The 144179-nt window shown below is 37.7% G+C and overlaps 1 protein-coding gene across 1 annotated transcript; it reads left to right on the forward strand.

The window, feature by feature from the left end:
• The first annotated feature begins 3315 nt into the window (after positions 1 to 3315).
• Positions 3316 to 108306, forward strand: LOC128647409 (actin, alpha skeletal muscle-like). The gene is given in 5 exon segments (XM_053700196.1): positions 3316 to 3501; positions 106759 to 106840; positions 107478 to 107659; positions 108165 to 108215; positions 108217 to 108306. Coding segments are annotated over 5 exon segments (591 nt in total).
• Positions 108307 to 144179: the final 35873 nt, after the last annotated feature.

Consider the following 144179-nt stretch of genomic DNA (forward strand, 5'->3'; position numbering starts at 1 on the left):
CTAAACCCACATTTTTTCTTTCATGATTCAGATTTTAAGCAAATTTCTAATTTACTCCTATTATAATTTTCTTCATTCTCTTGCAATCTTTATTTGAAAAAGAAGGCATCTAAGCTAAGGAACCAGCTAATTTTTGGTTTAGACCCTGGACAGCACTTGTTTAATGGTAGGTGCATTTAGCCACTAATCAGCAAGCACAACCCAGGTTGTGAATCAAAAATGGGTTAACCCCATGTTAGAATTACTTTGAAGTCAGTTATCCACAAACAAATAAGGGTCCGGTACCATGTAATATAACATTACCTAAAGGAGAACCGGATTGACACAGTATCTTAATAAGCATGTAGATGGAAATAAGTCACTTAAATTAGAGTGCTATGACCAAAAAGGTCACTATCTCATGCACAGCCCTTCGGGTTTAGACTATACTATTATGGCACTCCTAAGTAATTATTAAAGCATATTAGTTATCACCATGCTTAAACTACTTCCAAGATAGTCAGTCACTCACTTATGAAGGTGGTTTGTTACTTAAGTTAGAGTGCTAGACCAGGAGGGACCCTTTCTTGTGCACAGCCCTACGAGCTTAGACTATACTCTTATTGCACTCCTAAGTGATTATTAAAGCGTATAAGCCATCCCCAAGCTTAAACTACTTGGAAGGTAGTATTCCACAAACAATTAATTAAGAATCTGGTACTGTGTAATGTAATATTACAAGCTATATTTACAACAACAGGGAGCAGTGCGAACGCCTGACGCATGTTTCGCCACTGCTTTTTCAAAGGCATCAGCCACACCCAGTCTCGTTTCCTTTATATAGCAGGCAGCCAATCAGGATCAGGATACGTCACGTGTCATTGGATTAGTGATGCCCGATCATAGATATTAGAATTCTGATTCTGTAGTCTAATGGGTCTTGTCCAGTCCACTTCCAATCAGTGTACTTGTTGAGAGGGACAGCCTTCATCCCATAACCAATTAGAGCGCTCATGAGGGGTAATATTTACATCCATTCCTTAAGCAGATATCACAATTCTGTCTCTTACGATTATCAGCCAAAATGCCTAATGCATATACGCATACACAGATATAACTGTCCATTCGCATCCCCCTTATGGTTTCTAAGTGTGCCTAAATAGTGCTTCTTTCCCCTTTTTTCTTTATTCATATTTGCCTCCCTATAGGCACATTGTCTCACCTTAGGAGGGATTGGGGTGTGTGTATTCTACCCTTACCTCCCTGACTACTATCAGGGATTATTTGCATATTGTTACAAGGACTCAGCATAGGAATACAGAGTATGCTCCATCAATGTGTTTCAGCTGTTAAAGATTTTTTCAAGATTTGGGTGTAGTAAGATGGTGGATGGGTGCAGCAAGATGGCGATGCAGAGTGAGGCACAGGGCGGTTATGTAATTGGTGCGCGTTGTCGTACTGATGATGTTTAACGTACACGCAGCATAAAATTTGCAAGTGAGCATGCGTCACGGCCATCTTGGGCATCTATTGATGATGCTGAGAGGCCACCATATTGGGAAAGGAAAATAGATGCCGGTAGGTGGTTAGGTAATAGGGAGGAATTAGATGATGATGGGAGGCAGCGGTTGATAGCGGAAGGGGCAGTAGACAGTGTGGGAGCGGCGCCGACTTTGGTCCCAGTGGGCTAGGTTATTTGAGCACTGAGAGAGGTGGGGTGATGTGTTGAGATGGGCCGCAATATGAGAGCAAGGGGAGAAGGAAAAAAGGGGGTATAAAAGGCAGGAAAGATTCAGGGATGAGAGTGGGGCAGATGAATTTAGACAGGACATTATAGAAATATATGACAGGAAGGCAGGTGATGGTAGGCATCACAAAATGGCTAGGACAATTGAAGGGGTTAATGAGAGGCCCAGAGTAATCAGGGATTTAGATGGCAACACCTATGTGAGAGTGGATGAGGATGATTGCAGCAATTTGAGGGGGATATAAATGAGGAGGTTCATAGGGGGTATCAAAAGTACAAAGGTTTCAGAAGTAGGTATCAAATTTACAAAATGCAGATAAAAGAAATGTGATTGTACATGAAAATAATTATAATGCTATTGTGTTACAGAAGACAGTTTTGGCAGGGGAACAGAGGATGGATGCAGTGTTGGAGGGCCAGGGAGCAGGGGTGCTAGAAGGACAGAAAGAGTCTGAGAAGATCACGGCAACAAGCAGAGACAAGGAGCAGAGAAAGGAGGTGGAGACAAAGCAAAAATCAAAACAAGGTAAGAGTGTCATGTATTGCAGGTATAATGTGTCTGACAGTTCGTCAGAATGGGATTCAGAAGATGAAAAAGTAACAGTGGATGGAAATAGGAGAATATTAAAATTTGTTAAGAAACTGTATGCGCAGCAGGCTAGGGCTGGTGTAAAAGAAATTGCAAATATAGAAAGGGACAATAGTGATTAAGGATTTAATGCGGATGACAAAGTAGCAGGTACAAAGTTGTTACTTTTAACTACACATTTAAAGGCAAGCTATAGTAATAGGGGTAAATATGTTGATGTGTTTGAAATAACAAGGGAGGCGGTTGCATTAAAAGCAAGGGGAGAGGATGGGAATGGGCGTAAGCAGAAACAATCCTTTCCAGAGTGGGTAAAAGGTATACTGATATATGCAGAGTGTTTTATCTCAGAAAATCCTGATAAGGTAAAAGGGATGCTAAGGTATATACATTTAATTGCAGAATGTTACACAACATATGGGGGATTTATGTGGAAGGACTATGATGGGGAATTTAGAAGGGGTAACTTGCAACTGGGTGATAAGGGTAGGAAGAATTTTGGAGTAAAAATATTGGATATGTGGACAAGATTAATAAAGCCATCAGATGGTCAGATGGTAAGGACAATGGGGCAAGCAAAGACAGGGATAAATGAGGGGAAGGAGTGTGGGGCATTCAATGATAAGAGATTTGACAGAGGTGGGGCGTGCAAATATAGACATGTGTGTAAATATTGTAGTGGATTTCATGCAGGTGTGGTGTAGGAGGAATGGTAATGGTAATATGAATAGGACAATTGTTCATGGCCCAGGGGGAAGCAGCAATGGCCGTTCAGTGGGGACTAGCCAGAACGCCATTAAAGGTAGATAAGTTAAGGAAGGAATTGGAGAGGTACCATGTAAAGGGGGATAGGGCATTGTTAGATGATGGTTTTAAAAATAGTTTTGTTGTCCCAGTAAAATCTGTGCTGTTAGGTTCTAACAAGTTTAGGAATTTAAAGTCAGCAAGAGAGTTTCCTGAGGTGTTGCAGGAAAAATTAAATAAATAAGTGCAGCTATTCAGGATGGCTGGGCCTTTTGTAAATAAACCATTTGCAGATTTAGTGATATCACCTCTTGGTGTTTTGCCTAAAAAAGAAAGTGGAAAGTATAGGATGATTCATCACCTATCTTATCATAAAGGAAGATCATTAAATGATGCTATAGACAAGGCTGACACAACTGTTCAGTATCAGTCTTTTGATAGTGCGGTAAGAATGGTAAGGGAAACTGGGAAACAGCTTTTAGATTGCTGCCTTTAAATCCTGTGAGTTTCAAATTACTGGGATGTAAATTTGATGGAAAATTTTACATGGAGAAATGTTTACCCATGGGGTGTTTAGTGTCCTGTTCTATTTTTGAAAAATTCAGTACTTTCTTACATTGGTTACTGATGGAAAGAATGGGTTCAGATAAAGTTGTACACTATTTGGACAACTTTATGGTTATTGGTCCTCCTGATTCTAGCATGTGTAAATATTTGAAGAAAGGTTTAATTAGCATGTTGGAGGAATTTGGAGTTCCTGTTGCAGTAGAGAAGTCTGAGGGACATGGGACTAGGCTGTTTTTTCTTGGTATAATAATAGATTCAATTAAAGAGCAGTGCGAATTACCGCAAGATAAAGTTGAAAAAGCAAGACAGTTAATTGCGGGTTAGTAGAGAAGAAGAAAAGTGATGCTCAGGGAGAGGCAAAGGTTGTTAGGGGTTCTTAAATTTGCATGTAGGGATAGAATTTTTAAAAGAAGATTGAAGTTAGCTACAGCAGGGATTAAGAACCCTGAGCATATGGTGAGAATATCTGGAGCTATGAAAGAGGAGTTGAAGGTTTGGGATTATTTTCTTATTAAATTTAATGGGGTTAGGATTTGGCCAAAGTAGGTATCAGCAAAAGATTTGGAATTGCATATAGATGCTACAGGAGGTGCAGGATTTGGGGCTTATTTACAAGGCAGGTGGTGTGCAGGTGAATGGCCTGAGGAATGAAAAATTAATAGTTGGATAAACAATTTAGCATTGTCTGAGTTTTTCCCAATAGTAGTGGCTGTGGAGCTATGGGGTCAATTTTTGGCAAACAGGAGTATAATTTGTTAGTCGGATAATAAAGGAGTGGTAGATATCCTAAAAAATCTATCCGCATCATCTATGCCTGTTATTAAATATTTGAGGTATTTTGTTTTAAAATGCTTGGAATATAATATCTATTTTAAAGCAAGGCATATTCCTGGCTATAAGAACATAGTGGCTGATGCTTTGTCTAGATTTAATTGTGAGTTTTTTAGAAGAATTGCCCCGGGATCCAGACAAAAAGGTTAATGCTGCCCTATATTTCTTTGGCAGATTGGCAATGGATAGAAGGAATCAGGAGTTTGTTGGAAAATTCAGTGGCTCCGAAAATGAGGGTGGCCTACAAAAAATATTGGAGGCAGTGGTTAAATTTCAGGGGTAATGAGGAGCAGACTGTAAAAGCTAGGTTTTTGGAATGGTTGTGGTCCTTGAAGGAATGTGGTATAAAAAGGGGGCAGTTGGGTATGGCGTTATGTGTCATATTTTGTGCAGCTAATGGGTGAGGTGGATCAAACTAAGAGGTTCGTAGTTAAAAAGATAGTAAAAGCATGGAAAAAAAGGGGAAATGAAAAGAGTAGCAAAAGGGAGCCCATAACGGAGGATAGGTTGGAAAGGATGGTAGGCTGCTTAGGGGAGGTTTGTATGGATGGTGATAAGGTGTCAATTTTCAAAACGGCATTTTCATTAGCATTTCACGGGGCAATGAAAATAGGAGAATTATTAGCATCAAGCAAAAAGGATGCAAAAAATGGAATGGATGTACAGGGGAAAGGTGCGTGGATTTCAATGAAGGCAACTGTGGGGATTGCATGTCCTGTTGCATGTGTATTTAATATTTAAATAAGCGTAGATGCAATGGAAGATTATTTTTGACACACTCAGATGGGACCAATGTTACAAAGTTCCAGTTTAGGAGGGTTCTAGAATTGGTTGTGCATAAGTTGGGAATCACGCTATTTTGCTGGACGGAGTCCACCTTACTAATGATGGGAATGACCAGTTCTTGACAGATATAAGGATGATGCTGAGGGGCATTAAGGTAAGAAAAGGACACTAGTGGGTTTGGCAGAAAAGAGAGCTCTCTTTTGTTGGCAGTGAAATTAGGATCTGGCACGTAGGCGGGGCATTGTGGGGGTGGGAGGATCCTGTGGCATACTCAGATGGGTTATTGATTCAGTGGTCTTACTGCTGGACTGGTTATGCCGCGGGTTCTCTTTTCCCCCTCTTGCCAAGCCACAGGGGCTGGTGGTCCTCCCCTGATACGTGAAACCCAAGTTCATGTCCAAATGCTGGTGCATTTTGTTATCTGATTAGTTGAATTGTGAAATTATATTGATTGACGGTTTGCTCTCATTTCCAATTTTGTGCCATAAAGGCAAAAATTTTGTTAGAACAAATAAATGTGACCTTTCCATTTTTTGGCCAAGAATTTAATGTTGTTGTGTATTTATTTCAAAGGTTTAAATAAGTGATCATGAAAGATGTAAGTTAAAGGGTGAATGTTATTATGCATTATGGTTCTGGTAAGGTTATTAATAGATTGCAAGCAGTATGGAGCATCTATAGCCTTACAGAAAACAAAATTAAGGAATATGACTGGAGTTAGATAAGGCTAGTGCTCCTGGGCTGTAAAGGGGGGTTGTTTCTTGAGATAGTGTTGGGGGACGAATAGGTTAGGTGTGGTTAAGGTTGGTGTGTTAGTGTATAGTTAATGATTAAAAGAGGGAAGGTAACTGGGAGGAGAGAGGTGGTTATAAGAATGGGTGCAGGCAGGAAGTGCTTCAGATTAATCTTTTTTGTATTTTCCTCCCACCCAGCCTTACATAGGTGTAGTAACAGATGAGAAACTAATTTCAATTCGGAGAGGTCACAGAGGAGAGAAGGAAGAAGCAGAAGTGACAGGTTAAGGGCAAAGATGCTGGCTATTTGGTCGGATCGTCATAAGATCGCCTGTGCACCCTTAAGGAATTAGTAGCTGCAGCTGATGGTTGGCAGGTGACACAATTCGGTCTGCGCTAGCCAGAAGTGAATTTCTTTAAAATAGATGTGCAGCTTGTTTATTAGTTTTTTGCGGATCGTTGAATTGTGGTGATTTTGCAGTGAAATTGGGGTCCGCCGTGTAGGCGGGGCATTGAGGGGGGTAGGAAGATCCCGTGGCATACTTAGTCTGGGGTAGTGATTCGGTGGTCTAGCTGCTGGACTGGTTATGCCACGGGTTCTCTTTTCTCTCTCTTGCCATGCCACAGGGGCTGGTGGTCCTCCCCTGATTCGTGAAACCCAAGTTCATGTCCAAATGCTGGTGTATTTTATCTGATTAGTTAAATTGTGAAATTATATTAATTGACGGTTTGCTCTCATTTCCAATTTTATGCCATAAAGGCAAAAATTTTGTTAGAACAAATAAATGTGACCTTTTTCCATTTTTTGGCCAATAATTTAATGTTGTCGCGTATTAATTTCAAAGGTTTAAATAAGTGATCATGAAAGATGTAAGTTAAATGGTGAATGTTAAGACAAAACTGATTATTGACTTGTTAAAAACAATAAAATCTCAAACAAAATACAATGTGTTAGTGCTTCAAGGATATGTCCAAAATGTGATCAGTGTGTAAATTAGTCCTGATTCCAGGTGTGATACGTGATTCCAGGGATTTGCACCTCGGAGAAAACAGACAAATGCTGCAAATAGTGAAGTCCTGTTAAATTCAGGAGAAAATAGACATGTAAGTGTTACACTCACATATTCTAGAGCTTCACATAAAGCTCTAGATTTGAAGTCGATCTCCTATAAGAGATAAGGTGGTACATAGTGCAATATAGCTAACAAAATTCCACAAATAAGGTAATATGCTTACCAAAAGTAGAACCTGAGCCGTTAAAACCAGTGAAGGCGATCGACTCACTGCTTAGAAGAATGTTGTATATAATTTTGAGGATTGCCACTGTCAGAAGGTTTACTGCACAGAGAACCGTTTTATTTTTGTCATGCACACATTTGGATTTTGTGAAATGTTTATTTTTAATTTGGATTTTTGATTTTTGGTGTACACTCATTTTTTTAGCACGGAACTTTGGACACACTTCTATATATAATTTTTTATATTTTTGGACAGGAACATTTTTTCAAAGAGATAGTTTTGTTTTATCACTAGAAGACACACATATTGGTGCTTTTTTGGGGTTATACATCTCCCTGGACATTATTTTTGTATTGGAATTTTGTGGACATTAACAAATAGATTTCAGCTTCATGTTTAACATTTCTGTTTTGTAAAGGACGCAGACTTACTGTTTGTACCGCACTGTTATTATCACTGTATATCACTGGACATCATTGTTATATCACTGCACATCATTGTTATTACTATCTTTGTGTTTTTCTCTCAGGGATGGTATTATGTACATAGGTGCATTTTTAATAATTTTAGACTGAGTATATATTTTTTGCCCATACTTGACACAATAGAATAAATATTCTTTCCAATACTTTATATATCCGTTACCGTTAGCTTTTTTTTTAGCTATTTTAGCTTCTTTAGCGCTCCTCACCTTGCACATTTATCGCTTTCTTTGAGGTTTGGTTGAGTGATCTTGCCCTAGGAGGAGCTTGTGTAGTCTTACTTTGTGTATCAATATCGTTTATGCAAACAATTATTGTACCCTCAACAGTTTTGTATTCACTTCTACTTATTTACTTATTACATTTTACAAAAACCGTTGCCGGAGCTGAGCAAACACTAGAAACCTAAAAACAAAACGATAGAGTTGAATTAGTCTAGCTGGGGGTTGATAGTCAGGAGTCTAAGGATTGCAATGAAAATAAAGAATCAATGGGATTGGACAGAGTGATAATTGACTTGGTTAATATCTCTTTGTTGTAAATTAAAGATTAGAAAGCTGAAGAATACAAGGAAATGAAAAGACATTAAATTCTACCAGAGGAAATGAAAATCCTACCTGAGAAACGATTCAATTATTTCTAGTCAATATCGCAAGATCATGATATTATTCTATGAATTCATAAAAGTCACTAGGAAGACCCATCATATCTGGCACAGAAAATCTAAATACATTGTCAATATATAGTGACAATCTATTGCAACCTTATTTAAAATGATTACTTGCTTATACATGGGATAAAAGTCATGTGCTATAGAGGTTATCTGATATCCAGCAAATCTAATGACTTTATATGCATCTATACAACACCAGCTTGAAGGACTATTTCATGGATAAAATAAAGAAACATTTAATTTTGCAGTGACTTACGTTCATGTTAACCCATATATATTTATCTTTTTTTAATTTGTAGGTAAAGTTTACATTCAGAAAAAGAAAAACAAGGGGAACCAGAAGTTTGTTTACTGGTATCTGAGAACTTAAATTTCTAAAAATTGGTCTAGATTCTGTATTTTAAATTCCCTAATGAGCTATTTTTTGAAGAGTTGTTAGACTGCTTTCTAGGGAATATTAATATTAATCCTTTTGAAATGTTGTTTATTTATACAATGAGCAAGTCAAATTTGTTTTTCATAGATCAGTAACTGTACACAGAACAAAACAGGTTACTATGTAATGTTACTAAACACGTAATAAATCCAAAATCACTCTACTTCTGGAGCTGATGGTGTTGAAACTGTAGAAAAAGACTGTATAAAAGAAACATATTAGTTTTGTGCAAACAGTAGAAAAAACATATACTGAACCTTTTACCTTTGGTATCTGAAACACAGATGAGACCCACAGGGATTTACAGTATATGTCATTTTTTATTCTGTGTATAATACTAACTGAAAGCTTTAATTAAATATTCAGAAGTTCAGTTATCTGCTTTCCATAATGATTGGTTCCAAATCAATCTCCCACCTCTCCTCAAAGTGATTTTCATAGAGCGTAAACAATAGCATTTATTTATACATGTATTTATTCATTACTATATTCTTCAGAATGTAAGCAACACTTATTTGTGTCTATATGGGAATTAATATTGCTACAGCTTTATTTGTAGTGATAAATAATACTTACCTCATAGAAATAAATAATATAATTCTAAATAATATACATTTATCCTATATTTAGATCTGCAGGATGTCAACAGTGACTAAAATATCCTACATTTAAACTTTCACTTTATGCTAGAATAAAACCCAAGGATCCAGTGAGCAATATCACTTCCTTGGAATTTAGTCTAGTTTTTATACTTGTTTTAATTACATTTTTATATGAATTGCAATTGATTAATTATTTTGTTTTGATTGTTACCACCACACTTGCAACAGCACAGTGCATAATTAATGTAACATATGCCCCTAATTTATTGTCAGCTATATGATGCTATTTAAGCAGACAGGGAAACACAGGTTGTATTGTTCTGCTTTTGTAAATATTTTTCCATCAAACGATAACAATGCAAGAATCAGCAACCACTTCAGGTATCAATTCATACTTCATGTTTAATCTTGTACACATTTATATAGATGGGTATTCAAATGTTTTAGTTTGTTATTCTAAATGTATTGTTGAAAGTGTTACTGTAGTATGTAAATTCATACTTTATTAATATATAAATACAATACTATATATATATATATACACTATATATATATATATATATATATATATATATATATATATATATATATATATATACCTGTATATACATACAAACTATGGTACGGACCTGTTGTACTTGATTAAAAGTGCTCAGTGGGTTGACATATTATAATGTCACACTAAACGTGTATTGTCACATTGAATAGAGAACACATCAATGTCTGTTTAAGACTTCAGGCTTGATTACAAATAGAGCATAATCGATAGTGTAGGGTGCATTATCTTTTGCGTAACCTCGGCGAAAGAATAGCGCACAATCTGGTACTTTAGAAAAAGCTTGCTCATTTTGCTCATATTACACGTGATGAGTTAAGTGTTAAAGGGACATTAAACACTAAATAAATGCTAGATAGAATGAAACATTTAAAGAAAAGGTTAGTCTGATAATAACATGACGATATATTTTTAAAGTTTCATTAGCTGTTTAAATATTGACAAAATAAGTGTAAAGTTTTAGGCCTAGATTTAGAGTTGGGCGGTAGCCGTCAAAACCAGCGTTAGAGGCTCCTAACGCTGGTTTTAGGCTACCGCCGGTATTTGGAGTCAGTCAGGAAAGGGTCTAACGCTCACTTTGCAGCCGCGACTTTTCCATACCGCAGATCCCCTTACGTCAATTGCGTATCCTATCTTTTCAATGGGATCTTTCTAACGCCGGTATTTAGAGTCGTGTCTGAAGTGAGCATTAGAATTCTAACGACAAAACTCCAGCCGCAGAAAAAAGTCAGTAGTTAAGAGCTTTCTGGGCTAACGCCGGTTTATAAAGCTCTTAACTACTGTGCTCTAAAGTACACTAACACCCATAAACTACCTATGTACCCCTAAACCGAGGCCCCCCCACATCGCCGCCACTCTATTAAATTTTTTAACCCCTAATCTGCCGCTCCGTACACCGCCGCCAGCTACATTATACCTATGTACCCCTAATCTGCTGCCCCTAACACCGCCGACCCCTATATTATATTTATTAACCCCTAATCTGCCCCCCACAACATCGCCGCTACCTACCTACAATTATTAACCCCTAATCTGCCGTCCGCACGCCGCCGCCAGCTACATTATAGCTATGTACCCCTAATCTGCTGCCCCTTAACACTGCCGACCCCTATATTATATTTATTAACCCCTAATCTGCCCCCACAACGTCGCCTCCACCTACCTACACTTATTAACCCTTAATCTGCCGTCCTCACGCTGCCGCCAGCTACATTATAGCTATGTACCCCTAATCTGCTGCCCCTAACACCGCCGACCCCTATATTATATTTATTAACCCCTAATCTGCCCCCACAACGTCGCCTCCACCTGCCTACACTTATTAACCCCTAATCTGCCGAGCGGACCGCGCCGCTATTATAATAAAGTTATTAACCCCTAATCCGCCTCACTCCCGCCTCAATAACCCTATAATAAATAGTATTAACCCCTAATCTGCCCTCCCTAACATCGCCGACACCTAACTTCAAGTCCCATTCTAGAATACACTTAAAGCACTCATTATAGGCATAGGATTGGATAATATTCAAACATGGAAATGAACAACAAAAGGAGATTCAAGGTCTCAGGTCAAATAAAACATAACTTTTATTAGAAACACATAAAAATGGAGTTTAAAATAAAGGGATGTGCAACTTAAAAACAATTGCTCATACTAGGGTTATATAGTACCTATGTGACACAAATAATGGTTCCAGAGGTTCAGTTACCTATATATTAAGTGTGAACCAGTATGGATCTCTAAGTATAGTTGATCCAAATCACGTGTATAAGCTGCACTGAGTAGGCAGTGGTAACACTTATAAACCTCGTGGATTGTGAGAGTCTATGGACTATTAGTATAGGTAACTAATATCAAGTAAAATTAGTTCATTCACAACAAATATTTAAAGAACAGTATAAGTATTGGACATACTTGGATATCCTCTTAAGGTAATAGTGATTGGGGTGCTGGCTGAATACTTTGGTATCAAATTGTAGTGTGTTAGTGCATACTTGGATGATCTAACGTGACTTGGCCGTGGGATGCTTATGTAAATACTGTTAACTATGTATCAGGAGTGTTGGCACATTCCTCGATAGTATCCCTGTTAGCAAGTATTATTATGTAATTGCTTGAACACCTGTTGATACCTAGCGGTCAAATATATGCAGAGAGTTTATACACAATGGTATTTACACAGCTTATGAATCCTATATAGGGTTAATACAATCCTGGGTAGTTAAATGCAAGAAAAATTGTCTTCCACCCTGCAGTTCAAACCAAATTTAAACACAAAAATATGAAGATCCTAATACCAGTACTCGCTGTATAAAAGCCTAGTCACTTCGTATTGTGTTTATGAAACTTGTATGTTTACGATTGACTATAGGTTTAAAGTGGCAACATTGAGAGTTCTCTTTAGATACTTTGTTTAATTGCAAAGTTAAGGCATCTGGATTTGAGTTTAAATGATAGCTGCACGTACGCCAGCAGTTAATGCTTGGTTTGGCTGGTTAGCCTGCAGGCCCAAATTACTGTGAGTCAGCGCATTACCAGGTTATGAAGGTATCCCTTCAATTACCCTTAGGGTGTGTGGTTATTTATATACCATTTGAGTATCGTTAAGTCATAGCATATCTGTATATTAGATGACAAAGATAAGTGATACGCTCCCCATATACCCTTAACTTAGTGACCGCAAGTCCAGTCCAGCTTGTTTTAAATTATAGATACCCAAAAGTAATCCTCAACTGATCTGGGATACCATCTGAGGTATCCGAATTCTGAACTAAGGCTGAATGTACCTAGATAGAGCAAGCCCTAACATACACAGGAGCTCCCTGACTCCTCACCAGTACCCTAACATGTTTCGCCGTTCTCACGGCTTTCTCAAAGGGGGGGTGTGTCACATGTTAGGGTACTGGTGAGGAGTCAGGGAGCTCCTGTGTATGTTAGGGCTTGCTCTATCTAGGTACATTCAGCCTTAGTTCAGAATTCGGATACCTCAGATGGTATCCCAGATCAGTTGAGGATTACTTTTGGGTATCTATAATTTAAAACAAGCTGGACTGGACTTGCGGTCACTAAGTTAAGGGTATATGGGGAGCGTATCACTTATCTTTGTCATCTAATATACAGATATGCTATGACTTAACGATACTCAAATGGTATATAAATAACCACACACCCTAAGGGTAATTGAAGGGATACCTTCATAACCTGGTAATGCGCTGACTCACAGTAATTTGGGCCTGCAGGCTAACCAGCCAAACCAGGCATTAACTGCTGGCGTACGTGCAGCTATCATTTAAACTCAAATCCAGATGCCTTAACTTTGCAATTAAACAAAGTATCTAAAGAGAACTCTCAATGTTGCCACTTTAAACCTATAGTCAATCGTAAACATACAAGTTTCATAAACACAATACGAAGTGACTAGGCTTTTATACAGCGAGTACTGGTATTAGGATCTTCATATTTTTGTGTTTAAATTTGGTTTGAACTGCAGGGTGGAAGACAATTTTTCTTGCATTTAACTACCCAGGATTTTATTAACCCTATATAGGATTCATAAGCTGTGTAAATACCATTGTGTATAAACTCTCTGCATATATTTGACCGCTAGGTATCAACAGGTGTTCAAGCAATTACATAATAATACTTGCTAACAGGGATACTATCGAGGAATGTGCCAACACTCCTGATACATAGTTAACAGTATTTACATAAGCATCCCACGGCCAAGTCACGTTAGATCATCCAAGTATGCACTAACACACTACAATTTGATACCAAAGTATTCAGCCAGCACCCCAATCACTATTACCTTAAGAGGATATCCAAGTATGTCCAATACTTATACTGTTCTTTAAATATTTGTTGTGAATGAACTAATTTTACTTGATATTAGTTACCTATACTAATAGTCCATAGACTCTCACAATCCACGAGGTTTATAAGTGTTACCACTGCCTACTCAGTGCAGCTTATACACGTGATTTGGATCAACTATACTTAGAGATCCATACTTGTTCACACTTAATATATAGGTAACTGAACCTCTGGAACCATTATTTGTGTCACATAGGTACTATATAACCCTAGTATGAGCAATTGTTTTTAAGTTGCACATCCCTTTATTTTAAACTCCATTTTTATGTGTTTCTAATAAAAGTTATGTTTTATTTGACCTGAGACCTTGAATCTCCTTTTGTTGTTCATTTCCAAGTTTGAATATTATCCAATCCTATGCCTATAATGAGTGCTTTAAGTGCATTCTAGAATGGGACTCTTCCCATTTTTCATTTTTGTCTTAATATTGATTTAATACACAGCACCACTGACCCCAGTTGAATTTTAGCATACAAGCTACTTAACACTAGGAGGGTACAGGCATAGTGCATCACATCACACGGTAGTGCCATTGAACCTCCCTTTTTCTTTACCTAACTTCAAGTATTAACCCCTAATCTGCCGATCGGAGCTCACCGCTACTCTAATAAATTTTTTAACCCCTAAAGCTAATTTTAACCCTAACACCCCCTTAAATTAAATATAATTTTATTCTAACAAAATAAATTAACTCTTATTAAATAAATTATTCCTATTTAAATCTAAATACTTACCTGTAAAATAAACCCTAATATAGCTACAATATAAATTATAATTATATTATATTTACTATTTTTTTATTAATAATTACAAAGTTGCCTGTAAAATAAATATTAATCCTAAAATAGCTACAATATAATTATAATTTATATTGTAGCTATATTAGGGTTTATTTTACAGGTAAGTATTTAGCTATAAATAGGAATAAGTTATTTAATAAGAGTTAATTTATTTCGTTAGATAAAAATTATATTTAACTTAGGGTTAGGGTTAGAATTAGCTTTAGGGGTTAATACATTTATTAGAATAGCAGTGAGCTCCAGTCGGCAGATTAGGGGTTAATGTTTGAAGTTAGGTGTCGGCGATGTTAGGGAGGGCAGATTAGGGGTTAATACTATTTATTATAGGGTTATTGAGGCGGGAGTGAGGCGGATTAGGGGTTAATAACTTTATTATAATAGCGGCGCGGTCCGGTCGACAGATTAGGGGTTAATAAGTGTAGGTAGGTGGAGGCGACGTTGTGGAGGGCACATTAGGGGTTAATTAATATAATATAGGGGTCGGCGGTGTTAGGGGCAGCAGATTAGGGGTACATAGGGATAATGTAAGTAGCGGCGGTTTACGGAGCGGCAGATTAGGGGTTAAAAAAAATATGCAGGTGTCAGCGATAGCGGGGGCAGCAGAATAGGGGTTAATAAGTGTAAGGTTAGGGGTGTTTAGACTCGGGGTACATGTTAGAGTGTTAGGTGCAGACGTAGGAAGTGTTTCCCCATAGAAAACAATGGGGCTGCGTTAGGAGCTGAACGCGGCTTTTTTGCAAGTGTTAGGTTTTTTTTCAGCTCAAATGGCCCCATTGTTTTCTATGGGGATATCGTGCACGAGCACGTTTTTGAAGCAGGCCGCTTCCGTAAGCACCACTGGTTTCTAGAGTTGCAGTGGCGTTAAATTATGCTCTACGCTCCCTTTTTGGAGCCTAACGCACTGAAAACCCAGCCATTCTGTGAACTCTAAATACCAGCGGTATTTAAAAGGTGCGTGGGAAAAAAAGCACGCGTAGCTAACGCACCCCTTTGGCCGCCAAACTCTAAATCTAGCCGTTAGTGTCTATTAAACAATGGAGGCTGCCATGTTGTAACTTAAGTTACCTTCTCTGTTGTAACCAATTAGGGACAATTATCAATAGGTCACTAGAGTGTGCAGCAAATGGATGTGCGGAATATAACAGTGGTCTGCACTTCCATTTCTAACAGGAACTGAAAATCTCACAATTTAAGAATGGAATTACAGGAATAGGGGACAACATAAATAATGGAAGTATAGTGCAGAGTTTTATTTATATATGCTATTTATCATTTTATATTAACATCTCAGAGTGTTTAATGTCACTTTAAACTTAATCCAAAATACGTTTGTAAAATATAGTGCTTTTTAAAACATGAAGTATACAATTATTATTAATAGTACTCATCGAACTTCATGAAGAACTCCACTATTTGCGTTCCATCTACTTAGCACATGATCGGCTTAGGGCACTATTAGCTTAGCACTTGAGCAATATTAAACATGAGAATTACTGTGTCCCCTTATAGAAGTCTATAATATGAGTGGTTTATGCGCACTGGTGCTATCCGAAGTGCAGATGTTTCCACGTCCTAGACTATCGCTCGAGCAATAATAAAATAACATTAGACTTAAATGGATCAGAAAACCTGAGATCAATCTCCTCACTATATAAATTAGTTTTAGAAAATAGTTTCGACAAGCTGCCTTCATATACTATAGGGTGGGATAGAGAACTAGTAGCACACACGCCCCCCACAGAATGGCTTTCTAGATTCAAAAGACTGTCACAGTCAGCACATTCTTCTAGAGCAAAAGAGACAAATATTAAAATCTGCATGCGCTGGTATATGACTCCATCAAGACTGAAACAAATATATAAAAATAGTACAGGTAAATGCTGGAGGGGGTGCGATCAAGAGGGTAATATGAAACATATCTGGTGGGAATGTGATCCAATTAGACAGTTTTGGTTTGAGATCTTTAGAGATGTCAATAAGGTTCTTTCCACTCAATTAACCCCTGGTCCGGAGCTAATTTTGCTTCAAGGATCTCCACAGGTAGCATGCAAGCTACGCAAACAGTTATTCCAAATCATGATAAACACAGCAAAACAAATGATACCCAGATATTGGAAATCAGCCACAATCCCAAGTATCAGTGATTGGAGAAAGCTTGTCAGCTCTGATCTAATCCTAGAAAGATTCCACTATCTCAGATCGGATAATCTAGATTTTTTCGATAATATGCTTTTCCTATGGGAGTCCTTCATTCTAGCCTTGCCCAAATAGGGGATGCAGCTGTGCCTACCCTCAAATTCTTCTATATAAACTAACAACATACTCCCCAAGACTCTTGCCACACGCCACGCTAAACACTTTCTGATGTCCTGCCGCACCAGTTACCCGGGTACAATTACATCTGCACTCAACCTTTTATATTTAACATTTTAATTTTTATTTCAGTCCATCGAATTTAACTATTTCTATTTGTTTTGTTTTTGATTTGTGTTTTTGTTTTTTTATTTTTGTTTTAAATGTTAGAGTCTATTATAACTCTGAAAAAAGGTCCGATTAAAACCAGACCTGGCAATTGTTTATTACCATCGAACTTTAAACTTTTATACATGTTGATACTTGCCAGGATCATCCTTTTTTGCTCATATGAAAAGACTAAATATCACCTGGACTAGTCATTTGTAGACTAAGGAAGCCCATGACTTTCCTTACGCTTAATAGATGTCCTCTAATGTTTATGTATGTATCACATCATTTTTTCTTTTTGGTCAATTGTATTATCATTTGCTTTTATTGTTATGTGAAACTCAAATAAAAATCAAATATATATAAAAAAAAAAAAAAAAAAATAACATTAGACTTATACTATAAGCGCAAAAATAGAAGTGGTATTAATTACACTCGACCAAAGTTAATGCACAATAAAGATAATATTTTTGCCCTTCACTTGCATTTATGTGTTGCAATAAATAAACTAAATCTTTTGATAAAAGCAACCAAACATTACAGTTAACAATAACTGTAGAAACTTTGTGAGAACAAAGATTAACAGAACAGAGTGTCGATAGAACATTTAACAAACAAAGTGCCAAATCTGTTAAAAGTAGGTGTCATTTTGTAATCAACTTAGTTATGTAACACGGAAGAAACAAAAGAAAACGTTTTCCACTTGTTAGATAGCTAGAAATTACAGTTCTCATCACAAATGCTATTTGTCACTAGATTCATTATCTCTTCTTACAAAGAGTAATATGCAGGACAGTAAAAAATCTATCTAATAATATCACTAATAATGTTACGTTTCCATCTAACTTCTCTTCCGGAAATGTTGAATTTTATTATGTGTTATGTCTTTTTATGTTATAATACAAGTTTATAATTTTAAGTGAGAAAAGTCTCTAAAAGCTTAGATTTAACCCAGTAAAAGCAAACTATTTTTAAAATCATTAAAAAATTATAAAAAACAAACAAACCTGAAATCCCAACACTTATGCATTGAAGCAAAAGCAGCAAGTCATATTTCTTTCCAATGGCATAGAGAGTCCATGACTCCATTTAATCACTAGTGGGAATTCAACTCCTGGCCACCAGGTGGAGGCAAAGAACACCCCAGCAAAGCTTCAAGTATCCTCCCATTACCCACAATCCCCAGTCATTCTTTGCCTGTGTAACATTGTAGGTGATTTGCAAAGAAAGTGTCTGAACAAATCAAGTTGTTAATCCTTTAATGGGTACTTTTCCCTGCAAGCAAGGATTGGGGTTATGCTATGTCCATGTAATTCTCTTTAGTAAGAGTAATGATGGCTTTTAGCAGTTGGAAGACGGCGAGGTGGTCTTGCTTACATTCCAACATTTTTGCTACCCCTATATAGAAAACCAGGGTTGGTTACTCTGTTTTGTCTTTATCTACAGGTCTATGTCAGTGAGGATTCTGTCACACCTGTTTGCTGTACCTGCCCTACAGTGGATCCAAAGGTAAATGCTTTTACCTTCTAGGTGAAAAGGATGTAGCACTTAGGAGTTCCTTTTTTTAAAAAAAAAGAAAAAACAATACTTAAAGAACAAGGTGGATCCTTATGGGACTGAAAATCCCCTTTAAAGGTTGGGGATTTATTGGGCAGCAGTTTTATAGGGCACTGTTCTGTCAAGTGGAGGCTTTTTTGATTTTGGCTATGGGGATTTGTTTGCACAAGTTTACCTGTTAATTAGTTTGGTTAATATCTTTTTAAGAAAGTTGTTGGACCGCACCTTACTTTTGAATTTTCGATCATGTGAACGTTCAGTTACTTCCTGAGTGCTAATCCATTTGTTTCTAGCCGGCTGTTTGGAGCTGGATTTTCAAGGAGACAGACCGGATTTTCTACCATTAGATCGTTTTTTCCTGCCTGTCTCTTCTCTCTGATGTTTGCAGCTTTCTAGGATCTGCAGTTTGAACAGGATTTATCTGCTAGTGTGGATTGGATTCCTGGTTACCAGTTGGGTGAGTCTCTACAGCATGGCTGGGGTGTAGAGGTGCTGGTTTTTAATAATTATTTATCTATGCTTAGAGTTATATTCTTATTTTTATATATATTGAAATTAGAGTATAAGGGAAATAATGGGCTATTTGATTTACTATGGAAGCCGATCTCAACCTTTCTCTGTCTTTTGATAAATGTCTTTATTGTGCAGATGGCCAGGTTATAACTCTTGTGCAATTGTACAATATAGAGAATGGTGTGCACAAAAGCACACCACACCCTTTAGGGTGCACCTCCCAATTATCAATATAGTATAGATTATATAAATACAGCTATACTACAACTATGAGATGGCAGTATAATCCAACAGTGACATATGGTAAAACAACAATCACAATATACTTTACAGTCTATAATAGTATGTGAATGTCCATCAGAAAAAAAGTCCCAAACAAAAAGCGGCAGCACTCTGTCAAAGGATGGTCGTCCTGATGGTCAGAATCTGAGAAAAGAAGAGAACAGAGGTGCCACCATGGCCCAGTACCACCAAAACAAATAGATGTGAAAACAACTAGCAGTAGATATAGTCACAAACATACAGCACCCGACCCAAATGGTGCTATTGAGGCGGTAGTCCAGCTCATTGTTGATCCTTAGCACAAGATCCAATAAAGATTCCTTAGGAGGCCTGAGGTGAGATGCCTAAAGGAAGAAGAGGCAACATGGCCCAGCAACGTTTGAGCAAAGGGAGGATGTAACCAAATGAGTATACTCACAGGATCCAAAGCACCTCCAGGTGCAATACCAGCAAACTGGAACCACAAAGTAGCCCAGTAGACAATCCCCAACAGTTAGTCCCCAGCTTCCAGCAGAAAAAAGTATAAACAAAAGAGGATAGTGCAGTGGTGCACCACAATTAAATCTTGGGTAAAGTACCACACAAACAAGTGTATATAAAAATTAAAAATTCTTTAATAACACAGCAACGCGTTTCTCAGCCTCCTATGGGCTGTTTCATCAGGCTATAATAAAACATTAAAAAATACACTTGCTATATAACAAACTAGAAGTTATCTGATAGGGCAATCAATTTGAATTTCCACCAATGTGTGATAAGTAACAATCAATTGCTAAGGCAACTATAATTGGCATGGGTGTGAACAGGTGGACACAAGCATGCAAATAATTAGCACAGCAATGCAACAAGTATAGTATAGTACCCATGCAACAATTCGTAACTATAGTAACCAAAGATCAACATAAAACAGATAAGTTCATACAAACAATTCATTATACACTCAAATAAACATAAAAGATAAAAGTTCCATTGACACATGTAAAATGATTAAAATGAAATCAGAATCTATTCCATTAATATCTAATATAGAGGCTGATAGGTAGCTGATAACCATATTCACAGAAAATATATGAAGGATTATATATTGATTAATACATAGACCATCTGTATTGAAATTACCTTCTTGACCCACAGTGTACTAAACATCTTAGCCCAAAAAATTGATATATTAATATGTAATTTTTGATAGTAATAATGAACTCATCTAAGATCTTTTAATTGATCTATAATGGAAAGCGTGACCATAAGTAAGTAATATATTCTTGCTCTTTATGGTGATATGAGTATAGTACTTATTTACCTGCAAGGGATAAACGTCCCTTCATCGTGTGATTGTTTTACTAGCATACTTGAGTAATAGAGGGGCATCAGTTTAGGTAAATACCGAGTTGGTTACAAAATTACTTTTAAAAGAATCAACGCCATCTATAGCGTAATCCTCTCTGCACTACATACCGAGTTGGTTACCAAATACTTTTAACAGAATCAACGCCAACTGTAGCGTAAACCTCTCTGAACTGTGTCATTTGACATATCATGTCAAAGCTTCCTCCAATAATCTATGCTAGTTGCGGGGGAGTGTGTATACGCTCCAATCAGCCTTAGTGTCATAAGAAAGACGTATTCCTATTCCAATCAGCGCCCGTTGCACTAGCCGTACTAGTGTGTGTGTGTACGCTATAGGGTGTGTGTCTGCGGGCCAATCAGGGACGACGGTAGGACCTGCCCATCAAATTCTCCACAATCATTGGCAAACAAGAATATGTTCAAAAGGCATGCTAGCCCGCTCCAGTCAGCCTTTATGTAAAAACATGTAACACTGATCCAATCAGCAACCATTTCAACCCCCATAGCAGTGTGTGAATATTCTCTGAGGGAGTGTGTCTTGAAGTCTATCAGGGGTGACATGACAACGTACCTCTTGTTAACTCTGTGGCCATTAGTAGACAGGGATGAGAAATGGGTGTATATTATGCCGGTACAAAGCGGACACAATCTATGTTATAAATAACGTGATAAGTAATGTTGACTGTTTGATAAAATGTATAATACATATTACATCAGTATGCTAATAAAGTGCAATATATCCTGCAACTGTTTGCAGTACTAAAAGTGACTCACTACCCTTTATATCTAACGATCTGATGGTGAAGGAATGTGTGTGGGTGGTAAAATTAATTAGGAACTTAACTAATAAATCTCATATATCTAGGTATATCGTGTCATGATGAAAAGATAGTAACCCTTTGTGTCTTACAAACAGTTGTATGTGACAAAATGTAACAAAACTGTTCATAAGTTGACCTAAGTGTAGAAGTCATACACATCTGAAGTCTAAATTCAGATGCTTAGTAATAGTGAACTCCGATCAATAAAGTTTGTTATAAAAAAAGACTACAGTATGTGTCTGTGATAATAAATGTCTAGTTGGTAAGAGAGAAATGAGTGAGTAATAATAGGGAGAACACCCAATGTGAAATATAATATAATCTATACATAAAATAATTGTATATATAAGTGAGAGTGGAAGTGAGAAATTCCAATATTAGATTAAAAAAAAAAAAAAAAAAAAAAAAAATGATATTAGACATTAAATAATATTTATACATGGTATGGAGCATATGTAATATGGGTGATGATAACAAATTATGAAGTGCAAGTACGAGAAGATAGGTTATAGTATCTAATGCAATCACAATGAAATTGCATCTAGAAAGTGTCAATAATTAACCTACAGTCGTGCAGGTTTTAGGGAAATTTCTCTAATGGTTGACCTAAATAACATGTCACTTTTAAGGATTAATACCAGACCATAGGCTAGTCCCATTATTGTAGTCATTAAAGCGAGTGAGGTAAGGACCTCAAATTGATAATAGAATCTCATCTATAGGATCCTAGGGGGAATCATGTGACTCCAACTATAGAATTGTTTGGGAATAATCAGAAAGCCGCCATATCAAGGTTCTCATTCAGCCCATCTGGCTGAAGTGTTTGTAATTTTTTGATCCAGTAAGTCTCTCTTTTCCTGAGAGTCAGAAAGGCGTTAGGGAATGATCTGGAGATCACCTCTATTGGTGTAATTTTTATGGGATTTTTTTTTTTTTTTTTATGAATTAGACTCTGGAGACACTGTGAGATTTGGAATTCTTTTTAATGTTATGTGAGTGTTCGCCCCATCTTTTTTTGATCTTACGACAGGTCCGTCCAACGTATTGGACGCCACATTTACAGCTCAGAAGGTATATGACGAAAGATGATTCACATGTCATAAAACCCTTTTCATGATCTATTAGATCCTGTGGGTAACCTTTCTCGAGGAATGAAGACAGGGTGAGGAATGAAGACAGGTCTTGCTATTTTAATAATAAAAAACAATCACATCAAGAAGCATTCAAAGAATGCAATCCACCACTATTCATTACCAAATATAACTCTAACCATCATATAATTACCAATATTTTGAACAAACACTGGCCAGTAGTGATGTAGCGAATAGTTCGCCGGTGAATAGTTCCCGGCAAACATAGCTTGTTCGCGTTCGCTGCGCGGGCGAACATATGCGATGTTCGACCCGCCTCCTATTCGTCATCATTGAGTAAACTTTGACCCTGTATCTCACAGTCTGCAGACACATTTCAGCCAATCAGCAGCAGAAACTCCCTCCCAGACCCTGCCAGCTCCTGGACAGCAGCCAGTTTAGATTCATTCTGATCCTGCATTCTTAGTGAGAGGAGGGATAGTGTAGCTGCTGTTGATTTTATAGGGAAATTCATAGCTAGGCTAGTGTATTCAGTGTCCACTACAGTCCTGAAGGACTCATCTGATCTCTGCTGTAAGGACAGCACTTCAAAAAGCCCTTTTTAGAGCTAGAACATCTTTTTTTTTTTGCCTGTGTAATTTTGACTGTGAAACATCAGTCTGCTAGGGTAATCTAATTGCAGTTGCCTGCCTGCCAGCGTGTGTGCCAGGCCCACTTGCTAAGTGCCACCACTCATATCTGTTGTAACAGTAGTGTAAACTTTGTAAAAAAAACTTTTTTGACTGTGAAACATCAGTCTGCTAGTGTAATCTAATTGCAGTTGCCTGCCTGCCAGCGTGTGTGCCAGCCCCACTGGCCAACTAGTGCCACCAATCATATTTGTTATAACAGTAGTGTAAATATTTTTAAAAAAACTTTTTTGACTGTGAAACATCAGTCTGCTAGTGTAATCTAATTGCAGATGCCTGCCTGCCAGCATGTGTGCCAGGCCCACTTGCCAAGTTAGTGCCACCACTCATATTTGTTGTAACAGTAGTGTAAATATTTTAAAAAAAACTTTTTTGACTGTGAAACATCAGTCTGCTAGTGTAATCTAATTGCAGTTGCCTGCCTGCCAGTGTGTGTGCCAGGCCCACTTGCCAACTAGTGCCACCACTCATATTTGTTGTAACAGTAGTGTAAATATTTAAAAAAAAACTTTTTTGACTGTGAAACATCAGTCTGCTAGTGTAATCTAATTGCAGTTGCCTGCCTGCCTGCCTGCCTGCCAGCGTGTGTGCCAGGCACACTTGCCAACTAGTGTCACCACTCATATTTGTTGTAACAGTAGTGTAAATATTAAAAAAAAAAACTTTTTTGACTGTGAAACATCAGTCTGCTAGTGTAATCTAATTGCAGTTGCCTGCCTGCCAGCGTGTGTGCCAGGCCCCCTTGCCAACTAGTGCCACCAATCATATTTGTTATAACAGTAGTGTAAATATTTTTTTTAAAAAACTTTTTTGACTGTGAAACATCAGTCTGCTAGTGTAATCTAATTGCAGTTGCCTGCCTGCCAGCGTGTGTGCCAGGCCCACTTGCAAAGTTAGTGCCACCACATGTGTGCATGTGTGCCAGGCCCACTTGCAAAGTTAGTGCCACCATATACACGTCCCCTGATAGGGGACACCACAGGGATTAAACTGATAGGAATAGTACTACTTAACACACCTTATAATAACGCAGAGAGAGGCAACGCAGAGAGAGGAGTCTAAAGAAGAGGAGTCAGAGGAGGAAGGTGGCTTTGAGGAGGTTGAAGACCAAACACAGCAGGTGTCCCAGGGGGCTTGTTGTCACCTTTCGGGGACCCTTGATGTTGTACGTGGCTGGGTGGAGGAAGAGACCTTCAATGACATCAGTGAGGACAAGGAACGGGACATGGCTAGCTTGGTATCCAACCTTGTGCAAATGGGGAGTTTGCGGTTGTGCAAATGGACTGTTTGCGGTGCGTTAAAGGGACAGTCTAGGCCAAAATAAACTTTCATGATTCAGATAGAGCATGTAATTTTAAACAATTTTCCAATTTACTTTTATCACCAATTTTGCTTTGTTCTCTTGGTATTCTTAGTTGAAAGCTTAACCTAGGAGGTTCATATGCTAATTTCTTAGAAGAGAGAGAGAGAGAGAGAGAGAGAGAGAGAGTTATGCAAAACTGGGAAATGGGTAATAAAGGGATTATCTATCTTTTAAAACAATAAAAATTCTGGTGTAGACTGTCCCTTTAAACGAGGAGTTTGGTCTGTCACTGTGAAGCGGGCGTAACCCTTATACTACCTGATCGATACCTGATGTTTTAAAGCACGTTATTCCAAACTATTTAGGAATGTTAGGTGATTTATGCCCTTTATGGCTTAAAACCAGACTCTGCATCAACTATGTAATTTTCCATGGGATTTTTGCCATGGATCCCCCTCCGGCATGCCACAGTCCAGGTGTTAGTCCCCTTGAAACTAATTTTCCATCAATATTGTGGCCAGAAAGAGTCCCTGTTGGTTTTAAAGTTTGCCTGCCTATTGAAGTCAATGGCAGTTCGCCGTTTCGCAAACAGTTGCGGAAGTTCGAGTCCGCTGTTCACGAACCGAAATTTTTAGGTTCGCGACATCACTACTGGCCATTCTTAGTAAATGACCCTACTCTTAAGAAAATAATAGGTATAAAGCCCAAAGTGGTGTTCAGGAGAGCACCAACTTTAAAAAACGTTTTAGCTCCCAGCAAGGTTGTCAGGGACAAGTTTATCACCAGAAGAATATGTGTAGGAATAGGGGCGTGGTGCACTTAAGGGATGTAGTTAATATTTAAGAGAAAGTTTTTATTAATTTTTTACTTAGTAAATATTGCTGGGTCTAGGTGGCTGTTTTTGAAAGTGTAGAGAGAAAAAAATTAAAACTTATTTTGTGAATACAAACAAGTGTGTAAAGTGTGTTTAAATCATATATATGTGATGTCTTTTATAATACTCTATTCTAATAATTGTGTATTTATGTGAAAAATAAAATAGGCAATTTTGTTTTTTTCTAGTTTTATTATTTACAGTAACCTTATATAGGATGTTGTGTTCCTAGTCCATAAAAGTGCATTAATTGCGTGAATTAATTATATTTAGAATTGTAGTGAAAGCGATTATTAGTGCTGTCAATTTCCCAAAAAGATTGTATGAATGTTAAAAGGCTAATATTTTAAATAAAATATATCATAAAGACCTATGAAAAAACAATAATGAATCATAAACGACTTTACCTTTTGAAATTAAATCAGCAGAAAATTTATTTAAAACATGATAAAGATAAAAAATATTTGGTAATTACCACTGGATGTCAGAAATTTCTCTGGGACGTCTCCCAGATGTAATATGGGTATTTAAATGGCCATATGTAAAAACTCAATATGTGTCAATTTTCTACATAAAAAATTACTAAACACAAAACAATATTAAAAAATGTGTAAAAAATGTCCGTATTGAAAGGTCAAAAGAAAGATCCCAAATGTCTACTTTTGTTATGTTATGAGGATTGGTAGGCTCAAGGTAAGTATTTGTATCCTTTGCTTTTTATACTTTGCTGGATACCGCTCTTGATGTTATATATGCGGCACAAAAACAAAAAGTAACTTTATATGCCAAAAGTAAGGCCGGATTTTTTGCTTTTACACACACTCTTGCTGGGGTTTTTTCAATTTGTGATCCAAAACAAATAAATTTTCCTATACCGCTCTTAGTGCTATGCACGCGGTAATGCCGGAGGCTTATACTGTCCTTCAAACAGGTTAGGATTATTTTGCGTTCACCTTTACAATGTTCGTATCAATTTTGTTTTACTCACAGTTCTTGCTGTTAAGGGAGACCACACTTTTTTTGGCCGCTTACTGCTTCTCCATGCTGTTCACTCGCCTCGTTGTCTGCTCCTGGCGTCTGACGTCACACTCCTTCGTGGGAGGTCGTCTTTCAATGCCGGTGAGATCGCTGTGTACAATGACACTTTGTATTCCTTGGTGTGAGAAGTTAAAACTGCACTTAGTGCTATGCACGCAGTTAATGTAGGTCCTCTACAATTCCCCAATTTTTCTAGTGGAATAGTGATATAAGATGATAACCCGGGTTATTTTTAATGATCAACCAATCACAATAAAATATGAATATGAGTTCATAGATAAAATAAAGGTCACACAGCTCGACGCGTTTCGCTCTTACCAGAGCTTTATCAAGATGCTTGTGACCAGTACCTTTTCCCTTTTTAAATGTCCTGCTCGATCCTTATTGGTTGTTTCTTAATTGTGTGTAAAGGTGGATCATTCAGCCTTACCAAAGTTACTTTAGTGTTATTCCCGATGATTCCTTTTTGATAGACATTTTATCCTCATTGTTTTTTGACTCTTCATATACTTGACAAATAGTTTTGGGTTGCTATTGTTTGTGGAACGACAAAAATTCAATATATCCAATTAGTATGGAATTTTCTTTTTTTATTTGGGATTTGTTTCTTTAAGGTGGTATAAGAAAGTTTTGTTGTATAATCTTTATTTGTGTATCCTTATATTGTTCTATATTGTTTTTTATTATAGGCAACATAGTTTTATTATTTAGCTTAAATTGCAAGTGTTTTCTAAAAGGGGCCTTACAGGATACTCATTGATTATTATTATTTATGTATGTAAGAACTTAGACAGACTTGTGTATGGTTACTGACTGGGTGAAATTACATTGTCCTCTATTGTTCTTGGTTTTATGGATAATTCTTTAGATATGTGTTTTTAATATATCATTTTTAGTTAATGTACTGCCCCAGTCTATAAGATAACTTGAAATTGTATACAACTGTAATGTATGTAACATTCTTTGAATTTTTGTGTCTATAGGAGGGGTTTTTTTGTCTATAGGAGGGGTGTGTATATAGGAGGGGTTTATTTCACGTTGTAAATGTCTCATATATTCTATTTGGAGATTTATAGTTCAAAAAGGAATGGAGATAAATCCAATTCCGAATTTAGGCCTAATGGGGACAGAGTGTTATATAGATATATTAACTCAGCTTCTTTTATCAGCAACTTTTTCTCCATATTCCCTCCTCTCCAGTGTTTTTGTACTTTCTTTATGCCCCAATATGTCAGGTCTTTATTGTTCCCTTTGTGTATATCCTTAAAGTGTTTGTACAGATATGTGTTATCCATTCCATTTTTTATATTATTCAGATGCTCCCTGATTCTGTCTTTTAACATTCTTTTTGTTTCCCCAAAGTAAAATAGATTGCACGAGCACTTTAAGATATATATTACATTTTTTGTCGTGCATCTAATGATCTCTTTAATATGAAATATTTTTTCTGAATCATTTATCTTTAGGTTAGTGATTTTTTTACTGTGATTGCAGGCCTTACAGGAGTAACATGGGAAAAAACCTCTTACACTTTTACCCATTAGGTCTTTCTGTATTTTTTGGCCTATCCTTGGTTGTTTAAGGTCACTCGGAGCCAGGATTGATTTTAGATTATTCGCTTTTTTGAAGATAAATTTGGGGTTTTCTGAGATTTTATCTCCCAAGATTTCATCCTCCCTTATTATATACCAATATTTTTTAATGATTTTTTTGATGATATTGTGATCTGCATTGTACTCTGTTATGAACGGTATTTCAATTTTTTTCTGTATTTTTGGGTGATTTTTCTTTATATATAAGTAATGTATCCCTATTAGTATTTTTGGCTTTATTTAGTGCCTTTTTTGTGGTTTCAGATTTATATCCTCTGGCTAGAAATTTATTTTCTAACTTTTCTGCCTGTTCTTCAAAGTCAAAGGGTCTTGAGCAGTTCTTTTTTATACGGAGGAATTGGCCTAATGGGATATTTTGTTCTCCCTTAACAGCAAGAACTGTGAGTAAAACAAAATTGATACGAACATTGTAAAGGTGAACGCAAAATAATCCTAACCTGTTTGAAGGACAGTATAAGCCTCCGGCATTACCGCGTGCATAGCACTAAGAGCGGTATAGGAAAATTTATTTGTTTTGGATCACAAATTGAAAAAACCCCAGCAAGAGTGTGTGTAAAAGCAAAAAATCCGGCCTTACTTTTGGCATATAAAGTTACTTTTTGTTTTTGTGCCGCATATATAACATCAAGAGCGGTATCCAGTAAAGTATAAAAAGCAAAGGATACAAATACTTACCTTGAGCCTACCAATCCTCATAACATAACAAAAGTAGACATTTGGGATCTTTCTTTTGACCTTTCAATACGGACATTTTTTACACATTTTTTAATATTGTTTTGTGTTTAGTAATTTTTTATGTAGAAAATTGACACATATTGAGTTTTTACATATGGCCATTTAAATACCCATATTACATCTGGGAGACGTCCCAGAGAAATTTCTGACATCCAGTGGTAATTACCAAATATTTTTTATCTTTATCATGTTTTAAATAAATTTTCTGCTGATTTAATTTCAAAAGGTAAAGTCGTTTATGATTCATTATTGTTTTTTCATAGGTCTTTATGATATATTTTATTTAAAATATTAGCCTTTTAACAGTCATACAATCTTTTTGGGAAATTGACAGCACTAATAATCGCTTTCACTACAATTCTAAATATAATTAATTCACGCAATTAATGCACTTTTATGGACTAGGAACACAACATCCTATATAAGGTTACTGTAAATAATAAAACTAGAAAAAAACAAAATTGCCTATTTTATTTTTCACATAAATACACAATTATTAGAATAGAGTATTATAAAAGACATCACATATATATGATTTAAACACACTTTACACACTTGTTTGTATTCACAAAATAAGTTTTAATTTTTTTCTCTCTACACTTTCAAAAACAGCCACCTAGACCCAGCAATATTTACTAAGTAAAAAATTAATAAAAACTTTCTCTTAAATATTAACTACATCCCTTAAGTGCACCACGCCCCTATTCCTACACATATTCTTCTGAACATTTCACATATATATAAGTTGGAAGGAACTTATATTTATAGGGAGTTTGGGATCTGATAGTTCCAGCGCTCTATTCACTCTAAACTAAACAATTGCATTTCTCCTTCAAGTAATAGCAGCAGCAGGACTAACATTTCATAAAATATGGAGGACATTTTTGAATATAGAGATCAGATCTTTTCAGAAATGAAAGATGAGAATTATCAAACCAATAGCCATAACACAATGGAAAAAACTTCAGATCTAATGAATAAGTTAGAAACACATATGATAAAGGAATTGAAACAAAAAATGGAATTAATATTCCTTAATCGTTATACATCAAAGAATATCATCCCCAAAGGTCTAAAAATAAATAAGAACTGCACTTTTCCATTGGCAGAAAAATTTCAGATTGAATGGACTGACACCCTAAAAAAAGCCTCTAACACATTGACAGACATATTAAAAAGATCTAGAAAAGAAACACTCATAGAAATTGAAGCAAATATTTTAGAGATAAAAGAAAAACTAAAAGAGAAGAAAGAAAGTAATGAATATAAAGAAAAACAAAAAATTATAATTGACAAACTATCAAATCTAAATAAAGACCTTTTAAGAACAAAATGGGGTAAAATGGAGAGGGATATAAATGAAGATCTAAATGATATTGAAGATAATGGAAATAAACTCAGTAAGATCCATACTAAAGAACAGAAAGAGGAACAAACATATAAAAAAACAAACTCATACAATCAGTACGAATACAATACAAGAAATCGGAACACATATAAGGAAAACTATGAACAAAACAGATTTTACAACAGAGATAAAAGACAGGACTATAGGAGAAATTATAACCAACATTTTAACATGTCTAATGAAAATTATAATTACAATAGATTTCAAAATAGAAACACACAAGACAATAGACCATGGTATCCCAGATATAGAGATAAGGAACACTTTCAGTCTGAATTCCAACATAATATATTTAGACCATACCATCAGAGAGATGATAGATCTAACTGGGAATATCCCAGAAGAACTCAAAGATGGGATGATAACAGACAAGAGGAAAGATGGGTTACACCCACATACAATAGATTTGAAAAATTAAGAGATTCAACACATAATTATCCCGAAACCCCTAGAGATTCAATCCTAATGAAATAAAAATTAACTAATGATGAGGTAACTTTTTTAGAGAGGAGCCCTCTGAGGGAGGGCACTTCAAAAGATACAATCAGGCAGGAAAGAGAATCAAACCCAAGAAAGAGAAGAAACCAAGAGGAAAGAGAGGACGAGGATATACCAAACGATGCAAAAAGATGGAGGTAACAGATACACACAATGGAATCTTTAACTTAAGCAGTACCATTTTAAAAGAGGAAGAAAAAAGGGTCTTGAGCTTAGGGTTAACTTTCGCACCAACAGTCAGAATGAATAAGTTCAACACACATATTCATATAAAAAAGTTTGTAAGAAACCTGACCATAAAAAGATTTTTCCTAAAAAACCCCATTGAAAGACAGACAATCCAAAAAACAGTAAATAGGGATATGGTTACACATACAGATTTAAAAGCCAAATCGAGATTTAATCCCATACATGCCAAAGGAAATCTACTAGAAACATTTGAAAAATTAGCCTGTAAAGAAGTAAGAAAATATAATCTACCTAAGATCAAAAATTATAATATGAGTCTTAAAGAAAAAATGGTGATGGAAAATTTGAGAAAGAACGATAAAATAACGATTAAAATGGCAGATAAAGGGGGAGGGATTGTCCTTATGGATACAGATAAATATTTAAAAGAAGCTTATAGATTATTAGGAGATACCAACACATATAAAAAACTAGAGGCTGACCCGACAGAAAAGTTTAAGAAAAATTTAAATAAACTGCTGGCAGAGGGTGAAAAATCAGGAATATTGAATAAAAAGGAATTTGAATTTCTAACTCCTAAGTTCCCTAAAATTCCGATTTTTTACTTTCTGCCAAAAATACATAAAAGCATGACCAATCCCCCCGGTAGACCCATCATTTCTGGGATAGACTCCCCATCTGCCAATTTATCAAAATATGTAGACAATTTTCTACAAATCCATGTAAAGAATTTAAAATCATACCTTAGAGACTCAACACAGGTACTAAATACACTAGAGTCTATAAAATGGAATGACAAGATGATCCTGGCCACGGCAGATGTAACATCACTATACACCACCATTAACCACTCCAAAGGCTTGTCAGCAGCAGAATCCTTTCTCAAAACAGATACACTCATGAGAGATCAACATAGAAATTTTATTATAAAAAGCATGAGGTATATACTGGAAAACAATTATTTTGCTTTTGAAAAACAATTCTACCTCCAGATAGAAGGGACGGCTATGGGCACAAGGTTTGCGCCAAGTTATGCGAACCTATTTATGGGTTCTTGGGAAGATGATTTCTTCAGTAAGAATAACTATGGCGCAAACCTTGTGCTCTATAGAAGGTATATAGACGACCTGCTAATTATATGGGAAGGGACACAAGAAGGACTTACTAACATGCTAGAAAACATGAATAATAACACTTGGGGTTTAAAATTTACCTCGAACTGGAGCAAAGAAACAATAATCTTTCTAGACTTAGAAATAATGGTCATAGAAAACAAAATAGAGACAAAAACTCACTTTAAAAAAACTGATGCAAACAATTACGTACATTCAAAAAGCTGCCATTTAGATTTATGGAAACAAAATATCCCATTAGGCCAATTCCTCCGTATAAAAAAGAACTGCTCAAGACCCTTTGACTTTGAAGAACAGGCAGAAAAGTTAGAAAATAAATTTCTAGCCAGAGGATATAAATCTGAAACCACAAAAAAGGCACTAAATAAAGCCAAAAATACTAATAGGGATACATTACTTATATATAAAGAAAAATCACCCAAAAATACAGAAAAAATTGAAATACCGTTCATAACAGAGTACAATGCAGATCACAATATCATCAAAAAAATCATTAAAAAATATTGGTATATAATAAGGGAGGATGAAATCTTGGGAGATAAAATCTCAGAAAACCCCAAATTTATCTTCAAAAAAGCGAATAATCTAAAATCAATCCTGGCTCCGAGTGACCTTAAACAACCAAGGATAGGCCAAAAAATACAGAAAGACCTAATGGGTAAAAGTGTAAGAGGTTTTTTCCCATGTTACTCCTGTAAGGCCTGCAATCACAGTAAAAAAATCACTAACCTAAAGATAAATGATTCAGAAAAAATATTTCATATTAAAGAGATCATTAGATGCACGACAAAAAATGTAATATATATCTTAAAGTGCTCGTGCAATCTATTTTACTTTGGGGAAACAAAAAGAATGTTAAAAGACAGAATCAGGGAGCATCTGAATAATATAAAAAATGGAATGGATAACACATATCTGTACAAACACTTTAAGGATATACACAAAGGGAACAATAAAGACCTGACATATTGGGGCATAAAGAAAGTACAAAAACACTGGAGAGGAGGGAATATGGAGAAAAAGTTGCTGATAAAAGAAGCTGAGTTAATATATCTATATAACACCCTGTCCCCATTAGGCCTAAATTCGGAATTGGATTTATCTCCATTCCTTTTTGAACTATAAATCTCCAAATAGAATATATGAGACATTTACAACGTGAAATAAACCCCTCCTATATACACACCCCTCCTATAGACAAAAAAACCCCTCCTATAGACACAAAAATTCAAAGAATGTTACATACATTACAGTTGTATACAATTTCAAGTTATCTTATAGACTGGGGCAGTACATTAACTAAAAATGATATATTAAAAACACATATCTAAAGAATTATCCATAAAACCAAGAACAATAGAGGACAATGTAATTTCACCCAGTCAGTAACCATACACAAGTCTGTCTAAGTTCTTACATACATAAATAATAATAATCAATGAGTATCCTGTAAGGCCCCTTTTAGAAAACACTTGCAATTTAAGCTACATAATAAAACTATGTTGCCTATAATAAAAAACAATATAGAACAATATAAGGATACACAAATAAAGATTATACAACGAAACTTTCTTATACCACCTTAAAGAAACAAATCCCAAATAAAAAAAGAAAATTCCATACTAATTGGATATATTGAATTTTTGTCGTTCCACAAACAATAGCAACCCAAAACTATTTGTCAAGTATATGAAGAGTCATAAAACAATGAGGATAAAATGTCTATCAAAAAGGAATCATCGGGAATAACACTAAAGTAACTTTGGTAAGGCTGAATGATCCACCTTTACACACAATTAAGAAACAACCAATAAGGATCGAGCAGGACATTTAAAAAGGGAAAAGGTACTGGTCACAAGCATCTTGATAAAGCTCTGGTAAGAGCGAAACGCGTCGAGCTGTGTGACCTTTATTTTATCTATGAACTCATATTCATATTTTATTGTGATTGATTGATCATTAAAAATAACCCGGGTTATCATCTTATATCACTATTCCACTAGAAAAATTGGGGAATTGTAGAGGACCTACATTAACTGCGTGCATAGCACTAAGTGCAGTTTTAACTTCTCACACCAAGGAATACAAAGTGTCATTGTACACAGCGATCTCACCGGCATTGAAAGACGACCTCCCACGAAGGAGTGTGACGTCAGACGCCAGGAGCAGACAACGAGGCGAGTGAACAGCATGGAGAAGCAGTAAGCGGCCAAAAAAAGTGTGGTCTCCCTTAACAGCAAGAACTGTGAGTAAAACAAAATTGATACGAACATTGTAAAGGTGAACGCAAAATAATCCTAACCTGTTTGAAGGACAGTATAAGCCTCCGGCATTACCGCGTGCATAGCACTAAGAGCGGTATAGGAAAATTTATTTGTTTTGGATCACAAATTGAAAAAACCCCAGCAAGAGTGTGTGTAAAAGCAAAAAATCCGGCCTTACTTTTGGCATATAAAGTTACTTTTTGTTTTTGTGCCGCATATATAACATCAAGAGCGGTATCCAGCAAAGTATAAAAAGCAAAGGATACAAATACTTACCTTGAGCCTACCAATCCTCATAACATAACAAAAGTAGACATTTGGGATCTTTCTTTTGACCTTTCAATACGGACATTTTTTACACATTTTTTAATATTGTTTTGTGTTTAGTAATTTTTTATGTAGAAAATTGACACATATTGAGTTTTTACATATGGCCATTTAAATACCCATATTACATCTGGGAGACGTCCCAGAGAAATTTCTGACATCCAGTGGTAATTACCAAATATTTTTTATCTTTATCATGTTTTAAATAAATTTTCTGCTGATTTAATTTCAAAAGGTAAAGTCGTTTATGATTCATTATTGTTTTTTCATAGGTCTTTATGATATATTTTATTTAAAATATTAGCCTTTTAACATTCATACAATCTTTTTGGGAAATTGACAGCACTAATAATCGCTTTCACTACAATTCTAAATATAATTAATTCACGCAATTAATGCACTTTTATGGACTAGGAACACAACATCCTATATAAGGTTACTGTAAATAATAAAACTAGAAAAAAACAAAATTGCCTATTTTATTTTTCACATAAATACACAATTATTAGAATAGAGTATTATAAAAGACATCACATATATATGATTTAAACACACTTTACACACTTGTTTGTATTCACAAAATAAGTTTTAATTTTTTTCTCTCTACACTTTCAAAAACAGCCACCTAGACCCAGCAATATTTACTAAGTAAAAAATTAATAAAAACTTTCTCTTAAATATTAACTACATCCCTTAAGTGCACCACGCCCCTATTCCTACACATATTCTTCTGAACATTTCACATATATATAAGTTGGAAGGAACTTATATTTATAGGGAGTTTGGAATCTGATAGTTCCAGCGCTCTATTCACTCTAAACTAAACAAGTTTATCACCACCAATGGTGGGGGCAATAGCCCATTGGGGGCCGTTTTTCCCAGAAGCACAATAATTTCCAAAAACAAAATATCTAAATGTTGTAGGAAACGCTGTGGGATGTGTAGCTTCATATCCCACAGGGCCTCCACTTTTACATCACATACCACCGGTGAGATATTTAACATAAAGGGTTTTATGACATGTGAAACATCTTTCGTCATATACCTTCTGAGCTGTAAATGTGGGGTCCAATACGTTGGACGGACCTGTCGTAAGATCAAAAAAGGATGGGGCGAACACTCACATAACATTAAAAAGAATTCCAAATCTCACAGTGTCTCCAGACATTGTCTGATTCATCATAAAAAACAAAAAAATCCCATGAGAATTACACCAATAGAGGTGAACTCCAGATCATTCCCTAACGCCTTTCTTACTCTCAGGAAAAGAGAGACTTACTGGATCAAAAAATTACAAACACTTCAGCCAGATGGGCTGAATGAGAACCTTGATATGGCGGCTTTCTGATTATTCTCAAACAATTCTATAGTTGGAGTCACATGATTCCCCCTAGGATCCTATAGATGAGATTCTATTATCAATTTGAGGTCCTTACCTCACTCGCTTTAATGACTACAATAATGGGACTAGCCTATGGTCTGGTATTAATCCTTAAGAGTGACGTTATTTAGGTCAATCATTAGAGAAATTTCCCTAAAACCTGCACGACTGTAGGTTAATTATTGACACTTTCTAGATGCAATTCCATTGTGATTGCATTAGATACTATAACCTATCTTCTCGTACTTGCACTTCATAATTTGTTATCATCACCCACTCTCACTTATATATACATATATTTTTACACTCACTCACATTTATTAGTAGACACCAATTATTTTATGTATAGATTATATTATATTCCACATTGGGTGTTCTCCCTAATTATTACTCACTCATTTCTCTCTTACCAACTAGACATTTATTATCACAGACACATACTGTAGTCTTTTTTTATAACAAACTTTATTGATCTGAGTTCACTATTACTAAGCATCTAAATTTACACTTCAGATGTGTATGACTTCTACCCTTAGGTCAACTTATGAACAGTTTTGTTACATTTTGTCACATACAACTGTTTGTAAGACACAAAGGGTTACTATCTTTTCATCATGACACAATATACCTAGATATATGAAATTTATTAGTTAAGGTCTATCCTAATTAATTTTACCACCCACACACATTCGTTCACCATCAGATCGTTAGATATAAAGGGAAGTGAGTCACTTATAGTACTACAAACAGTTGCAGGATATATTGCACTTTATTAGCATACTGATGTAATATGTATTATACATTTTATCAAACAGTCAACATTACTTATCACGCTATTTATAACATAGATACCGATACACATATCATCTGCTAGCACTAGATTGTGTCCGCTTTGTACCGGCATAATATACACCCATTTCTCATCCCTGTCTACTAATGGCCACAGAGTTAACAAGAGGTACGTTGTCATGTCACCCCTGACAGGACCATTTGTCTCAGGACCATTTGTCTCAGGGCAGTTGTTTCCTGAGAAATTCTTGGGAGATTGTGACCACGGATGCCAGTCTGTTAGGCTGGGGACCAGTTTGGGGGTCCCTAAGAGCTCAAGGACTTTGGACTCAGGAGTAGTCTGCCCTCCATATAAATGTCCTAGAATTGAGAGCAATTCTCCATGCTCTATCAGCTTGGCCTCAACTGAGTTTTGTCCAGTTTATCAGTTTTCAATCGGACAACATCACTTCGGTGGTGTATATCAACCACCAAGAAGGAACTCAGAGTTTGTTAGCTATGAAGGAGGTGACTCGCATTCTTCAGTGGGCAGAGTCTCACAATTGTCATCTCTCTGCCATTCATATCCCAGGGGTGGACAACTGGGAAGCGGATTATCTGAGCAGGCAGACATTTCATCCAGGGGAATGGCCTCTCCATCCGGATGTTTTCTTGATGTTAAAGTGACAGTCAACACCAGAATTTTTGTTGTTTAAAAAGATAGATGATCCCTTTATTACCCATTCCCCAGTTTTGCATAACCAACTCAGTTATAACAAAACACCTTTTACCTCTGTAATTACCTTGTATATAAGCCTCTGCAGATTGCCCACTTATTTCAGTTCTTTTGACAGACTTGCATTTTAGCCAATCAGTGCTAACTCCTAGGAGCTTCATGTGCGTGAGTTCAATGTTATCTATATGAGCCATATGAACTAATGCCCTCTAGTGGTGAAAAATCGTCAAAATGCTTTCCGATTAGAGGGGGCCTTTAAGGTCTAAGAAATTAGCATATGAACCTCCTAGGTTTAGCTTTCAACTAAGAATACCAAGAGAACAAAGCAAAATCGGTGATAAAAGTAAAGTGGAATGTTGTTTTAAATTACATGCCCTATTTAAATCATGTTTTTTTTACTTGACTTTCCCTTTAACCCTCAAGTGGGAAGTCCCGGAGCTGGATCTGATGGCATCTCATCTAAATGCCAAGCTTCCAAGATACAGAGCAAAATCAGGAGATCCTCAAGCATCTCTGGTAGACACCCTGGCAGTGCCATGGGATTTCAGTCTAATTTATTTATTTTCTCCAGTTGCCCTTCTTCCTCGGGTGATAGCTCGTATCAAACACGAACAGGCTTCGGTGATTCTAATAGCTCCAGCGTTGCCTCGCAGAACTTGGTTTGCAGACCTAGTGAGGATGTCGTCATTTCCTCCGTGGATATTACCACTGAGGAAGGATCTTCTAATTCAGGGTCCCTTCCTCCATCTGAACTTAGTCTCTCTGAAGCTGACTGCTTGCAGATTGAACGCTAAGTCTTGTCCAGACAAGGTTTTTCTGTGAAAGTTATTGAGACTATGATTCAGGCTCGTAAGCCTGTTACTTGCAAGATTTATTACAAGGTATGGCGTAAATACCTTCATTGGTGCAGATCTAGGGGTTTTTCTTAGAGTCAGGTGAGAATTCCCCGTATTCTGTCCTTTCTTCAGGAGGGCCTGGAGAACGGTTTATTAGTCAGTACCCTAAAGGGTCAGATTCCGGCTCTGTCAATTCTTTTACAGAAGTGTCTGGCAATTTTACCAGATGTTTAATCTTTTGTCCAGGCTTTGGTTAGAATCAGGTCTGTGTTTTGGTCTATTGCTCCTTTTTGGAGTCTTAATCTGGTTCTTAAAGCTCTGCAGCAGGCTCCATTTTTGCGCCTATGCATTCTGTTGTCCTGGAAGGTTTTGTTTCTGCGGGCAATCTCCTCTGCCTGTAGAGTTTCTGAGCTTTCGGCTCTACAATGGGATTCTCCTTATCTTATTCTTCAGGCAGATGAGGCCGTTCTCCGTACTAAGTTAGGATTTCTACCTAAGGTGGTCTCGGAACACAATATTAACCAATAAATTGTTGTTCCTTTATTTTGTCCTAATCTTTCTTCTAAGAAAGAGTGGTTATTACACAATCTGAATGTTGTGCATGCTTTAAGGTTCTATTTACAGGCTACGAGAGAAGAGACTTTCGTCAATCTTCTGCTCTTTTTGTTGTCTTTTCTAGTGTCAGGATATCTGTGAGTGTTATTAAATTATATATATATATATATATATATATATATATATATATATATATATATATAATTTATACATGATAAGAACAAGAATTCATTTTATTTATGAAACTGTTTGTGAGGCAGTCCCCTCTGTTCTGAAACACAGATGTGTAGAACAAAAGAAGATCCCTCTTCTATGTAATAAAAAAATTATCAGGTAATGACCTTATGTGGAGATAAACAGACATGATGGGGCCTATTTAACAAAGGTCTGTCGGACCTTATCTAACAGTGCGGATCAGGTCCGACAGACCTCGCTGAATTCAGAGAGCAATATGGGCCCTCAAGCTCCATCCAGAGCTTGATAAATGGGCCCCGATGTCTGAGATGGGTCCTTTGAGGCTTAAAGGGACACTGAACCCAATTTCATTCTTTCATGATTCAGATAGAGCATGAAATTTTAAGCAACTTTCTAATTTACTCATATTATCAATTTTTCTTTGTTCTCTTGCTATCTTTATTTGAAAAAGAAGGCATCTAAGCTTGTTTTGGTTCAGTTCTCTGGACAGCACTTTTTTATTGGTGGATGAATTTATCCACCAATCAACAAGAACAACCCAGGTTGTTCACCAAAATTGAGCCGGCATCTAAACTTACATTCTTGCATTTCAAATAAAGATACCAAGAGAATTAATAAAAATTGATAATATGAATAAATTACAAAGTTGCTTAAAATTTCATGCTCTATCTGAATCACAAAAGAAAAAAATTGGGTTCAGTGTCCCCTTAAGTGTATGCGGAGAAGAACCTATATTTACAGAGGGAAATGACCATTTACACTGAGGTGTAAATTGCCCCTGAACCTTAGATACACAAAGAATCTGAACTCATGTTACACCTAACATTTGGGAAGTTGAAGGCCTAAGATTCAAGATTTCTAAATATCTTAACCTATGTACTTTTGATAACAAATTATCTATATAGTTTTCAAATATTTAATATGTTCCTGAGACTATCAAATAATAGGTACGAATAAATGGATATGAAATTGTCTGTATAATATTAAATGTGAATGTCTGCTAAATGAAAAATATAATGAATAATGAATAATCATTTGGTTATGTTGTAACGTATGGCAGTGACTATGATTTAGTATTTTAAAGCAAATACATTCATTGTTGCTACAGTTTAATTAAAGTTAATAATTTTAAAAGGGCACTTTGTATTTTATGCTTATATCCATAGTCCTGTGTAGTCATAACTAGTCATATAAATTGGCTGTTTGCATTAATAATATATATAATTTCTGGTGTTTTTAATTGAAATTATATAGAATCTTTGTGGGCTAAATAACTTAATTATACTTGTCTGAAAGTTATCTTAAATCTATTGAAATCCAGTAGGATTTGGGTGACGTATCTTGGAATATTGTTCAGCAAGAGATATACAGATATGCAAAGTTTATATTGATATGGGAAAGTAGTCCAATATAAATATAATTATGTGAAATGACATCTGATTGCTGATCTCAAGGTATGTATGTGATATTAAGATGATAACTGAGATATTAATTAGATCCATGCTAAAAGTATTAAAATCCTTTTAAATACCCATATATTTTAAATGTATAAGAATTACTTTGTATTGTGGGAAGTGTATCATATTTAATATTGATGAAATGCCCAGATTAAATAATATTAAGTGATCCTATACAAATTGGACATAAATATACATTTTAAATATATATATAAATCTATATTAAACTGTAGCAGTATTGATGATGGGGACTGCATTTCTGGTTGTCTGCTACCATCTAGTGGTTTATGCAAGAATTGCAACCAAAGGAAATTATAGTATAACATCACCATATGTTCCAAATAGCCAATGATATGTTCAGCTCAAAGTGCGGGTCAGGGACAAGCATCGGTAAGGGCCTATCAAAATCTTGTAGGAATGATTAAAGAAAAGAAGGAGGGATTTTTATTTTTGAATGTAAACCCCCACACAGTAGACAAAAGGACAGACAGACTCAAAGAAGATAAGTTTTGGAGAGGAAAATACACAGGCTTTGTGCCAAGCAGATTCTCTGCCATTTTGGGACACTTTCTTGAATAAAGGAAGATAACAGTTTTGAGGCCTGTACCTTTGTGATATAATGGATAAATCCTCCTTAGATGACCCACAAGAAATTCTGGAAACTGAATAATCATTTGGTTATGTTGTAACGTATGGCAGTGACTATGATTTAGTATTTTAAAGCAAATACATTCATTGTTGCTACAGTTTAATTAAAGTTAATAATTTTAAAAGGGCACTTTGTATTTTATGCTTATATCCATAGTCCTGTGTAGTCATAACTAGTCATATAAATTGGCTGTTTGCATTAATAATATATATAATTTCTGGTGTTTTTAATTGAAATTATATAGAATCTTTGTGGGCTAAATAACTTAATTATACTTGTCTGAAAGTTATCTTAAATCTATTGAAATCCAGTAGGATTTGGGTGACGTATCTTGGAATATTGTTCAGCAAGAGATATACAGATATGCAATGTTTATATTGATATGGGAAAGTAGTCCAATATAAATATAATTATGTGAAATGACATCTGATTGCTGATCTCAAGGTATGTATGTGATATTAAGATGATAACTGAGATATTAATTAGATCCATGCTAAAAGTATTAAAATCCTTTTAAATACCCATATATTTTAAATGTATAAGAATTACTTTGTATTGTGGGAAGTGTATCATATTTAATATTGATGAAATGCCCAGATTAAATAATATTAAGTGATCCTATACAAATTGGACATAAATATACATTTTAAATATATATATAAATCTATATTAAACTGTAGCAGTATTGATGATGGGGACTGCATTTCTGGTTGTCTGCTACCATCTAGTGGTTTATGCAAGAATTGCAACCAAAGGAAATTATAGTATAACATCACCATATGTTCCAAATAGCCAATGATATGTTCAGCTCAAAGTGCGGGTCAGGGACAAGCATCGGTAAGGGCCTATCAAAATCTTGTAGGAATGATTAAAGAAAAGAAGGAGGGATTTTTATTTTTGAATGTAAACCCCCACACAGTAGACAAAAGGACAGACAGACTCAAAGAAGATAAGTTTTGGAGAGGAAAATACACAGGCTTTGTGCCAAGCAGATTCTCTGCCATTTTGGGACACTTTCTTGAATAAAGGAAGATAACAGTTTTGAGGCCTGTACCTTTGTGATATAATGGATAAATCCTCCTTAGATGACCCACAAGAAATTCTGGAAACTGAATAATCATTTGGTTATGTTGTAACGTATGGCAGTGACTATGATTTAGTATTTTAAAGCAAATACATTCATTGTTGCTACAGTTTAATTAAAGTTAATAATTTTAAAAGGGCACTTTGTATTTTATGCTTATATCCATAGTCCTGTGTAGTCATAACTAGTCATATAAATTGGCTGTTTGCATTAATAATATATATAATTTATGGTGTTTTTAATTGAAATTATATAGAATCTTTGTGGGCTAAATAACTTAATTATACTTGTCTGAAAGTTATCTTAAATCTATTGAAATCCAGTAGGATTTGGGTGAAGTATCTTGGAATATTGTTTATCTAAACACTGTGAAGTTAGCAGTCCATATTCTGGTATTTCATTGTGGCATTTTAATGCGATTCATTGTGAGTAAAGTTAATTTTAAAGGTATATTTTTATGACCTGTGGTATAGGATATTATGATAAACAGGAACAGTCCAGCACAACAGACCACTGCACGCCAACCAGGTCTCCACCACCAAGACCAAATAGAGTCCAAACAAATCCAAAATTGGTAGGCAGCAAACTGAGGAATTCAATTATTTATTGAGCACAAACGTAACAAAGTAGCAACGTTTCAGGAGTATGATTAAGGGAGCTTTACTCCCAAAACGTTGCTACTTTGTTACGTTTGTGCTCAATAAATAATTGAATTCCACAGTTTGCTGCCTACCTATTTTGGATTTGTATAGAATATTATAACATATATTTTAATGTGTATATACATTTTAACTAATCTAAAGAATTTAGGAAAAAATATTAATTTCAATTGTTTCCTATATACATTTTAATTGTGGTTTTCTTTTAAAGAATAATAATAAATAAATTGTATTATAACCCTGCTATATACTGACACTAGTAAACAGAGAGGTCAGAAGGCCACTTCTTCTACTCTCTCCTTCTAGTTGAGAAGTGTTTTTCGATTGGCTTATGAGACAGCTGGACAGCAGCCTCCAGAGAAAATTACGGCTCACTCCACTAGGGCTGTCGCTTCCTCTTGGGCCTTTAAAAATGCTTCTATGGAACATTTCCAAGCAGTGGTCATCCTTGCATACTTTTTCCAAATTTTATAAATTTAATGTTTTTGCCTCAGCTGAGGATTTTTTTGGGAGGAAAGTTCTTCAAGCGGTGGTGCCTTCTTTTTAGGTTCACCTGTCTTGTGTATCCCTTCCTTGCATTCTGTGGACTCTAGCTTTGGTTTTGGTTCCCACTAGAAATTAAATGGATTTGTGGACTCTCCATGCCATTAGAAAGAAAACATAATTTATACTTACCTGATAAATTATTTTCTTTCCTGGCATTGAGAGTCCAGGGCCCGCTCTTATTTTTAAGACAGCGTTTTTTCATTTTTCTAAACCTCAGTCACCTCTATACCCTTTGCGTCTTCTTCTCTTTCCATAATTCCTCGGCTGAATGACTGGGGCTTGTGGGTAAAGGGAGGATACTTGAAGCTTTGCTGGGGTGTTCTTTGCCTCCACCTGGTGGCCAGGAGTCGAATTCCCACTAGTAATTGAATGGATTCGTGGACTCTCCATGCCTGGAAAGAAAATCATTTATTAGGTAAGTATAAATGATGTTTTTTGTGTAAAAGTAAATGATTATTCTTAAGTGGAAAATTGAATTTGGGCAAATAACAAATAAACAAATAATAGGCATAGTTTTAAACCAATGCTTAAATTATACATGTCAGGGTGCCACAAATCAGACTGAGACGAGAAGTGCAAAAAGAATCACACCTTTATTAATAGCAAAAAATAATAAAAAGTTCACAAGTCAAATAACAAGCCAGGAATCAAAACCAGAGCTGGTAGTCAGACGAGCCGAGTCAGGAGCCAAAGCGAGTAGTCAGACGACTCGGAATCAGGAACAAGGAGAACAGCAGAGTCAGGAACAAGCCAGAGATCAGGAACCAGGAGGGACGTCAGACAGCCAGGTAATACACAGGAGCTCTTACAAACAGGTCTGAGACAACGCAAGGGCAAAGCATACTGAAAAGAGGCCCTTTAAATAATAAGTGATGACATCACAATTCTGAGACTGCATCCTGTCTCACACGGATGATGTACGCCAGTCTGGCCATAAAAGGAAGTGCAGGAAATGAGCAGCATCACACAGTATGCACCAGAGTTAGCAAGAGAGGTGAGTAAAATTGCTGCTAGCAGCACATGGCAAACAAAACAGAGAAAAACCCCTGACAGTACCCTCCCCTCAACGACCCCTCCCCCGCAGGAGGACAAAAGGCTTATTGGGGAAACAGGCATGGAAGGCATGGAGGAGGGCAGGAGCATGAACATCAGAGGAGGGAACCCATGAACGCTCCTCCGGACCGTAGCGCCTCCAGTGAACCAAATATTGTACGCAGCCCCTGGACATACAAGAGTCAATAATGCTGCTGACCTCATACTCCTCATGGTTGTCAACAAAGATAAGATGGGGATGAGGCAACACAGTGGTAAACCGATTACAAACCAATGGTTTCAAGAGGGAGACATGAAAAACATTGGAGATGCGCATTGCAGGAGGAAGGTCAAGAGCGTAGGCCACAGGATTGACCCGTCGGAGTATTCGAAAAGTACCAACATAACGGGGAGCCAGTTTATTGGAAGGCATACGAAGATTCAATTTGCGGGAGGACAGCCAAACTCTCTCACCAACCTGGTAGGAAGGCACGGGCAGACACCTACGATCAGCCTGGAACTTTTGGCACTGCACAGAACGATGAAGGCCATCCTGAATCTGCACCCACGTGCAACAGAGTTGCCGGAGATGCTCTTCCAAAGCCGTAATACCCTGAGATATGAATGAATCGGGCAACAAGGATGGTTGAAACCCATAATTCGCCATGAACGGGGATAACTTGGAGGAAGCATTAATAGCACTATTACGAGCAAACTCTGCCCAAGGTAACAGTTCAGACCAATTATTGTGGTGATCTGAGACATAGCAATGGAGGAACTGTTCCAGAGCTTGATTAGACCGTTCCGCAGGCCCCATTGGATTGAGGGTGATATGCAGAGGAGAAGGAAAGCTGGATCCCCATTTGAGCACAAAAGGAATGCCAAAATCTGGAGACAAACTGGCTACCCTGGTCCAACACTATCTCCTTGGGTAACCCATGTAAACGGAAGACCTCCCGGGCAAAAATTGAAGCAAGCTCCTGAGTGGTAGGCAACTTCTTCAAGGGAATGCAATGTGACATTTTAGAAAAAGGGTCAACCACCATAAGGATAACAGTATTGCCATTGGAAACAGGGAGCTCAACAATGAAGTCCATGGAAAGATGTGTCCAAAGACTCTCACTATTAGCAATAGGTTGAAGAAGACCCACAGGAAGACGTTGAGGAGTCTTATTCTGTGCAAAAACTGAGCAGGAGGCAACATACGCAGGATCATCAGAATGAAGACCTGGCCACTAGAATTGTCGAGTGACAGACCAAATCATTTGGTTCTTGCCTGGGTGACCTGCGGCTTTAGGATAGCGGTAAGTGTGCAAAAGTTTAGTTCGAAGATTCTCAGGAACAAAACACTTACCACTAGGTTTCTCAGGAGGTGCATTGGATTGGTTTGTGCAGCCAGGATCTCCTCCCCAAGGGAGAAGTCAAATTAGTACGTATGATAGCCAAAATATGGTCAGGAGGTATAACTGGAGTAGGTACAGACTCCTCCTTGGACAGAGGGGAAAATTGTCGAGAGAGGGCATTAGCCCTAACATTCTTACTACCAGGCAGGTAGGAGACCACATAATTAAACTGAGACAAAAATAGCGCCCATCTGGCCTGTCGGGGTGGCAAACATTTTGCTTCAGATAGATAAGTTAAATTCTTGTGGTCAGTAAGAATGAGCACTGGCATGCTAGTACCCTCGAGAAGATGCCTCCATTCTTTGAGTGCCAAAATTATGGCCAGTAATTCCCTGTCGCCAATTTCATAATTGCACTCTGCTGGAGACAATTTCTTAGAGAAGAACACACAGATGCAAGGAACCATTAGGTGTAGGACGTTGAGACAAGATGGCACCTACTCCAGTCTCAGATGCATCGACCTCAAGAACGAAAGGCAGGACAGGGTTAGAATAAGCCAGAACTGGAGCGGCAGCAATGGTAGTCTTAAGACTATCAAAGGCCTTAATGGCAGTAGGTGACCAATAGAGTGAATCATTCTCTTTATGGGTCATGTCTGTGATAGGTTTGAAAAAGGAAGAAAAGTTTTTAATAAACTTTCTATAGTAATTGGCAAACCTCCAAAAAGTTGAATAGACCGAAGACCAACTGGGCGAGGCCACTGCAGATAACTTGTCAGGATCCATGGAGAACCCTGCAACGGAGATAACATAACGCAAATTTTTGTCAAAATCACAGAGGGATTTGGACTGAAAAGGGTGCACTTGTGTAGCACTTCTAATACCCCTTAATTAAAGGACATCTTACTGAATGAAAAACCCAAAAGGTTGGATACATCAATTAAAATATAACTTTTATTTGGAACACAATGGATTAAAATCAGTGTATGTGTGGGGGTAGTTTAAAATTACACAGAGACTGGAATTAGCATTGAGGTTTCAGCTGGGTGAGTGAATTAAGACGAATTGAGAATTGAGAAGGTGATGATAGTGATACTAATCACTTAGGTTTAATTCTTCTAACCCCCTTTTTTCTAGGAGTTTTGTTGTCACCATTTCACTTTGGTCACAACTTTATTTTAGTTGTTTTCACTACTATTTCATGTTCTGACCCCTATGTTTGTAATCTTCATTCACACATTCACATACCCCCATTATCCATACAAGTAACAAAACTTAGTATATTTATTCTTCAACTTTACACCAGAATACATTAGTATCACAATCATCACCTTCTCAACTGTGATTCTTAATTAACCCACCTAATAGTAATTTCACATTTAAGCCAAATATTTATTTGAATAATACCTGTAACCTAGGTTATTAACACTCATAACACCACCTTTCTTTAATCTCCCAAATATTAGGGAGTAATTTGATTTAGTGAGAACTACCCAATGCACCCAAGACACAACTACATCACCCCACCCCCTTTCTTGTGAATTTTAGTCTAGGGAACCTCAATATAAATAATATCCTTTAATTATTAGTACTTATTTCTGGAATCGGTGATTCAAGTAAATAACACTAGATATAACAAATAATTGCAGGAATATCCTGTATCAGCACACAAATGTTGTGTAAATGATTTTCCACACACTTGATGTACATCATTATCCTCTAACCTAAGACTGGTGCTGTACAGTTGATACACATTTTAAATACTAAATTATAATTAATTAATATCTACAAACTTGTATAATTATTTTATTATATATAATACCTCTTTTGTATTGACAAGAGCAAAAGAATTCGATATAATCATATTAGTAATATAAGTTATTGTACTTGGATAGGATAAGCATAATACTTTAAGTCATAAAACACTCTTTAATCTATTATATAAATATACGTTATTAAGTGCAATCCAACTAGTAATACCTGTTTACATGGAACATAAAAGTACAATCCAAGTACAAAATTGTATAATTATAAAGACCCGATAAAATGTCATTTCTAGCTGTTAGAACAAGCTCTATCCAATCAGGTTAATAATCTAGAAGGCGGAGCTAATAACATAAATACCCACAGACTCCGGCGCGCGTCACCTTTTGAGAAATCCGAGATCCATTAGGCGAAATATGTTAAGGGAGGGTATTGTTTAATACCCAGTTTGTTGTTTTTTAATTCCGCACAGAGACCTTAAAAGCAAATTTATTTAAACATGCAATAGGCATGATACAAGTAGATTAACATCCAGATAAATCCGATACTACCTGACTATTTTCTAGCTTACTCTGTGAGTCGTTAGCTCCAGCATACCTAACTCAATATTGTTATAAATTACCTGTACAAATATTAGGATAAGATTGATGTTAACACAATAATAGTGGTAAAAACTATGAAGTACACCTTATAAATATCTGATGCACGTTAAAAACTGAAATATATCTAAGATATTTTATAACAATACAAGGGCATCAGCGTGTGTTACACGTAAATGATAACTAGGCAGCAATATACTCGTTTACGTGGGGCACCCTCAATGTTATAACACACCTCCAATAGTATGTGACATACTGCTTCATAAAAAAACTCACTACTTTATACATCATCTTCTAAAACCCTACGTTCAGGCTTGTAGTCGGTATGATTAGAACTATCTCTGTGTAACCACAATATAAAATTGTGACAGTACTTCTAAGCTGCATAAATATATCCAGAACCAGACCTTATTATTAAGAACTATTCTAAAATTATTGACAGTAATCCACCAAATACGTAATACACCAATTAGTAAACTATGTGTGATAAAACAGCATACACTATTAAGACTGTTGTTAAGTTAATAAACTTTTTAAATCGTAGGACAGGATTAGAGCGATTACAGGACTTATTGTAAGTACAACCAGCTCCTTCCTTTTACCCTTATAACCAATATCTTATTTAAAGCGTAACTACAAGTGGATACAACTGTTGCAAGTTGAATAAATACATTTGTAAATGGGCACTCCTACTTCCCAAATAATGTAAATACTCAGCATACAGTGTTACACCTAAACATAAGAGACTCAGTGTATCACAAGGAGGAGGTAATATATATCCTTCTGTATTAGTAACTGGTATTCAGTTGAAAAATATTCACATTGTTACCTTGACTCCCAACTTACAAAAATAAAATGTATTCATCAGTGGATAAACAGTCATCTGGTACAATAAGACAATAGACCACAGTACAGAGGTTCTATCTTAATGAGACACAATATACTCTATATGATCACTAGTGATTAATTTGTGAAAGAATATTAATCTGTGAAATAAGAGCACCAGTACTGTATTACAGCAACAACACAGATACACTAAATTGAGTGTCTCATATATGTAACCACAATCACACAATAACATTAGCTTTGATATTCTTTTTATAAAATGAGTATTCAACTGAGCACTCCCAAATATATCTTGTGAACCCCCATGATATATAGCTTTTGATATTGATTGATCTGCTCTCTATACCCTCCTTAGAGACACAGCATGTGACACAGCATTACCTGCTCTTAAGGCTGCAGTATATTTTGGTGGGACAATATATAAGTATACAACACTGGGTAGACTATGTAACGTAATCCCTTGAGGATCACCCAAACTATTATAGCTTTTGGCTACTAGGTTTGTATAGGTGATATCCTTGTTGATATTCCAAACCTGGGTATATACTAGTTACTGTTAATTCTTTCCATAGTGACATTATCCTCATTATATCTACAGTTATCTATGCCTAACCAGCTGAAATCTCAATGCTAATTCCAGTCTCTGTGTAATTTTAAACTACACCCACACATACACTGATTTTAATCCATTGTGTTCCAAATAAAAGTTATATTTTAATTGATGTGTCCAACCTTTTGGGTTATTCATTCAGTATGATGTCCTTTAATTAAGGGGTATTAGAAGTTCTACACAAGTGCACCCTTTTCAGTCCAAATCCCTCTGTGATTTTGACTAAAACTTGCAATTTGCCCCTGTGCACAAGCACTCTAGTTCACAAGGTATATCTGTATCAAAACCAGACTGAGCATCCCCACTCTATTTGTGTAGTGGTATTGCTTTTTCCCTTTTTTGAACGGAGATAACATAACCTAGGAAGGTTACTTGAGTCTGATGGAACTCCCATTTCTCGAGTTTACAAAACAGGCTGTTCTCACATCTCTGAAAAACCTGTGTAACATCAGAACGATGAGCCTGAAGTGTGGGTGAGTGTATGAGGATGTCGTCCAAGTACACCACAACACACTGTTGCAACATATCTCGTAGGACATCATTAATAAATTCCTGGAAAACAGCAGGAGCAATACATAGGCCAAAGGGCATTACAAGATACTCATAATGCCCGCTCCTTGTGTTAAATCCTGTTTTCCATTTGTGGCCCTCCTGGATCCTAACGAGATTGTATGCTCCTCTCAAATCAAGTTTAGTAAAGACCGTAGCTCCCTTGAGGTGGTCAAAGAGTTCCGTAATGAGCAGAATAGGGTAAGCATTCTTAATGGTAAGATGATTAAGACCCCTATAATCGATGCATGGTCTTAACTCGCCACCCTTTTTCTTCACAAAGAAGAAGCCAGCCCCTGCAGGAGAGCAGGATTTGCAGATGATCCCCCGCGACAGAGCATTGACAACATACTCCTCCATAGGACAATTCTCCACAACAGACAGAGGGTAAACCCAACCCGAGGAGGAATGGCTCTGGGTTGCAGGTCTATGGCACAATCGTAAGACCGGTGAGGAGGCAACGTACCGGCACGCACCTTGTCAAAAACGTCTAGGAACTCTTGGTACTCCTATGGCAATTGAAATACCGAAGAAGTGCACAATACTTTAACTGGTTTCCAAAGACAAGTGGAAATACATTGTGGAGACCACGAAAAAATTTCGGACCTGCGCCAGTCGAGACTGGGATTGTGCTTTTGGAGCCAGGGATAACCCAGAACAACCGGAAAATGTGGCGAGTTTATCACCTAGAACTGGAGGGTTTCAAAATGGAGAGCCCCAACAGCCATGGATAAGGGAGCAGTTTCGTGAGTAACGAGTGTGGACTGAAGGGGCCTGCCATCAATGGCCTCAATAGCAAGTGGAACAGACCAAGGCAAAGCAGGAATGGAGTGCTTTGATACAAAAGCACTGTCAATAAAATAGCCCGCAGCACCGGAGTCAACAAGAGCCTGGGTGACTATGAAGGAGTCCACCCAGGAAAGGACAACCGTGACCAAAGGTTTCTCCTTTAGAGGTTCCGGGGACGAGGATAAACTACCCAAGGTCTGCCCCCGACAGGACCTTAGGTGTGAGCGTTTCCCAGCCGTGAAGGACAAGACTTCAAAAGGTGGCCCTGTAACCCACAATAGAGGCAGAGCCCCTCCCTCCTCCTATAGGTCCTCTCCACCATGGAGAGACACATAAATCCCAACTGCATCGGCTCAGCAGTACCTGGTGAATCGGGACCAGGAGGCATGGGAGGAGAGGGAGGCATGGGTGGGAATGAACACGTAGGAGACAACAGAACAGGAGGCGCTCCTTGAAAGAGGGCCTCTCACTTAGTCTGATGTCAATTAGGATAAAAAAAAGACACCAATGCCTCGAGATCTTCTGGTAAATCTCTGGCAGCAACTTCATCTTTAATTGCATCAGAGAGCCCATGAAAGAAGGCGGCAACAAGGGCTTCATTGTTCCAACCTACCTCTGCGGCAAGCATACGGAACTCAATGGCATACTGAGCAACAGATCGTGTACCTTGCTGAATGGACATGAGCCAGAACATCAAATACCATTTGAATGGAGGCCACAAATTCAGGGTAATTTGAAATCACAGGTTTAGTAGTCTCCCACAAGGGATTAGCCCAGGCAAGAGTTGTGTCAGAGAGTAACGAGATGAGAAATCCCCACTTAGCTCTGTCAGAGGGAAACGCCTGAGGTAACATCTCAAAGTAAATGCCCACCTGGTTCAAAAACCCTCTGCACTGATTAGGATTGCCTCCATAACGCTGAGGTAGAGGTGCAGAACCGGCCATGCTCCTGGTAGGACTAGGTGCAGCAGCGGAAACAGAAGCATGCATAACTTGCGGGACACTTTGGTCCAAATTTGCAGTGCGAGTCAGCAGGGTTTGCAGGGCTAGTGCAAATTGATCCAAGCGGTCCAATTCATCCATCCTGGAAATTATGGCATGTAAAGGTGGATTATTAGCACCATCAGGATTCATTGCCCTTGCGTAATGTCAGGGTGCCAGGAATCAGACTGAGACGAAAAGTGCAAAAATAATCACACCTTTATTAATAGCATAAGATAATAAAAAGTTCACAAGTCAAATACTAAGCCAAGAATCAAAACCAGAGCTGGTAGTCAGATGAGGCGAGTCAGGAGCCAAAGCGAGTAGTCAGACAAGCCGGAAGCAGGAACAAGGAGAACAGCAGAGTCAGGAACAAGCCAGAGATCAGGAACCAGGAGGGACGTCAGACAGCTAGGTAATACACAGGAGCTCTCACAAATAGGTCTGAGACAACGCAATGGCAAAGCATACTGAATAGAGTCCCTTTAAATAATAAGTGATAGGAAAGCCATTACACAGTACAAATCTTTACGAGCAAATGTGATCTTCCTCCAGGAAACGCATTTTTTTAAAATCTCAAATACCTAAATATTGGACTAGAGATTTCCAACACCATTTCCATTCCACGTCTGACTCCAAAAAACGGGGGGTATCCATATTCATATATTCTTCCCTACCCTTTATACATAGGGAGACAATTGAAGATAAGGAGGGCAGATTTTTAATTGTAAGAGGCCAGATTCAAGATACTGATATATTATTCTGTAATATATACGCACCTAACGACAAACAAGATACCTTTTTCAAACAAATTACACATCTTTTAACAGGGTGGTCCAAAACTAGGACAATTCTTGCTGGGGATTTTAATGTAGACCTTACACTACACTCTAGAAAACCTATTTCTGCATATACGAATAAACAAAATAAACAACGCAAAATAATTAAAGTAATACAAGATCACCTAACTACGAACTAACTGATAGATTCGTGAAAATCATTATATGGACATACAAATGACACCACATTTTTTTCGGCAGCGCACAAAACGTACACAAAGTTAGACTATGTGGCCTAGATTTAGAGTTCGGCGGTAAAAGGGCTGTTAACGCTCCGCGGGTTTTTTTCTGGCCGCACCATAAATTTAACTCTGGTATCGAGAGTTCAAACAAATGCTGCGTTAGGCTCCAAAAAAGGAGCGTAGAGCATTTTTACCGCAAATGCAACTCTCGATACCAGAGTTGCTTACGGACGCGGCCGGCATCAAAAACGTGCTCGTGCACGATTCTCCCATAGGAAACAATGGGGCTGTTTGAGCTGAAAAAAAACCTAACACCTGCAAAAAAGCAGCGTTCAGCTCCTAACGCAGCCCCATTGTTTCCTATGGGGAAACACTTCCTACGTCTGCACCTAACACCCTAACATGTACCCCGAGTCTAAACACCCCTAACCTTACACTTATTAACCCCTAATCTGCCGCCCCCGCTATCGCTGACCCCTGCATTACACTTTTAACCCCTAATCTGCCGCTCCGTAAACCGCCGCCACCTACGTTATCCCTATGTACCCCTAATCTGCTGCCCTAACATCGCCGACCCCTATGTTATATTTATTAACCCCTAATCTGCCCCCCACAACGTCGCCGACACCTACCTACACTTATTAACCCCTAATCTGCCGAGCGGACCTGAGCGCTACTATAATAAAGTTATTAACCCCTAATCCGCCTCACTAACCCTATCATAAATAGTATTAACCCCTAATCTGCCCTCCCTAACATCGCCGACACCTACCTTCAATTATTAACCCCTAATCTGCCGACCGGAGCTCACCGCTATTCTAATAAATGTATTAACCCCTAAAGCTAAGTCTAACCCTAACACTAACACCCCCCTAAGTTAAATATAATTTTTATCTAACGAAATAAATTAACTCTTATTAAATAAATAATTCCTATTTAAAGCTAAATACTTACCTGTAAAATACATCCTAATATAGCTACAATATAAATTATAATTATATTATAGCTATTTTAGGATTAATATTTATTTTACAGGCAACTTTGTAATTATTTTAACCAGGTACAATAGCTATTAAATAGTTAAGAACTATTTAATAGTTACCTAGTTAAAATAATTACAAATTTACCTGTAAAATAAATCCTAACCTAAGATATAATTAAACCTAACACTACCCTATCAATAAAATAATTAAATAAACTACCTACAATTACCTACAATTAACCTAACACTACACTATCAATAAATTAATTAAACACAATTGCTACAAATAAATAAAATTAAATAAACTATCTAAAGTACAAAAAATAAAAAAGAACTAAGTTACAGAAAATAATAAAATATTTACAAACATAAGAAAAATATTACAACAATTTTAAACTAATTACACCTACTCTAAGCCCCCTAATAAAATAACAAAGCCCCCCAAAATAAAAAATTCCCTACCCTATTCTAAAATACAAATATTACAAGCTCTTTTACCTTACCAGCCCTGAACAGGGCCCTTTGCGGGGCATGCCCCAAGAATTTCAGCTCTTTTGCCTGTAAAAAAAAACATACAATACCCCCCCCCCAACATTACAACCCACCACCCACATACCCCTAATCTAACCCAAACCCCCCTTAAATAAACCTAACACTACCCCCCTGATGATCTTCCTACCTTGTCTTCACCATGCCAGGTTCACCGATCCGTCCTGGCTCCAAGATCTTCATCCACCCCAAGCGGGGGCTAGACATCCACTGAAGAAGTCCAGAAGAGGGTCCAAAGTCTTCCTCCTATCCGGCAAGAAGAGGACATCCGGACCGGCAAACATCTTCTCCAAGCGGCATCTTCTATCTTCTTCCATCCGATGACGACCGGCTCCATCTTGAAGACCTCCAGCGCGGATCCATCCTCTTCTTCCGACGACTAGACGACGAATGACGGTTCCTTTAAGGGACGTCATCCAAGATGGCGTCCCTCGAATTCCGATTGGCTGATAGGATTCTATCAGCCAATCGGAATTAAGGTAGGAATTTTCTGATTGGCTGATGGAATCAGCCAATCAGAATCAAGTTCAATCCGATTGGCTGATCCAATCAGCCAATCAGATTGAGCTCGCATTCTATTGGCTGTTCCGATCAGCCAATAGAATGCGAGCTCAATCTGATTGGCTGATTGGATCAGCCAATCGGATTGAACTATATTCTGATTGGCTGATTCCATCAGCCAATCAGAAAATTCCTACCTTAATTCCGATTGGCTGATAGAATCCTATCAGCCAATCGGAATTCGAGGGACGCCATCTTGGATGACGTCCCTTAAAGGAACCGTCATTCGTCGTCTAGTCGTCGGAAGAAGAGGATGGATCCGCGCTGGAGGTCTTCAAGATGGAGCCGGTCGTCATCGGATGGAAGAAGATAGAAGATGCCGCTTGGAGAAGATGTTTGCCGGTCCGGATGTCCTCTTCTTGCCGGATAGGAGGAAGACTTTGGACCCTCTTCTGGACTTCTTCAGTGGATGTCTAGCCCCCGCTTGGGGTGGATGAAGATCTTGGAGCCAGGACGGATCGGTGAACCTGGCATGGTGAAGACAAGGTAGGAAGATCATCAGGGGGGTAGTGTTAGGTTTATTTAAGGGGGGTTTGGGTTAGATTAGGGGTATGTGGGTGGTGGGTTGTAATGTTGGGGGGGGGGGTATTGTATGTTTTTTTTTACAGGCAAAAGAGCTGAAATTCTTGGGGCATGCCCCGCAAAGGGCCCTGTTCAGGGCTGGTAAGGTAAAAGAGCTTGTAATATTTGTATTTTAGAATAGGGTAGGGAATTTTTTATTTTGGGGGGCTTTGTTATTTTATTAGGGGGCTTAGAGTAGGTGTAATTAGTTTAAAATTGTTGTAATATTTTTCTTATGTTTGTAAATATTTTATTATTTTCTGTAACTTAGTTCTTTTTTATTTTTTGTACTTTAGATAGTTTATTTAATTTTATTTATTTGTAGCAATTGTGTTTAATTAATTTATTGATAGTGTAGTGTTAGGTTAATTGTAGGTAATTGTAGGTAGTTTATTTAATTATTTTATTGATAGGGTAGTGTTAGGTTTAATTATATCTTAGGTTAGGATTTATTTTACAGGTAAATTTGTAATTATTTTAACTAGGTAACTATTAAATAGTTCTTAACTATTTAATAGCTATTGTACCTGGTTAAAATAATTACAAAGTTGCCTGTAAAATAAATATTAATCCTAAAATAGCTATAATATAATTATAATTTATATTGTAGCTATATTAGGATGTATTTTACAGGTAAGTATTTAGCTTTAAATAGGAATTATTTATTTAATAAGAGTTAATTTATTTCGTTAGATAAAAATTATATTTAACTTAGGGGGGTGTTAGTGTTAGGGTTAGACTTAGCTTTAGGGGTTAATACATTTATTAGAATAGCGGTGAGCTCCGGTCGGCAGATTAGGGGTTAATAATTGAAGGTAGGTGTCGGCGATGTTAGGGAGGGCAGATTAGGGGTTAATACTATTTATGATAGGGTTAGTGAGGCGGATTAGGGGTTAATAACTTTATTATAGTAGCGCTCAGGTCCGCTCGGCAGATTAGGGGTTAATAAGTGTAGGTAGGTGTCGGCGACGTTGTGGGGGGCAGATTAGGGATTAATAAATATAACATAGGGGTCGGCGATGTTAGGGGTAGCAGATTAGGGGTACATAGGGATAACGTAGGTGGCGGCGATTTGCGGTCGGAAGATTAGGGGTTAATTATTTTAAGTAGCTTGCGGCGACGTTGTGGGGGGCAAGTTAGGGGTTAATAGATATAATACAGGGGTCGGCGGTGTTAGGGGCAGCAGATTAGGGGTACATAAGTATAACGTAGGTGGCGGTCGGCAGATTAGGGGTTAAAAATTTTAATCGAGTGGCGGCGATGTGGGGGGACCTCGGTTTAGGGGTACATAGGTAGTTTATGGGTGTTAGTGTACTTTAGGGTACAGTAGTTAAGAGCTTTAGAAACCGGCGTTAGCCAGAAAGCTCTTAACTCCTGCTATTTTCAGGCGGCTGGAATCTTGTCGTTAGAGCTCTAACGCTCACTGCAGAAACGACTCTAAATACCAGCGTTAGAAAGATCCCATTGAAAAGATAGGCTACGCAAATGGCGTAGGGGGATCTGCGGTATGGAAAAGTCGCGGCTGAAAAGTGAGCGTTAGACCCTTTCCTGACTGACTCCAAATACCAGCGGGCGCCCAAAACCAGCGTTAGGAGCCTCTAACGCTGGTTTTGACGGCTACCGCCGAACTCTAAATCTAGGCCTGTATTTGTTAGCCAGTTCTTACAGCCCATTCTTGTGGCTTCATCAATTCATTCCTGTGTATGGTCAGACCACTCCATAGTACAACTTAAATTTGGCAGTATTCAAGTTCTGAATAGGACGAGATCATGGACGTATGACCCCATTTGCCTAAAAGATCCTACAATACATAATACAATCAAACACAATATGCTGGAATATTGGGGTATTAACACAGGGATGACTAACAATCCTATCTCCAGATGGGCAGCACACAAGACTTATTTAAAGGGATTACTCATAAAAAAAAAATCCATCTTTCACAAAAAGTTAAATACACAGCGACTAACTCTTAAAAAAGAGATAGATACACTAGAGAGGCAACATAAACTTACACATCAGGCATACTTACACACAGGCATACTGACACAACTTCACAACAAACGCACAAAACTTGCAGCTATCTTAAATGACCAAGCAGTCAAGGCAGCGTTTTGACTCAAGACAAATTACTACATATATGCTAACAAGCCAGATAGATATATGGCAAACAGAATCCATGAGAAAAAAAGACTAGACACCATAACTCAGATCCAAAAACAAGATGGTACATAACCACTCATCCACAAGAGATTGTGGATTGTTTTGCCCAATATTACAGCACTTTATACGAGGGAACCCATGTTGCCCAATCCTCACACACTGAAACTCTACTAACAAAATTATTAGATGACGTAAATTTGCCCTCCATATCGGAGACAGACAGAGATAATCTGAATCAGGTGATCACTGTAAATGAGGTGCAGCAAGCTATTAAAGAGTTAAAACCAGGGAAGGCTCCAGGCCCTGATGGCTTACCTGGAGAATATTATAAACTATTCAAGTCCTCCCTAATTCCACATCTAGTCAAATTCTCGAACCATATTATGCAGGGGTATGAGATTCCATGTGACCTCCTTAGAGCTAGGATAGTTGTAATACCTAAACCGGTGAAGAACTTAAAATGGTGTGCCAGTTATAGACCCATATCCCTTATAAACCAAGACTTGAAGATCTTTACCAACATTTTAGCAAACAGATTAAAGAACATCCTACCGAGCATAGTACATCCAGATCAAGTGGGGTTCATGGTGGGTAGAGAGGCACCCAACAATGTTAGACGCATAATAACAACCATAGCACATCTAGACCGGATGAAAACGCCTTCTCTGGTCCTATCGCTTGATGCAGAGAAGGCGTTTGACAGAGTTGACTGGACATACATGTTTACAGTTCTGGATAGAATGGGATTCAAAGGCCCCTTTGTAGAAGCTTTACGAAACATATACTCCAACCCCACTGCCACGGTGAGAGCCATGGGACACCACTCCAATCCCATATATATAAAAAAACGGTACAAGGCAGGGATGCCCGCTCTCTCCGCTACTGTTTGCCCTGTGTATGGAGCCGTTAGCGGCTAATATCAGGCAATCGTCTGATATAACCGGACTTAAAATTAAAAACACTGACTATAAGATCACCCTCTTTGCGGATGATGTCCTGTTGACAATGACTAAGCCCCTGACATCTCTTACTGGTCTTTATGATATCCTCCAGAGGTTCTCTACAGTGTCGGGCTATAAGATAAATATGGACAAAAGCGAGGCAATGGCAATTGCTTTACCAGCCCACACGAAAAAACTAATAGAATAAAATGTTTAATTTTCCTGGGTTAAATCATATATTAGGTATCTAGGAGTCAAGTTACCAACTCAATATACAGATTTGTACAGGGTAAATTATCTTCCCCTGTATAAAGAATTACGCAAAGATATTGCTAAATGGAAGCTGCTTAATTTTTCCTGGTATGGAAAAATATCCGCCGTGAAAATGAACTTTCAACCGAGAATTCTATACTTATTTCGAGCCCTGCCCATCCCAATCCCAAAAAAAGACTTAAAAACTTTGCAATCAGAAATTATCATTTTCATAAATGGTAAGAAACAGGCAAGACTCTCCTATATGACGTTAACCAGGCACAGACAATTAGGGGGTATAGGGGTTCCTGACTTACTAAATTATTTTGAGGCATCTAGGCTGGCCCAAAATGCATTACTTGGATCCTCAATAGAGAACTTAGTTTGGAAGGAGCTAGAAGCAGAAATAGGAGACCTAAAATCACCAGGAGATTTGATCTGGGATAGATCGCTACACCAGCATAAGATTAAAAAGTGTTCTCCCACTACTATATTTTTGTTTAATCACTGGAAAGCGATAACAAATAAGAAGGGATTAATACCAGAATTCTCCTCTAAGATGCCAATCAAATACCTCATCCCGATTGAATATCGGAAACAGCTAGATAAATGGGAAAACAAGCGTCTTTATAGGGTGGGAGACCTATTAGCAAATAACAAACCACTGACTTTTAACCAAATACAAGACAAATTAGCACCTATTCCCCTTCAATGGTATTTATATCTGCAGATTGTATCTGCTCTGAACAAATTTATACCGAATATGCATAAACAACTTAGCACTACATTGGAAAGACTATGTAGCACCACTACCAGACCTAAACAATCCATCTCGCAACTATATCTTGCAAAAAAAAAATTTAAAGGACGAAACTAAGTCACCTGTCATGCTTAGATGGGAAATAGACTCAAACATAACACTAGAAATACAAGAGTGGCAGGACTTATTTTACTCTTCCTGTAAGGGTCTAATCAATGCGGAGTTAAGAGAAAATAGCCTCAAGACCATCTTTCGGTGGTATTTAACTCCAATTAAAACATCACACTACATGGAAGGTAGAAATAGAAACTGTTATAGGGGGTGCAATTCAATTGGTACCTATATACACATGTGGTGGGAATGCCCCGGAGTAACCCACATTTGGACCACGCTATCAACTTATCTTAGCACGCTCTTAGAAGAAAAAATATCGCTAACCATATCTTAGGGGCTATTAAATGCTCCTTTTCCTAACTTTATCAAGCATATTAACACTTTCATTAGAATACTTTGTATGGTCACAAGGGTGGGTATAGCTAGATATTGGAAAGAAGGAGTACCGACATGGCAAGAGATATTGGAAAGATTTAAAATGACATACTCTTTATATGAAACAGCGGCAATGATACTAGGGACGGTAGACATATTCCACAAAGTCTGGTTCTATTAGATAATGCATCCAACCTAACTTATTTAACTTAATTTTACATAAGGGGAGGGGAACATAAACTAAATAAGGAACAGGAAGAGGAGAGGGATTTACACAAGCTTAAATAGGGAATGGGATTGTTTATTAGAGTAGCTCAGCTAATGATGGTTCTCCTTCATCATGGATGGAGGGAGGAATAAAAGAAGAAATATTAATAAGAGACGGTAATGACACGTGATTATTAAATCCTAAGTGACCAAATGTTATGATTGTTTAATTACTTTAACTTGATAGTAATAAGAAAATTGTATATGTGACAGTTGTCTTTTATGAGAAATACACCAGGTAGGTTATACTAGTTTTGAGAACATACTGTGTAATGATGATATACAAGACAGAAATGAGAATTTGAAAAGCCAAATACATTAATTATCGTGTTTAAGCACCTGATGTGATGATAATGTAACCAACGATATAAGACATGTATTATGTTTAACGATGTTATTTCAATAAAAAACATTTTAACATAAATAATAAGTGATGACATCACAATTCTGAGACTGCATCCTGTCTCACACGGATGATGTACACCAGTCTGGCCATAAAAGGAAGTGCAGGAAATGAGCAGCATCACACAGTATGCACCAGAGTCAGCAAGAGAGGTGAGTAAAATGGCTGCCAGCAGCACATGGCAAAAAAAACAGGGGAAAAACTCTGACAATACATAATCAAGTTCACAAGAAGAAAACGTGGTATGTCAAAATTAATTATTTTATTTTTTTAATTTTAGTAATTTTTTAATGTATTATTTATTTATTCATTTCAGGGTTTGTATGGTTTGAAATTAATTGTTTAATTCAATGTTTTGGCTTGTCTGAAAGTAATTTAATTCATACTTTCATATACAAATTTATTTCACTATTATGTTCAAGGGGTGGACTCCTGGCATCTCCCATGGGCAACTATTTCAATGGGTATGAAACGGCAGCCTAGAGATGATGGTAATTGTACCCCTCAAGGCTTCCACAATTCTGTCTATTTATTAAACAAGATAGTGAACAACAGGAGAAAATGCTAGTGTGATGAGTAGACAGGAACAATTCAGCAAAATCAATAAGTCCAACTGCAAAATGGGAACAGGGGAATATCTCACTTTGTAAATAGGCAGAAATATATTCACCAAATAGCAGAAGTCAAACAGTTCAAGGAAAGGGCAAAGTAAATAAATAATTTCCTTTCATTATAAAAAAAAAATCCCTCATTAGAAGGCTGATACACAAAGCATCAAAGAAGTATACTTCTGAATATTAAAAGGACAGTAAATACCTCTTGCTTTTGTGCAGCAACTGTGTTTTGTTCCTTTGTTCCATGTTTTTTAGGCAGGAATGAAAAAATCAAATTCTGTAACCTATTTTTTTCAAATTGCTGCAAATTGAGTAAACCAGCTATTTGTTTTGCTGCATTTGCAGGTTACAAAATGTTTTCCTATTTAGGGTGTGTGGGACAAAGCAGAATGTTGGATCAGTATGTCTTTGTGATACAAGTACAGTTGGGGAAGCCCAGAGACATGACTAGAGGTGTGTAGGTGAGTTGTAAGTTTTACCTTGTGAAACGGGGCATTTGAAAAAAAAGAGAAGAAAGGCAGGAGTTTGAGTAGTACAGAGCTCTGAAAATGAGACCAATCCACAAAACACGGTGGCCTAGATTTAGAGTTGGGCGGTAGCCGTCAAAACCAGCGTTAGAGGCTCCTAACGCTGGTTTTAGGCTACCGCTGGTATTTGGAGTCAGTCAGGAAAGGGTCTAACGCTCACTTTGCAGCCGCGACTTTTCCATACCGCAGATCCCCTTACGTCAATTGCGTATCCTATCTTTTCAATGGGATCTTTCTAACGCCGGTATTTAGAGTCGTGGCTGAAGTGAGCGTTAGAATTCTAACGACAAAAACTCCAGCCGCAGAAAAAAGTCAGTAGTTAAGAGCTTTCTGGGCTAACGCCGGTTTATAAAGCTCTTAACTACTGTGCTCTAAAGTACACTAACACCCATAAACTTCCTATGTACCCCTAAACCGAGGCCCCCCCACATTGCCGCCACTCTATAAAAAATTTTTAACCCCTAATCTTCCGCTCCGTACACTGCCGCCAACTACGTTATCCCTATGTACCCCTAATCTGCTGCCCCTAACACTGCCGACCCCTATATTATATTTATTAACCCCTAATCTGCCCCCCACAATGTCGCCTCCACCTGCCTACACTTATTAACCCCTAATCTGCCGTCCGCACGCCGCCGCCAGCTACATTATAGCTATGTACCCCTAATCTGCTGCCCCTAACACCGCCGACCCCTATATTATATTTATTAACCCCTAATCTGCCCCCCACAGCGTCACCTCCACCTGCCTACACTTATTAATCCCTCATTATAATAAAGTTATTAACCCCTAATCCGCCTCACTCCCGCCTCAATAACCCTATAATAAATAGTATTAACCCCTAATCTGCCCTCCCTAACATCGCCGACACCTAACTTCAAGTATTAACCCCTAATCTGCCAATCGGAGCTCACCGCTACTCTAATAAATTTTTTAACCCCTAAAGCTAATTTTAACCCTAACCCTAACACCCCCCTAAATTAAATATAATTTTAATCTAACGAAATAAATTAACTCTTATTAAATAAATTATTCCTATTTAAATCTAAATACTTACCTGTAAAATAAACCCTAATATAGCTATAATATAAATTATAATTATATTATAGCTATTTTAGGATTAATATTTATTTTACAGGCAACTTTGTATTTATTTTAACCAGGTACAATAGCTATTAAATAGTTAAGAACTATTTAATAGCTAAAATAGTTAAAATAATTACAAAATTACCTGTAAAATAAATCCTAACCTAAGTTACAATTAAACCTAACACTACACTATCAATAAATTAATTAAATACAATACCTACAATTATCTACAATTAAACCTAACACTACACTATCAATAAATTATTTAAATAAAATATCTACAAATAAATACAATGAAATAAACTAACTTAAGTACGAAAAATAAAAAAGAACTAAGTTACAAAAAATAAAAAAATATTTACAAACATTAGAAAAATATTACAACAATTTTAAACTAATTACACCTACTCTAAGCCCCCTAATAAAATAACAAAGCCCCCCAAAATAAAAAATGCCCTACCCTATTCTAAATTTAAAAAGTTCAAAGCTCTTTTACCTTACCAGCCCTGAACAGGGCCCTTTGCGGGGCATGCCCCAAAGAATTCAGCTCTTTTGCCTGTAAAAAAAAACATACAATACCCCCCCCAACATTACAACCCACCACCCACATACCCATAATCTAACCCAAACCCCCCTTAAATAAACCTAACATTAAGCCCCTGAAGATCTCCCTACCTTGTCTTCACCTCACCGGGTCCCGATCTGTCCAGAAGAGCCTCCGATGTCTTGATCCAAGCCCAAGCGGGGGGCTGAAGAGTGACATCCATCCTCGGGCTGAAGTCTGGATCCAAGCGGCGGCTGAAGAAATCTATCATCGGCTGAAGTCGGAAGTCCATCATCGGGATGAAGTCTTCTATCAAGCCGCATCTTCAATCTTCTTTCTTCTGGAGCGGAGCGGAGCCATCTTCTTTCCAACTGACGCGGATCCAACCTCTTTAACCGACGCCTACTCGCCGAATGACGGTTCCTTTAAATGACATCATCCAAGATGGCGTCCCTCGAATTCCGATTGGCTGATAGGATTCTATCAGCCAATCGGAATTAAGGTAGGAATATTCTGATTGGCTGATGGAATCAGCCAATTAGAATCAAGTTCAATCCGATTGGCTGATCCAATCAGCCAATCAGATTGAGCTCGCATTCTATTGGCTGTTCCGATCAGCCAATAGAATGCAAGCTCAATCTGATTGGCTGATTGGATCAGCCAATCGGATTGAACTTGATTCTGATTGGCTAATTCCATCAGCCAATCAGAATATTCCTACCTTAATTCCGATTGGCTGATAGAATCCTATTAGCCAATCGGAATTCGAGGGACGCCATCTTGGATGATGTCATTTAAAGGAACCGTCAATCGGCGAGTAGGCGTCGGTTGAAGAGGTTGGAAAGAAAATGGCTCCGCTCCGCTCCAGAAGAAAGAAGATTGGGGGTTTGGGTTAGATTAGGGGTATGTGGGTGGTGGGTTGTAATGTTGGGGGGGTATTGCATGTGTTTTTTTTACAGGCAAAAGAGCTGAATTATTTGAGGCATGCCCCGCAAAGGGCCCTGTTAAGGGCTGGTAAGGTAAAAGAGCTTTGAACATTTTTAATTTAGAATAGGGTAGGGCATTTTTTATTTTGGGGTTTTTTGTTATTTTATTAGGGGGCTTAGAGTAGGTGTAATTAGTTTAAAATTGTTGTAATATTTTTCTAATGTTTGTAAATATTTTTTTATTTTTTGTAACTTAGTTCTTTTTTATTTTTCGTACTTTAGTTAGTTTATTTCATTGTATTTATTTGTAGATATTTTATTTAAATAATTCATTGATAGTGTAGTGTTAGGTTTAATTGTAGATAATTGTAGATATTGTATTTAATTAATTTATTGATAGTGTAGTGTTAGATTTAATTGTAGATAATTGTAGGTATTGTATTTAATTAATTTATTGATAGTGTAGTGTTAGGTTTAATTGTAATTTAGGTTAGGATTTATTTTAAAGGTAATTTTGTAATTATTTTAACTAGGTAACTATTAAATAGTTCTTAACTATTTAATAGCTATTGTATCTGGTTAATATAATTACAAAGTTGCCTGTAAAATAAATATTAATCCTAAAATAGCTATAATATAATTATAATTTATATTGTAGCTATATTAGGATTTATTTTACAGGTAAGTATTTAGCTTTAAATAGGAATAAGTTATTTAATAAGAGTTAATTTATTTCGTTAGATAAAAATTATATTTAACTTAGGGGGGTGTTAGGGTTAGGGTTAGAATTAGCTTTAGGGGTTAATACATTTATTAGAATAGCGGTGAGCTCCAGTCGGCAGATTAGGGGTTAATGTTTGAAGTTAGGTGTCGGCGATGTTAGGGAGGGCAGATTAGGGGTTAATACTATTTCTTATAGGGTTATTGAGGCGGGAGTGAGGCGGATTAGGGGTTAATAACTTTATTATAATAGCGGCGCGGTCCGGTCGACAGATTAGGGGTTAATAAGTGTAGGCAGGTGGAGGCAACGTTGTGGGGGCACATTAGGGGTTAATTAATATAATATAGGGGTCGGCGGTGTTAGGGGCAGCAGATTAGGGGTACATAGGGATAATGTAAGTAGCGGCGGTTTGCAGAGCGGCAGATTAGGGGTTAAAAAAAATATGCAGGTGTCAGCGATAGCGGGGGCGGCAGAATAGGGGTTAATAAGTGTAAGGTTAGGGGTGTTTAGACTCAGGGTACATGTTAGAGTGTTAGGTGCAGACGTAGGAAGTGTTTCCCCATAGAAAACAATGGGGCTGCGTTAGGAGCTGAACGCGGCTTTTTTGCAGGTATTAGGTTTTTTTTCAGCTCAAATGGCCCCATTGTTTTCTATGGGGGAATCGTGCACGAGCACGTTTTTGAAGCTGGCCGCTTCCGTAAGCACCGCTGGTATCTAGAGTTGCAGTGGCGTTAAATTATGCTCTACGCTCCCTTTTTGGAGCCTAACGCACTGAAAACCCAGCCATTCTGTGAACTCTAAATACCAGCGGTATTTAAAAGGTGCGTGGGAAAAAAAGCACGCGTAGCTAACGCACCCCTTTTGCCGCAGAACTCTAAATCTAGGCGGGTGTAAACTGTGTAGTAGTAGATTCATTATGTAGGTGTAATAGATGAAAATATAAAGATATTGTGTGATGTGAGAAAAAGGTTGTGCACAGAGGTATATATTTTATATATATATTTTAAAAATAAAAATATAATATAGAAAAATGCAGACAATTCACTACATTAAACCGCTTTGTGGCCTGTGTGACGCCACTGAGAGATTAATGAGAAAAGATGTAATAAAGGAAGGTTTTGTATTTAAAGCTTAGTGTCTCAATATGCTGATGTGTAGGGCACCCTGAAGTCCTGTAACTCAATAGCAACCCTACACCTAGATTACAAGTTGTGCGGTACAACTATAACGCTGAAAAATTGGCGTTTGCAAGTGTACTATTCAGCTCACCTGTATTACAAGTCTCGGCGGTAGGGCTATACCAGTAGCATTTTAGTCTATACCACAGCAATCCATTCCTCACTCAAAAAATGGCTTTTTAGTGTGGAATATTCAGCTCACCTGTATTACAAGTTGTGCAGGTCCGGCTATTTCTCTAGCTTTATAGCTTATACCGCTGCAATCCATTCCGCAATCAAAGACCAGTAGTTATGGATTTTGCGAAATAAAAATGTTTCCCAAAACTTATAACAACAATGTTACAAAGTACACTAACACCCATAAACTACCTATTAACCCCTAAACTCAGGAACGGAACTACCGGAGATGCAGCGTTCGCGGTTGAGACCAGGCCCCCGGGAGGTGCCCCATCAGGGGGGCCCCAGCTTCAGCACAACAATTTTTATTTTTTTCAACTCCCCCCCAGAATTTCTTGCGCCCCCCCCCGCCCCCGTGGCCCCCCCCGCCCCTCCCCCGCACTCGCCCACCCCTCCTTCATCTGCCTGTGCTGCTGTCTCCTACTCCTGACAGTTTTAAATCAGAGCATTGCCATGGTGACCTGCGGCAATGCTCTGATTTAAAACTGTAATTTCCTGCTGAGCGGGAAAGAAGGAGTTGCCTGTGTAATGCAGTTGCCTAGTGAGTACTGTGAAGTGGAACAGTGTAAGGACTGTGGAGGGATGGCATTATGGCCAGACAACCTCATGTGCAGAGGGAGGAGGGCAGGTACTGTGCTCAGGCACAACTTAGCTCAGTCATTACAAGTCAGTGTCACCATGGCTAGCAAAGCTAACGCCGGGCACAGGAGACATGCAGAGCTGCAGATTAAGGTATGTCCTCAATTTGCTTAGTAATGTACCTATGTAGTCAGGGGGATCACTTTCAGCATGAATTTGTTCATTTCTGTTTGGTTGTACTCCCTTCCTCCCCTGTGTCTCTCTCCCTCCCTTCCTCCCCTGTGTCTCTCTCCCTCCCTTCCTCCCCTGTGTCTCTCTCCCTCCCTCCATTGTGTGTGTGTCTCCCTCCCCTGTATCTCTCTCCCTCCCCTGTGTCTCTCTCCCTCTCTTCCTCCCCTGTGTCTCTCTCCCTCCCTCCATTGTGTGTGTGTCTCCCTCCCTCCCCTGTATCTCTCTCCCTCCCCTGTGTCTCTCTCTCCCTCCCTACCCTGTGTCTCTCTCCCTCCCCTGTGTCTCTCTCCATCCCTCCCCTGTGTCTCTCTTCCTCCCCATGTCTCTCTCCCTCCATCCCCCCTGTGTCTCTCTCCCTCCCTCCCCTGTGTCTCCCTCCCCTGTGTCTCTCCCTCTCTCCCCTGTGTCTCTCTCCCTCCCATGTGTCTCTCTCCCTCCCCTGTGTCTCTTTCCCTCCCCTGTGTCTCTCTCCCTCTCTCCCCCCTGTCTCCCTTCCCCCCTGTGTCTCTCTCTCTCCCTCCCTCCCTCCCCTGTGCCTCTCTCCCTCCCCTCCCTGTGTCTCCTCCCTCCCCTCTGTGTCTCTCTCCCTCCCTCCCCCCTGTGTCTCTCTCCCTCCCTCCCCCCTATGTCTATCTCCCCGCTGTGTCTCCATTCCCCTGTGTGTCTCTCTCTCTCCCTCCCTCCCTCCCCCCTGTGCCTCTCTCCCTCCCCTCCCTGTGTCTCTCTCCCTCCCTCCATCCCCCCTCACTCGTGTATCTCTCTCTCCACCCCCTCCCTCCGCTGTGTCTCTCTCCCTCCCCTGTGTCTATCCCTCCCTCCCTCCCTCCCCTGTGTCTCTCTCCCTCCCTCCGCTGTGTCTCTCCCTCCCTCCCCTGTGTCTCTCTCTCCCTTCCTCCCCTGTGTCTCTCTCCCTCCCTCCCTGTGTCTCTCTCCCCTGCATCTCTCTCCTTCCCCCCGGGTCTCCCTCCCCCCTGTGTCTCTCTCCCTCCCTCCCCCCTGTGTCTCCCTTCCCCCTGTGTCTCTCTCTCTCTCTCCCTCCCCTGTGTCTCTCTCTCCCTCCCTCCCTCCTCTCCCTGTGTCTCTCACCCTCCATCCCTCCCCCCTCCCTAGTGTCTCTCTCCCTATCTCCATCCCCCCTCCCTTGTGTGTCTCCATCCCTCCCTCCGCTGTGTCTCCCTCCCCTGTGTCTCTCTCTCCCTCCCTCCCCTGTGTCTCCCTCCCCTGTGTCTCTCTCCCCTGTGTCTCTCTCCCCTGTGTCTCTCTCCCTCCCCTCCTGTGTCTCTCTCTCCCTCCCTCCCCTTTCTCATTTTAAGTGTAAGTTGACATGATTAACAGACTTTTTTTACTGTGTTACATGTTAATTAAATGTATAAAAATCACAAATTTTAAGGTGTGGGCCTTCATGGATTCTTTTTAGCTAAGCCTCTGGCTGGTGCCTGGTGAACAGAGAATATCTATCTGCAGTGATGCGCCATCATAGGAGGCAGGTGAGGCACTGCCGCACCTGCCAAATGAAAGGAAAAAGTTTTTATTATTAATTAAAAAAAAAAAAAGTGTCATGTTTGTGTACGTTTACACACCCCCGGCATTGGCAACCCATGTTGCGCAATGAAGGAGAGGCAGTGATCTGTTCAGCTGCCCTCCATTGCACAACATGGATGGCTTGCAAAAGTTTGTATGAGCCGCAAGAGCTAGCTCCACCCAGTGGTGCACTACTTAAAGGGCCATAATACCCAAATGTTTAAACACTTGAAAGTGATGCAGGATAGCTGTAAAAAGCTGACTAGAAAATATCACCTGAACATCTCTATGTAAAAAAGAAAGATATTTTACCTCAAAATTTTCTCAGTAGCCACATTACATTGTAAAGTACTTCTAGGCAACAAATCAGTATGTCTGTCCCGGGACAGCGGAACTGTAAGTAGCAGAAAATGTAGCACTGAAGCCTTTACTATAATGAAGTTTTGGCTTTGCTTGGCATTGCAGCTTATTTTTTTATAAGCCCCAACAAAAATTGCAAGCACATATATGCCTTTTGATATTGGCTTATTTTATGTGTTTAGTTAGCACCGAGTAGTGCATTGCTGCATATCCTTCAACAAAGGATACTAAAATAATGAAGAAAAATTAATAATAGCAGTAAATTGGACCTACAACCTGCCAATTTAATTGTAAATTTAAGCTGCCTCTGTCGGGTTCATATATATGTGTTTCTCAGGTATATCATAGCCAAGTGCCTCACCAGCCTCTGACCTCACCGCACGTCACTGTCTAGCTGTACTCCACATGCACGTGCAGGAAAAATGTTAACACTAAAACAGTGATAACGTTTACTAGAAGCATTTTAAAGGGACAGTCTAGTATAAATTAAACTTTCATTATTAAGATAGGACTTTCCAATTTACTTTTAGCATCACATTTGCTTTTTTCTTTTGGTATTCTTAGTTAAACTAAACCTAGGTAGGCTCATATGCTAATTTCTAAGCCCTTGAGGGCTCCCTCTTATCGCATGCTTTTTAAATCTCTTTTTAACACAAAGAGACAGAAAGTACACGTGGGCCATATAGATAACACTGTGTTCAGGCACAGGGGGTTATTTAAGATTTAGCACAATACAATGCTAATAAACAGTCACAGTCATGTGATCAGGGGGCTGGAAGAAGGTTCCTAGATACAAGGTAATTAAAGAGGTAAAAAGTATATTAATATAACTGTGTTGGTTATGCAAAACTGAGGAATGGGTAATAAAGGGAGTATCTATCTTTTAAAACAATAACAATTCTATGGTAGACTGTCCCTTTAAATGCCAATACATGTATATTGCAAATGTGTTTCTATTCAAAGATGTAATTCATCTATGTGAATTTCAGTTTTGTCCGGAATGTTCCTTTAATAGTTCACAAACATCTACTGATCTTATCCATCATTACAGTCATGAGTTCCTGTTACACTTTTTTGTGTTTATTGACTCCTGAGATTTGCAACATAGGAAGCGATTTGCACACAAACCTAAGTGCAATTTTACTTCTGTGCAAAAGACCAATAGTAAAGTTCAGGTTATTATGCAAAATGCTACCGATTGTTATCTTTCTGTTACATATATTTCTGATTCACATAAATAGTAAAGCACATTTTAAAACATTTGCCATTTAACAAATGTGATTCATTGTCATATGCCATTATTTCACAGCAATTCATATTCCAGATGGTTCTCGGAGCATCCCAATATCTAGATAGTACATATGAATACTGAACTGAACCATGGGCCAAATTTAGTGTGTGATTATCTAATACAGTGACTTCGTTATTATCTATGTGAATTGCAGATGACATGTATAACAAAAATACAACATATATTTTAACGTTACAGTTCTTTATAAACGTACTTTATCAATAATAGTTAAATAGGCTTAGAAATCTTAATAAACATGCACTGTAGCATACAGAATTATATAATGATAGACTGAGTTATCAGTCTAAATATCCTCCTTAACACTGAATTATACTGTATTTTTGGACACATTTCTATAGAAATATGCCATAGAACCAGATTGAATTTAGCAAAAGAAAATGTTAATAAATTACATAAGAGATGGGAAAGCAGTAAAGATAAATTACGATTTTCATTAAGAATGATCACATATCTTACAGTTTCATTTAACAATGAATTCCCTTAAAAGTTGCACACTAACATAGAAAAAAAAGTACTTAAGGATAGCATACAGAAAAAAAAGAGAGAAAAATAAAGCAAGAAAGCCAAAACTTAGGGAAACAAATAAAGAAGATAAAAAATAATAATAATGGTATGCATATTAAACCAGCAGGAAGTACATGTTTGTGCACAATTGGCCTGTGGGATGCGAACTTGCTCCATAGGTAGGCTTAGACTCACGCAACAGGCATACAAAGTTTGGTTTTATTTTTTTTAGCTAGAAATGAAAGAGATACATGGAACCTGTTAGGACCATGTTAGAATCTGTTCAAGTTTGGGCCCAGTAGCTGAGAAGTGATTAAAATAAGTGTCTTAAATCCCAGAACCTGAAGTGAATAAATCCCAGAACTTGACCAAACAAGTGTTGAAGTGGTCAAGGTAAAGTTTACAGGCCAGGGACAGAGCCAATAATCTATCAGTCAAAAAACTTGCAGAAAATGCAGTCCATCATAACCAACGATAGTCAACAATGGTAGTCAACAAATAGGCAAAGTTCTGAAAGAAACAGTCTACAATAGAATTTTTTGTTTTAAAAGATAGATAATCCCTTTATTACCAATTCCCTAGTTTCGCATAACTAACACACTTATAATAATATTCTTTTTACCTCTGTGATTACCTTGTATCTAAGAATCTTCTTCCAGCCCCCTGATCACATGACTGTGACTTATCTATTGACTTGCATTTAGCAAGTGTTTGTTTTGTGCTAAATCTTAAATAACTCCCCGGGCGTTAACACAGTGTTATCTATAAAGCCCATGTGTACTTTCAGTGAAAAGCAATTTAAAAAGCATGTGATAAGAGGCAGCTCTCAAAGGCATAGAAATTTGCATATGAGCCTTCCTAGGTTTAGTTTCAACTAAGAATATCAAGAGAACAAAGCAAATTTGATGATAAAACTAAATTGGAAAGTTGATAAAAATTACAAGTCCTGTAAGATTTTAATAAGTATATAAATGGTGTCCATATTGTTACAGAGAAGCTTAGTGTGTCCTTATGACTATTTTAATCTCAGGCATGGTATAATGCTGACCTAGTCAGTAAGCAAGCATATAACATATATGGATATGGGAGTGACAAGTATTGCAAAGGGCTTCAAATAACTCACAATACCTAGTTTGGAACATGGCCAAAAGTGTATTATCAGCAGTTTTAAAGGGTATACAAATCAGAGAGAAATAATGGTAGACAGAGATCATCTTTGAAAGGGAAACACCAATGATACAAGCTGTAACCAGGACTCCCACAAGAAACAAACAGGGTAATATTCATTTATGTATTATTTCTCTGTTAAATTGTTTTTATGTGTTTAACCTTGTAAACAATAACATGTAATCTTGTTATTTATCTGTTCTTTAATAAATGTGTGATGGTTTAAATAGTTGAAGGTAGTATGGTTGTCTGTTTCTGGAGTGTTTAAAAGATATACAGTACGGTATATGAAATTCGTTAGCACAGGGCCCATTATTTATATATGTATATATTAATTTTGCGACGTGGACAGCTTTTAACATAAGATCCTTTGGTTAGTTAAGAGTAACTTCTTACATTTTGGCGGCAGCAGGTAGGAGATTTGTTAAGATTCGTGTTCACAACAGATAGCTTTATTTTTAGGTTTTGTTAAAGAGAGATAGATTACTTGTGCTGAAGAATTAGCTAGCATTCTTTAGATGAGTAACATTCACAAGGTTAAAAGGTTATGGAGCTGTTTTTTTGGAAAAATCGCTTCAGTTAAAAAGCAGAATGAAATTTTAAACTGTATTGAAGGAGTTTTTAATCCATGGTCTAATGTACAAGAGTATGTTAATAAATCTATTGACAATAAGATATTTTCCAAGTCTGAGGGAAAGAAAGCATTAATGTTTGGTGCATACAAAATAGCAGAAAATGATTCTAAAGTAACTGGAGAATTGCAGGATTTACAAAGACAGTTAACTGAGGTGAAATGTCGGAATTAATCTTTAACTCTAGCAAATACTTCAGCTGTTTCTTTTAGTCAAGAAACTAGAGAAGCTTTGTTGACAAATAGAGAATTGAGTGCAGAGATTGGGTCTTTACAACAAATGTTACTTGATGCTTATGGAGCAATACAAGTTTTAAAACAGTCAGGGCAATTGTGTGTACCTGAGGATAATTCTAAAAGTCATGAAATTATTAATGATTTACAAACAAAACTGGGTCAAAGCAATGTATTAATCACTGCATGCAAAATAGCAGTTAATTTTGTAGATTCAGAGTGTGTTGAAGATGTAAGTGACACAAAGAATGTGGAGAATGTAAAGATGGCACCAATTCTAGTTAAGGAACAGTTGGATGAAGAGGGAGAGATCATTTCACGTACTAAAATTAACCAGCCTTTGTCTAGCACAGAAATTGCTACATTAAGTAAGGAACTAGGACAGTTTAAATTAGGCGATGATCCCTTAGATGTTATGATTAGGTTATCACAATTTGAAAGAATACACAAAGAATTGCAAACAAATGATATATTTGATATAATTGTAACAAGTATGGATGATGCATTAAAAGCAAGCATGCCTTCAGATGTTTTTCTTAGACCAAGAGTTAAACAACAGTTAGTACATGAGTTACTAAAAACATTAGGAATTGATAAAATGGATGCTCATTCATCTTATGGAAATTGCAAGCAGAGAAAGAATGAATCAGTGCAAGGATTTGCTGATAGACTGTTTGAAATTTATAAACTAACTTTGCCTGAAAATACTGAGGCAGATTATAACAATGAAATGTATAAACGTGGGTTACTAAACTGCATTAATCCAGAAATTAGAAAATTGGTTGGTTTGAATGTGTCTTCAAGTAACATTTTTAACAAAATAATGGAATGTTTAAAAAGAGCAGAGTTGTGTAATGAAACTAACAAGGGAATAAAACAAAGAATGTCTGCAGTTGGAAAGCCATTCCCAGATAACAGAGAATGTACTAAAATCATTTCTAACAAGAAAATATTGGTAAAATTGAAGTATTATCTTTGTAAAAAATGGAGACATATTAATGCCCAATTTGTACAAAGACATAATACTGTTGTAGCAACATCTGCTGAACAATTTGAAACTAGATACAAATTGGAAAATCTAAAAAAGGAACTGGAAAGAGTTAAATTGATTCAAATTACAAATAAAATTACCAGTTCTGAAAATGGGTTAAAAGGGTTAATTGCCTCCAAATCATGTCTGGAGGGAGGTTCAGACGTAATGTATATAGTTGCCCAGTTTTTAAAGGAGTCATGAATGGGGGCTCATGATGGAATGTATTTTTAATAAATACTGGTGTACCTATATTCATTATTTATACCTCACAAAACCTCAATCTAATCCATTGTTCGTAGGGGGAAAAACAAATTGTGTTGCAAGTTTTTCAAGGTTCATATAAAGATGTTATAAAGCTAAAAATGATATGAATTTAATTGATAATGGTATTTTGAATTAGAAGAATATTTAGTGAATTTGTCTGATGAAATGTCAATTTTGGGTTATAAATTTCTCACAAAATATAATGTTTTACTTTATTATGCTAATGGTAAAATATAGTTTAATACAGATGATAAACATTATGTTATTTCTGTTTCACATTATGTTTATAGTCTAAAGAAACATGACAAGTTAAGTTTACTTGTACATACAAATGCTAAGGTTACAAATATTTTGCAGCAGTTTGCACATGCATTTGCTGAATATAAATATAACTTGGGAAATTGCAAGAGGAGGAGTTTATCACAGGAAATGTACATTTAGCTATAAAAGCAATATTCATATTATTATTATTATATTACTAAGGAAAGTGAGCCATATGTACAGCAAATTATATATTATTTTACTTGAACAAGGTCTATTGAGAAAATGTAAATCTGTTACTAATTTTAATATTTAGTTTGCACAGAAACCTGATGGAAATGGGCATTTAACAATTGATTAAGGTAAATTACATCCAGTGACATCTGCCTAGGCATCAAAATGTCAGAGAGGTTCCTATTTTTTTTCTTTATCCCTACAAATACAAAGTTTTATTTAAGCCTTGATATAGCAAACAGTAATTGGTTTGTATCTCTGCACCCAAAGTCACAATACAAGTTTGTCTTCAAGTGGAAAGAAGATCACATTATCTTTATGTCTTCCTGTGGTCCTGAACAATTCAGCAACAATTTTCCATAAAAAGATGGCTACTATTCTATCAAGATCGTCAAGACTATTAGCACTTATGCAATATGTTGATGATTTTGTATGTACTACAGAAACAGAAAAAGAACATTTTAAATTGTTTACAGAATTGTTGAAATTATTGGCAAATGCTGGAATAAAAGTGAATATAAAGAAGTGCCAATTTTTACAGACAACAGTGAACTTTACAGGAGTGACAATTTCATCTAAAAGAAAGACTCTAGATCAACAAAAGTGGATGTCATAAAAAGACTAAACATACCTGTGTCAAAGACTGTTTTAAGATCATTTTGGGATTGTTCCAATACCAAAGAGACTTTATTCCAAAGTTTAAAGTTTTGGCTGGACACTTGTATGACTTGCTAAAGAAAGAAAACGTTTGAGAACTTAAAAAAGGATGTAATCAATACGATGGTGTTGCTTACACAGACCCCAGAAAAATGTTTCAATTGAAAGTTGCTACTTTAAAAAAAAAAGGACTTTATCTGCAGTGCTGTGTAAAGAGAAGTTTGGAAAACTGAGACCAGTGACCTATGCATCATGACCTTTAGAAATATCTGAAGAAAAGTATTCCTGTGTGAGTAACAGTTGTCAGTATTCTGGGCATAAGAACATTTTAAATAACATGATTTCAAAAAGTGTTATTGCAAAGTTCACATTTTCCTTTGAACTTAATTGGTGAAACTAGGAAACAGTATAATTTCATCTGCAAGATTTTAAAAGTGGGTGCTGATGCTAATGAAAAGAAATATAGACATTATATTAAAGGAAACAACTTTGTTGCCAGCATGTTTGCTATATGAAGGTGAACCACACACATTTTTGTGTTCTCTTTTTCCTCTCAATTCAAGTTTATATATTTTGGTGCAAAGTACAGATGTTTACTGTGATGGTTCTTTTTATCATAAGGATGGTAAAGCATATACAGGTTTTTCAATAATTTTACCTGATACAATAGATATGCATTTATGTGAGATACATTAATCTCAATATGCTAAATTGGCTAATGTTTGTTGTACATTGGAACACTAAGCAGATATGGCTATTGACATTTATAATAATAGTGCATATGTGGTTAATACACTGACAATGCTTCATTTGTATGTATATAATGGTTTTAAGTAATATGATGAAAGACCATTGGTACATACAAATCTGTTGAAGTATATTTCATATTTGCTAAATAAATGTAAATTGCCATATGCAATAATTAAAGTAAAAAGCTCACACTAAAAGTGATGAACATAATGAACAAAATAACTTAGTTGATGCTTGTGCTAAAAAGGCTGCAAAACAAGTAAAATTATGGGAGTTCAATGAGGAACCTGATATTTCTGCAATTACATAAAAAAAAAAATATATATTATAATAAAATTAAAAAGATAAAATGAAAATAAAGCAAATTTGGTGTTATTGCAAAATTCTTATGTAATGTTAAAATAAAGGCATTTAGCAGGGAAACCTTTATAAATGCCAGTATCATGGGCAAATTACAAATTTATAAAATCTGAAGAAAATGGAACTTTAATGTGTTTAAATAAGTAAAATATGTTGTTTGTATTTCCAGTTGTTGTATTCCTTAAAGAGACAGTAAACACCAGAATTTTGTTGTTTTAAAAGATAGATAATCTCTTAAGTACCAATTCCCAGTTTTGCATAACCAACACAGTTTTAATTATACAAGTTTTACCTCTGTAATTACCTTGTATATAAGCCTCAGAAGATTGCCCCTTATTTCAGTTCTTTTGATAGACTTGCAGTTTAGCCAATCAGAGCTGTCTTTATGGTAAATTCACGTGCATGAGCTCAATGTTATCTATATGAAACACGTGAACTAATGCCTTCTAGTGGTGAAAAAAAACTATCAAAATGTATTTGGATTACAGGTGGTCTTCAAAGTCTAAGAAATGTACATATAAACCTCCTAGCTTTAGCTTTCAACTAAGAATACCAAGAGAACAAAGCAAAATTGGTGATACAAGTGAATTAGAACGTTGTTTAAAATTACATGCGCTATTTGAAACATGAAAGTTTACTTTCTCTTTAAGAATGTGTAGATTCATTTTCAAAAATGTAATTTGCTTCCTATAGGCGGACATTATTCTGCAGTTAGAACATGTGACAAAAATACAGAAAAATTTGTAATGGTGGCCACCAATGAAAGATAATATTTTTTGTTTTTTTCCAATATGTTCTAGAAATTTGCATTATCTGCAGGTTAATCCTCCAGCCAATACGAATCAATAATTGTTAAGATTTTTACCTTCCCCCTGACAAACCTTGGATACAAATATAAATAAATCTTATTATTTTGTTTTGTTGGTTTTTACCTAGAATACTAGAAGAATACATGTATAGTTTAGTGGTAATAGATGTATTCACAAAATGGATTGAGGTTTTTCCAAAAACAAATCAAGTAGTTTTTATAGTTGCATAGGTTATTTATTTGAGCTTTTCTCTAGATGGGAATGCCATTTGTAGTAGAAAGTAATAATGAGCCTGCATTTAGTGGGAAAATATTTCAAGGAAATTAATTAAGCATAAATTATATTTTGCTTATAGACTGTAATCATCAGGAGCAGTAGAAAGGGATAATAAATACTATAAACAATTATAAACTAAAATTTGTAGTATTAAACTTTCAACATGGAAAAAAAATGTTACCTTTATGTTCAATGACCATAAGATCTATCCTACATTCTACTACAGGTGTCACGCCATATCAAGTAATAACTTGTAGATTGAATAAAACATTTGGAAGGACTTTACTTTCAATTGCTACATCAAATTTACAAGGGGCAATAATAAAAATTTGTATAAAAACATAAATTATGCTTACCTGATAATTTCTTTCTTTTTATGAAGAAAATGAGTATCACAGCATATTGACGATGTAAATATGTTGGTAGCTCAAAATATTTTAAGGAGTAAAGCTCAAATAAAAACATATTTTGACAAAATGTTAGACCTTTTGAAATATAATGTAATAGTTTTAGTAATGATAATGAGATTTTATGTCTAAAAAAGTCGCTCATTTTTTCCTAAAATGAATTGTTCTTTTTGTGTTTTGGATAAAGATAATCTTATTGTTTTATTTCTTTGAAATAATGAATAAGAAAACAAAACACTATTTTAAATGGTATTATTAAACAATTTTAAAAATATATGAATTAACAGATACTGCATTTGATTTTTCTTAGAAAGAATCTGAAGAAATACCAAAAGATGACAACCTATCTTCAAGATGGGAAAATCAATGTCCTAATGTTGTTATGGCTGATTATGGAGGGTTATGAAGGGTTTTGCTGGACGAAATTCTTTTTACATTTTCAGAGGACTGCATGGGTACTTTGGGTTTGACTAAAACAACTTTAAAATGGAAATCGTGATTGTGGTATCAAAGTCAATGTATGTACCTGAAAACAGCATAAAACAACAAATATGGACTGCGCTTCTCTGACCACACACAGAATAGTACCCAGTTCAATTTACTGAGAGAAAAAATATATATCTTAGTGTGTCTTTTAAATCACTAGTAGCGTATAGTAAAGGTCTGACAGGCATAAACCTAAGGAAATACTGACTCTATAATAAATGCAATGGTTAAACAATCAAACAATAAACAATTACAATAATATCAATAACAAAAATAAAATAAAATAAAATAAAAACAATACTTCCCAGCAGGAGATCAATATACTAGGGAAAGTGATGAATTAGAGGATGCTGCTCTGTTGAAGGGTGCTGTGAACTGTGTTCCTGCTCTCAGAACACAGACTGAAAAAACAAAGAGAACACAGAGCGCAAACCTCTTGACCGTAAAACTGTTTAATATGTTACACAGCTAAAAACACCAAACAAATGAAGGCAAGGACGTAAAAAACAGATAAAATTGCAGGCATAAAAAAGTCACCACTCCACGATATCACAGCTCGGTGTAGATGATACTCCGTCTCTGGCATACAAGATCTTATCACCGGTTAACGCTGTTGATACTGTATGTTGTGATGTTAATATCCGACAAACCCTCCAAGCCGGAAGTCCACGTAATCGCTGGAACTGATCACGGCAGGGGTAGCGTAGCGAATTCCTGAAAGTTCAAAGTTGCTACAAAGTAGCTGAGGATCCTCAGTGCACAGTGCCTCTACGCGTTTTGTCGGGCTACGACCCGACTTTTTCAAGAGTATGTGTTTACTTCAGTGGTGGCTCCCTATTTGAGCATGGTGGGGACAGACACACCTCCAAGACCAACGGATCTGATAGGTGCATCCACACTGTATCCGCCCAGTCTTTAAAAACGAATGCAGTCCATTAAATGTCCTTAAAGCAACAGGCAGTAAGTTTTTCTCTGAATAGACTGTGTGAATCTGCCTGTCAGCACTCGCAAGCGTGAAGGCTGTTATGTTGCAGCACTGGATATGCTGATAGCGGAATTGTAGCAGAGTTCAGTTTATGCAAGGGAGAGGTGGAACAGCTGAATCCGTAGTTGGAAGCTGATCAGAGGGTAATTATGAAAGTTCTCTTTGCAAAGGGAAATATAGATGAGGATTCCTTAGAATCTGAGGCTCAGAGTAATTTGAGAAATAGGACGTCCTATACTTATAATCCAAGTTAGGAGAGAAGGCAAACAAAGATAATCCATATGCACAGCGTGCAGTTCAGGAACAAAACAAATTACCAACTATATTTTGGAAGATGATGAGGATAATCAACAACATCAAAATAAACATTAAGATCTTGCATGTATTAACATGGCATTAGACAAAGGTGCCAGTCTAATGTTACAATGTTATACAGAATGAGTTAGATGTGGCAAAGAAATATCTATTTTTAGGTTTATTTTTGCAAAATATAAAAGTCAAGGACAATGACATTATTTTGGGAACAAAAGAACGTTACAACATCCGATTGTACGATTTTACTTTAAAAATGATAATTATTGTTAAATATATAATTATTTTGTTTATGTTAATTTTGTATAAAGACAATAGTTTATAGAGTAATGTGCTAAACCTTACCGTTACACTATAAGGCCTAGCAAAGGGGTGGACTGTAAGATTTTGATGAGTATATAAATGGTGTCCATATTGCTACAGAGAAGGTTAGTGTGTCCTTATGACTATTTTAATCTCAGGCATGGTATAATGCTGACCTAGTCAGTAAGCAAGCATATAACATATATGGATATGGGAGTGACAAGTATTGCAAAGGGCTTCAAATAACTCACAATACCTAGTTTGGAACATGGCCAAAAGTGTATTATCAGCAGTTTTAAAGGGTATACAAATCAGAGAGAAATAATGGTAGACAGAGTTCATCTTTGAAAGGGAAACACCAACGATACAAGCTGTAACCAGGACTCCCACAAGAAACAAACGGGGTAATATTCATTTATGTATTATTTCTCTGTTAAATTGTTTTTATGTGTTTAACCTTGTAAACAATAACATGTAATCTTGTTATTTATCTGTTCTTTAATAAATGTGTGATGGTTTAAATAGTTGAAGGTAGTATGGTTGTCTGTTTCTGGAGGGTTTAAAAGATATACAGTACGGTATATGAAATTCGTTTGCACAGGGCCCATTATTGATATATGTATATATTAATTTTGCGACGTGGACAGCTTTTAACATAAGATCCTTTGGTTAGTTAAGAGTAACTTCTTACAGTCCTATCTGAATAATGAAAGTTTAAAGGGACACTGTACCCAAATTTTTTCTTTCGTGATTCAGATAGAGCATGACATTTTAAGCAACTTTCTAATTTACTCCTATTATCAAATTTTCTTCATTCTCTGTGACGATCGCTCAGCTGTTGATCGCTTCCTTCTTCCCTATGTCAGCACGGTAGCGCTTTCTTGGTTGCTTAGCAACCCTGTTCTCGTCGGTCCCTTCTGCTAAAGTCAGAAGGCCTTCTTATTCCGGCGTCTCCTCTCCTCGGGGCCTGTTTGTTCTATTCCTGGCTTGTGAGTACTTTTTGAATTCCTTGTTTGAGTAAGAATTGCTGGCTTGTTTGACTCCTACCCTGCTTATCCCTTTCTGACTGATTCCTGTTATCCGGACTATTGCTTGTTTGAACATTTCACTGTTTAAACCCAAACTGCTTGTTAACACGTTGCTGGACTTTGCCTGTTAGACTATTGTACTGTTTATCCCCAAACTGCCTGATAACACGTTGCTGAACTTTGCTTGTTTGACCATTCTACTGTTTAACCCCAAACTGCCTGATTACACGCTGCTGGAACTTTGCTTGCTAGACCATTCTACTGTTTAACCCCAAACTGCCTGATAACACGTTGCTGGACTTTGCTTGTTTAACTATTCTACTGGTTAACCCCAAACTGCCGGATTACACATTGCTGGAACTTTGCTTGCTAGACAATTCTACTGTTTAACCCCAGCCTTCCTGATAACACGTTGCTGGACTTTGCTTGTTTGACAAATCCTTCTGGTTAACCCCTGCCTGCCTGATTTCAAGTTGCCGGTTATTGCTTGATGGATTACTCTTTTGGTTAACCCTTAACTACCCGAAGTTTCTTCTCCTGACCCTGCTGTACCATCTTCCAGTTTATTTCAGTGAGTATATTATTGCAGCTGTCGCAGGGTCAGGTCCTGGAATATACTCACAGTGCTAGAATGTTATTCTCACTTCATTTTAGCATTTGGGTCTAACTCTGGACTTAACCTATCCTGACATTCTCTTGGTATCTTTATTTGATAATCCTCAGATGTTTGTTTCCTCTTCCTCCAAGATCACCTTTTTAATTTCTCTTATGAAGGGTAAAGCCTTGGCTTGGGTTTCTCCACTGTTGGAAAAGGATGATCCTTTGCTCCATGATATTGACACTTTTGTATCCATATTTTCTTCTGTGTTTAATAAACCTGGTAGATCAGCGGCTGCTGAAGCAGGACTTTTAGATTTAAGACAGGGATCTCTTTCTGTAGCACAATACGCTATAGAATTCCGGACTTAAGCTGCTGAAACTATGTGGAATCATGGGGCCCTGCGTGCAGCGTTTCGTAAAGGTCTTTGTGATCGTTTGAAAGACGAATTGGTTTATAGGGATCTTCCTGATTCTCTAGAAGAACTTATCAACTTATGTATCAAGCTAGATGCTCGTTACTCTGAGCGTCTCCATGAACGTGACCGTAACAGAAGATCCTTTATCAGATCTTCTTTCCGTCCTATGCCTCGTTCACCAAACCTTCCTACTCCAAATACTTCTATCTCTGAGTCAAGTGAACCCATGGAGGTTGGTGCAATCAAATTATCCGAAGCTGAACGTCTCAGAAGGCGTAATCTGGGACTATGTCTTTACTGTGGTATTAAGGGCATATGTTAAAAGATTGTCCAACTCGTCCAGTAAAAGTCAGGGCTTAACTCCAGAAAAAGGGACTGAGTTAAGCCAAAGATCTTTTTCTACCCTCAATCCCAAGCTGTTTGTTCCAGTCACTGTCCGCTTTGGCAACACCAAATTTCAGGCTCAAGCACTCATCGATTCTGGAGCTGCAGGAATGTTTATGGATTCGGATTTTGTCAATGCTTTTCATATTCCTTTGCTTTCCAAGAGCCAAGTAATTAAGGTCACTACTGTCAGTGGTCAACCCTTAGGTTCTGGTTTCATTCAATATTCTACGATACCACTTCTCATGTCTGTAGGAGTACTTCATTCCGAAACCATTTGTTTTGACATCATCTCTTCCCCACAGTTTCCTCTCATTTTGGGACTCCCTTGGCTTCAACTACATGATCCAGTTTTTTCCTGGTCTAAAGGAGAGCTTGTTGCTTGGGGATCTTCTTGTTTCAAACAGTGTCTTCAGAATACTCCCAAAACTTCTAGTACAGTTGTGGCAGTTTTGGACATTCCTGATTGCTTGCCTGAACATTATCATTCTTTTTGTGATGTCTTTTCTAAAAAGGATGCTGAAGTATTACCTCCACACCGGACCTTTGATTGTCCCATTGACCTATTACCAGGAGCACCTCTACCTAAGGGTAAAACATACCCACTTTCTCGTCAAGAAAATGTTTCACTTGAGGAATATATCAAGGATAATTTGGCCCAAGGTTTTATCCGCCCTTCTTCTTCTCCAGTAGGAGCAGGTTTTTTTCTTTGTGGAAAAAAAAGATGGAGGTCTTCGTCCTTGCATTGACTATCGTGCCCTTAATCAAATTACAATCAAGAATTGTTATCCACTTCCTCTCATTCCCGAATTATTTGATTGTCTCCAGGGTGCTTCCATCTTTACCAAATTGGATCTTCGTGGGGCATATAATTTGGTCAGAATTCGTAAAGGGGACGAGTGGAAAACTGCCTTCAACACTAGGTTTGGGCACTATGAATATTTAGTTATGCCTTTTGGGTTATGCAATGCCCCTGCAGTTTTTCAACATTTTGTTAATGAAATATTCAGAGACTATCTTAATCAATTCGTTATTATCTATCTTGATGATATTTTGATTTATTCCCGGACTTTACAGGATCACGTTCATCATGTTACACTAGTACTCCAGAGATTACGTGAAAATTCTCTCTTTGCCAAGCTTGAAAAGTGCTCTTTTCATCAAGAATCTATTCATTTCCTGGGTTACATTATTTCCCCGTCTGGATTCAAGATGGATTCTGACAAACTGTCGGCTATTATAGATTGGCCTAGACCTACTTCCTTAAAATCTTTTCAAAGATTCCTGGGGTTTGCCAATTACTATCATAAATTCATAAAAGACTTTGCTAACATCTCGGCAACCCTTACAGCTCTTACTAAGAAGGGTCAGGATTGCAAGCATTGGTCTGATAAAGCCTTACAGGCATTTGAATCTCTGAAGTCTGCATTTACTTCGGCTCCCATTCTTTGCCATCCTGTTCCGAGTCTCCAATTCATCCTTGAAGTGGATGCTTCTCTGATCGCTGCTGGGGCTGTACTATCTCAGCGAAATCCTGTTTCTAGCAAGATCCTTCCTGTGGGATTTTTCTCCAAGAAGTTCAATACTTCTGAACTGAATTATGACGTCGGTAACAAGGAACTGTTAGCTATTAAGATGGCTTTGGAAGAATGGAGACATCTGCTTGAAGGCACGGTTCAACCATTTCTTATTCTCACGGATCATAAAAATCTTCTGTATCTTCATACTGCCAAACGCCTCATCTCACGTCAAGCCCGATGGGCTCTGTTCTTTTCCAGATCTAATTTTGTCCTCTCTTATATTCCTGCTTCTAAGAATATGAAAGCAGACGCTTTATCTAGACAATTTCTGGCCTCTGATTCTACATTTTTGGATTCTGAACCCATTCTCCGCCCTGCTAAAGTTCTAGCTCAGTTATCTACTTTTCCTTTCCAAGCATTACAGTCTGCTCAAGCCTCTGTTCCTTCATCCTTTAACATACCTCCTGGAATCTTGTTTGTACCTACAGAATTCCGCCTAAAACTTCTTTGTTGGGCTCATGATAATGTTCTGTCTGGACATCCAGGAATGCGTAATACTTTGTGGAGACTCAAACAACATGTCTGGTGGCCTTCCATGGGCAAAGATGTCAAGGATTATGTTGCAGCTTGTCATTCCTGTACCTCTAATAAACAGTCTTCATCTTTACCGCTTGGACTCTTACAACCTCTGCCTGTTCCGTATTATCCCTGGTCTCATGTTTCCATGGACTTTATTACAGATCTTCCTAATTCTGCCGGAAACAAGACCATATGGGTTGTGGTAGACAGGTTTTCCAAAGCAGCTCATTTTGTTCCATTACCTGGATTACCATCGGCCCAGAAACTCACTGAATTGTTTATTCTCCATATCACCAGATTACATGGTTTTCCTTTGGACATTGTTTCTGATCGAGGAGTTCAATTTGTCTCAAGATTTTGGAAATCTCTGTGCAAACAGTTTGGAGTTACTATATCTCTTTCTACTGCTCATCATCCTCAGTCCAAAGGTCAAACTGAGCGGGTAAATCAATCTCTTGAATCCTATCTCAGGCACTATGTTAATCATCAGCACTCCAATTGGTCTCAACTTCTTCCCTTAGCTGAACTTGCTTACAATTGCCATTTCAATTCTTCTTTACAGACTTCTCCTTTTAAGGCAGCCTATGGATTTGTACCTGGAACTTTTCCTTTGTCTTCGGGAGGTTCTGGAGTTCCTGGAGCAGATCGTACAGTGAGAAATCTTTGTAAACACTGGAAGAAGATTCAGGAAATTCTTCTTCTCTCTTCTCAAAAGTATAAACGATTTGCTGATCGCAGACGCCGTAAGGTACCCTCATTTCGGACTGGAGACAAGGTTTGGATTTCCACCAGATTCATTCGACTCAAACAACCTTGTGCTAAATTGGGTCCTAAATACATTGGACCATTCAGGATTGTTTCCAAGGTATGTTCTACTGCCTACAGGGTGGATTTACCAGACAACTTGAAGATTCACCCTGTCTTTCACGTATCTCTTCTTAAACCAGCAGTCTCTAACCGGTTTTCCACCAAATGTAAAGTTCCCTCTCCGTTCCTTGTGGATGGTACTTCAGAATTTGAGATCAGCTAAATTCTTGATTCCATATTACGGGGTAACCGTCTACATTATTTGGTCCATTGGAAGGGATATCCCATCACTGAACGTTCTTGGGAACCTGCTTCTCATGTCCGTGCTTCTGCTTTGATCAAACAGTTCCACGCTCAGAATCCTTCAAAGCCTGTTCGTGTTCCCCGGAGGGGTCCTTGAGGAGGGGGCACTGTCACGATTGCTCAGCTGCTGATCGCTTCCTTCTTCCCTATGTCAGCGCGGTAGCGCTTTCTTGGTTGCTTAGCAACCCTGTTCTCGTCGGCCCCTTCTGCTGACGTCAGAAGGCCTTCTTATTCGGGCCTCTCCTCTCCTCGGGGCCTGTTTGTTCTATTCCTGGCTTGTGAGTACTTTTTGAATTCCTTGTTTGAGTAAGAATTGCTGGCTTGTTTGACTCCTACCCTGCTTAACCCTTCCTGCCTGATTCCTGTTATCCGGACTATTGCTTGTTTGAACATTTCACTGTTTAAACCCAAACTGCTTGTTAACACGTTGCTGGACTTTGCCTGTTAGACTATTCTACTGTTTATCCCCAAACTGCCTGATAACATGTTGCTGGACTTTGCTTGTTTGACCATTCTACTGTTTAACCCCAAACTGCCTGATTACACGCTGCTGGAACTTTGCTTGCTAGACCATTCTACTGTTTAACCCCAAACTGCCTGATAACACGTTGCTGGACTTTGCTTGTTTAACTATTCTACTGGTTAACCCCAAACTGCCAGATTACACATTGCTGGAACTTTGCTTGCTAGACAATTCTACTGTTTAACCCCAGTCTTCCTGATAACACGTTGCTGGATTTTGCTTGTTTGACAAATCCTTCTGGTTAACCCCTGCCTGCCTGATTTCAAGTTGCCGGTTATTGCTTGATGGATTACTCTTTTGGTTAACCCTTAACTACCCGAAGTTTCTTCTCCTGACCCTGCTGTACCATCTTCCAGTTTATTTCAGTGAGTATATTATAGCAGCTGTCGCAGGGTCAGGTCCTGGAATATACTCACAGTGCTAGAGTCTTATTCTCACTTCATTTTAGCATTTGGGTCTAACTCTGGACTTAACCTATCCTGACATTCTCTTGGTATCTTTATTTGAAATGCAAGAATGTAAGTTTAGATGCCGGCCCATTTTTGGTGAACAACCTGGGATGTCCTTGCTGATTGGTGGATAAATTCATCCACCAATAAAAAAGTGCTATCCAGAGTTCTGAACCCAAAAAAAAGCTTAGATGCCTTCTTTTTCAAATATACATAGCAAGATAATGAAGAAAAATTGCTAATAGGAGTAAATTAGAAAGTTGCTTAAAATGGAATGCTCTATCTGAATCACAAAAGAAAAATTTTGGGTTCAGTGTCCCTTTAATTTTGACTAGACTGTCCCTTTAATCCGTTAAACAAAGTTAGAGAAAAAGTGCACAGACAAGACTAAACTGAAAACTTGGGTAACAATAAAGGGAACTGAAATAATATAAAGGCAAACAAATGCAGAAAATGTCAGCAATGGAAAAATTATGAGGGTGATGTGAAACGCAGATGGCACGGCATTAATGACGCAGCATGGCAACTGCGTCATAGTAACCATAGAAAGTCATGTTAAAAAATGACCATGATTATAACAGAACCATTCACACACTTCTACTCAAATCAGTAGCCCTTACACAAATCTGCCATCAAACCAGTACCATTACACAAATCTCTGCTATAAAACAGTAGCCATTACACACATCTCTGCTGTCGAAAAAAAGTAACCATTGCACACACTTCTGCTAGCAAACAATAACCATTGCACACACTTCTGCTATGAAACAGTAACCATTACAAACAGCTCTGATATGAAACCAGTTACCATTATACCATACCTTTTGTTTAAAATTATGAAATATATCTCTGTTAATAGATCAGTAACTATTACACACACCCCTGATATTAGTTTAATAACTATTACACACACCCCTGCTATCAGATTAGTAACTATTACACACACCACTGCTATCAGATTAGTAACTATTACACACACCCCTGCTATTAGTTTAGTAACTATTACACACACCCCTGCTATTAATTTAGTAATTATTACGCACACCCCTGCTATCAGATTAGTAACTATTACATATAAAGTATAGGCTGCGCTCAAGCGAAGTCGAGCGATAACAGATTTCTGGTTAAAACGCTTTACCATGGACTTGAAATATATAGTCTGGTCAAGCAAAATTGGTTATCGCGCACGCTATCATTATAGCGCCACTTCTAATTTAGCCCTTAATGTTAAAGTTAAAAGTTTAATTTTATTTCTGATTAAAATCTAAAACATAGATGTTAATGCAAAATACTGAAAGAAAATTTGGTCAAAAATGAGATCACTGGTTTAGGATTTTAGAAGATACACATTAATAATTCACATCAAAGCTAACACAAACAGGGTATTACACAGCAGAAATGTATTTGCCTCTGTTTTATCATGTATAAAGCTTTTAAAAGAAACTGCTTATACATCATGAAGATTTCTGAAAATCATTGCAAAAAGCATTGGGTGAAGATCATTATTTGCAAGGTAGCATCTACATGTGGAAAGTTCCTGTTTTATTAATTTAATTATCATGTTAATTTTTTTTTCCTACAATACAATTTTAAATGGCACTAAGTATTATAGGATGATACTCAAATAAAGAATGTTTTGCTTAAACTAACTTCTCCTAAGTCTAATTAGGTATGTGTTTCAACAAAGGATTTCAAGAAAACAGGGTAATTTGAGAACAGAAGTACATTTAATAGTTTATTAAATTGCATGCTATATCTTAACAATGAGTATTTAATTTTGACTTCCACGTCCCTTTAAGCAACAAGAACATATACAGTAAAAGGGACATGAAGCACCTGTTGCTGTTATACATATCCCATACTAGGCCGAAAAGCAAATAGGTTGTGTTAAAAATGCTGCCTATCTATAGCTTGTTTGGCTGTTTGCAGCATTTTGTAGAAAACATAGTTTAGATAATTTGCTTTCTGGCCTTTTGTAGGACACATAGGACGAGCATCATTTTTGCACAAAAGCAAGGGGTGTTTAATGTCACATAAAGGGACAGCAAAGTCAAGTTCAAGTTTTATGATACGCCTAGAACCCTGGTTTTCCCGCTACGGAATCTGTTGGCACTCTACAAATAACCGATAATAATAATAATTTTGAGGATATCAAAACTAAAGGCACAGGTAACATATTTAGCTGATTTGTAAACATCAAGGCCATTTTAAGGGATGGGTGAACCGGGCAGCTGCCTGGGGGGCGCCATGGGCACTGCTCCTTCTGGGGTGCACACTATATTTTCAGCACACAGAGCCAGAGAGCAGGTCATCAGCTCTTTAATGGGTCCATGTAAGGTGTGAACAAAGGGGGGGGGGGTGGTCCATATCACACGTGTTTACAAGGTTCATACTTTTTTTTCACCTTGTTTGTGTATAGCACTGGTTTTCAAACCTGTCCTCAGACATCCCTAGCAGGCCAGGTTTTTAGGAATACCTTGGGTAAGAGCAGGTAAAATAACCATATTTACTAATCAGCTGATTATTTCACCTTTGCTCTAGTTTACAAATCCTCAAATTCTAGCCTGTTAGAGTGGCCTGGGGACCGGTGTGAAAATCAGTGCTGTAAAGTAAAAGGGGTGTGCAGAGTTTACAATACATCCCCCTGGTAGCTCCGGAAATAAATACAGTGCGACTCCGCCTACCTTCTTTGAGGGACTGCTGTATTACAAGGGGCAACACACTGAAAGGACCAGAGCTAGGACTGTTAAGCAAATGCAAGTCATTTAGAACCGCATCTGCATTTAAACGTAAAATAGATTCAGTTTATTTAGTTTTTTCTTCAGTCAGGAGTCTGTTTGAAGTGAGAGAGAGGTATGTACATGCCAATCTATTCTGCCTCGTCTCCCCACAGTAATCTGGTAGAAGTCTCCTAACTGTCAAGAGGAACTTAATCTGCTCCAAAACATATAGGACGGTCAGTAGTTTTCAGCCGGTGTGCTGTCACCTCACTTGATTTGTGCTGCCAAGCACACCGGTTGAAAACTGCAGCAGGCTTGGTGGAGAACTACATTCCCCAGCTTGCTGCACAGCCAGAGGAAAGGTGGGGCGGCTGCTGAGCCCTGAGAACACAGCTGCGGAGCATTGAGAGAAAGTAATTGTGACTGCAGAAAGACAATATTATGTGCAGTATTTGTATTACAAACATAAAGGGTCAAATATCCATGTTTCTGCAGCAAGAGAGCAAATCCCTGTTGTCAGCATACATCCTTCACATAAATAGTCCTCTGAAGCACTCCACACAGGAGCAGCCTCTCTTTAGGACCTACAAAAAGATGTGGGCAGCCTGTTTTGTAACAGCACTTTGTCTGTGTGAGATGTTTGTAGAAATACCTTGCAGGGAACACAGTGTTATTAACCTCTTCAATGCCAGTAAAATTCAAGCAGCAGCTGCTCACTGCACTCCCTGCTATTTGTAAAGTGAAATAAATCTCACATGACCCCAGTGCTCTTTCTGCCATAAAACAGATTGTCCTCATTGCTCTCTACAGGCACTGCTTCATTGTTTTATACTTTTCATGGGCACATTCTTACAAATTCGAAAATGATTTTTTTTTCCTGGTAATTTCTACCAAATTAGAAGTAACCATAAAGTCAGTGGGCCAATAACCACGAGGGAACTGATCAAGCTAAAGGCAATATGGTATTGGACTGCTCATTTAGTTTATTTATGAACAGTGGCGGAAATCCTAGCCCTGCATATGTCAGCGGCAAGACCCCTTTTAACAGGTGAAGTACAAAGTATGTCGCTATCATTAAGGGGTTAAAAAATAAGCCATAACTAATGCGGGCACATGACATTTTTAAAAAATAATGCAATATAATTTCAGGGGGATATTTATCAAAGCTTCAACTTTGTTGCATTTGCTGGCACCAATACGCTCGCCTAACATCACCTAACATCTCGGCTGCGTATCTCAATGCGCTCTCTTTATTTATTAAAAAAGCCGGCAGAAAGACGCGCACCAAGTACGGGGCAATGAGTATCGGACTGTTGTTAACCAGCAGTCATCGATCTCGCGTCTATTCGGCTTTTTCCCGACTTTATTTATACCCTGTCACTAAACGCCACCACTATACTAAAATGTTTAACCTCTATCTTGCTGCTCCCTGACCCAGCCGCAACCTAAAGAAAGTTATTAACCCCTATTCTGCCGCTCCCCGACCCCGCCGCACCCCGACCCCGCCGCAACCTAAATAAAGTTATTAACCTGTATCCCGCTGCTCCCCGACCCGCCGCAACCTAAATAAACGTATTAACCCTTAAACCTCTGGCCTCCCACATCACTACCACTAACTAAACTTATTAACCCCTACATCGTCAGCCCCCCACATCACCAAAAATAATTAAGCTATTAACCCCTAAACCTAACTACCCGCTAACTTTAAATTAAAATTACAACATTCCTATCTTAAAATAAATTTAAACTTACCTGTAGAATTAAAATAAACTATATTAAACTATTAATTAACCAACCCTAACTATTATCCTACAATTAAATTAAACTACCAATTAAATAAAATAAATTGCATATTAAAAAACCTAACCCTACTCAAATTAATTAAATATACAATTAAACATTATTAAAAGTACTAAATTAAAGAAAAAACAAACACTAAGTTACAAAAAAACGAACACTAAATTACGAAAAATAAAAAACCACATTATCAAAAATAAAAAAGAATTACACCTAATCTAATAGCCCTATCAAAATACAAAAGCAACCCCAAAATAAAAAAATCCTAGCCTACAATAAACTACCAGTGGTCCTTAAAAGGGCATTTTGTGGGGAATTGCCCCAAAGAAATCAGCTCTTTTACCTGTAAAAAAAATACAAACACCCCAACAGTAAAACGCACCACCCACCCAACCAACCACCCCCCAAATAAAAAAAACCTATCTAAAATAATCTAAGCTCCTCATTGCCCTGAAAATGGCATTTGTATGGGCATTGCCCTTAAAAGAGCATTTAGCTCTTTCATATGCCCAGACCCTAATCTAAAAATAAAACCCACCCAAAAAACCCTTAAATAAACCTAACACTAACCCCTGACTTTCCATTTACATTTATTGAAGTCCCCCTTGAAGGATCCATCCAGCCGGCAAGAAGTCTTCATCCAGGCGGCCTCTTCAATCTTCATCCAGCTGGCGAAGTCCTCATCCAGACGGCAAGAAGTCTTCATCCAGACGGCATCTTCTATCTTCATTCATCCGGCGCGGAGCGGGTCCATACTGAAGACATCCGGTGCGGAGCATCCTCTTCATATGGTCGCCGCCGTAAACTGGACGTCATCCAAGATGGTGTCCCTTGCATTCCTATTGGCTAAAAGATTTCAATCATCCAATAGGATTAGAGCTGCTAAAATCCTATTGGCTGTTCCAATCAGACAATAGGATTGAGCTCTCATCCTATAGGCTGATTGGAACAGCCAATAGAATGAGAGCTGCTCAAATCCTATTGGCTGATTGGAACAGCCAATAGGATTTTAGCAGCTCTAATCCTATTGGCTGATTGAAATCTTAATGTAATTTATTTAATTGGTCGTTTAATTTATTTGTAGGATAATAGTAAGAGTAGGTTAATTCATAGTTTAATATAGTTTATTTTAATTCTACAGGTAAGTTTAAATTTATTTGAAGATAGGGATGTTGTAATTTGAATTTAAAGTTAGCGGGTTGTTAGGTTTAGGGGTTAATAGCTTAATTAATTTTTTGGTGATGTGGGAGGCTGACGGTTTAGGGGTTAATAGGTTTAGTTAGTGGTGGTGATGTGGGAGGCCAGAGGTTTAGGGGTTAATACATTTATTTAGTGGCGGCTGTGTCTGGGAGCGGGGAATAGGGGTGAATAACTTTATTTAGGTTGATGTCGGTGTGGCAGATTAGGGGTGTTTAGACTCTGGGTTTATGTTAGGTGTAAACGTAACTTGTTTTCAACCATAGAAATCAATGGGATATCTGGCACCATCGAACATAAGCTTTCGGTGCTTTCAGACCCCATTGATTTCTATGGCATCCCCAGCCTCCAGGGTGGTGGATTGAAAACCAGGTACGCTGCGCTGGAATAGCCGTGAGCATACCTGTTAAAAGTTTGAAAACTGGGAAATAGTGTCAAATAGAGCAACATGTGTATTCGGAACATTTGTAATGAGGTAAGCATCGATCTGCGTCGGATTGAGACCGGCGGATCGTATGTTACATCACAAATTTCAACATTTGTCAGTCTGTAGGCTTTGATAACTAGGTCGGATCAAGCTCGCAAAAATTACGCTGCGGAATTCCAAGGTATTTGTTGGTTGAGGCTTTGATAAATATCCCCCTCAGTATTTATTTCCCTCTTATTTTTCCTGTAATATAAAGGGACATAAAACCCAAAATATTTATTTCATTATTCAGATAGATAATACAATTTGAAACAACTTTCCAATGTATTTATTTGATCATATTTGCTTTTTTGAAGAAGCAGCAATACACTACTGGGAGTTATCTGAAGACAGGTAAGGCAATGACAAGAGGCATATATATGCAGCCACCAATCAGCAGCTAGCTCCCAGAACTGTTTTGCTGCTCCTGAGCCTCCCTAGGTATTGTTTTCAATAATGAATAACAAGAAAATTAAGCAAATTAACGGCTAGATCACGAGTTTTGTCGGTAAGGCTGTGCGTTGCTAACGCTTCTTTTTTTTCTTACCGCTCACTTTAAACAACGCTGGTATTACGAGTTTTCTTTATGCCTGCATTAGCCTCTGAAAAGTGAGCGTTGCTTACGGTAGCGGTAAGCTGGGAAAACGTGCTCGTGCACGATTTCCCCATAGGAAACAATGAGGCTGACCTGTCTGAAAAAAAAACTAACACCTGCAAAAAAGCAGCGTTCAGCTCCTAATGCAGCCCCATTGTTTCCTATGGGAAAATAAAAAATATGTCTACACCTAACACCCTAACATGAACCCCGAGTCTAAACACCCCTAATCTTACATTTATTAACCCCTTATCTGCCGCCCCCGACATCGTCACCACCTGCATTATACTTTTAACCCCTAATCTGCCGCTCTGGACACCGCCGCCACCTACATTATACTTATAAACCCCTAATCTGCTGCCCCCAACATTGCCGACACCTACATTATAGTTATTAACCCCTAATCTGCCCCCCCAACGTCGCCGAAACTATATGAAATTTATTAACCCCCTAATCTGCTGCCGCCAACTATAATAAAGTTATTAACCCCTAAACCTAAGTCTAACCCTAACCCTAACCCCCCCAACTTAAATATAATTTAAATTAAACAAAATTAATTTAAGATAATTAAATAAATTAATCCTATTTAAAACTAAATACTTACAGATAAAATAAACCCTAAGCTAGCTACAATATAACTAATAGTCACATTGTAGCTAGCTTAGGATTTATATTTATTTTACAGGCAACTTTGTATTTATTTTAACTAGGTAGAATAGTTATTAAATAGTTATTAACTATTTAATAACTACCTAGCTAAAATAAGTACAAAATTACCTGTAAAATAAATCCTAACCTAAGTTACAATTACACCTAACACTACACTATCATTAAACTAATTACCTAAACTACCTACAATTAATTACAATTAAATTAAATAAACTAAATTATGAAAAACGACAAACACTAAATTACAAAAAATAAAAAAAGAATTACAATAATTTTAAACTAATTACACCTAATCTAATCCCCCTAATAAAATAAAAAAGCCCCCAAAATAAAAAAGCCCTACCCTATACTAAATTACAAATAGCGCTTAAAAGGGCCTTTTGGGGGCATTGCCCCAAAGTAATCAGCTCTTTTACCTAGAAAAAAAAAATACAATACCCCCAACATTACAACCCACCACCCACACACCCCTACTCTAAAACCCACCCAAACCCCCTTGAAAAAAAATAACACTAACCCCCTGAAGAGCACCGTATCTTGAGCCGTCTTCACCCAGCTGGGCACAAGTGGTCCTTCAGAGGGTCTGAAGTCTTCATCCGATCGGGGCAGAAGAGGTCCTCCAGATGGCAGAAGGCTTCATCCAGGCGGCATCTTCTATCTTCATCCTTCCGGAGCGGAGCAGGTCCATCTTCAATCCAGCTGATGCGGAGCATCCTCTTCAAACGAAGTCCTAACGAAGAATGAAGGTTCCTTTAAATGACATCATCCAAGATGGCGTCCCTTGAATTCCGATGGGCTGATAGAATCCTATCAGCCAATCGGAATTAAGGTAGGAAAAATCCTATTGGCTGATGCTATCAGCCAATCGGATTGAAGTTCAATCCGATTGGCTGATCCAATCAGCCAATAGAATTGACCTTGCATTCTATTGGCTGATTGGAACAGCCAATAGAATGCAAGGTCAATCCTATTGGCTGATTACATCAGCCAATAGGAAATTTACTACCTTAATTCCGATTGGCTGATAGGATTCTATCAGCCAATCGGAATTCAAGGGACGCCATCTTGGATGACGTCATTTAAAGGAACCTTCATTCTTCGTTGGGACTTCGTTTGAAGAGGATGCTCCACGTCGGCTGGATTGAAGATGGACCCTCTCCGCTCCGGAAGGATGAAGATAGAAGATGCCGCCTGGATGAAGCCTTCTGCCGTTTGGAGGACCTCTCCTGCCCCGATCGGATGAAGACTTCTGCCGTATGGAGGACCACTTGTGCCCGGCTGGGTGAAGATAGCTCAAGGTAGGGTGATCTTCAGGGGGTTAGTGTTAGGTTTTTTTTTAAGGGGGGGATTGGGTGGGTTTTAGAGTAGGGGTTTGTGGGTGGGGGGTTGTAATGTTGGGGGGGTATTGTATATTTTTTTACAGGTAAAAGAGCTGATTACTTTGGGGCAATGCCTCGCAAAAGGCCCTTTTAAGGGCTATTTGTAATTTAGTATAGGATAGGGAAATTGTATTATTTTGGGGGGCTTTTTTATTTTATTAGGGGGATTAGATTAGGTGTAATTAGTTTAAAATTCTTGTAATTCTTTTTTTATTTTCTGTAATTTAGTGTTTGTTGTTTTTTGTAATTTAGTTTATTTAATTTAATTGTAATCAATTGTAGGTAGTTTAGGTAATTAGTTTAATGATGGTGTAGTGTTAGGTGTAATTGTATCTTAGGTTAGGATTTATTTTACAGGTAATTTTGTACTTATTTTAGCTAGGTAGTTATTAAATAGTTAATAACTATTTAATAACTATTGTACCTAGTTAAAATAAATACAAAGTTGCCTGTAAAATAAATATAAATCCTAAGCTAGCTACAATGTAACTATTAGTTATATTGTAGCTATCTTAGGGTTTATTTTATCGGTAAGTATTTAGTTTTAAATAGGATTAATTTATTTAATTATTTTTGTTTAATTTAAATTATAGTTAAGTTGGGGGGGTTAGGGTTAGGGTTAGACTTAGGTTTAGGGGTTAATACATTTATTATAGTAGCGGTGACGTTGGGGTCGGAAGATTAGGGGTTAATAAATGTAGGTAGGTTTCTGCGACGTTGGGGGGGCAGATTAGGGGTTAATAAAATTTAACTAGTGTTTGCGAGGCGGGAGTGCAGCGGCTTAAGGGTTAATACATTTATTAAAGTGGCGGCGATGTCCGGTCGGCAGATTAGGGGTTAATAATTATAGGTAGGTGGTGGTGACGTTGGGGGTGGCAGATTAGGGGTTAATAAATATAATGTAGGTGTCGGCGATGTTAGGGGCAACAGATTAGTGGTTCATAGGTATAATGTAGGTGGCGGCGATGTCCGGTTGGCAGATTAGGGGTTAAAAAAATATATTTTAGTGTTTGCGATGTGGGGGCCTCGGTTTAGGGGTTAATAGGTAGTTTATGGGTGTTAGTGTACTTTTTAGCACTTTAGTTAAGAGCTTTATGTTCCGGCGTTAGCCCATAAAACTCTTAACTACTGACTTTTAAATGCAGAAGGAGTCTGGACAGGAGAGGGTCTACCGCTCGCTTCTTCCAAGACTCATAATACCAGCGTTAGGCAAATCCCATTAAAAAGATAGGATACGCAATTGACGTAAGGGGATTTGCGGTAGCCAAGAGTCGCAGAAAAAAAGTGAGATGAACACCTGGACCTGCCTGACTCATAATACCAGCGGGCGGTAAAAAGCAGTGTTAGGACCCCTTAATGCTGCTTTTTTACCCTAACACCAAACTCGTGATCTAGCCGTAAATGTTTAAAAAAGTACATTGGAACGTTGTCTAAAATTGCATTCTCCATCTGAATCATAACAGGTTTTATATCCCTTTAAGTGTAACAATTGTGGATATTCTTAGTTAACCCCTTTCTGCCCTGACTTATTTGTCTTCATCGGAACAAGGTTTCCATGTAAACAAATACGTTAAAAAGGGAAATCACAAGATCGTTCATGGTCTGGGGGGAGTGCCTATGATGCTAGGCATACCCTCCAGCCCGCGATCATATTCAGGAAGCATCTTTGACTTAAGTACAGCCAAAAGGCCAGGATGTTCTATGCCGTCCTAAGGGCGTTAAATCCCAGTGCGAATAGGATGGCATAGAACGTCCTAAGGGCAGGAAGGGGTTAAAAGAATAACAGTGACTAACCCTGTCTTCTCCAGACCCAAACCCTATTTAGCTTTTCCAAACTAGGAAAGTAGTGGGTGGATTGTAATTATTGAAAAACAATTACAGCAAATAAGATGTTAACCTGTTCTAATCTAATTTTCAGACTCTGCTTATATGTTAATCTTTTGGATGAATGCAGAAAATGTTGCTAATTGTTCTAATTAACTGTTTCATTGCTGGGCCACACACATAACTGACCTTAGAGCACTGAATTTCAAACCTGTCCTCAGGCTTCCCTAACGGGACACATTTTGAGGATATCTGAACTGGAGCACAAGTGAAATAATCAGCTAATTAGTAACCATGGTTATTTTACCTGCTCTCACCCAAGGTAATCCTGAAAACCTGGCCTGTCGGGGAGTCCTGAGGAAAGGTTTGAAAACCAGTGACTTAGAGGGAATACTGGCGCCATTTTCACTGTGCCTTCTCATTTCCCATTTACTGTAATTGCTTAGTGTTTCAGCTCAGGTGTGCATTTTCAATACCAGCTGGTAGTTTTTCCTTAGTGCGTTAGCTCACTACCCACCTTGGACATATCTCCAGCTATGTTTCTATGTCAGTATGTGTTTGGATGTCTCTCTGTTAAGTAATGCAGACATGTAGTATATTTTTAAAAAACATATGCAGGGATATGGCTTACATATATATGTGTATTGTGTGTATATATGTGTATATATGTGTATATATGTGTGTGTGTATGTGTATATATGTGTGTGTGTGTATGTGTATGTGTGTACAGGGAGTGCAGAATTATTAGGCAAATGAGTATTTTGACCACATCATCCTCTTTATGCATGTTGTCTTACTCCAAGCTGTATAGGCTTGAAAGCCTACTACCAATTAAGCATATTAGGTAATGTGCATCTCTGTAATGAGAAGGGGTGTGGTCTAATGACATCAACACCCTATATCAGGTGTGCATAATTATTAGGCAACTTCCTATCCTTTGGCAAAATGGGTCAAAAGAAGGACTTGACAGGCTCAGAAAAGTCAAAAATAGTGAGATATCTTGCAGAGGGATGCAGCACTCTTAAAATTGCAAAACTTCTGAAGCGTGATCATCGAACAATCAAGCGTTTCATTCAAAATAGTCAACAGGGTCGCAAGAAGCGTGTGGAAAAACCAAGGCGCAAAATAACTGCCCATGAACTGAGAAAAGTCAAGCGTGCAGCTGCCAAGATGCCACTTGCCACCAGTTTGGCAATATTTCAGATCTGCAACATCACTGGAGTGCCCAAAAGCACAAGGTGTGCAATACTCAGAGACATGGCCAAGGTAAGAAAGGCTGAAAGACGACCACCACTGAACAAGACACACAAGCTGAAACGTCAAGACTGGGCCAAGAAATATCTCAAGACTGATTTTTCTAAGGTTTTATGGACTGATGAAATGAGAGTGAGTCTTGATGGGCCAGATGGATGGGCCCGTGGCTGGATTGGTAAAGGGCAGAGAGCTCCAGTCCGACTCAGACGCCAGCAAGGTGGAGGTGGAGTACTGGTTTGGGCTAGTATCATCAAAGATGAGCTTGTGGGGCCTTTTCGGGTTGAGGATGGAGTCAAGCTCAAGTCCCAGTCCTACTGCCAGTTTCTGGAAGACACCTTCTTCAAGCAGTGGTACAGGAAGAAGTCTGCATCCTTCAAGAAAAACATGATTTTCATGCAGGACAATGCTCCATCACACGCGTCCAAGTACTCCACAGCGTGGCTGGCAAGAAAGGGTATAAAAGAAGAAAATCTAATGACATGGCCTCCTTGTTCACCTGATCTGAACCCCATTGAGAACCTGTGATCCATCATCAAATGTGAGATTTACAAGGAGGTAAAACAGTACACCTCTCTGAACAGTGTCTGGGAGGCTGTGGTTGCTGCTGCACGCAATGTTGATGGTGAACAGATCAAAACACTGACAGAATCCATGGATGGCAGGCTTTTGAGTGTCCTTGCAAAGAAAGGTGGCTATATTGGTCACTGATTTGTTTTTGTTTTGTTTTTGAATGTCAGAAATGTATATTTGTGAATGTTGAGATGTTATATTGGTTTCACTGGTAAAAATAAATAATTGAAATGGGTATATATTTGTTTTTTGTTAAGTTGCCTAATAATTATGCACAGAAATAGTCACCTGCACACACAGATATCCCCCTAAAATAGCTATAACTAAAAACAAACTAAAAACTACTTCCAAAACTATTCAGCTTTGATATTAATGAGTTTTTTGGGTTCATTGAGAACATGGTTGTTGTTCAATAATAAAATGAATCCTCAAAAATACAACTTGCCTAATAATTCTGCACTCCCTGTATATGTGTGTGTGTGTATGTGTATATGTGTGTGTGTATGTGTATATATGAGTGTATGTATGTGTGTATGTGTATATATGTGTGTGTACATGTGTATATATGTGTGTGTACGTGTGTATGTATGTGTGTGTATGTGCATATATGTGTATATATGTGTGTGTATGTGTGTATATATGTGTGTGTGTATGTGCATATATGTGTGGGTGTATGTATATATGTGTGTGTCTATGTGTATATATGTGTGTGTATGTGTATGTGTATATATGTGAGTGTACATGTGTATGTATGTGTGTGTGTATGTGTATATATGTGTGTGTATGTGTATATATGTGTGTGTATGTGTATATATGTGTGCGTGTATGTGTATATATATCTGTGTGTATGTATGTGTGTATGTGTATATATGTGTGTGTGTATGTGTATATATGTATGTGTGTATGTATATATGTATGTGTGTGTATGTGTATATATGTGTGTGTGTGTGTATGTATGTGTGTGTGTGTGTGTATGTGTATATATGTATGTGTGTGTATGTATATATGTATGTGTGTGTATGTGTATATATGTGTGTGTATGTATGTGTGTGTGTGTATGTGTATATATGTGTGTGTATATATGTATATACACGTGTGCGCACTTCAGTATTTTTTTTTATTTTTTTTTTTTGTGGGGGTGGGCTCATTTTGGAATTTTGCCCTGGGAGTCAGGTCCTCTAGAAAAGGCCCTGGTAAACATGGTAACTTTACCTGCTCTCACCAAAGGTAATCCAAAAAAGCTGTCTTGTTAGGGAGCCCCGAGGACAGGTTTGAAAATTAGTGATCTATAGAATGTACTTTAAAACACTTGAAAAATGTGTTATCCTTTGTTGATGAGTAAACCTAGGTAGACATATAAGCGCTCAGAGCATAAAAGTGTCAATAGTATCAGTGTTTGCTACAGTGTATAGCATTGCTATAAACATTTTGCACACACTTCTGCCAAAGAAACATGCACACTCCTGAGGTCCTATGAGTCTAGCTAGGGTTACTCTTCAACACAGGATACCAACAAAACAAAGCATAATAGAAGTAAATCAGAAATCTGTTTATAATGACATATTCACTCATTAAAGTTTGATTTTTACTTTACTTTTCTTTTAAAAGGTAAATAATGGCTAACGATTTAAGTAATGACATCTTCAATTTGTAGTCAATAGCTTTATGATGATATTCATTTTTACTTACTGGTACGTTTCACATGGGTTGCAGAACACTGTTCACATATTCAGTCACATGTTTATAGGTCAGCTACATATGGAGAGGGCTATGAAAGTTCTCCTAGAGAACCCCAGTTGGAAGGCAATTATCTATTTCAGAACCAAGCATAAATGCTATGTGCAGACATACATTAGTATATATTGATTAGCAAAAGTTATACATTAATTATTTAGAAAGTTAAACCAGAAGTTCTGGCAGTTTTCTAAATGTCAGATATTTTTAAGGAATTGTTAATATAACTGACAATTTTGTACAAATGCTCTATCAAATCAGCTATTTTCCATATTGTCACACAGCCCATCTGTCATTTAGAGCACTTTAAACTGAATTTAAAAAGTTAGTAGCAGATAACTCACACAAACAACCTTCATTAATGATGGGTTTTTAGTTTTGTTTACCAGATTTTGTATAACTGATACTATCATTGGGTTGCACAATATGCTGGAGTGCTTATTCCTAATATTATTTTAACTTATTATTTCTTGCAAAATAGAAGACTAGAAACATAAAATCACAAAAGTAGCTTGTCAGTATAAACTCTTCCCTTTCAGACATCCATTCAGATATCCAAATTAAAGTATTAGACTTGCATTGATACTTAACAACCTGTGGAAAAATTAAAGGGACAGTCAAGTCAAAATTAAACGTTCATGATTCACACAGGGCATGTAATTTTAAACAACTTTCCTATTTACTTTTATCATCAAATTTGCTTTATTCTCTTGATATTCTTTGTTAAAAGCTAAACCTAGGTAGGCTCATACGCTAATTTCTAAGCCCTTAAAGGCCACCTCTTATCTCAGTGCATTTTGACAGGTTTTCACAGCAGGGCGTTAGTTCATGTGTGACATATAGATAGCATTGTGCTCACTCCAGTGGAGTTATTTATGAGTCAGCACTTATTGACTACAATGCAAGTCTGTCAAAAGAACTGAAATAAGGGGGCAGTCTAGAGAGGCTTGGATACAAGGTAGAAAGTATATTAATATAACCATAGATATAAGGAGGGTGGTGCATATAGAACATACACCACACTCCTAGGGGGCGCTAACAATAAGCAGCAAACAGTAAGCAGATATATACAGATAATTAAGAGAATATACAATAAACCTAGCACACTTATATCAGATTATTAGAGATGATATGCTCACAAGTGGACCCAGATGATATTGGTATAATCAAATAACAAAATGTCCACACAAAGAATAATCCAAAAGAAAGAAGGCAGCTCTCTGTCATAGGACGGTCATCCTGGTGTGGCGTGATCTATAAGAGAAAGAAGCACAGAGGCGCCAACATGGCCTAGTAACGTCACGGCAGTCAGATACAAAACATCAGCAGGATAGGAAATATACTCACAAGCGTAGCACAATAGCACAATAGCACCATTTGGGTGCGCTACGCTTGTGAGTATATTTCCTATCCTGCTGATGTTTTGTATCTGACTGCCGTGACGTTACTAGGCCGTGTTGGCGCCTCTGTGCTTCTTTCTCTTAATATAACCATGTTGGTTATGCAAAACTGGGGTATTGGTAATAAAGGGATTATCTATCTTTTTTAACTACAACAATTTTGGAGTAGACTGTCCCTTTTAAAGAAAAGGGATGTGGGGTTTACAATTAATCTTTTGCAACTATCTCCATCTAGATTGAAAGCTCTGAAATCTGAAACAAAAAAATAGAAAAATTCCAAAGCATTGTTAAGAGAGAGATGAAAAAGAGGAAATTAAAACAGGAGACAAACATAAAGAATACCACTGAATTAGTGATAGAAACCCAAGAGAGATATCTCCAGATGTTCTGAGATGTTGCCATATGCAATGTAAACATTTATAACCTTTGATAACCTTGTATAGCAACACCTATTTCTATCTGTTAAGGCTCCAGACAAGTTTTTCAAAGCTATAAAACTCCCCTTAAAGACTTCTTATCATATCAGTGAGGAACCTACACTGGTAACCATAAAACAATGTTAAGTATTGAAGTTGCTCCACTAGGCCTCATATCTCTCAAGACTTGACTGTTGATCAGGCTTCCTAAAGTAATCACTAACTTCCTGTTCTTGTTGCCGTACTCTATGTAAACCCTACACCTCTCCATATTTTACCTTAAATTTTTATATTCTTTGTTGGTTGGTTTTGTGTTCTCCTCTCCCTCTAGTCTCCCTCTCATATATATGCACTATACAAACCCATCAAACAGTGATTGGCATCGATCTATATCATAATGTTAACAGCAAAGATATACTCATATTGCTCCAAAATTGGTGCTGCATCAAAGTGAGAAGTTGTGAAGTGGCAGAACAGTCTAAATTGATTTTTTTTTATGTAGTCTATAATTAATTTATTTTAAGAGAATACATCTTGGGGGGGGGGAAGAGTTGTAGATATGAGCCATAACCAACATTGTCCCACTGACAAAGAAATGATCAATCTTTAATTTTAATGGTAGGTTTATTTGAACAGTGAGAGACAGAATAACAACATAAAATCCAGAAAAACGCATTTCAAAAAAGTTATACATTGATTTGCATTTTAATGAGTGAAATAAGTATTTGACCCCTTTGCAAAACATGACTTAGTACTTGGAGGCAAAACCCTTGTTGGCAATCACAGAGGTCAGATGTTTCTTGTAGTTGGCCACCAGGAATGCACACATCTCAGGAGGAATTTTGTCCCACTCCTCTTTGCAGATCCTCTCCAAGTTTCGAGGCTGACGTTTGGCAACTCCAACCTTCAGCTCCCTCCACAGATTTTCTATGGGATTAAGGTCTGGAGACTGGCTAGGCACTCCAGGACCTTAATGTGCTTTTACTTGAGTCACTCCTTTGTTGCCTTGGCCGTATGTTTTAGTTCATTATTATGCTGCAAGACCCATCCACAACCCATTTACAATGCCCTGGCTGAGGGAAGGAGGTTCTCACCCAAGATTTGACGATACATGGCCGCCCAGTCCATCATCCTTTGATGCAGTGAAGTTGTCCTGTCCCTTTAGCAGAAAAACACCCCCAAAGCATAATGTTTCCACCTCCATGTTTGATGGTGGGAATGGTGTTCTTGGGGTCATAGGCAGCATTTCTCCTCCTCCAAAAACGACGAGTTGAGTTGATGCCAAAGAGCTTGATTTTAGTCTCATCTGACCACAACACTTTCACCCAGTTCTCCTCTGAATCATTAAGATGTTCATTGGCAAACTTCAGACGGGCCTGTACATGTGCTTTCTTGAGCAGGGGGACCTTGCGGGCGCTGCAGGATTTCAGTCCTTCACAGCGTAGTGTGTTACCAATTGTTTTCTTGGTGACTATGGTCCCAGCTGCCTTGAGATCATTGACAAGATGAACCCGTGTAGTTCGGGGCTGATTTCTCACCGTTCTCTTGATCATTGAAACTCCACAAGGTGAGATCTTGCATGGTGCCCCAGACCAGGGAGATTGACAGTTATGTTGTGGTTCTTCCATTTGCAAATAATTGCACCAACTGTTTTCACCTTCTCACCAAGGTGCTTGGCAATGATCTTGTAGCCCATTCCAGTCTTGTGTAGGTCTACAATGTTGGCCCTGACATCCTTGGACAGCTCTTTGGTCTTGGCCATGGTGGAGAGTTTGGAATCTGATCGATTGATTGCTTCTGTGGACAGGTGTCTTTTATATAGGGAACAAGCTGAGATTAGGAGCACTCCCTTTAAGAGAGTGCTCCTAATCTCAGCTTGTTACCTGTATAAAAGACACCTGGGAACCAGAAATTGATAGGGGATCAAATACTTATTTCACTCATTAAAATGCAAATCAATTTATAACTTTTTTTTAATGCGTTTTTCTGGATTTTTTTGTTTTTATTCTGTTACTCACTGTTCAAATAAACCTACCATTAAAATTATAGACTTATCATTTATTTTTCAGTGGGCAAAGCTACAAAATCGGCAGAGGATCAAATCATTTTTTCCCTCACTGTATTTGTGTGTGTGTGTATATGTGTGTATATATATATATATATATATATATATATACACACACACACACATGCCATTCTTAGCGCTGGGTTGAGCTATCAATTGCCCTCCACTGGTAATCTAGGGCATGGTATACAATTTAAAAAACTTTCCAATGTCCTTTTATTGTTAAATTTACTTTATTCTCTTTGTATCCTTTGTTGGAAAGGAAGTAGGAAGGCTCAGGAGCTCAAGATCTGTACAGCAGCAGTTTTGCAAGAACACTTTTAACATTCTTGCACATGTGCAAATACTGCTGATGTCTATTTCGTAAAAGCATTCTTGCACAACTGCTGACATATAGCTCTCCAGACATGTTACTTACCTAGGTATCTTTTGAACAAAGAATTCCACAAGAACAAAGTACATTTGATAATAGAAATAAAAACTTATTTTTAAAAATGGTATACTCTATAAACCTGTCGTCAGACCTCCCTAACAGGCCACATTTTGAGGATATCTGATTGGGAGCACAGGTGAAATAATCATCTGATTAGTAAACCTGGTTATTTGACCTGCTCTCACCCAAGGTAATCCTGAAAACCTGGCCTTTTGGGGAGGCTTGAAGACAGGTTTGAAAACCAGTGCCCTATCTGAATCATAAAAAGAAAAAAATGGAGGTTCATGCCCCTTTAACATAATCCCATGTTATAGGCATATTCAATACAGCTAAGATAGCTAAATAATATTTTATTCAAACAAATATTCAAGTCAATACTTAACACACTATAATGAAATATTAGCAGAATATCATCATGCAGTGTGGTGATTTAGGTGCCACAAAAAGTAATATTGTGGTTAATCATATGAAAAGTGGCCAAACATTTTCATACAGAAAATACTCTTTCATTTGCAAACATGCTGTCAATCACATAGGTTATTTATAAGAGATTTTGAATATTTAAATTATGTATATTGCAAAGGGTAATTGCTGTTTTCATAAATAGGGAATTAATGAGTGAGATTTAGTTTAGATATCAAAAGTAATGTGTAGTAATTTGTTCATCAAATCTTCAAAGTATCTAAATTGGTTTTCACTTTTTCTTTGTCCCACATTTAAGCAACTTTTCATTGGCAGGAATCCTATTCACATGAGCATGCCCTCATTTGTTTAATGCCTATGGGAAGAGTGTACTTTAAACACTGCTATTAGTAGAAGCATATTAAAGAAAAGAAATGTCAAGGTACACTAAGGATTAACTTCTTAATTGTATATATTAAAGTGATATATCCCCCAACATTAGATTTTAAAGGGACATTAAATTGCCATTGTGGGTTAGATCACAAGTGGAGTACAAAAATAATAGCTCTAACGTGTGTTAACCCTTTCACTCCAGGGGCTTTCAGAGAAAAACTTGCCCAAAATACCCGGTGAATTTTTAGCATTTTTGCTATCACTCCATTTTAACAGAAAAGGAGCCTTCGATTGTTTTATTTACCTGTCAAAACTATATATAGAGCACCAGAGGCTCTTTTCCAGCCAGTTTTACTAGGTACGTAGTATGTACTTATCAACAGTAGCTCTTTACCAAAGTGTGTGTATTTTTATAGGGGTAAAAAAATCACTATACTTTACTAGTGAAACAGTAAGAGTATTAGTAAACTATTATAAAGATGTGAATGACCACTTTAAAGGGACAGTCTAGTCAAAAATATACTTTCATTATTTCGATAGGGCATGTCATTTTAAACAACTTTCCAATTTACTTTTATCATCAATTTTGCTTTATTCCCTTGGTATTCTTAGTTGAGAGCAAAACGTAGGTAGGCTCATATGCTAATTTCTTAGCCCTTGAAGGCCTTCTCCTATCTGAATGCATTTTGACAATTTTTCACCACTAGAGGGCATTAGTTCATGTATGCCATATAGATAACATTGTGCTGGCACATGTGGAGTTACCTAGGAGCCAGAACTGATTGGCTCAAATGCAAGTCTGTCAAAAGAACTGAACTAAGGGGGAAGTCTGGGGGAAGTCTAATAAGTGTATTAATATCACAGTGTTGGTTATGCAAAACTGGGGAATGGGTAATAGAGGGATTATCTATCTTTTAAATAATAAAAATTCTGGTGTTGACTGTTCCTTTTAAATGTCCTAGATATTACTAACTGCACAATCTTGTGTACAACAGATATGGAGAACAGTGATATTCATGAAACCACCTACAGCTCCATTATGAAGTGTAATGTGGACATACAAAATAATCTGTATGAGAACACTGTCTTGTCTGGTGGCAGTAAAATGTACCAAGGCATAGCTGAACGTATGCAGGGGGAGCTCAATGCATTGGCCCCCAGCAGCATGAAAACAAAGGTTAGAGGCACAAATGCCAGATCACAAGGTCCCATATGCCACTGGGTCTGGCTAATAGTACTCTCTGAATACAGCATTGGCAGTTTACAGACATTTTATCCCTCAATTGGTCTCTTAGCTTAATCCTAGTTTATCCTATAGCTTAAAGGGACATGCCAGCCACATTTTTTATTTTATGATTTAGAAAGAGAATGCAATTTTAAACATCTTTCTAATTTACTTATATTATCTAATTTGTTTTATTCTCTTGATATTCTTTGATGAAAAGCATATCTAGATATGCTCACTAGCTGCTGATTGGTTGCTGCACATAGAAGCATCGTGTGATTGGCTCGCCATGTGCATTGCTTTTTCTTCTACTAAGGATATTTAAAAAATGAAGCAAAATAAATAATGGAAGTAAATTGTAATGTTGTTTAAATTTCTATTCTCTTTCTGAATCATGAAAGAAAGATTTTGGGTTTACTGGCCCTTTAATATCTAATAATTAAATTTTTTTCTACAGATCCTGGCCCCACCTGAGAGAATATACTCTGTCTGGATTGGAGATTCCATTCCTGCCCTCTCTGTCCACCTTCCAGCAGATGCGGATCAGCAAGCAGGAGTACGATGAATCTTGTCCGTCCATTGTGGTGTCAGTAATATAACTGTAACATCAATGTCCTTTAAATAAACCAACAAAACAACCTGAATGCTCCCATAAGTTTTAAGAAATAAAACCAGTGTTTAACTGACCTACAGATAATGTTATATGCTATAGGCCCGATGATCAAAAACTTGCTTCCATGGAGAGAAATCACACAATCTTTTGGATTTTTTTGGAGACCTTTTAGTGTAATATATGAGTCTCTCATTTACATACGGAACCTGCATAGGGCTAGTTGTGCACAAGCGATATCTGGTTTATCACGGATGTTTGCACGCGTCGGAAGTAGTGCAAGTATTGCAAGTTGAAAGTAAACTCGTTCACTCGAGTGCAATTTAATTTAACGTACGACTTAAGAGCTCTGGTTAACAGTCACGCTCGAATAAAAGTATAAAAGTATCACAAAAAACATCAGACAGTTATATTAACTGATAAAAAATATATTAAAAAATTGCAATAAATGAGGTCTAAGGTGTTAGAAAAAATAAAGGACTGCAAAGGGCTTTAACATAGAGATACAAACATATACATAACATAAATATTTATTTATATGTGTGTGTGTGTATTTATGTGTTTTACTGTATATCTGCTGTACATATTTCCCATTCCAATGTTCTTCACTTAAAGGATAATGTTGTTTTTATTCTTAAAGGGCCACTAAACCCAAAATTTTTCTTTCAGAATTCAGGTAAAGAATACAATTTTAAACAACATTCCACTTTACTTCTATTATCTAATTTGCTTAATTCTTTAGATATCCTTTGTTGAAGAAATAGCAATGCCAATCACACAAGACATCTATGTGCAGCCACCAATCAGCAGCTACTGAGCATATCTAGATATGCTTTTCAGCAAAGGATATAAAGCAAATTAGATAATAGAAGTAAATTAGAAAGTTGTTTAAAATTGCATGTTCTTCTAAATCATGAAAGAAAAAATGTGGGTTTCATATCCCTTTAAATACATATTGTGTTTTTATATATATATATATATATATATATATATATATATATATATATATCGTTAGTATCCACAAACGATCAGGCACTCTCTGGATTTAAAGTACTGATATTCATTATATCTTGGGAGTGCTGGATCCTGACTGGATGTGTGTGTGTATGTATGTGTATATATATATGTGTATGTGTGTGTATATATATATATGTGTGTGTGTGTGTATATATATATATGTGTGTGTGTGTGTGTATATATATATATGTGTGTGTCTGTATATATATATATATATATATATATATATATATATGTGTGTGTGTGTGTATATATATGTATATATATATATATATATATATATTACTGTATATTTATGTGTGTGTGTGTGTTTTTATATACCTATACCTGCATATCTATTCTTTATATAGATTTGTATTTTATATGAACAGTATCAGATATGAAGATAGAAATATAATATTAAGTAATAAAAATATTATTTTGTATGTGAAGAGCATAGGAATTTAAAATACGCATTTTGTTCAATTTGTTTCGTGATTTACATCTTATTGTGGTCAGGTTAGCGCACTTGAAAACTTAGGCCTAGATTTGGAGTTCGGCGGTAGCCGTCAAAACCAGCGTTAGAGGCTCCTAACGCTGGTTTTGGCCGCCCGCTGGTATTTGGAGTCAGTGATTAAAGGGTCTAACGCTCACTTTTCAGCCGCGACTTTTCCATACCGCAGATCCCCCTACGCCATTTGCGTATCCTATCTTTTCAATGGGATCTTTCTAACGCCGGTATTTAGAGTCGTTTCTGAAGTGAGCGTTAGAGCTCTAACGACAAAATTCCAACCGCCTGAAAATAGCAGCAGTTAAGAGCTTTCTGGCTAACGCCGGTTCATAAAGCTCTTAACTACTGTACCCTAAAGTACACTAACACCCATAAACTACCTATGTACCCCTAAACCGAGCTCCCCCCACATCGCCGCCACTCGATTAAAATTTTTAACCCCTAATCTGCCGACCGCCACCTACGTTATACTTATGTACCCCTAATCTGCTGCCCCTAACCCCGCCGACCCCTGTATTACATTTATTAACCCCTAACCTGCCCCCCACAACGTCGCCCCCAGCTACTTAAAATAATTAACCCCTAATCTTCCGACCTCAAAGCGCCGCCACCTACGTTATCCCTATGTACCCCTAATCTGCTACCCCTAACACCGCCGACCCCTATATTATATTTATTAACCCCTAATCTGCCCCCCTCAACGTCGCCGACACCTGCCTACACTTATTAACCCCTAATCTGCAGAGCGGACCTGAGCGCTACTATAATAAAGTTATTAACCCCTAACCCGCCTCACTAACCCTATAATAAATAGTATTAACCCCCTAATCTGCCCTCCCTAACATCGCTGACACCTAACTTCAATTATTAACCCCTAATCTGACGACCGGAGCTCACCGCTATTCTAATAAATTGATTAACCCCTAAAGCTAAGTCTAACCCTAACACTAACACCCCCCTAACTTAAATATAATTTACATCTAACGAAATAAATTAACTCTTATTAAATAAATTATTCCTATTTAAAGATAAATACTTACCTGTAAAATAATTCCTAATATAGCTACAATATAAATTATAATTATATTATAGCTATTTTAGGATTAATATTTATTTTACAGGCAACTTGGTATTTATTTTAACTAGGTACAATAGCTATTAAATAGTTACCTAGTTAAAATAATAACAAATTTACCTGTAAAATAAATCCTAACCTAAGATATAATTAAACCTAACACTACCCTATCAATAAAATAATTAAATAAACTACCTACAATTACCTACAATTAACCTAACACTACACTATCAATAAATTAATTAAACACAATTCCTACAAATAAATACAATTACATAAACTAGCTAAAGTACAAAAAATAAAAAAGAACTAAGTTACAAAAAATAAAAAAATATTTACAAACATAAGAAAAATATTACAACAATTTTAAACTAATTACACCTACTCTAAGCCCCCTAATAAAATAACAAAGCCCCCCAAAATAAAAAATTCCCTACCCTATTCTAAATTAAAAAAGTTACAAGCTCTTTTACCTTACCAGCCCTGAACAGGGCCCTTTGCGGGGCATGCCCCAAGAATTTCAGCTCTTTTGCCTGTAAAAGAATAAATACAATACCCCCCCCCAACATTACAACCCACCACCCACATACCCCTAATCTAACCCAAACCCCCCTTAAATAAACCTAACACTAAGCCCCTGAAGATCTTCCTACCTTGTCTTCACCATACCAGGTTCACCGATCCGTCCTGGCTCCAACATCTTCATCCAACCCAAGCGGGGGTTGGCGATCCATCATCCGGTGCTGAAGAGGTCCAGAAGAGGCTCCAAAGTCTTCCTCCTATCCGGCAAGAAGAGGACATCCGGACCGGCAAACATCTTCTCCAAGCGGCATCTTCGATCTTCTTCCATCCGGTGCGGAGCGGGTCCATCTTGAAGCAGGCGACGCGGATCCATCCTCTTCTTCCGTTGTCTCCCGACTAATGACGGTTCCTTTAAGGGACGTCATCCAAGATGGCGTCCCTCGAATTCCGATTGGCTGATAGGATTCTATCAGCCAATCGGAATTAAGGTAGGAATTTTCTGATTGGCTGATGGAATCAGCCAATCAGAAACAAGTTCAATCCGATTGGCTGATCCAATCAGCCAATCAGATTGAGCTCGCATTCTATTGGCTGATCGGAACAGCCAATAGAATGCGAGCTCAATCTGATTGGCTGATTGGATCAGCCAATCGGATTGAACTTGATTCTGATTGGCTGATTCCATCAGCCAATCAGAAAATTCCTACCTTAATTCCGATTGGCTGATAGAATCCTATCAGCCAATCGGAATTCGAGGGACGCCATCTTGGATGACGTCCCTTAAAGGAACCGTCATTAGTCGGGAGACAACGGAAGAAGAGGATGGATCCGCGTCGCCTGCTTCAAGATGGACCCGCTCCGCACCGGATGGAAGAAGATCGAAGATGCCGCTTGGAGAAGATGTTTGCCGGTCCGGATGTCCTCTTCTTGCCGGATAGGAGGAAGACTTTGGAGCCTCTTCTGGACCTCTTCAGCACCGGATGATGGATCGCCAACCCCCGCTTGGGTTGGATGAAGATGTTGGAGCCAGGACGGATCGGTGAACCTGGTATGGTGAAGACAAGGTAGGAAGATCTTCAGGGGCTTAGTGTTAGGTTTATTTAAGGGGGGTTTGGGTTAGATTAGGGGTATGTGGGTGGTGGGTTGTAATGTTGGGGGGGGGGGGTATTGTATTTATTCTTTTACAGGCAAAAGAGCTGAAATTCTTGGGGCATGCCCCGCAAAGGGCCCTGTTCAGGGCTGGTAAGGTAAAAGAGCTTGTAACTTTTTTAATTTAGAATAGGGTAGGGAATTTTTTATTTTGGGGGGCTTTGTTATTTTATTAGGGGGCTTAGAGTAGGTGTAATTAGTTTAAAATTGTTGTAATATTTTTCTTATGTTTGTAAATATTTTTTTATTTTTTGTAACTTAGTTCTTTTTTATTTTTTGTACTTTAGCTAGTTTATGTAATTGTATTTATTTGTAGGAATTGTGTTTAATTAATTTATTGATAGTGTAGTGTTAGGTTAATTGTAGGTAATTGTAGGTAGTTTATTTAATTATTTTATTGATAGGGTAGTGTTAGGTTTAATTATATCTTAGGTTAGGATTTATTTTACAGGTAAATTTGTTATTATTTTAACTAGGTAACTATTTAATAGCTATTGTACCTAGTTAAAATAAATACCAAGTTGCCTGTAAAATAAATATTAATCCTAAAATAGCTATAATATAATTATAATTTATATTGTAGCTATATTAGGATTTATTTTACAGGTAAGTATTTATCTTTAAATAGGAATAATTTATTTAATAAGAGTTAATTTATTTCGTTAGATGTAAATTATATTTAAGTTAGGGGGGTGTTAGTGTTAGGGTTAGACTTAGCTTTAGGGGTTAATCAATTTATTAGAATAGCGGTGAGCTCCGGTCGTCAGATTAGGGGTTAATAATTGAAGTTAGGTGTCGGCGATGTTAGGGAGGGCAGATTAGGGGTTAATACTATTTATGATAGGGTTAGTGAGGCGGATTAGGGGTTAATAACTTTATTATAGTAGCGCTCAGGTCCGCTCGGCAGATTAGGGGTTAATAAGTGTAGGCAGGTGTCGGCGACGTTGAGGGGGGCAGATTAGGGGTTAATAAATATAATATAGGGGTCGGCGATGTTAGGGCAGCAGATTAGGGGTACATAGGGATAACGTAGGTTGCGGCGGTTTACGGAGCGGCAGATTAGGGGTTAATAATAATATGCAGGGGTCAGCGATAGCGGGGGCGGCAGATTAGGGGTTAATAAGTGTAAGGTTAGGGGCGTTAGAGTGTTAGGTGCAGACGTAGGAAGTGTTTCCCCATAGGAAACAATGGGGCTGCGTTAAGAGCTGAACGCTGCTTTTTTGCAGGTGTTAGGTTTTTTTTTCAGCTCAAACAGTCCCATTGTTTCCTATGGGGGAATCGTGCACGAGCACGTTTTTGAGGCTGGCCGCGTCCGTAAGCAACTCTGGTATCGAGAGTTGCATTTGCGGTAAAAATGCTCTACGCTCCTTTTTTGGAGCCTAACGCAGCATTTGTTTGAACTCTCGATACCAGAGTTAATTTTATGGTGCGGCCAGAAAAAAGCCAGCGGAGCGTTAACAGCCCTTTTACCGCCAAACTCCAAATCTAGGCCTTAGTTATTTTAAAGGAACATGAAACCCAAATTTTTTTCTTTCATGATTCAAATAGAGAATACAATTTCCAATTTACTTCTATTATCAAATTTTCATTTTTTTTCCATGTTATTCGTTGCTGAAGAGATATCTAAATAGGTAACATGCTTGTCTGGAACACTACATGACAGGAAACCCTGCTGCCATATATTGCTTCAAACACGTGCACACTCCTGAACTTATTTAAAAATATGTATTTTTTAATAAATAGAACATATTCTGCTATGGGATGAATATTGGAATTAAAAATATTTATATTTCATGTCAGGTTAGTGCACTTTAAAACGTTAAAGTGATCGATATTTGTAACTTCGGCTTTTTGCACGCTTCAAAAAGTGTGCGAGCGAAAACGTTTTACTTTCAATTTGTATAATGCGTGGTATCCGACGCGCACAAAAAGTTAAAGTCAATCGATGTTAATGCGTATAGCCCATAGTGAGGTAAGCATCTCCCAAAAATCGGTGTTTCTAAAACTCTTTTTAAAGGACCTCACAGTGCTGACGAGACTAATTAGAACATCTCGCCAGAGCAGAGAGCTTTAGCTTCCAGAGGCTCCAATGAGATCAATCAGACAGGGCATGAGAACTAGCACAGCAAAGGGTGTAAGTTGTGCAGCGATGGGCAGCAAATATAAATATGTAAATTAATATATACATATATATTTGTGTTAATATGTATATACACATATTAACACATAAATGTATATGTATATAAGCATTTACATATATATTTACAGGGAGCACAATGTAAAGGCACTTTTCAGTGCCCACCACCCACTAACTTTAGCCCCCCAAAACTGCTTAGTGCGTTTTTTTTGTTTTTTGAAAAAATTGTCTTTTTTTAAAAAAAATCTTGGTATGCTTCGTTAAAGAGTAATTCTTAGGTAAGCTTAGGAGCGTGCATGTAGCATTAGCCACCTGGCACTAGTGTTTGCAACAATGTTTATAGTTATAATAAAACAAACAAACTGAACAAGCGCCCCTGCGACTCACAGTATCAATTTTATTACAACACTCTACTTACATAAAATAATATAAGTGAAAACTCAAATGCCTCAAATCAAACAGTAACTGTACACAGGCTATATCCTGTCAGATAACGACTCCCGGGATGTTGTCTACCCATCAATGCGACAAGTCCAACACGGGTCTCAAGATCTCCACTGCTGACTACGACCATGTTTCCTTGTTCTCTGGACACGTTTTCGTCGGTTCAAGGACAGACTTTTTTCAATAGGAAACATTTGCAGCCTGAACACGGGGGTATTTGGACAGTCAGCAGTGGAGATCCGTGTAGGACTTGTCACATTGATGGTTAGACAATATCCCGGGAGTCGTGATCTGACTGAGAATACAGCCTGTGTATAGAGACTGTTTGATTTGAGGCATTTGAGTTTTCACTTCAAGTAAGTGCATTATTTTATGTAAGCAAAGTATTGTAATAAAAGTGATACCATGAGTCACAGGGGCGCATGTTCTGTTTGTTTGTTTTAGTAAACCGATTGTAAAGACTTAAGAGTTACCACAGTCTAAGGAAAGCAGCAGCAGACTCTAAATTAGAAGCATCTTACAGCAGTCGGCTGGTTTACAACATTGTATTTAACCTAATAGGACTTACATCTATCTTTATTGCGCAGCTACATAGTATTGTGTATTATTTCCTCATTAAGGGGATACAGAATTATCTGTTTTTATTGTTTTCATTTTTTTCTTTGCTGTATTATCTAGAGTGAATTGGGTTCACACACCTCTGACACATAGGAGCGCTGCTATTTGTATGTTTTGGAATGTTTATAGTTATGTTATACGTAGTTGCAAACTCTGCTGTCATAGAGTATATGTACCATTCTATGGCAGCTGTGTTTGCAATTATGTATAATATTGCTATAACCCTTGTTTCAAGCACTCCTGCCAGATCACTAAAGACTTGTGCATGCTCCTGAGCTCACCTTGAGATACAAAGAGAACTAAGCAAAACTGATGAAAGCAGCAAATTGGAAAGTTGTTTAAAGTGTTATGCTCTGTCCATTTCATGTATGTTTACATTTCTATTTTCTTGTAGTTCATTTGAAACCGGAGTTTATTATATTGCTGTGGGAGAATTGCCTGTGACTGATAGGTAGGCCGCTGCCCTTTTTTGGGGGTACACATAAAGTTTCACACTTTGGGGACGATTTATTAATGTCTGGCGGACATGATCCGCTGTAGTGGATCATGTCCGCCAGACATCTCTGAATGCCAACATCATACACTGTCGGCATTTAACATTGCACTCTGGTGAACTGCTTGTGCAATGCCACCCCCTGCGGATTCGCAGCCAATCGGCTGCTAGCAGTGGGTGTCAATCAACCCGGTTGTACACAATTGGGCGGATTGCTGCCTCAGAAGAAGCGTATGAGTTAAGGATCAGTGGTCTTAAGACCGCTACTTCTTAACTCCTGCTTCCAGCGAGCCTGAAGGCTCGCACGGAAACAGATGCATTGGAGCCGATTGACTGTATGATAAATCGTCCCCCTTTGTGTGCAGAATTAAAATTTTTCCCCACCAAATACGATCAAATAAAAAAAATTGTTAATTTTTTCACAAACGTTGGGTTTCTCCCTGAAATATTTTTTTTTTTTTTTTAAGTTTTCAAAAGCTTTATTAAGAATTCAACAAACATAACAGAAAGTTGGTATACGTAGACAAGATACATACTGTAAGTGGTCCAAGAAAATAAAAGTAGTACATGTATTTTTACTATTGAAACCATATCATAAGTATTGTAGGTCTAATAACCAACGGATAGATTACGAGTTTTGCGGTAAGAGGGGTGCGGTGCTAACTTGCACGTTATTGTCACCGCTCACTTCTCTACAGCTCTGGTATTACAGGTTTTTATAAACCCGGCATTAAAAGACAAGAAGTGAGCACAGAGCAAACTTGTGCTCCATACCGCACTCCAAAACCAGCGCTGCTTAAGTCAGCGGTGAGCTGGTTGTATGTGCTCGTGCACGATTTCCCCATAGACATCAATGGGGAGAGCCGGCTGAAAAAAAGCCTAACACCTGCAATAAAGCAGCGTAAAGCTCCGTAACGCAGCCCCATTGATTCCTATGGGGAAACAAAATTTATGTTTACACCAAACACCCTAACATGAACCCCGAGTGTAAACACCCCTAATCTTACACTTATTAACCCCTAATCTTCCGCCCGACATCGCCGACACCTACATTATACTTATTAACCCCTAATCTGCCGCTCCGGACATCGTTGCCACTATAATAAACATATTAACCCCTAAACCGCCGCACTCCCGCATCACAAACATTAGTTAAATATTATTAACCCCTAATCTGCTGCCCCTAACATCGCTGCCACCTACCTACATTTATTAACCCCTAATCTACAGCCCACAACGTCGCCGCAACTATATTAAAGTTATTAACCCCTAAACCTAAGTCTAACCCTAACCCTAACACCCCCTAACTTAAATATAATTCAAATAAATCTAAATAAAACCTACTATTAATAACTAAATAATTCGTATGGGTTTATTTTTATTTTCCAGGCAAGTTTGTAATTATTTTAACTATGTAGAATAGTTACTAAATAGTTATTAACTATTTACAAACTACCTAGCTAAAATAAATACAAATTTATCTGTAAAATAAAACCTAACCTGTCTTACACTAACACCTAACCTTACACTATAATTAAATAAATTACCTAAAGTAAATACAATTAACTAAATTAAATACAAATACATAAATTACAAAAAAAAACACTAAATTACACAAAATAAAAAACAAATTACAAGATATTTAAACTAATTAACCTAATCTAATAGCCCTATCAAAATAAAAAAGCCCCCCAAAATAAAGCCTAAACTAAACTACCAATAGCCCTTAAAAGGGCCTTTTGCGGGGCATTGCCCCAAAGAAATCAGCTCTTTTACCTGTAAAAAAAATACAAACAACCCCCAACAGTAAAACCCACCATCCACACAACCAACCCCCAAATAAATCCCATTTATTTGGGGGGTTGATTGGAACAGCCAATAGAATGCGAGCTCAATGCTATTGGCTGATTGGATCAGCCAATAGGATTGAAGTTCAATCCTATTGGCTGATTGCATCAGCCAATAGGATTTTTTCAACCTTAATTCTATCAGCCAATCGGAATCTAAGGGACTCCATCTTGGATGACGTCACTTAAAGGAGCCTTCATTCGTCGGGAGTCGTCGTAAGAAGAGGATGCTCCACGCCAGATGTCTTGAAGATGGACCCACTCCGCGTCGGATGGATGAAGATAGAAGATGCCGTCTGTATGAAGACTTCTGCCCATCTGGAGGACCACTTCCCCCGGCTTAGATGAAGATTTCTCCCGGCTTCGTTGAGGACTTCTTGCCGCTTCGTTGAGGACTTCTCCCAGCTTTGTTGACGATGGATGTCCGGTCTTCAAAACTGTAATTGGATCTTCGGGGGTTAGTGTTAGGTTTTTTTAAGGGTTTATTGGGTGGGTTTTAGGTTTAGATTAGGATTTGGGCAGCAATAGAGCTAAATGCCCTTTTAAAGGCAATGCCCATCCAAACACCCTTTTCAGGGCAATGGGGAGCTTAGGTTCTTTTAGTTAGGGTTTTATTTGCGGGGTTGGTTGTGTGGGTGGTGAGTTTTACTTTTGGGGGTTGTTTGTATTTTTTTTACAGGTTATTGATAGTTTAGTTTAGGCTAGGGTTTTTATTTTGGAAGGGCTTTTTTTATTTTGATAGGGTTATTAGATTAGGTGTAATTAGTTTAAATATCTTGTAATTTGTTTTTTGTTTTTTTGCAATTTAGTTAATTGTATTTAATTTAGGTAATTTATTTAATTGTAGTGTAAGGTTAGGTGTTAGTGTAAGACAGGTTAGGTTTTATTTTACAGGTAAATTTGTATTTATTTTAGCTAGGTAGTTAGTAAATAGTTAATAACTATTTAGTAAATATTCTACCTAGTTAAAATAAATACAAACTTGCTTGTAAAATAAAAATAAACCCTAAGCTAGATACAATGTAACTATTAGTTATATTGTAGCTAGTTTAAGGTTTATTTTACAGGTAAGTATTTAGTTATTAATAGTAGGTTTTCTTTAGATTTATTTTAATTATATTTAAGTTAGACTTAGGTTTAGGGGTTAATAAATTTAGTAGTGGTGGCGACGTTGGGGGAGGCAGATTAGGGGTTAATAAATGTAGATAGGTGGCAGCGATGTTAGGGATGGCAGATTAGGGGTTAATAATATTTAACTAGTGTTTACGATGCGGTTTAGGGGTTAATATGTTTATTATAGTGGCGGCGATGTCCGGAGCGGCAGATTAGGGGTTAATAATTTATTTTAGTGTTTGCGATGTGGGAGGGCCTCGGTTTAGGTGTTAATAGGTAGTTTATGGGTGTTAGTGTACTTTTTAGCACTTCAGTTATGAGTTTTATGTTACAGCTTTGTAACTACTGACTTTAGAATGCGTTACGTATCTTGACGGTATAGGGTGTTCCGCTCACTTTTTGGCCTTCCAGAAAAAGCTTGTAATATCTGCGCAATGAAAATCCCATTGAAAAAAAGACTTTACGCAATTTGTGTAAGTTGATTTGCGTTATGGCCAAAAAAGTGTGCGGTGCCCCTAAACCTGCAAGACTCGTAATAGCAGCGGTAGTGAAAAAGCAGCGTTATAACCTAACACTGATTTTTCACCATAACGCAAAAATCGTAAGCTAGCCGAATGTCCTTATCATCATCTTAAGAACATTGAAGAGAAATACAGATGTAAAACTGATAAGGATAAATAGTCCTAGTATTTTAAGTTTGTAAATTAGGGGGAAGAGGGGGGGGAAGGAGGCAGGTAAAAAAAAAATCTACGTAGCTAGGAGAAGGAAGGTCGAACTAAAGACCCGGTCACTGTCAGATAAAACTGTCAGTCAGTGGTTAAAACATTGGGTTTCCAAGTCGTGTAATTTTTATCTTTCCAATCAGCTCAGACAAATTCAAAGAGGTCAGAGTTATCTAATTTATAAAAAAATGTATTTTTCCATTGTGTATATGTATGCCATAGTATTAAGAATTCTAGCCCAGTTTGGATGAGTTTCCTTCTTCCAAGAGTTAGCTATGGAGTTTTTAAAGGTACATGAAAACCCAAAAGTTTTCACGATTCAGATAGAGAATACAAATTTAAACAACTTTCTAATTTACTTCTATTATCTAATCTGTTTCAATCTCTTGGTATCATTTGTTGAAGGAGCAGCAGTGCACTACTGGTTTCTAACTGAACACATGGGTGAGCCAATCACATTCAATATATATATGCAGCCACCAATCAACAGCTAGAACCTAGGTTCTCTGCTGCTCATGAACTTGCCTAGATAAACCTTTCAGCAAATTATAACAAGAGAAGCAAGCAAATTAAATAATAGAAGTTAATTGGAAAGTTTTTTAGAATTGTATGCTCTATCTAAATCAAATTTTGGGTTTCATGTCCCTTTAACAGTCATAAAAAGGTATATACATAAGTATGTGTTTTGGTAAGGTGTGTCTACCTATATGTAAGAGGGCTAGAGATGGTGTCTTAGGAAAGGATATACCCATGTTGGAGAGAACGAGAAAACATGTGTTCTATAGGGTTCTCACTGAAATTATTTACATACTGCTTGTGCAATAATGGCACAAATGGTTGTAAACGTTTCTCTGGGATCCCCTTTGTTCAGAAATAGCAGACATATATGACTTTGTATTCAAACAGAAAGTTCTTCCTAGTGCAGCTCAAGGTGTATGGTGTATGGGGAGGGAAATGAATCCTGTCCAGGCTGTATAAGCTGTATGTTAGCGTGCAAGCAATGCAAAGGGTATGAAGATTATGGATGAAGCAGAAAATGCGGTATAGGCAGGTAAGTGTATAAATGAATGCGGCTTAACACCGGGATGGTGTATAACTCACCACGTTCGCTACTTGAGCCTGTCTCCAGGAGCCTTAGAAAGTACCCGCCATCGCTACTGCACCTCTGATTCCTCACTCGTAGAGGTCGTTGTCCGGTGCTCCACTTGTCATCCGTATGGGCATACCGTTCTGCAGCCTCCGTAGTGCTGTTGGGTTTGCACGCTGTGGCTGAGCGTTGTCAGGTGCTTCCGGTCTGTGACGCGAATCGTCTCCTGCACCAATAGGATTCCCTGCTACTCGAACATAGCCCCATACACCGGTTATTCACCTGAGTGCCGAGATTCTAGCGTGGTAAGAATATGTATCCAAACAGCAAAAAAGAGCAAAAACCATGCGAGTCTCCAGGCACTATAAAGTTCTAAAAATGCATATTTTATTGGAAACCAAAAGAAAAAAAAGTGAATAAAAACAAAATGAACATAAAATGATAAAGCTGGGCTGTCTTACGCGTTTCGGCTACATACTAGCCTTACTCATAGACACACTTTGTAAAGACAGACACTGAGCTTAAATAGCCCCTGTGACTGAAAGAACAAAGCCCCAGCTGAGCATGATTAACAACAAAACATTCCTGTGTGAACTGAGATACAACAGTGTAAATAACAAACATGTAATCAGGATAGGTTCTATACTTTGCAAATATTACATAAGGGGAAAATGAAAAAAGTAAAAAGTACCAGAAAAAAATACACATATGAAACCACCTGTTTAAAGGATAAATTGTTAACACTGGGACGTGAACCTATCTCATGCAATAAAATTCTGCATGCTAATAGCAACCACCCCAGACATACTGGTTTTGGGATAGCAAAGGGTCAGTTTATACGCCTGAAGCGTAATTGCACAAACGAAAGTGATTTTGAAATTAACAGTAAAATATTGACCACCCAACTCCTAGAAAGGGGATACCATAAGAAGGTTGTCAATAGGGCCCTATTAGAGGTAAACCGTATTGACAGGTCAACGATGTTGTCAACACATTACAATTCTGCCAGGAGCAACACTTTTGATAAATCAAAACCTCTATTTACAACTACTTATAGCCCTCAATATGGGGAAATTTGTTCAATTATCACTAAACATTTACCTATACTCACGGCAGAGGATAGTCTTAATGACTATGTGCAATCTGGGTGCAACTTTGTAGCTAAAAGGGGATGCACTCTAGGGAACATGCTATCACCTAGTATGCTAAAGAAAAAGCCAAGTACAAGTAGTTGGTTGCACATTAAGGGGCATTATAAATGCCATTTTAACAAGTGCATAGCCTGTAGCTGCACTCGTGTAACAAAAAGTGTTCAGTCTATGGCCACACAGAGAGTTTATTCCCTAAAGAACTGTACCAATTGCCGCACTAGCAATGTCATTTATCTTGTGGATTGTACTTCCTGTAAAAAACAGTATGTAGGTTGCTCCACCAGGGAGGCACGAACACGAATTCATGAGCATCTCAATAATATTGAAAATGGGATTGAATGCTCAGATCTAGCACGTCATTTTATCATTAAACATGGTAAAAATATAAACAGTTTTCAATGGCAGGTCATTGAGCAAGTTAGGAACCCAGATAGAGGAGGTGACATATCCAGTAGGCTCCTTTATCAGGAGGCATACTGGATTTTTCAACTCAGAACAAGGAGACCAGTAGGCTTTAACATCGAAGGTGATGTCATCAACCTCTGGCAAAGAAACCGATAGAATTGACTTGTATTTGACAACTAGCTGTATTATGGTTGCCTTTACTTCAATTCGATTTACTGTTAGGATTGTCTTTATTCAACTGACAAATATTAATACATTTACTTAAATATCAATTTTATGGCATGGCTTCACATATAGGTATTAGTATGTTAACTAATGAGAGATTCTGGCACTATGTTTTGATAGTTTTTAGCTTCTATCATACTATTAACAATTTCTAATATTGTTATATGTAACTCACTTTTTATATACATACATTTTCATAGAGTTATGCCAGCATGTGTAAGTTATATGCTTTACTCTAGTTAACAGACCTTATTGTTATTGAAGCCATGGCAACCAATGCTGCAATATTAAAGGGTTAATAAATTTGCACTTTCATTCAAGCATTGGAAACCAATGCTATAGTTCATAATAGCATGTCCCTTTAATTATGTAGCTTTGATTCCTTCACGCTCCCAGTGTTAACAATTTATCCTTTAAACAGGTGGTTTCATATGTGTATTTTTTTCTGGTACTTTTTACTTTTTTCATTTTCCCCTTATGTAATATTTGCAAAGTATAGAACCTATCCTGATTACATGTTTGTTATTTACACTGTTGTATCTCAGTTCACACAGGAATGTTTTGTTGTTAATCATGCTCAGCTGGGGCTTCGTTCTTTCAGTCACAGGGGCTATTTAAGCTCAGTGTCTGTTTTTACAAAGTGTGTCTATGAGTAAGGCTAGTATGTAGCCGAAACGCGTAAGACAGCCCAGCTTTATCATTTTATGTTCATTTTGTTTTTATTCACTTTTTTTTCTTTTGGTTTCCAATAAAATATGCATTTTTAGAACTTTATAGTGCCTGGAGACTCGCATGGTTTTTGCTCTTTTTTGCTGTTTGGATACATATTCTTACTACACTAGAATCTCGGCACTCAGGTGAATAACCGGTGTATGGGGCTACGTTTGAGTAGCAGGGAATCCTATTGGTGCAGGAGACGATTCACGTCACGGACCGGAAGCAACTGACAACGCTCAGCCACAGCGTGCAAACCCAACAGCACTACGGAGGCTGCAGAACGGTATGCCCATACGGATGACAAGTGGAGCACCGGACAACGACCTCTACGAGTGAGGAATCAGAGGTGCAGTAGCGATGGCGGGTACTTTCTAAGGCTCCCGGAGACAGGCTCAAGTAGCGAACGTGGTGAGTTATACACCATCCCGGTGTTAAGCCGCATTCATTTATACACTTACCTGCCTATACCGCATTTTCTGCTTCATCCATAATCTTCATACCCTTTGCATTGCTTGCACGCTAACATACAGCTTATACAGCCTGGACAGGATTCATTTCCCTCCCCATACACCATACACCTTGAGCTGCACTAGGAAGAACTTTCTGTTTGAATACATATATTGACTTTTTTTCTTCCTTGAGCCCGGTGACAATATTACTGTTTATACTAATACTACAGTGACACCTGCCGATGGACTTTTGCTGTTGTTATTTTTATATCAACTAAATTTAATTACAAAGAGTCCACCATTTTTGCATATCATGGAAACCACAGATTTATTCTCACTGAGATCTTTAACAGACATGGACATGGAAAGACTATCTTTGGACGATACTTTTATCAAACAAACTGAATCTTTATCTATAAGTGACATCTTTCAATTATTGGAAAAGACTCTCTTACAGGAGTATAGGATTTGGTGGGACAAGCGTGCCCTAGAGAAATATCTGCAAATGAATCTCATACCAAGGGGACTGAGACTCAATAAATACCCTTCTTTCCATGTTGACGATCAAGATTTCATTAAAGACTGGAATATTATATTGAGTGAATGTTCTAACAGATTGATGGGTTTAATTATAAGATATAAAGAGTCTCAGTTAAAAAAGACCAGGGAGGATCTAGTAAATATCCAAAAGGATCTTAATATCTTTATAAATCACCCTAAATATTCACAGTTCGACCAAATACTACAAGAAACTATAAAAAAAATTAGAACTGACTTAGACAACTTTAAACTTAGAAAGTATAATAGAGATTACGCAGATCACACTAATAATATGATATATACCTGGCATCTGCGCTCACAGCTTTCAAACATTAGACAAAGGAAGTCTAGGTCCATTTCTAGATCTATACACTCTACTAGTAAAGAGAGATCTGACAAGAAAGTCACCTTTTCTGATAACGATACGTCTGAGGATGACCGCTCAGACAATGAAAGTAGATTTGATTCGAGTGGTCCCTCAGATGATGAAATTCAAGTATTACGTCCAATTATCAAAAATGCAAGACCAGATCCCATTGTCACAAGAAACACCCATAAGAGGGGCAACATTACCCCAACAATCTCAGTTAATGATCAGAGGAATATGGAGTTTCTTAGTGACAATGAAGCGGATCCCAGACCCACTGCCACCTCAGCACCCACTGACAATTCAGCTGATACACAGGTTTTTCAAAATGCCATCAGAGGCACCGAAGGAGGAGGGGCAAGAGGAAGAGGGGCAAGAGGCAGAAGGGGACGCTACAGGGGCAGGGGAAGATGGAACAAGTATACCCTTTGAAAATCATCAATTTATCTTCCACTAGATTGACTGATGGGGAAATAGAGGTACTCAGTCTGGGTCTAGGTTATGTCCCCACTAAAAAGTTTAATCTTTTCGACACTATTGTCGATGTTAATAGGCTAATTAGAAGTTTAACACTGAAAAAGTTTTTTTGGGACAAACAACCAGACAGTGCCTCTGTATCCCCCTCAGACACACCATTATATCCTACTCAGGAACACATCTATGACATAGTAGATTTTCATGAAGTATGTGATGTACTTAGTCTGCAGGATCTAAGTGCTGAGACACATATGGACTCACAGACCATAAAATCATCACACATTGGCTACAAACCAAAATCAGTGTTCTACCCCACTCGTGAAAGGGGACCTTTTTTAGAAGCCTTTCACAAAAGGGTAGAACAAGATCTGATTGCACTCCATAATAACCCAAAACATACTTACCCTAATTTAACACCATTACAGAAAGAGGCCTTGGACAAATTAAAATCTAGACAAGACATTACTATCAAAGACTCAGATAAGGGAGGTAGTATAGTGGTTTTGGACAGATCATATTATATAGAGGAGGTACATAGACAATTATATGACAAGGATGTCTATCAAATTTTACCCTCTGATCCCACAGAATTGTTTAAGGCTAAGTTATGGAGTCTCCTGGATGATGGCCTGGAGGAGGGAGTCATAGACCAAGACACATTTAACTTTTTATATGTTTCCAATCCAGTTGTACCTATATTTCACCACCTCCCTAAGGTGCATAAATCCTTGGAGGTGGTGAAAGGGAGACCTATAGTCTCGGGTATTGGATCTTTATTTGAACAGTTATCCAGTTGGATTGACTCCCTCCTCCAGCCCATTGTCCTACAGATCCCTTCTTATTTACGTGACACCAAGCATCTTCTTAATTGTCTTAAACAAGTGGCTTGGAATAAAGATTGGTCTTGGCTGACAATTGACGTGGTTGGTTTGTACTCAGCCATCCCGCATGACCAAGGGCTTGAGGCAGTAAGATCTCTTTTAGATCAACTGAGTGGTTATGATGATACTCTTAAAGAATTTATAATTAAAGCATTAGACTTTTCTTTTACATCATAATTATTTTAAATTTGAGAATGAGTATTTCCTCCAGAGACGTGGGACCGCCATGGGTGCTAAATTTGCACCATCATATGCGAACATTTTTATGGCTTGGTGGGAGCGGTCCCACGTCTATGGAGAGGAAAACCCATATCATAATTACATCAGCACCTATAAAAGATACATTGATGATCTTTTGATCATCTGGACTGGCACAGAGGATCAGAAATCTCAATTTGTGTCCTTCATCAATCAGAATGAAGCAGGATTGGAATTTACCTTCCAATCTGATACCAACCAGACTACATATCTAGATCTAACCCTAACAAGTGATGTTGAAAAGGGTCAGGTGGTAACCAATCTTTATCGTAAACCTATCTCATGCAATAAAATTCTGCATGCTAATAGCAACCACCCCAGACATACTGGTTTTGGGATAGCAAAGGGTCAGTTTATACGCCTGAAGCGTAATTGCACAAACGAAAGTGATTTTGAAATTAACAGTAAAATATTGACCACCCAACTCCTAGAAAGGGGATACCATAAGAAGGTTGTCAATAGGGCCCTATTAGAGGTAAACCGTATTGACAGGTCAACGATGTTGTCAACACATTACAATTCTGCCAGGAGCAACACTTTTGATAAATCAAAACCTCTATTTACAACTACTTATAGCCCTCAATATGGGGAAATTTGTTCAATTATCACTAAACATTTACCTATACTCACGGCAGAGGATAGTCTTAATGACTATGTGCAATCTGGGTGCAACTTTGTAGCTAAAAGGGGATGCACTCTAGGGAACATGCTATCACCTAGTATGCTAAAGAAAAAGCCAAGTACAAGTAGTTGGTTGCACATTAAGGGGCATTATAAATGCCATTTTAACAAGTGCATAGCCTGTAGCTGCACTCGTGTAACAAAAAGTGTTCAGTCTATGGCCACACAGAGAGTTTATTCCCTAAAGAACTGTACCAATTGCCGCACTAGCAATGTCATTTATCTTGTGGATTGTACTTCCTGTAAAAAACAGTATGTAGGTTGCTCCACCAGGGAGGCACGAACACGAATTCATGAGCATCTCAATAATATTGAAAATGGGATTGAATGCTCAGATCTAGCACGTCATTTTATCATTAAACATGGTAAAAATATAAACAGTTTTCAATGGCAGGTCATTGAGCAAGTTAGGAACCCAGATAGAGGAGGTGACATATCCAGTAGGCTCCTTTATCAGGAGGCATACTGGATTTTTCAACTCAGAACAAGGAGACCAGTAGGCTTTAACATCGAAGGTGATGTCATCAACCTCTGGCAAAGAAACCGATAGAATTGACTTGTATTTGACAACTAGCTGTATTATGGTTGCCTTTACTTCAATTCGATTTACTGTTAGGATTGTCTTTATTCAACTGACAAATATTAATACATTTACTTAAATATCAATTTTATGGCATGGCTTCACATATAGGTATTAGTATGTTAACTAATGAGAGATTCTGGCACTATGTTTTGATAGTTTTTAGCTTCTATCATACTATTAACAATTTCTAATATTGTTATATGTAACTCACTTTTTATATACATACATTTTCATAGAGTTATGCCAGCATGTGTAAGTTATATGCTTTACTCTAGTTAACAGACCTTATTGTTATTGAAGCCATGGCAACCAATGCTGCAATATTAAAGGGTTAATAAATTTGCACTTTCATTCAAGCATTGGAAACCAATGCTATAGTTCATAATAGCATGTCCCTTTAATTATGTAGCTTTGATTCCTTCACGCTCCCAGTGTTAACAATTTATCCTTTAAACAGGTGGTTTCATATGTGTATTTTTTTCTGGTACTTTTTACTTTTTTCATTTTCCCCTTATGTAATATTTGCAAAGTATAGAACCTATCCTGATTACATGTTTGTTATTTACACTGTTGTATCTCAGTTCACACAGGAATGTTTTGTTGTTAATCATGCTCAGCTGGGGCTTCGTTCTTTCAGTCACAGGGGCTATTTAAGCTCAGTGTCTGTCTTTACAAAGTGTGTCTATGAGTAAGGCTAGTATGTAGCCGAAACGCGTAAGACAGCCCAGCTTTATCATTTTATGTTCATTTTGTTTTTATTCACTTTTTTTTCTTTTGGTTTCCAATAAAATATGCATTTTTAGAACTTTATAGTGCCTGGAGACTCGCATGGTTTTTGCTCTTTTTTGCTGTTTGGATATATGACTTTGCCATTGCTTTTTGGTAATTAGAAGGCCGCTAATTGCAGCTACACACCATACTTCTATTATTCCCCGCAGTGAAGGGGTTAATTAGGTAGCTTGAAAGGTTAATTTTAGCTTTAGTGTAGAGATTACCCTCCCATCTGACACTTCCCAACCCCTGATCTCTCCCAAACAGCTCTCTGCCCTCCCTCACCCTTCACTGGTCCCCCCCATCTAGGGTACTGGCAGACAGTCTGCCAGTATGAACATTTTTAATACTTAAAAAAAAAAAAAAAGTCATAAAATATATATATATATATATATATATATATATATATATATATATCCAAACAATTTCCAGTTCAGCCCACCAAGAGACAGCAGCCTGGGTGCAAATATAAGTAGTATAAGTAAACAGAAACAGATGCACTCTCAGGACTTCCACAAAATTCTTTAATGGAACGTTTTCAGGGTTCACAACTGCTGATGAAGGGGTTGTGAACCCCGAAAATGTTCCATTAAAGAATTTTGTGGAAGTCCTGAGAGTGCATCTGTTTCTGTTTACTTATATATATATATATATATATATATATATATATATATATATATATATATATTATTTTCTGCAGTGTAGTTTGCCCCCTTTGAAGGAACAATCAACACCAGAATGGTTGTTGTTGTTTAAAAAGATAGATAATCCCTTTATTACCCATTCCGCAGTTTTGCATAACTAACACAGTTATATTAATACACTTTTTACCTCTGTGATTACCTTGTATCTAAGCTTCTGCAGACTGCCCCCTTATTTTGACAGACTTGCATTTTAGCTAATCAGTGCTCACTCCTAGGTAACTTCACGTGCAAGAGCTTAATGTTATCTATATGACAAACATGAACAAATGCCCTCTAGTCTAAGAAATTAGCATATGAGCCTACCTAGGTTTAGCTTTCAACTAAGAATACCAAGAGAACAAAGCAAAATTGGTGATAAAAGTAAATTGGAAAGTTGTTTAAAATTACATGCCCTATTTGAATCATGACATTTTATTTTGGACTTGACTGTCCCTTTAAGCATTGCAGGAACCAAGTAGAACACAGCTAATGATTGGCAGGCTGTGCAAATGCTTCTCCTGATTGGCTGACCAACCATGTGCTGATCAAAAAATGTAATGGGAGTAAAACAAATAGCTAGGTAGGGTTAATAATGCATAAACTATATAATTTAATGAATTAGAGTGTGTCAATTTTGCATTAAATTTTTACTTTTAAATATTTTCAATACTATATATTTCTTTTACATACGCAATAAGTTTCAATAAATATTTATTTTAAATATCATTGTAAAGTACCTTTAGTGAAATGAATGGGTTAAATTATTAGTAGGAGAAAGAATTTCAAAAACAATACAGCATTATAGGGACATGTTACTCTAATGCTGAATAACTTGAAAGTGATGCAGCATATCTGTAAGAAGCTGAATAGAAAAAAATCGCTTGAACATCTCTATGTAAAAAATAAAGACAACTTACCTTTTTGTTTTGTAGCCACACACTATTGTAAAGAGACTTTCAGCACCCAATGAGGTTCTTGTTCCAGGACTAGAAAAGGAACATGCCTCTGGGCATGCACAGTTATTCTCTTTTTATTTCAACAGTTCACATAAAATTACTAACAAATCTTGTGAGATTATGGTGAAATCCCACAAGATCACAGTAAGTCAAAGTGTGAACTCATCACTGTTCACTCTAACAGGCTGTTGTTTTTTCTTTGCTTTTTTTAAGTACTGGGACAAACATTCAGATTGAATGTTTAATATCCTTGTACAATGGGGTGGGGCTACTGTAGACATTTTCAGGTAAAAAAAAACTTTCTATTTTACATAGAGATGCTCATGTGTGCACTAAACCATTATGCACAGTGTGAGACAGACTTGGCACTTAAGTTTGTACAGTGTGTGTCTGAGACAGACAGCATTTCAAAGGACTTACTTAGTAAATGTTTATTTCTTTGTGCAATTTTGGATTGTAACCTCAGTGTGGTAGTAGTTGCATGGTGGGGCCAGGGGTCCATAAAAACACATTTTTTAGCAATATGTAGCAGTGTTTTTATGATTATTTGACAATGCTCTAGAAATTATATATTTAAAGCCATGCAGAAATGTTTTCTCCTCAATACACAAATGGTGCCCTTTTGGCAGATATGATGTTTTTTTAATTAATATATATATTTTAATTACCTTCCAGTTTACTGCCCCTTTATGCAAAGACTTTCCAGATGCAAGGAGACATTTTATCTAAGATTTTTGCATCTGCATAAAATGTTATACTCTCAGACTAAGATTGTTCAGTGTTTGAAATGAGACAGGTTAATTTAACACTGTTCAGTTTACATTACAGCTGACTTAATTTTGAAATACATACAAACAAGCCTAAATCCTGCATTTAACCAGATCTAATGGTATGAGACCTAGTGCCACAGCTTATGGTTCCACCAAGACCATATAGAGTACAGAATTTTCAAAATCCATAAGTACAGCTGACAGATGGGAACATTTGTTCACCATATTTGAAGTGGTGCTCTTGGTTGAGGAAAATGGGGGGGGGGGGCATAAACATATGTCAACCTTTCAAAAGTACTTTTCTTCATCTAGCCATCTACCCAGATCATTAATGTACAATTTTGAATTCACAGAATTATTTTTGTTTGCACATTTACAAATATGATTATTTAAAAAGTGATCTCTTAATTTCTGCAATTTATTTTATTATGCATGTCACACACTGTTGATTTAGGGGATGCAATGTGCAGAAATGTTACCTCCTGTGAGTGTTTCTGTGGGTGTCTGTGTTTATGTCTTTGTGCTTTTGTTTGTGTCTCTATGAGTGTGTATGTATTTTTGCTCTGTGGGTCTGTCTGTGAGGGTGGGTGTGTATGTCTTTGTGCATTTTCTGTGGATGTCTGTGAGGGTGTGTGCATACAGGGAGTGTAGAATTATAAGGCAAGTTGTATTTTTGAGGATTAATTTTATTATTGAACAACAACCATGTTCTCAATGAACCCAAAAAACTCATTAATATCAAAGCTGAATAGTTTTGGAAGTAGATTTTAGTTTGTTTTTAGTTATAGCTATTTTAGGGGGATATCTGTGTGTGCAGGTGACTATTACTGTGCATAATTATTAGGCAACTTAACAAAAAACAAATATATACCCATTTCAATTATTTATTTTTACCAGTGAAACCAATATAACATCTCAACATTCACAAATATACATTTCTGACATTCAAAAACAAAACAAAAACAAATCAGTGACCAATATAGCCACCTTTCTTTGCAAGGACACTCAAAAGCCTGCCATCCATGGATTCTGTCAGTGTTTTGATCTGTTCACCATCAACATTGCGTGCAGCAGCAACCACAGCCTCCCAGACACTGTTCAGAGAGGTGTACTGTTTTCCCTCCTTGTAAATCTCACATTTGATGACGGACCACAGGTTCTCAATGGGGTTCAGATCAGGTGAACAACGAGGCCATGTCATTAGATTTTCTTCTTTTATACCCTTTCTTGCCAGCCACGCTGTGGAGTACTTGGACGCGTGTGATGGAGCATTGTCCTGAATGAAAATCATGTTTTTCTCGAAGGATGCAGACTTCTTCCTGTACCACTGCTTGAAGAAGGTGTCTTCCAGAAACTGGCAGTAGGACTGGGACTTGAGCTTGACTCCATCCTCAACCCGAAAAGGCCCCACAAGCTCATCTTTGATGATACCAGCCCAAACCAGTACTCCACCTCCACCTTGCTGGCGTCTGAGTCGGACTGGAGCTCTCTGCCCTTTACCAATCCAGCCACGGGCCCATCCATCTGGCCCATCAAGACTCACTCTCATTTCATCAGTCCATAAAACCTTAGAAAAATCAGTCTTGAGATATTTCTTGGCCCAGTCTTGACGTTTCAGCTTGTGTGTCTTGTTCAGTGGTGGTCGTCTTTCAGCCTTTCTTACCTTGGCCATGTCTCTGAGTATTGCACACCTTGTGCTTTTGGGCACTCCAGTGATGTTGCAGCTCTGAAATATGGCCAAACTGGTGGCAAGTGGCATCTTGGCAGCTGCACGCTTGACTTTTCTCAGTTCATGGGCAGTTATTTTGCGCCTTGGTTTTTCCACATGCTTCTTGCGACCCTGTTGACTATTTTGAATGAAACGCTTGATTGTTCGATGATCACGCTTCAGAAGCTTTGCAATTTTAAGAGTGCTGCATCCCTCTGCAAGATATCTCACTATTTTTGACTTTTCTGAGCCTGTCAAGTCCTTCTTTTGACCCATTTTGCCAAAGGAAAGGAAGTTGCCTAATAATTATGCACACCTGATATAGGGTGTTGATGTCATTAGACCACACCCCTTCTCATTACAGAGATGCACATCACCTAATATGCTTAATTGGTAGTAGGCTTTCGAGCCTATACAGCTTGGAGTAAGACAACATGCATAAAGAGGATGATGTGGTCAAAATACTCATTTGTCTAATAATTCTGCACTCCCTGTATGTCTTTGGGCTTTTTCTATGGTTGTCTCTGTGAGGGTGTGTGTATGTATGTCTTTGTGTATTTTCTCTGGATGCCTATGTGAGGGTGGATGTGTATGTCTTTGTGTGTTTTCTGTGGATGTCTCTGTAAGTGTATGTGTGTGTATGTATGTACAGTGGGGCAAAAAAGTATTTAGTCAGCCACCAATTGTGCAAGTTCTCCCACTTAAGAAGATGAGAGAGGCCTGTAATTTTCATCATAGGTACACCTCAACTATGAGAGACAAAATGTGGAAACAAATCTAGACAATCACATTGTCTGATTTGGAAATAATTTATTTGCATATTATGGTGGAAAATAAGTATTTGGTCACCTACAAACAAGCAAGATTTCTGGCTCTCACAGACCTGTATCATCGTCTTTAAGAGGCTCCTCTGTCCTCCACTCATTACCTGTATTAATGGCACCTGTTTGAACTTGTTATCAGTATAAAAGACACCTGTCCACAACCTCAAACAGTCAAATTCCAAACTCCACTATGGTGAAGACCAAAGAGCTGTCGAAGGACACCAGAAACAAAATTGTAGACCTGCACCAGGTTGGGAAGACTAAATCTGCAATAGGCAAGCAGCTTGGTGTGAAGAAATCAACTGTGGGAACAATAATTAGAAAATGGAAGACATGCAAGACCACTGATAATCTCCCTCGATCTGGGGCTCCACACAAGATCTCCCCCCGTGGGATCAAAATGATCACATGAACGGTGAGCAAACATCCCAGAACCACACAGGGGGACCTAGTGAATGACCTGCAGAGAGCTGGGACCAACCTAACAAAGGCTACCATCAGTAACACACTACGCCGCCAGGGACTCAGATCCTGCAGTGCCAGACGTGTCCCCCTGCTTAAGCCAGTACAGGTCCGGGCCTGTCTGAAGTATGCTAGAGAGCATTTGGATGATCCAGAAGCAGATTGGGAGAATGTCATATGGTCAACCAAACAGAAGAACTGTTTTGTAGAAACACAACTCGTCGTGTTTGGAGGAGAGAGAATGCTGTGTTGCAACCAAAGAACACCATACCTACTGTGAAGCATGGGGGTGGCAACATCATGCTTTGGGGCTGTTTCTCTGCAAAGGGAACAGGACGACTGATCCGTGTACATGAAAGAATGAATGGGGCAATGTATCATGAGATTTTGAGTGCAAATCTCCTTCCATCAGCAAGGGCATTAAAGATGAAACGTGGCTGGGCCTTTCAGCATGACAATGATCCCAAACACACCGACCGACCGGCAACGAAGGAGTGGCTTTGTAAGAAGCACTTCAAGGTCCTGGAGTGACCTAGCCAGTCTCCAGATCTCAACTCCATAGAAAACCTTTGGAAGGAGTTGAAAGTCTGTGTTGCCCAGCGACAGCCCCAAAACATCACTGCTCTAGAGGAGATCTGCATGCAGGAATGGGCCAACATACCAGCAACAGTGTGTGACAACCTTGTGAAGACTTACAGAAAACATTTGACCTCTGTCATTGCCAACAAAGGATATATAACAAATTATTGAGATGAACTTTTGATATTGACCAAATACTTATTTTCCACCATAATTTGCAAATAAATTATTTCCAAATCAGACAATGTGATTGTCTGGATTTGTTTCCACATTTTGTCTCTTATAGTTGAGCTATACCTATGATGAAAATGGCAGGCCTTTCTCATCTTCTTAAGTGGGAGAACTTGCACAATTGGTGGCTGACTAAATACTTTTTTGCCCCACTGTATGTCTGTCTTTTCTGTGGATGTCTCTGTGAGGGTGTGTGCGTATGTCTGTGTGTTTTCTTTGGGTGTCTCTGTGAGGGTGTGTGTATGTCTGTGCATTTTCTGTGGGTGTCTCTGAGAGAGTGTGTATGTCTTTGTGTGTTTTCTGTGGATGTCTCAGTTTGGGTGTATGTGTATGTATGTCTTTGTGTGTTTTATGTGGTTGTCTCTCTGTGTGTGTATGTCTTTGTGTGTTTTATGTAGATGTCTCTGTGAGTGTGTGTGTATGTCTGTATGTCTGTGTTTTCTGTGGATGTCTCTGTGAGGGTGTGTGCGTATGTCTGTGTGTTTTCTGTGGATGTCTCTCTGTGTGTGTATGTCTTTGAGTGTTTTATGTGGTTGTCTCTCTGTGTGTGTATGTCTTTGTGTGTTTTATGTAGATGTCTCTGTGAGTGTGTGTGTATGTCTGTATGTCTGTGTTTTCTGTGGATGTCTCTGTGAGGGTGTGTGCGTATGTCTGTGTGTTTTCTGTGGATGTCTCTCTGTGTGTGTATGTCTTTGTGTGTTTTATGTGGTTGTCTCTCTGTGTGTGTATGTCTTTGTGTGTTTTCTGTGGGTGTCTCTGTCGGTGTTTCCTTGGGTGTATGTGCAAGTTTGTGTTTGAGTTTGTGTGTGTGTGTGTGTGTCCATTGTCTGTTCCTTTTTAGGACATTTTAACCTTACTACTGATTATTCACATCTTCCTACAGACTTTGAGACTAATGAGACCTTTCAGGAAATCACCAATCCACCATTTAACCTTTAAATTATTGTTTAGTCAGTTCAGGGCCCTTCCTTTCAGCCACTGCATGCTGTTGTCATCATTTAGTTGGCTTCTTCCTTGACAAAAATATAATCAGAACTCCATATTTTGTTTTGTAAATCTCCTTTTTTGACAAAACTGTAGTCTACCTCATTACTTGTCAGGTCAATGTAAACAAGTGCTGAGTGTCTGTTTGGGTGTCTGTGTCTGAGTGTGTTTCTTTGCGTGTCTGCTAGAGTTTCTATATGTGAATCCTTATGTGTGAGTGTGTGTTTCAGTGTATGAGTGTGTATGTGTGTTTCTGTGTTTGTGTGTTACTACCTTTACAACATTTCCAAGTTTGACTACAATTAAAGGGACAGTCTACACCAGAATTTGTATTGTTGCAAAACATAGATAATCCCTTCATTACCCATTCCCTAGTTTTGCACAACCAACACAGTTATATAAATACACTTTTTACCTCTGTGATTATCTTGTATCTAAGGGGCATATGTATCAAGGTCTGGCAGACCTGATCCGACACTGCGGATCAGGTCCGCCAGACCTCGCTGAATACGGCGAGCAATACGCTCGCCGTATTCAGCATTGCACCAGCAGCTCACAAGAGCTGCTGGTGCAACGCCGCCCCCTGCAGACTTGCGGCCAATAGGCCGCCAGCAGGGGGGTGTCAATCAACCCGATTGTACTTGATCGGGTTGTATTGTGGCAATGTCTGTCCGCCTGCTCAGAGCAGGCGGACAGGTTATGGAGCAGCGGTCTTTGTGACCGCTGCTTTATAACTGCTGCTTCTGGCGAGCCTGCAGGCTCACCAGAAACACGGGGCATCAAGTTCCATATGGAGCTTGATAAATATGCCCATAAGCCTCTGCAAACTGCCCCCTTATTTCAGTTCTTTTGACAGACATTTATTTTAGCCAATCAGAGCTGGCTCACCTGAACTTCATGTGCGTGAGCACAGTGTTATCTATATAACACACATGAACTAATACCCTCTAGTGGTGAAAAACTGTCAAAATGCCCTGAGAGAAGAGGTGGCCTTCAATGGCTTAGAAATTAGCATATGAACCTCCTAGGTTTAGCTTTCAACTAAGAATACCAAGAGAACAAAGCAAAATTGGTTATAAAAGTAAATTGAAAAATTGTTTAAAATGTCATTCTCTATATCTGAATCATGAAAGTTTATTTTGGACTAGACTGTCCCTTTAAGAATAAAGTGCATATACGTTTTAGTCACTTGGTCATAAATTGCACATGTCAAAGGGGGGGGGGGGGCTGATCAATGGTTAAGTCAGGGGCCCAAAAATTTCTAGTGGCAGCCCTGCTTACGCCAGTATAGTATCTTGCGGCGCAGGTTATGTGATTCACACGATGTGCGAGGTGAACTTACGGGCGACGTGGGTTTCAGCAGTTACGCTGAAACTTACTCCACATATGCAATCTCGCCCTAAGTTTATATGTAACTGTGATGCAGATGCTGCTTAGCATTAAATGTAATTTCTTAATTCTATTAAACCATTGTTTTACATATGATTTAGAAAAAATGGCAACAGATTATGGAACATAGTGATATTTAAAAAATTTAAGAGTTTGCCCCAAAAATATTACACAAGTTTACTTGGTGTTTAATAATGCCGTAATATAATGTGTCTGTTAAATTTAAAATTACAAGGAAAAAAAATAAAATAGTTTTTTCTATGACTTTCCATTTAAGGAGTAACATTTACCGACCTTACAAACATTAAGTTTCCTGTTCTGGTATCATTTTGCATGGGAAATTAAGCATGTTCTGACAACTGATAGACAGGGAATCATAACAGACTTAATTACAGAACATATTCTTGATCTAATTCACTGTATAGAAGCCTGTCGCACCAATCATCCAAAAATAAATAATTGTTCTGAATAGCACAATGAATGCTAAGTCTTTTTCCTAATGACTACTTTAGTTCTAAGACATCATTTCACTTCAGCACATCCAGTGCAGGTCTTCCCCCTCAGCTCTTTGCCTAGAAGTTATTTGTCATCCAACGGTAAATAGATCTTATGGCACTGACCAGTGAACCACTAGATAGCTTGAAGCCAACAGATATAATATTATCACTAGCTAAAGACACATGTGAAACAAATATATTCTGCAATACAGTAAAGGCATCTGGCAGTAAATATGTCTTTTGCGCAAGGTCTGATCTAACACAACAACATGAAATATACCCACAAAAATAGATCTCTCTAATATGCTTCACATTCAAGTGTGCATCCAACTCTCTAAAATTGTACACTTGATTTAAAGAAACATAGTCACATTTGATATGCATATTTAAAAACGTTTCAATTTATTTCAATCATCAAACTTGGTTTTGTTGTATGCCTTGTTGAGCAGCATACCTAGGTAGCAGCATTATTTGCAACAATGTCTGTAGCAATGTTATCCATTGCTGCAAATACTGCTACAGGTGATTGTCACTGAGCAAATCTAGTCTTATTGTGAACTCATTCATCATTCATCATATTTTACACTTTCATCACACACAGTTGCAGAAGATGTCGGTTTAGTTGTTGGAGTGTAAGAGAATACTTTGTCTATAAAAGAGCTAATGCAAACAAACCATTATAAAGGGGAATCTCTTCATTCTTGGAGATGTGTGCAAGGTCCTTTTATGTCCTCGCGTTCTGAGGCGCCAGCTTCTACTAAGCATGTGCAAGTGTTCCCGGTTTATATATAGTCTGTAATTTTCATGTGATACAAGGGCAGGGAAAAGAAAGGAAGCTTTAAAATCCATCAGAAAAAACTACAGCTTGTATGGAATTCTAAGTAAGTGATATTACATTTTATTTTTATTATTCATTTTTTGATTATGCAATTCTACTTTAGTTAATGGTCTTTTAAGTTTAGCTATTTGCAAAAATTCTTCAGGTACAGGTTTAGAGATAAAGTTTCTCACGCACATGGCTCCTATAGCATATGGAGGTATTCCATGTGCACTTAGGGACAGGAAACCCCAATATTTTCTTTCATGATTTGGATAGAACATACAACTTTAAACAAATTTACAATTTACTTCTATTATCAAATTTACTTCATTTTTTTTCTTATCCTTTGCAGAAGGAATAGGATTACATTACTGGCAGTTAGATAAACACATATAGGGCTAGATTACAAGTGGAGCACTCATTTTTGTCCCCCAATTGCCCCCAAAATAAAGTGTAATGTTGTTTTTGATAAAGCCTTTACATTGCAGTCTATAGGGGCTGTGTTATTCCTATGAATAAATATGTATATGCTTATATACATATACATTTATGTGTTAATACGTGTATATACACATATAAACACATAAATATATATGTACTGTATATATTCATATATATTTAAAATTTGCTGCCCATCGTGCATGACTTACCCCCTTCGCTGCACTAGGTTCTCAGCCATGTCTCACAGCATGAGAACAAGGCTCCCATTGGAGCCTATGGATTCGCACTCTTCTGAGCGCAAAGCTTCCCTGCAATTTGAATGCTAATGCGTGTTTGCATTGTGCTAAACCTGTAATACCAGTGCAGATTTGCGTGCGCCAGTATTACTGAGTGGAGTGCAAATATCACACTTGGTAAAGCGCAATTTTTGTGCTCCACTCATAATATGGCCCATAGTTGGCCAATCACAAGAGACAAATGTGTGCAGGCACCAATCAGCAGCTAGCTCCCACTAGTATAGGATATTTGCATATTCTTTTTCAACAGGAATACCAAGAGAACGAAGCACATTTGAAAATAGAAGTGAATTTAAAAGTGTCATCAAATTACATGCTCTGAGTCCTTCAAGTTTATGTTGAAATAATTTTTATTAGGGAAGAATACGATCACACTGAATCAATAATTACACAGGTATGTCATGTACAAATTCTATACTAATTAACATTGTAACACAACATTACCTGACCAAAAATCTAAAGAATAATTTCACTGTGTTCAGACTCCTCTCCAAATTTAATAAGAAAAAATGAAATAGTGAGAAAGAAATAGAGTAAGAGGGAAAATTTGTTTTGAATAAAAGGTGGGTAAGAAATAGATAAGATTAAGATAGATGCTTATCTTATTGTTTCTTTTGTCTTTAGGGTTCTTCTTCCAGACCACCGGATCCTCTTCCTTATCTCTGTCGCTGTCAAACAAGCTTTCCCCCCCCCCCTCAACTCTAGATCCCAATGTTCCACCGTCACTCGTTTGTCTTGTACATTATCCAATAAAACCATGTTTTTTGAAAAGTTGCCTGTGTGTCCTGTATGTGGGCTGCTTGTTCATACATGTTATAAAAGTATCTGGAGTCCTGCAAGTTTAATGTTACCTTTCCTATCCCTTTAAGTCTTGCAAGCTCCAAGGTGCAAAACAGCAGGCTTTATGGAGCCTATAATGGAAAACCTGTTATCAAAAGAATTCAATAATGCAGACCTCCCAACTGTCACTATTTGAGGGCAAAAGTCCCTGATTCTGAGCTCTGTCCCGCTGTCCCTATGGGAAAGTCATGTGTCGCTATTTGCAAAATTTACCTAAGCCCCACCCATGGAATACCCAGACATTCCCACAAACTGCCCAGTCACACCCACTGACCACCCAGACACACAATCCTGCCCACTAACCACTTATCATACCACCCCTCCCAACACGGCTCCAGCTCGACCCACAAAATGGTGGCAAGTCCTTATCAATTTCCTGAGTCCCTAATACCCAGCCACAAATGTTGGAATGTATGATAATGTATCTATAAAATACGGCAACTTAGAATAGACACGTCTTCCGTTCTGGAACCCATTTCTCAATGATGATGGCCCAGGCCTGTGCGTGCACAATAGGTTGCACGCCAGCAGGGTGCAGGGCTGCGCTTACAACTGTTCAGTCAGATATTCCAGCAGCTAATGTTGCCTCATTTTCTCACTCATTCCCTCACTTAGGGCCCAATTCTAAAAAAAACTCCAGCATGGAGAGAAATCATTAGCTTATGTTACTGAGCATCCTAATGTAAAGTAAGTGCATCTCCTTCACATAAAGTAAATTAGTGATCTCTCCTTAATAAGATGCACAGATCCAAAATAAAAATAAAGTTTTTTTTTTTTTTTATTGAGGTTGTTAGAAAGTACAACATGAAACAATTATTCAACAAAATTGAAACTTGATACATCTATACATGTTATAACATTGCAGTAAGTTACATAAGTACAGATTTACAATGCACAGAAATATGCATTATCAATAAAAGGTACGATTATATAATCTGGTCAAAGGTGAAATGTACCAGAATATGGAACCTCATTTTAAACAAAATATAAATCTCTCCTGACTCTCTGAGGGCCACTCATGGACCCACACACTCTTAAATGACACATGGGAGTGGAGCTAAATATATAAGCGGTCACTTATGGACCTTATGCAATAAGATATAAATATCAAAATATAAGGATTAATGTGATAATTAAGAAAATGGGTAAAGTGTTAAATAACAATCAGAAGGAGTACCATGCTCACATGAAGTGAAATAAACATTTCCTGTAGCAGACTACTATGTGAATTCCCCCTTTCTAATAATTGCAGCCAGACTACTAGAGAAAAAATAATTGAGGATATATAGGGGTGAAAATATGACTTCTAGGGGAACATACTGGCGGTGGCCATGAGAGGTTGCATCTCTGAGAACTGGAGCTTATTTTACATGCAATCCATTTAATATCTTTAAATATCTGAGGCATCTAGCATATACTTTAATGGACAAGCCTTTGCGAACCTTTGAGGATCCAGAATATCACTTTTTTTTTGTGAGCCTGCTCCAGAGATCCGGAATATTTGAGGCATTTGGCGATGGTGGAGAAGGCCTTGGTTTAACCCCCCGCGGCGGCGACACTCCTGGATCCACCGAGTATGAAGTGCTATCTTGCTCATCACTGCATCATCCCCTACCCTGTACTTTACTATGGAGAATACTAGCATATTTACCCTGACGGCTTTAAGAGACCTTCTGCCTACATACCTGCATATGTTTAGTGGCATTGATTATTTCCCTACCAGTGCTAAAGCTGAGAACACACCTAAAAAAACATTACAAGAAACCAATACCTGCTGCCTCAAAACCATGTCTCCTGTGAAGTGACTGAAGTCTCATCCGCTGTGGCAGAAGAACATACACAGGACTTCCTCTCAGAAGAGCAGGAGAAATTCTAAACAACAAGTTTTATGGCGGCAGAGCCCTTGACTGATGTGGTCCGCCAGATTGTTCTCTCTTCATTTCGGCTATCGACATGCCCTGGAACACTGTGACGCACACATCACCGCTTGCAGTTGATGCGTCAGGAATGCATGGGAATTGGGGCCCTAGCTTTACCAATAATTTGTTTGTGAGTCACCGCATGATCTGGCTGCTTATCCTATGTTGATAATGTGCTCTACAACAGGCAGTGCCCCTCAGCGCTCAGTAATAGACTGAGAGATTTGCAGCATGGTTCGTAAAAGACATAGGTCAACATGTCGTTAAACTCATATTAGTGGCCCTAATAATGTTACTATCTGGATTCATACAGTTGCTTATATTCTCATATGGACTTGTACAAAACAATTGTATTTAACTTTACGCCATTATTAATCTACTGTGCAAACTTATGGGAACTTTTTATGAGGACTGCCGTTGTCTGATCATCTAAGCCTCCCATCATTACTCTAAGCAGATATAGGATTTTATTGCTTTATTAACCATATTATTATTATTATTATTATCGGTTATTTGTAGAGCACCAACAAATTCTGCAGCGCTATAGTTTACCATATAGTTTACAGTTTAGGCTACAACTAAGGGGCTTCCCTGTTAATCACTCACATATATACATATTTGTTCTCCTATGGTATAAGCGTTTATCTTGCATATTACTTAATGCTCCGCTTTTAACATCCTATGTAAATGTTTATTATAGCTACTAATTTGGGGGTGGCTATGTTGTCAGCTGCCAAGATGGCAGGGTCTACTCTACCACTATAATTACAAGCATAATGGGGCATACAATTGATATTATTACCCCTACTTTAATTTAGAACATTATTATATACTGATAGTTTCCACCCATAAGTCTCTCTTATACCTAGATTAAAATGAGTATCACTACTGTTAACATATTACTTGGTACCACAAGTTAACTCTGGTTTGAATGTTTGGTGTATGAACCTTAGAAGCTCTGTATATTCCTTATCTTCTTTATTAATCTAGGTAGAAGCCATTTCTTTCTTTTTTTTTATATAGTTCTAACAACTATGTTTACTATAACTTGGTACCTGTATTTTATGACACTGCTTATATTTGCCTATTTGTCTCCCTACTTTTATATAGAGCAGCAAAGATACTATATTATACACTATATAATGCAACAATCCCCACCTAGTTGTCTATTTAGATATATAGAACTAATAATTTGATTACAAGCATTTTATATTCCTAAATCAACTGTTCTCAAGGTAGACACAATTTATTTAAGGGAGCTGCTCCTAATATCTCCTTTCTACAGTTGATATTCCTGCTAAATAGTACTTAGGCATTTCAGTATTCACTAAGTTGTATTCACTATACCCATATAGGACTTGGCTGTTATTAATCTAAGTTTGCCTTAACTGAAAATATTTTTATAAATATAGCCCACTTTTAAAAAACACACATTATTTCTCAATCTGAGTTCAGGTCTGTAGCTAACTGTTCAACTAGGTATTGTTTTTTAAGCTAGTTCTGCACTTCCAGGAGTGAAGGTAACAATTTGCTCTTCCATTTATTAAAGATCAAACTCCTGGCTGCGAGAATAATTAAATTTACCAATCTGGGGTCTTCTGAAGCTGGGTTGCTATTTATCAGAAAAATAATGTCCGTCAACGTGAGCTTGAGGGGAGCTATTTTCAGCACTTTAAGTAGCCAGAATTCTATCTTTCTCCAAAATTGTTGTAGTTTAGGACAAGCCCAATTCATATGTTTTATATCTGCGGCTGGTAAACTACATTTTGGGCATTTATTGAAGTTTTTATTATACCATCTAAAGCCTCTATCTGGGGTATAATAAGTTTGATGTATTAGTTTTATATGGGATTCTCTCCAAGTCTCAGCTATAGTAGTGCAGAAAAGCGAAGATATAGAGCGTGCCACATGAAGCTCTTGATCAATGCTACTGGAGGTAAGATTTGTCCATATTTGGGCTAAGTTTTCCTAATTAAGTCCTCCCTTATATGAGACAAGATAAGAATACCAAGGAGAAATAGAGAAATGGCCTGCTTTAAAAAAAGTTGGCCAGTTATTAAGCTTGCCCCATGACCATCTCCCAGTGAATTTACTGGCTAGTTGCATGGCATAATGTCTAGCTTGCAAGTATGCAAAAAAAGTCATGGTTATTAAGGTCAAACTCTTGTTTCAGCTCTTCAAAGGATTTAATATTACCTGTCTCTGAATTGAAAAGCTGAGATACCAAGTAGAGCCCTTGCCTAT

Source organism: Bombina bombina, chromosome 2, assembly GCF_027579735.1.
Source record: "Bombina bombina isolate aBomBom1 chromosome 2, aBomBom1.pri, whole genome shotgun sequence".
In the NCBI taxonomy this organism is placed as follows: domain Eukaryota; kingdom Metazoa; phylum Chordata; class Amphibia; order Anura; family Bombinatoridae; genus Bombina; species Bombina bombina.